The sequence below is a fragment of the Saccostrea cucullata genome, unplaced genomic scaffold (assembly GCF_032062105.1).
Source record: "Saccostrea cucullata isolate Sc308-1 unplaced genomic scaffold, CSIRO_AGI_Scuc_v1 ctg801, whole genome shotgun sequence".
Classification (NCBI taxonomy): domain Eukaryota; kingdom Metazoa; phylum Mollusca; class Bivalvia; order Ostreida; family Ostreidae; genus Saccostrea; species Saccostrea cuccullata.
This window is the reverse complement of record NW_026920344.1, coordinates 2,664-146,842: the sequence shown is the minus strand read 5'-3', so window position 1 is coordinate 146,842 and position 144,179 is coordinate 2,664. Positions and strand designations below refer to the sequence as shown.

At 33.5% G+C, this 144,179-nt stretch overlaps 7 protein-coding genes and 1 long non-coding RNA gene across 13 annotated transcripts; 5 read left to right on the top strand and 3 right to left on the bottom strand.

Annotated features, from left to right (window-relative positions):
* The first annotated feature begins 5,807 nt into the window (after window positions 1-5,807).
* Window positions 5,808-6,408, top strand: LOC134247326 (uncharacterized). The gene has a single exon (XM_062729700.1). The coding sequence runs from the start codon at window positions 5,836-5,838 to the stop codon at window positions 6,406-6,408; it is 573 nt and encodes a 190-aa protein (XP_062585684.1). The 5' UTR covers window positions 5,808-5,835.
* A 16,119-nt stretch (window positions 6,409-22,527) lies between these two features.
* Window positions 22,528-23,687, bottom strand: LOC134247274 (uncharacterized). Its single transcript, XM_062729641.1, has one exon. It carries the CDS (start codon window positions 23,657-23,659, stop codon window positions 22,760-22,762), a length of 900 nt encoding a protein of 299 aa, XP_062585625.1. The 5' UTR covers window positions 23,660-23,687; the 3' UTR covers window positions 22,528-22,759.
* Window positions 23,688-42,978: 19,291 nt separating this feature from the next.
* Window positions 42,979-50,336, top strand: LOC134247357 (uncharacterized). Its single transcript, XM_062729734.1, has 6 exons — window positions 42,979-43,256; window positions 45,729-45,801; window positions 46,829-47,035; window positions 47,347-47,506; window positions 49,023-49,159; window positions 50,079-50,336. Exons 2-6 carry the CDS (start codon window positions 45,729-45,731, stop codon window positions 50,207-50,209), a joined length of 708 nt encoding a protein of 235 aa, XP_062585718.1. The 5' UTR covers window positions 42,979-43,256; the 3' UTR covers window positions 50,210-50,336.
* A 39,181-nt stretch (window positions 50,337-89,517) lies between these two features.
* LOC134247259 (uncharacterized) lies at window positions 89,518-92,204 on the bottom strand. Of its 2 annotated transcripts, none has more exons than XM_062729621.1 (2): window positions 92,112-92,204; window positions 89,518-91,270 (listed from the first exon to the last, which is right to left on the bottom strand). In XM_062729621.1, the coding sequence occupies exon 2, from the start codon at window positions 91,265-91,267 to the stop codon at window positions 89,558-89,560; it is 1,710 nt and encodes a 569-aa protein (XP_062585605.1). In that variant the 5' UTR covers window positions 91,268-91,270; window positions 92,112-92,204; the 3' UTR covers window positions 89,518-89,557. The 2 variants fall into 2 exon arrangements, with proteins under 2 accessions (XP_062585605.1, XP_062585612.1); XM_062729628.1 differs by lacking the exon at window positions 92,112-92,204 and having other exon boundaries at window positions 89,518-91,013; window positions 91,109-91,177.
* A 1,728-nt stretch (window positions 92,205-93,932) lies between these two features.
* LOC134247375 (small ribosomal subunit protein uS4) lies at window positions 93,933-95,947 on the top strand. The gene is made up of 4 exons (XM_062729754.1): window positions 93,933-94,191; window positions 94,334-94,520; window positions 95,473-95,576; window positions 95,854-95,947. Exons 1-4 carry the CDS (start codon window positions 93,972-93,974, stop codon window positions 95,907-95,909), a joined length of 567 nt encoding a protein of 188 aa, XP_062585738.1. The 5' UTR covers window positions 93,933-93,971; the 3' UTR covers window positions 95,910-95,947.
* Window positions 95,948-99,007: 3,060 nt separating this feature from the next.
* Window positions 99,008-118,166, bottom strand: LOC134247335 (calcium uptake protein 1, mitochondrial-like). 3 transcript variants are annotated; one of them, XM_062729718.1, is made up of 14 exons: window positions 118,052-118,166; window positions 113,580-113,898; window positions 111,968-112,009; window positions 110,422-110,518; window positions 108,892-109,057; window positions 108,515-108,552; window positions 107,112-107,135; window positions 103,342-103,450; window positions 102,933-103,015; window positions 102,433-102,627; window positions 101,769-101,918; window positions 101,282-101,390; window positions 100,501-100,590; window positions 99,008-100,108 (listed from the first exon to the last, which is right to left on the bottom strand). In XM_062729718.1, exons 2-14 carry the CDS (start codon window positions 113,876-113,878, stop codon window positions 99,957-99,959), a joined length of 1,554 nt encoding a protein of 517 aa, XP_062585702.1. In that variant the 5' UTR covers window positions 113,879-113,898; window positions 118,052-118,166; the 3' UTR covers window positions 99,008-99,956. The 3 variants fall into 3 exon arrangements, with proteins under 3 accessions (XP_062585702.1, XP_062585695.1, XP_062585708.1); XM_062729711.1 differs by lacking the exon at window positions 107,112-107,135 and adding an exon at window positions 105,437-105,481; XM_062729724.1 differs by lacking the exon at window positions 107,112-107,135.
* Window positions 118,167-118,271: 105 nt separating this feature from the next.
* Window positions 118,272-120,117, top strand: LOC134247248 (proliferating cell nuclear antigen-like). The gene is made up of 6 exons (XM_062729617.1): window positions 118,272-118,691; window positions 118,884-118,981; window positions 119,075-119,142; window positions 119,231-119,375; window positions 119,548-119,721; window positions 119,936-120,117. Exons 1-6 carry the CDS (start codon window positions 118,471-118,473, stop codon window positions 120,010-120,012), a joined length of 783 nt encoding a protein of 260 aa, XP_062585601.1. The 5' UTR covers window positions 118,272-118,470; the 3' UTR covers window positions 120,013-120,117.
* A 13,514-nt stretch (window positions 120,118-133,631) lies between these two features.
* On the top strand, window positions 133,632-136,649 carry LOC134247237 (uncharacterized). 3 transcript variants are annotated; one of them, XR_009987792.1, is made up of 4 exons: window positions 133,632-134,693; window positions 135,445-135,613; window positions 135,710-136,043; window positions 136,346-136,649. It is a non-coding gene; the product is annotated as an uncharacterized LOC134247237 (long non-coding RNA). The 3 variants fall into 3 exon arrangements; XR_009987790.1 differs by lacking the exon at window positions 133,632-134,693 and having other exon boundaries at window positions 135,330-135,613; XR_009987791.1 differs by lacking the exon at window positions 133,632-134,693 and having other exon boundaries at window positions 135,330-135,613; window positions 135,694-136,043.
* The last annotated feature ends 7,530 nt before the right edge of the window (window positions 136,650-144,179 follow it).

The following is a 144,179-nucleotide window of genomic DNA, read 5'->3' as shown; positions in this document are numbered from 1 at the left end:
TCGGATATATCGAAGTTTGGTTCCTTCTTTTTCAAAATAACAAAGGTTTACTGTATCTTTTTCATAATCACTGCAAGACTGTTCAAGTAAATAAAAAAAAAGAAATGTGATTTAGCATAGTGTACTTGTGCAGACATGTTGAAATCGGTCCGGATCGAAACTTTAGGAGAAGTGGTCTGAAGTAACATTTTTTTTACACTATGTAACAAGTAATTGTATCTTAAAAAGTTTGTCAAAGTAATAAATATCAATATATTTATATGTAGATATAGTACATAAAATCATTCTGCCAAATAATAAGATGAAAGCGCTTCATTTAGCCTTAACCAATTGACTGGAGTATTCAATTAGGATTCTATGTTGTACTATTTAATGGTTCTTTTTTTTTTAAATCTGTACACGTTTGATGTAAACATGGTAAAGTAGAGTAAAATCATGATCCTAATTAATAAAGAGTCATTTGTTTTATAAACATGTTATGAGCATTTGTTTTCTATACATTTTAATGTAAAAACATTTATATAGTATGTCTAATTTCTTAATATGTTGTTAAAATATAATTCATTTTCTTGCAATGTTGTTGCAAAGGCTGTGAATGTTGTTGAAAATATGCTTGACACAACCATTAACATTATTTCATCAATGATGATAATTATATTTTGCAAATCCGTCGCTTTATTTTTGTTACAGGAACAAAAGCACAAAAATGTAAATATTAAAATATTACACTTAGTATATGGCAAAGCTTTTCAATGGGATTTCACAATTGAAGCATCAGAATTTCCATTCAAAAGTCCACAAAGTGCATATCAAAATACAGTATAAGAGAATCTCTAACTTTTTCTTGCAGACCAAAACCTCAAAAGCTTTCATTACTGGAAGATGTAAAACGGACAATGAAATACGACAGCCGAGTCCAACCAGCGATGTACATGCGCAAAAACCGTCCACCCCCGAATCCGTTCGCCGTCTGTTTCAGTTTCTGGGAGAACGATAATTACACCCTCACATGTCCGAGACATCCTAGAAACTCAGCTCGGGTTCAAAGTCCGCTCCCTCCAGTATGATCCTTTGTCGATCCGCTCATCGGATCCGGATGTAAGAACAAGGTGGATCGTGACGTACGCTACTCCGACGGAGTGTGAGTTTGTAGCCAGCAAAGATTGATTGATGTATATTGTTTAACGTCCCTCTCGAGAATTTTTCACTCATATGGAGACGCCACCACTTGCCGGTGGAGGGCTACAAATTTTGTCCTATGCTCGGCACTGAGGGCCTTTGAGCAGTGAGGGATCTTTTTCGTGCCAACACCTACTGCGACACGGGGCCTCGGTTTATACGGTCTCATCCGAAGGACCGGTAGCCAGCAAAGGAGTGGAGGTGAACGGGGATAAAATAGCTATAAAACGTCATTAATTGTGAATGTGAGGCATACGCTTTGTTCAGAGAGGATGAGAGACAGTTCAGGATTGCCGAGGGGAACCGAATGATTCGAAAAGAGAGGAAAAGGAAGAGAAGGCCAAAGGATTGAATAAATTCCATACATGCCTAATTTAAAGATATGGTGTTTTTTTGGATGATTTTCTGACATATAAATTTTAGCAAGTTTTTGTGAAACTGCCAATAGTAATTGAATATTGTGTACCTTTATGTGATTTTCTCAGGAAAGGATATTTATTTAAAATGATATATAAAGTTTTACTACATTGAAATTCTTTTGTGCTTTTCTATTTGATATGAATTATTAATCTCCTTTCAATGCAAATTTTACTTTCCACAACCTTATTAGAAAGCAATAAGATTAGCGACCATAAATGAAAGTCTGTTAAACAAATGGATGACGAAGAAATTTATTTTCAATAATTGACAAGCATGTATATGCTTGGAATTTTATGCTGCAATCTAGTTGAGGTGAATCAAAGATAGAATTTTAATTAGATTTGTTCAAAAATACTTTGATCATAATTCTAAGTTTGCAGTAAGCCAAGGTTATTTTGGAAAGATCAAGAAGACTCCAAGAGTGTACTTTGTGAAAAAAGAATACGTACAGGGCCTTTGATCTAGCGTCTCTCTTCCCAGAAAATATTTACTGGGATAAAGTTTATTTTAGAATTTTTTTAAAGTACCCAACCATCTATGGGAAAATTGATGTCAGGTAGAAAATCGAATCACCATTTTTTCTGTACAGCAAAACTTCCTCTCGGTCCTAAAAATCAGATAGTATGTTTAGCATGTTTATACTTCTTTCTTACTATCCCTCTTGCCTTGGGACATCACCAGGATACATTAATTGGCACTTTGCACACCATGAGTCATTAATTATTATTTTAACGTACCGAATGTTAATAAATTCATCGAAATGTCAATCTGAAACGAAAAAATGCTGAAAAAAACTTTACATAAATATTCAAAGAATTTGTGCTGAGGTATGTCCTCCTTGATACACTCCCTCTCTTATCCCCCTAAATCATTTATGTTTTTTGTATTGTATATGTACCTCTGACCAGATATTTATAAAATACTTCATGTATATTTTGAAATGCACATTTACCCCATGTTCCAATAATTTTGGTCTGCATGGGTGAAATAAACGAAACTGAACTGAGTCACAGAAGGTATATGTACTACCGGGTATTCAGACTTTTTGCATTAAAATGCATGATAATACAATCATGTCAAGAACATTTTCATTTTTTAAATGCTATATATTAAAAGAATATAAACATTTTTTTGCAAATAGAGTAATTTAATTTCGTTTGTATTCTGGCCTCTCATTTGTTTACGAGGGCTGTTCAATGAATAATGTCCTGAACTGTATGACATACAATACATATATCATATGACATTAAGCTTGACTTTCTCTCATTATTGAATCTTTAATGAATTATAACAGTTTATGTGACCACTTTTAATCACATAGTTTCATTGTTAGAAGCTGGAAAACAAGGGCTATTCGACTATTATACACTGCATTATAAATGAATGGCAAAGAATCCGTAAACAAGAGTGAAAATAAAAGCTTCATTAAAACTGCTGCAAAACTTGTTAAAAATCCCAAAGAAATATTCACTGAAATATGTGACATTTAGAGCAACCAATGCCTATTTTATAGACAAATGAGCAGGTGGATTTCAATCAGGATAAATAACTACCGGAACATCATGGGCATCAAAAATGATTACCGTCCTTGCCACCAAAAAATTATAACAACTCATGTACTGTTTGCCAAATTTCAACAAATACCGGGGGTAATATTTGATGACGTATGATTGATTTTAAGACACATAGCAAATTTGATAGACATCATTTCGGGAGTAGTTTACACTGTTTTTAAGAAACGTTTGACGGTAAAAAAGCTTAGTACTCAAAGGTCACCCCATATTATGAAAAATGAGTGAAAACGACAGCGTGTACGAATGTCTTAACAGTTATTTTAAAATATCAGTAATTGTAGTTATCCACGTTTGTTTGATATTCAAGCAGATAATGGAAATTGAATCTATTGCTTAAAACCATCCAAGCAAAACTTACCAAAGATGTACTTGATAAAAACAGCGAAGGTCTGACAAGAGCAAAGAATCGCAAAAGCACAAAGACAGATTTATATGCAATTTTCTTAAATATTAGTGGTATTGTTGTTCAAATTCGTTTTCGGGGAGACAGTTGAATTTCTGGAGGAGTCTAAAGAGCAAATTTTTTGCTAAAAAGTCGAAAGCTTTATTAGAGGAAGGACCCACAATCAGGAATCCACTACATTAAATTTATTCATAACAGCGTCCAAAACCGCACGCCCTGAAGAGTAAAAGGGTTTTCGGGATAAACAGAAAGTTAATGTTTTTTCACATTAACAATATTCACCAGATCTTTGACCTTTTGACTTGTTTCTATTTCCAAACTTGAAAAAACACCTTCCAGAAGGAAAAACATGTCCAGGAAATCATTGGATCTGCCATTTTCCACCAAAAATGAGTTCTAAAAACAATCAGAAATTGGATAAATTGGTTATGGACATGTGTTTTAATTAAAAAAAAGATTAATAAGTTAAAACATGAAGACTAAATCATTGAAAAGCGCCTTTTGTTTCTTTCCGAGCACCGAGAACAGCCCTCGTATATCCAAAAGGAAGGCGAATTATTTCTGTCTAACCTGTTTTGGTATGGGGACATACCGCCTTGACATCCAGCTGAATAATAGAACTGTATCTACACAATCCTCTCATTTCCAATCCTCGGGTTTCATGGAAAATTCCATGAGGAATACTGTTAAAAGAAATAAAACAGGAAATAAAGTCGTTTTAGAAACACAATTTATATATGTTAAACGTGGATCATTCAGCACGACACTCAAATCATCCATATGAATGTTGTCTTTGCGAACATCATACATGTGGTTGCATCTTCTAAAGTAACTTCCGTTATCCGACGTTTGATTATTGTGTCCCCTGCAGAGCGGAGCAGCACTTGAGGCATTTTACCTGGAATCTGTCTGTCTGTCTGTCCAACACCTTATATCTTTGAATATCTCGAGATCTTTAAGAGATATGGGTTTGATGTTTTGCACATATGTACCTTGGCATTATGGCTTTTGTGTTTTACGATGGCTTTTGACCTAGTTGTCCGTGAACGCGACCTTTGACCTACTTTTTTGAAATAGCTGACAGTGCCGATATACAACTTCTCTTTGTCACTTTTAGAGGTAAGCCTATGCTATTTAGAACGTTTAAAATATTTTAAAAAATACCAGCATTAGAATCCACTTGACCCTGACCTTTGAGCTACTTTGCAAGATATACAACAGAGGGTTAAATTTAAGTGATGTCTCTTTAATTTAGAGAGGCAGGGGTTTGATAATTATCATTTATACCTGTTTATGAGCTCATTACAATTTACTTTGAATCTTTGACACTAAATACAGTAACCACATAAATTAAAATTTAAGTACATAACTACATATACATGTTCTATGAAAAAAAACATCGAATCGGTATTAAAATATGGATGCTGTGCAGACTGATAATATAATTGCAGTGAAGGCAGACTGAAGTCTCTCTGGAAGAATCATGTACACTAAATATTTATAATAATTTAAATTTCATTAATATCCATAATATATTGTATTTCTTATTCTAATCGCAGTCTTACCATCCGTAGATTTTCTTTTGCATGGACTATTAAAGGCACCTGAAGTATGGATAATACCCCTTTTTTTTAATGAAAAAAATGTAAGAGTGTATAATATCTCAAAAATATAAAACTTCCCTATATGTCGTTATATGCAAGCAGATTGTACTTTTTCTCACGTTTAAAAAATGGCCCTATTCGGTATGATAAAAATACACAAGGTAAGAAACAAAAGTTGTAAACAAACGGGGGACCCCTGCTTCGAGACAGATTACCGAGGTAATAATTAGTGTTACCTATCATAATTTTGCAAGCACCCTGTCTGGGAGATGTTCTTTTACTGGTCTCTTTAACCTCAACCCCGCTATTAGCATTTGATATGCCGTAATCGGACGATTTATTAATCGGATACATAAAATTTTCTCCATTGGCAGCTTTGGAGGAGGTTTTGGAGTCGCACTTCTGTTTCGCCTTATCTGATTTTAGGTTAGATATTTAAACTGTATTACAATTAACCAATCAGATAACATGGATAGTGCGATTCTAAAACCTCCTCCAAGGCTTGGAACACTCTAGTTATTTAAAGCATTTACTGCACAGTTCGTAGGAGTTGTTTTTTTAATGTTGTGTATTCCAGAAACCTAAAGTAGGTTATTCCACATTTAAAAAAATGTCTTCAGAGAAAATGCATTTAAAACTTGGAGATTTTGTTATAATGGTCGTTTGGGTTGGAAGTGAAATCACTTATGCTCAACAAAACTTTCTACTTGTGGATTCCTGTCCTCAGAACAAAACAGAATGGGAAACTAGACGTGAAAACAAGAGTTGTAAGGATCCCCTCGATTACCATTGTGCAGCCATAGAATCAACGCAGGCGTTAGGAGAAATCTGTGCTCGTCCTGCTTTGACGTATCCAGGAGACTGTCCTGTACTTAATGCCGTATCCCACAATCTTAACTACAGGAATTGTACTTCTGAGGAAGAATGTCCAAAGGACTCCTATCGATCGGACGAAATTTACAGATATCCTTTTTGTTTTTCAATATTTAAGCCTCATAATTTGCCAGATACTCAAGATAACAAAGGTGGTTTGGGGAGGAGTGCTATTATTATTATTGTTGTCAGTGTAGTTCTTTTAACTGTTACAGCTGTATGTGCGGTGGTTATATATTTTATAAGAAAAAGAAACTGTACCAGAAGAGAGAACGCTCAAGAGTTTAATTTTGAAGCTTTACTTAAGAGAATAGAAGAAAGGGAAGCAGATGCCATGTTTACGCCGATACATTAAGGTTGTTAGATTTCTACTTTGTAAAGTATAAAAACGGGACCCCTCTCAATCCTTAGGGGACACAGACCAATAGTAAAATGATAATTCCGGATTTATGAGTCTGAAGAACAATGGTTCAAAGAAAGTAGCTTTGAAAAAAATTGACTTGCAGAAAATAAAAATGACTTTTTTAACAAACGCACAAGAAATTGGGTTTTCAGGTATGAACCCTTTTTTCATTGCTTGCCGAAATTATAAATTATATTATTATATATCATTTATAATATACGAGGGCTGTCCGAAAAATATTGAGACACTTTGTATATTTTGCTTTTTAATGAACGTCAAAAGTTTGGGTACCCGGAGCAGTCGCGAAATCAGATACTGTAAATCACTTTTTATTCGCGAGAACTTTATTTTCGCGTAATTACGCGAGATAGCGTGCTCGCGAAAATTAAATTCTCGCGTATAATAGTATTCCTTAAGATTATATAGAGCAATAACCACAATTCGTGAAAATTTTGTCTCGCTAATCAAGAGTCAATGACTATCTCGCGAAAATAAGGTGTCGCGAAAATATTAACCCATATTCAAGCAACGTCAAGGAATATGGGATTTTATCTCAGTGATACATGTGCATTGCCCATTTTAGATTGAGTATGTGCTTCGCGGAATAATCCGGGTTGTGCATACCAGTTTTTTTTTGTTAGAAATGCCACAGTGACTATCTATACTTGGTACGTGACGTAATTTCCTCCTTTCTAAGTAAGCAGACGAGCACATGGGTAGGTTGGTTCAGGCGATACAATCATTTCAATTTTGGGTCGATATTTTAAAAAAAAAAAAATGTGCATTTGCGAAATTTACCCAGTGCACAATATTTAGCCCATTTGGGGCCGCCACTTTTGTTGTTATTGTTGGGGAGACGACCCGGCGGCCGCTCCCAAATTTGTCATATGTCACCGCGACCAGATACGCCAAACTTCAAATAAATCCTATCAAACTAATATTAAGCGTTATTTTATATATAACATCTGAGATAAAGTGATCTACAGTATTGAAAACCTTCTATGAAAATGGATTTTGACGTCAAGGACGAGGCAGCCAGCATACCTGAAAACAAGATAATGTGTTAAGGTTTGTTATTTGATTGGAATACATTTTTTTTTACAATTAATTCTACCAGAGTAAAATCAAAAGATCCGGACGACCATCAGTTACTGTATTAGTATTACGAAAGGTATTAATATCGTTCACCCGCGTTGCATAAATCGGCACTGCATGATTCTAAGTCACCCTTTCCCACAAATGAAAATTTTACACTAGGGTAGCAACAGTATACATTTTTAAAGAATAGTTTAGGAAAAGATACTTATGATTTTTAGTAATACTATATGTAATAACAAAGAAGGAAAAGTATTAAACGCTTCCCGATCGTTTTACATGCGAAACCATTCCTGACTGACGTGACGTTAATGACGTAGCGATGCTGCTCCGGGTCGATAGACATATGCATATCTATAATTTCACCGAAACCTTTTTTAGTATCATAGGAATTTGAAATTCTGCATTAGAGCTTTATTCGTTCTTGTTGATGAATTTTCATGAAATTATCTCCATCCTTTATAGAGTAAATGTAATTGTCTCAATAATTTCCGAACAGCCGTCGTATATATAATTTAATTGATATCAATTGCATAAAATATTATTAATTCAGTTGGCCTGGAATTCCCGTCCTCTTGATTTTTGCCTATGGGGGTTATACTTTCATATTCTACACCTTCAAAATTTCATAATCTTGATGATGTTGCTTAAATTATTTTTTAGACAATAACCCTCTGCAGTGGTTCCCAGAACTCCACCTTTATAATTTCATGATTATCTCAATTCATCGAATACCTCGAAGTTTGGTCCCATCATAACCTGTGCAAGACTGTTTAAGGAAATAAAAAGATGTGTGTTTTACTTGTTCATACTTATTGAAATCGGATAAAAACTGTAATAGTGGTCTGAAGTAACAATTTTGATTCTACACTATGTAACAAGTAATATCTTTCAAAAAGTCTGTCTATAAACCAATTAATATACATGTATAATTGTTTATAAGTAAATGCAGTATACATAAAATCATAATCTGCAAAAGAATTAGATGAAAGTCTTAGTGCTACACTGTAAATGTTGCCTCAACCAGTACTACTTTGCTAGTTGATGTGAGAAACTATGGTGTCACAAAAACATTTATACCTATATACTGAATTTTTAATCGTTAATTTTTTGTTAATATCCTCTAAGTGCGTATGTAAGTACATTTTATGGTCGATTATTTCAGGATGTCACACGATGAAACCGTTAGGAATGACGAAGATTCCTTGGGTAATACAATTAATTGCCAATTCCACAAAGTAATTTTATTTTATTTTCCCCCAGTCTATCAACATTGCTTTATGCCTGCAAAAATAAGCATTGAATCAATATTTTTGACATGCATTAATAGATGCCAAAGAAGTATTTGCTGAAAAATTTTCTTGAATAGTGTTCGATTTGGATTCTGATTTGAACAAGTGAATGATTCTTTTTCTAAATCTGTACAAATATAATGTAAAGTGGAGTAAAATCATGATCTAATTACCGTAATAAAAAGTCGTTTGTTTAATGGCATATTTATGCATTATTATTACTAATAAAAATTGCAATCATGCTTGTTTTAAGCTCTACTGGTCAGAGACCAGAAGAGCTTATGCAATAGTAATGCGTCCGGCGTCCGTCCGCCTGTCTGTCTGTCTGTCCGTCTGTCTGTAAACAATTTTTCAAAACGCTACTCCTCCTACAATTTTAGTCTGATTTCAATATTACTTGGCACACAAGTAGACTACACTAAGATACATAGAATAGTACATCGGTTTTTAATTTCGATGAACAGTGTTGCCATGGTTACTAAAAATAGAATTTTCTGTGAAATTCCTTTAAAACTCTACTCCTTCTACAGTTTTGGTCTGATTTCAATATAACTTGGCACACAAGTAGACTACACTAAGATACATAGAATAGTGCATCGGTTTTTGATTTCGATGAACGGTGTTGCATTGTTATTAAAATAGAATTTTCTGTGAAATTCCTTTAAAATGCTACTCCTTCTACAGTTTTTGTCTGATTACAATATAAATTGGCACACAAGTAGACTACACTAAGATACATAGAATAGTGCATCGGTTTTTGATTTCGATGAACGGTGTTGCCATTGTTACTAAAATAGAATTTTCTGTGAAATTCCTTTAAAATGCTACTCCTTCTACAGTTTTTGTCTGATTTCAATATAACTTGGCACACAAGTAGACTACACTAAGATACATAGAATAGTGCAGCGGTATTTGATTTCGATGAACGGTGTTGCCATTGTTACTAAAATAGTATTTTCTGTGAAATTCCTTTAAAATGCTACTCCTTCTACAGTTTTTGTCTGATTTCAATATAACTTGGCACACAAATAGACTACACTAAGATACATAGAATAGTGCATCGGTTTTTGATTTCGATGAACGGTGTTGCCATGGTTACTAAAAATAGAATTTTCTGTGAAATTCCTTTAAAATGCTACTTCTTCTACAGTTTTGGTCTGATTTCAAAATAAGTTAGCACACAAGTAGACTACACTAAGATACATAGAATAGTGCAACGGTTTTTGATTTCGATGAACGGTGTTACCATAGTTACTAAAATAGAATTTTCTGTGAAATTCCTTTAAAACGCTACTCCTTCCACAGTTTTAGTTTGATTTCAAAATAAGTTGGCTTACAAGTAGACCACACAAAAATACATAAAATAGTGCAATGGTTTTTGATGAGTACAAACCAGTAGAGCTACAGTCTCGACAGAGACTTCTGGTTATCAATCATGTTTGTTAACGTAAATATTTTCCAAGTATCAAAAAATAAAAAAACATAAATTGAAAATTGCTTTTTTTTTCTAGATTTTGTATCATTATATCATTATAAAGTCCTAGTATTTGTTATTTCGTTATATGTTTTGCAAAGATATGTTTCATTTGCATGCAGTATTGTTGAAAAGGATATGCATATTCTTAAAATATGCTTTCCATTAACCATTTTAAATATTCTGCCAGGATTATCAAAGAATAATATATACATGCACCTTGTAAGTTTTTACCACTTGTAATTCATAAAAAATATAATACATGTATGTTTAAATTTTACATGCTGAAACATTTTCTTTGGATTTTTTTTTGTTGGTTGCTCAAAAGAACACTCTTAATTTATACAGGAATAATTCAATTCTTGTATGGATATCCGAATAAATATCTGTTTACTTGTTTAACGGCCTTTTGTGAATTTTTCACTTACATTGCGACGGCATCATTTACCGGTGGATGGCTACAAATTTAGACTAAATGAAAATTCGACGAATTTGACAAAAAGAAAGAAAAATTATATATTTCCAAAAGTTTAATTCTAAGTTACTTTAATTGATATATAATTTGAATTTAAATCAAAGACTGAACTGCACTAAAAAAATATAACTAGTGAAACTATATATTTTTTTCAACGTTATTCCCATCCCCTCTGCTGAATAAATGTCGACGCTTAAAAGTGAAAATAATCAGGTTGATATTTAACCATACTTTAACTTAGGAAAGTTGATTCTTAAATTCGAATGTCATGAGCTTTTTTCCCAAAAATGCAACAATTTTTCTATTTTAGAAAATTCTCCTTCGTATTTTCAATTCTTAAAATATCCTTTTTAAGATATCAAAAATAAAAAAAAAATGAAACTGAACATAATCAATACTGTGTATATCTACTGCAGATCTGTGTATTCAAACGATGTCCTATCTGTATATATGTCAGTATCCTGGAAAAAGGTACAGACGTACAATGAAGCGCATTGAAGTGGTAAAATTTTCCGTTTGAATGAAAAGTTCTGAGTCATGTTTTGAACGTCAATTATAACATAATGACACGCCCATATTTTTAGAAACGAGAAAGAAATATTCGTCGTAGTTTTAGGACACCCCATTCTTCGCGATAAGCATAATTAGTAACACTGAAATGGAGCTTTAAAAAAAAAAATAGAGGAGGGAGTTATAGACTCCCCGCTTCTGTAAAACCCAAATTGCAACGAATATGTACATATTTTTTAACTTGTCATGTCTATTAAAGTTACCACAACAAATGTTTCGGTCGAACACGTATTTACTCGGTGTTTATTTAGATCCTCAATTTGATTGGCTATTATATTTATGGAAAACCTGTTCTACCGGTATTTGAAGAAACAACTTGACCGTTTTATCCATTTCTAAAGAAATGGGCGTGTCATAAGATGACAACAAACGTTCTAAAGATAGCTCAAAACGTTCCATTCGAACGGAAAATTTTACCACTTCAATGCGCTTCATTGTATGTCAATTTCAATTTACACAGTCATTTACAACTTGTTTGATAAGTGCATTATTGTAAAGCTAGAACATGCTAAGGTAGACCAAATTCTTAATTGGTCATCAACATTCAGATTTCAAAACACCATACAACATGTTTAGCACTCAGAAGACGCTGCAACGACGATCAGAGCTCTTCATCTAGAGTGGAATAGCATTCCCGTAGAGGTTTTATACATACACTCATTTGCATCTACATGCCAGGGTGTTTCAAGTCTAAGTTTGGTGTCTGTGGGGACTGACGTCCTCAATATTGATTTTTAATGACTTTAAACTGTCTCTGTAAAAATTCCTAGTAAGTAATTATTGTGACTTTCGATTGTAACCTCTTGTAAAAAACAGTTTATAAACGGGTTACACTATTGACAAATAAGTTGCTCAGACAAATCCAACAACTGTCTCGTTTGAAGTTACCCCGTGGGGATCCGGGTTAGAATAGGTCCTCAGTACCCCCTTGCTTGTCGTAAAAGGCGACTGAATGGGGCGGTCCTTCGGATGAGACCGTATAAACCGAGGCCCCAGCATGTGTGGCACGATAAAGATCCCTCCCTGCTCAAAGGCCGTTAGTGCCGAGCATAGGCCTAAATTTTCAGCCCTTCACCGGCAATGTTGACGTCTCCATATCAGTGAAATATTCTGGAGAGGGACGTTAAACAGTATACAATCAATCAATTAATCGTTTGAAGTTAACTTTCACAAATTCTATCGTCGATACAATGACGTTGTTACCAAAATGAAATATATTTTAAACTCGAACCCTTACTGCCAAATGGTTCTGAGTGCCGAGTATAGATCTAAAAAAAAATATGAAACTGTAACTACATTTGAACCCCTGAAATCGGTATATGGTGAAATCTCTATACGAGAGAAAAATTCTAGAATGGGATTTAAAATAATAAATCATCATAATATTTATGGAATTTACAATTTTTACCCGATCACGACAAGGGGCACATGGGCATGTGACCGATCGACAGGGAACTCCTTCAGGACACCCGATCCCACCTAAAATATGTTCTAGAGGCCTTTGCTCTCAACTCGTAAAATTATTGTTTTAATTGTCTTTTGAGTAAGATTACTGTTCGATGTAGTGATATTTCATGCTGTGTTTTGAATTTTTTGTAAGAAATACAGGATATCATTTATCAGAAACATTGGTAATGTTTGTAGCAATAATTCAAACCATGTTAGTGAGAATATCTCGAATTATACACAGGTATCACTTATTTAAATTGCTGCTAGCACTCGGAAATTCTCTGATGGCTCGTACCTCGCAAATGAATCGTTTGAATGGAGCGTAGCGGAGTCCGCCGAGGATTGCCGATTGAATTACTAGTATTGTTACATAAACAAGTGATACAAGTGATCAATTTATTAATATTTATATTTTTTTCATATATTTTTTTACACTGTCCGAGAAAACAAACAGATTTTTATTCAAAAATAACACGAATTCTAATACTTTATTATTTTAAAGTAAAATATTAATTTATTATGTAGTTACTGTATTGAATTGGTTTCTTGACTTCTAAATTCTGAAAGAGAAAGTATATCCAAACTTTAAATATTAATGAGCTTTACATTGTGTGCTAGAATCGAAAGTAGCTTTTGTAATTAACTATGGCGTTTTTGAAATTATTTGTCACTTGGATTGGAAGTGAAATCATATATGCTCAACAAAACTTTATTCCTGTGGACTCCTGTCCAGTGAACAAAACAGAGTGGGATATCCAAAGATTTAACAAGAAGTGTAAAGGCGCACTGGATTATCACTGTGCCATTATAGAATCAACGAAGAACAAGTTCGGAGAAATCTGCGCTCTTTCTGCTTTGACATGACAAGGATACTGCCCTGTACTTAATGCCATATCTTACAATCTTGACTTCACGATCTGTAATTCAAATGAAAGATGCCCAAACACATCATACCGATCGAACAAATTATACCTATATCCTTTTTGTTTTTCAATGTTTAATCGCCGAGGTGTATTTGAGGCAGAAGTCCCAGATAACCAGAATGATGTAAGGAAGTGGAGTATCATTGTCGGCAGTGTAATAGGCTTTATTGTCATCTTCATAATCCTCGTAACTTATGCATGTAAATGGAAAAAGAAACGTCAAAAAGATGCCAATGAAACAAAAAGTGAATCACTAATTTTGAAAGAGGGTGTTCGTAAAGTTGAAGAAAAATCACCTGCTGGACACATTGGAGCCTTGATATGAAATCCTCCTCCAAGTTTGAAGCCTTGCAATCCAGGAGATGTAGCGATGGAAATAAGTATTAGTATAAAACATAATGTGTCAGATTTTTAATGCGTTGATGGATTAAGTTGTCGTCTTGTTATCTAATTCATATTTAAGAGTTTTCCCCAATAAAAATAAGTAACAATTCTTCATTTTTCATTTGAAGAGTGGGGTCCCTGTCTGTTTTAAAAAATAGCTTCAAAACAAGATGTGTTTGTGAAACACTATGCGCCAGGCGGCAACAAAGTTACAAAAAACTATTTTTAGCATATGGGTCACAGTCAAGGTACAAGGTCATTGATATTAATGTTAATTGAAAGAACTTTAGTAGCGGAGTAGGCATACCAAATATGAAGTCTATATCTCCTTTGGTTCAAATTTTATGGCAAAAATTCGAAAATAGCTATTTTCAGCATTAAGGTCACAGTCAAGGTCACAAGGTCAATGACTTTGGTGTCATTTCTATGAGGTTTATTAGTGAAGTATGCATACCAAATATAAAGTCTCTATCTCCTATGCTTCGAAAATTATGGCAAAGGTTTGAAAAAGCTATTTTTAGCATGAAAGTCACAGTCAAGATCACAAGGTCAATGACCTTTGTGTCTTTTGAAAGAACTTTATTAGTGGAGTATGCATACAAAATAAGAAGTCTCTATATCTCAAGGTTCAAAAGTTATGTCGAAGGTTTAAGTTTACAGCAGACAATCAGACAAACAGATAAACAGACAGAACAAAAACAATATACACCTCGGCTCTATCGATCCGGGCGCATAATTAATAATTATATGTTAAACAAGCAAATTCAAAGAATTGTGGGTCCTTGCTTTTTTGTCTCGTAGTGGGTGAGATGCCATCAATATTGCCCGCTTTCACAAAAGTGGGTGGACATTAAATTTCATTCTTCTGTGCGTCTGCTGGTTTATTTGTCTGTATTGAAAGCTTTAACCTCGGTCATAATTTTTGAACGAGAAGATATATATGGCACGCCAAATTCACAAAATGAGATAATCATAGTTTCACAATCGATAAACTAGGTTTATCGGTTGTAAACTATAGTTTACGGACTGTAAACTATAGTTAACAACATTAATCTATATTTCACATCTGTAAACTATAGTTAACGCGATAATCTATGTTTCACTACTGTAACCTATACTTAACACCGAAAACAATCATTTGCGATTGCAAAACATAGATTATCTGATAAATACAGTTTCACGATATGTAAACTATAGTTTACAAACCGTTAACTATAGTTAACGATCTGATAAATATAGTTTCACGATTTGTGAAACTATGATTAACAACTCGTAACTATAGTTTACGATTGTAAACTATAGTTTACAAACATGAATCTATGTTTATCAACAAAATCTATTGTTAACGCTTTATTACAGACAGATAAACTTAGATTAGCATTCGTAAACTATAGTTAACGACCGTTAAATATAGTTTTACAGATGAAAACTAAACTTAACGAATCGTTAACTATACTTAACGAATCGTTAACTATAGTTTACGGTTTGTAAACTATATTTTACAGTCGATAAATTTAGCTTATCAATTGTGAAACTAGGTTTATCACATTTTTGTAAATTTGGCGTGCCATAGATATATATGGCACGCCAAATTCACAAAAATGAGCAAAACATAATTTCACAGTCAAGAAACTAGGTTTATCGGTTGTAAACTATAGTTTACGGACTGTAAACTATAATTAACAACGTTAATCTATATTTTAATCTGTAAACCATAGTTAACGCGATAATCTATGTTTCACAACCGTAAACTATACTTAACATCGAAAACAATCATTTGCGATTGCAAAACATAGATTATCTGATAAATACAGTTTCACGATTTGTAAACTATTATAGTTTACAAACCGTTAACTATAGTTAACGATCTGATAAATATAGTTTCACGATTTGTGAAACTATGATTAACAACTCTTAACTATAGTTTACGATTGTAAACCATAGTTTACAAACGTGAATCTATGTTTATCAACAAAATCTATTGTTTACGCTTTATTCAGGCACTCAGATAAACTTAGATAAGCATTCGTAAACTATAGTTAACGACCGTTAAATATAGTTTTACAGATGAAAACTATACTTAACGGTTTGTAAACTATAGTTTACAGTCGATAAACCTAGTTTATAAATTGTGAAACTATGTTTATCTCATTTTTGTGAATTTGGCTTGCCATAGTATGATATAATATTTCACATGTACATTATCTGTGATAAGACCTTTCTAAACATTTACCTGCTATGAAATTTGATCTCGTGACCTAGAAATTTGGCCTACTTTAAAAAAAATTGAACAACAAATTAAATTGGTCTTTTGGAAGAGAAAACAAGATGTTTGTGAAAAACTATGCGCCCGGCGGCAACAAAGTTCAAAAAAATATTTTTAGCAGATAAGTATTATATTTATAGATTAATTTGTGGAGGATAATTTTATGAAGTATGCATGGTTCAAAAGTTATGGCGAAGGTTAAAGTTGACGCAGTTTACAGGAATCCAATAAATAATCGTCTCGATAAATTTTATTTTGTGTTCTTTGCACGAGGGGGGGGGGGTCGGTTTAGTGTTTCACAAGTACATATCTTGTTATCTTGGTACTGTGAGGCATATGCTTTGTACAGGGAATATGAGATACAAAAAAGGATTGCCGAGTCGAACGGAAGAAACTGAAGAGAGAAAACGGAAGAGAAGACCATAAAATAAATTATTCCACATCATGCATGCTATAAATAATTAAAAAAAATACGTAGCGCATACAATAGTTATCAGTTGTGTGCTTAAAACTTATGAACAAGGTTTGTGTGCATTTTTGCACTTAATGATTAAACATTATTTTAAGTTTGTTTGGTTTTTTTTTTCTGAGATTCAGAAGAATCTAAACATAGAAATTGTCATATTGATGTTTATAATCGCTTGAAAACACTATTACAAATTTACAATACATTAATTTAAAAAATTCATGCAAGTGCTCACATATATTCTTACATTAAAAAAATGCTGACAATTTTTTTTCTGAATAAGGAAAAAAAAAGACGCATGATAACTTACGGTAGTTACTTTAAAAGTCGCATCATCAAGCAAGGATATGTCGCAAATCGCATATTGTTTCAAACTGCATGCGAGATGACAAGTGCTGGTGTAGTATGAATCAGATTCTCTAAAACGATTGGATAACTTGGATATCAGCTTTAATTATATTTGCATATCCAGTGCTTCTACCTTGCATGTTGACATACTTTTTTTTGCATGTAAATACCTATGCATCTGCATGGTCATATTTATAGCCAAATAAGAAAGCTCTGTTTAAAGTTTTGAACAATTAAATGCACGAATGCTAGAAATCAGTATGTCTATAAATAGTGTAGATTTCCTATTCAAAGAGTAGACTCCCGGTCGATGCTTACTATAACTTGGCAAGGCTTGAGGGTTTGAACCCAGGGTATGTTAGATATTTTTTTCTTAAAAAATAATGTAATCGTATGATATTTTTAACAATTGATTAGAACTGCTTGTGTTTGTGTTGTAGGTGTTATATGATGTAATTACAAGAATGAAAGTTGGGTTTTTCCATAATATGGATTTCAAGAATGGAAGCATCGTGTTATTCGTCTCTTTGTTCGGAAGTGCAGTCATACAAGCTCAACAAAACTTTCAACCTGTGGAATCCTGTCCAATGACCAAAACAGAATGGCATAATCGACAAGTTATTAAAAACTGCACAAATCCACCCGATTATCTCTGTGCTGCAATAGAATCAAAGGAAGGTCAGTTTGGAGAAATCTGTACAAATTCTGCTTTGACTCTACCTGGATACTGTCCTATTCTTAATGCTGTGTCACACAATCTCGACTTCAAGAATTGCACTTTCATAAATAAGGATTGTCCAAAGGAATCGTACAGATCGGATGAAATTTACATCTATTCATTTTGTTTCTCGATATTTAGCCGTAATCAGTCAATCGAAAATTCTGATTACAACAAACTTAATGAGACGCAAAAAATTGTGATAGTTATTATATGCATTTTTGGTGGTGCAGCACTACTAGCAGTTATCATATTTCTCTTAATTAAAAGAAAGAAAAAATGTATAAACAATAGAAAACGTTCGGAGGCAAATCGATTACGAAACGAAAGCATCGACAGAATTATGGGAATAGCTCTCCAAGACATAGAACTTTCAACACTTAAAAGCGAAGATAAAAAAGGTGGTCAATAGGGATTCCAATGGTTTCTCTAAAATAATTAACAATCTTGCAATGTCTATGTAAAAAAATATTGAAGTCACAAAGATAGTTATGCACTGGAATAAAACTAACCAAAGAAAGATTCTATTGTTATCCAATTCACTGCTGTTAATACCGTATAATTCCTATTAACCGCCCCGGGCGCTTAGAAAATTGCGGAAAGGGGGCGGTTATTTTGATATTTTTGCTAAAATTTTGAATGTCATTAGGTCGTTCTAAAAATATTTTACTTTCAAGAATATTTTATGCATGAGTTACCTAATAACAAAGTTTCATTGTTATTCTTGAGAAGAAGATTTTTAAAGAATTTTCCTAAATATTTCCATGTAAAACTTTGAACGGCCATAGTGGCCCCGCCCCACCCCCACTGGTCAAGATTTGAATAAACTTGAATCTACACTACCTGAGGATTTTTCCATATTTTTCATCTTTCCTGGCACAGTGGTTCTTGAGAAGAAGATTTTTAAAACATGCCACCAAATTTTCACTAATTCCCAATTATCTCCCCTTGAATGAGGGCGTGGCCCTTCATTTTAAAAACTTGAATCTTCTTCACCTGAGGATGCTTTGTGGCAATTTTGTTTGAAATTGGCCCAGCGGTTCTTGAGAAGAAAAGTTTACAGACAGACAGACGGATGGACGCCGGACAAAATGTGATTAGAAAAGCTCACTTGAGCCTTCGGCTCAGGTGAGCTAAAAATGAATCTACACTACCCAAGAATGTTTTCACATAGGTTTCAATTTTATAGCCCGGTAGTTCTTGAGAAAATTTTTATATCTACGGGTCAGAGACCAAAAGAGGTTATGCGATAGTGCATTGTCCATCGTCCGCCCGTCTGTCTGTAAACAATTTTTCAAAATGCAACTCCTCCTACAGATTTGAGCTGATTTGAATATAACTTGGGACACAAGTAGACTACACTAAGATACATGTATACAGGTGTCTCATTATATCGCGGTACTTAAAACTTTTGCATAAAAAAGTGTAATTCGATTTTTTAAATTTAACTTTCATCAAATGATATTCATAAACCAAACTATGGCCTAACCTTTTAGTATCAATTTATTTCCCAAGCTTGCATCGTTTATTTTCTAGTCTATTTTTAAAACAGGAAGTCTTATTTACCTCCAAAATCGGAGAGTCTCATAGTATCGCGGTATGGGAAAACAAGAAAACATGGGTTTGACATGGACTTCAATTCTTATTTTTTATTTTACTATGTAATTCTACATTAGAAAATAAACAGTTATACGACCTAAAGACTTTCAAAACATGAACTTTATATGGATTTTACTAGATTATAATCTCAGTGGGCTAAAAATAATAAAAACGGGGATAGATTTCTGTTTTATTTGAATAATTTTTTTCTGACGCATGTTCCATACTTTTTAATCATCATAAAAATTTACATTCAGATTACAGACTAATAGTTTATTCAACAAAAAGCAAATGAGCTACGTATAAGATTTTTTTAATGTACCGCGATACAATGAAACCCGCGATATTATGAGAATCGAATATATATACATTTTTGATTTTGAGAGAAAAAAATTCTGTGAAATACTTTCAAAACGCAACTCCTCGTACAGTTTTGATCTGATTTCAGTACTAGTATTATTTGGCACACAAGTAGACTATAGTAAAATAAAAGATTCTGTCTAGCGTTCTTGGATTTGATGAACGGTGTTGCTATGATTACTAGTATTTGAAATGAAAATGATTTGAAAAGCTTTCAAAACGCTAGTTCTACTATAGTGTGTGCTTTGATTTCAATCTAACTCGGCACAAATATAAGCTGCAAGAAAAATACATAATTCTAATTTCCGGTTTTTGATTTTAATGAATGGTGTTGCCGTGATTACTTAAAATAGAAATTTCTATAAAATACTTTAAAACGCCAGTTCTTTGGTTTTTATCTGATGTTAGTATAACTTATAAGTATAACAGTACATTACATGTAGTTACTCTTCCTACAGTTTGGGCTGATCTAAATTTAACTAGGCATGCAAATAGACTATGTTGTACACGGAGACATGCAATTGTCTTTATCGTTTTCTGATTTAGACGATTTTTGTTGCAGTATATTGCAGTGCTCAACGCATGGAAGCTGACGGTGAGATCATTCTTCGTTTCTCTTGCCCTCTTAGGTTCTTTTACCCACTCTATCGCCTTCATACGGTGGTGTCCTTAAGACAGTAATGCAAATGAAAAAAAATGTCTCAGTACGTATGTCCTACAAACGACAGTTTTTGTAAAATCTAAGAATTTAAATAATACAAGTAAGTCACAAAGCGAGTAAGTGATAAAAAAACAACTGAATTATTTAGTTCATATCTTTGAAAAGGACAAAAACAAAAGAAAAAAAGGACGCAAGAAGGTAGTAGTCAATTGCAATATATATTTTTTGAAAAAAAACAAAAAACATTCATTTCTACAGTATTCATGGTATTAGGAGAGTCAAAAATCATAGCATATTTTGAAGGACTGTCTCAGTACGTATGTCCTACAAACGACAGTTTTTGTAAAATCTAAGAATTTAAATAATACAAGTAAGTCCCAAACGCAGAATCCTATCTTGATATTATCAAAATGAAAGATAATATTTCCTTGTTTAATATATGTTCGTCACTTTTGTGACTTTTTTAAAAATCATGCTGGATCTCTAACATTAGATGGTATAAAGGCAGCAAATGAATCTACCTTGGCTTGTATTTGACATTGACATTTTGATATTCGAAAATTCTTGAACATTCATTAGAATCGTGAACACAGCTAGTCAGAATAAAACTTTGTGGATGCGAATTATATTATAGTATATAAATTTCAAATTTTAAATGAATATGGAAGGGATTCAAAATGGTCTTTCCTACTGTGCTGTTTTTATTTACTTACATTCTGAAATTAATATACCTCATTAAATTACATAGATATCCCTTATATATTCTTTTCACTAACAAATCTCTCAGAAATAGGGACCATTTCGCAAAGAGAGTTGTCTCTTTCCTTTAGAGGGATATCTTTTACTTAGATACCTCTTTACTTAGAGTGACAATTCTTTCTCTTTGGGAGATATCTCTTTCGCTTATAGAGATATAGTATCTCTAAATACATTAAAGCATCAAATTTCTGGGAGATATCTCTTTCGTTTATAGGAAATAGTATCTCTAAATACATTAAAGCATCAAATTTCTGTACTCAAACCATGCATCCCAACCACCAGGATAAATGTAATAATCTTTTTTATTAAATAAGAAATAGTCCATAGAAAGAATACTGAAAACAAAACAAGAGGCTCATAGTCCACATCGCTCACCTGAGTAACTTTGGTGATTCAGTTCTTTACCTATATTTTCTATATAAAACTTAGATTCCCTATTGTGGTCCCGCCCTACCCCCGGGGGCCATGATATTAACAATTTAGAATCTACACTACCCCGGGAGGCTTCCACATAAGTGTCAGATTTTATGGCCCAGTGGTTCTTGAGAAGAAGATTTTTAAAGATTTTTCCTATATATTTCTATGTAAAACCTGGATTCCCTATTGTGGTCCCGCCCTACCCCCGGGGGTCATGATTTTTACAATTTAGAATCTACACTATCCCAGGATGATTCCATATAAGTTTCAGCTTTTCTGGTCCACTGGTTCTAGAGAAGATTTTTAATGACCCCACACTATTTTTGTCTTTTCTTGATTATCTCCCTTTGGAACGGGACTTTGTCCTTCATTTTTAAAATCTAAACTTCCCATCACCCAAGGATGCGTTGTACCGAATTTGGTTAAAATTGACTCAGTGGTTCTTGAGAAGAGTTTGAAAATATGAAAAGTTTACAGACGGATGGACAGACGGACTACGGACAAAATGTGATCAGAAAAGCTCACTTGAGTCTTTGGCTCAGGTGAGCTAAAAAAGTTTAATAACAAAATAAAGCAGCTTCAGAATAAGATTCAGAATTATCATTGTTTATATAAATATATTTCTAAGGGAGCAGACGAAAGCTAACAGGTTAATATATAGTATATAATATAGTATATAATAGTAATAATATATAATAGTATATAGTAATAATATATAATAATAATAATAATATAGTAATAGTATATAATAGTATATATAATAGTAATAAGTATATAATAATAATAATAATAATATTAGTATATAATAGGTTAATAACAAGTTAAATATGGGGATTGTTTTACTAAATGCATCTGAAAATCGTGTTAAACTTTTAAAAATAAGATAACATTTAATGGGGCCGCAAATAGTCAAAACATTTCTCTATTAGAGATGGTTAACCGTTTGTTAAAATACACAGCAATAAATAACACACAAAAAAAGAAAACAGCTGCTTAGTCTAACATATCAACGGACACGGGGCATATTTCAGTGTGATTTTCAACGTATCAACAAGTTTTCTTGATTTCTTGTACACAATCCTCTTCTATGCTATTGATGGTTCTCTTTGTAAAAATGTTTTCTACTTCTTTGCTGTAAAATTTCTCATCTTTATCGTGCCAGTTCTCTGATATGTCGATACTGTTCTTAACTATGCCGTCGCAGTCTTCTGATGTTTCAGAACAGCTATCTTTTTTGAAGAAGTAAGTCTCATTTTCATCATGCCAATTCTCTTTTAGAAATATGTCACACAAGCCCTCGGGATAATCAAATTTTTCAAACACATTCAATGATGATTCCTCTGTTTCCCTGTTTATTTCATTCACATCCGTTAATTTCTGTGATAGTTCTGATTCCATAATTTCCTTTCGATATTTTTCGTTCTCGTTTTGTTTTTTCTTCCATATACACCATATGCATATTATTATTATCATTATGGTTATTAGTCCTACAGAACTAACAACAATGACAATCGGCATCGTTACATTATTCCCCTGATCTGGAACTGCAGTTGAACTTCGGAATTTGTTGAATCGACTCGGGTGACTAGATATTGAGAAACAAACTGGATGCCTGTAGACTTCGTCTGATCTATATGCTTTTTGTGGACATTCTTTATGAGTAGTGCAACTCTTGAAGTCAAGATTGTGGGATAAAGCATTAAGTACAGGACAGTCTCCTGCAAACGTCAAAGCAGGAAGAGCACATATTTCTCCAAACTTTTCTGTTGATTCTATGGCTGCACAGTGATAATGAAGTGGATCCTCACAGTTCTTGTTTTGTTGTCTGGTTTCCCATTCTATTTTGTTCTGGGGACAGGAATCCACACGTAGAAAGTTTTGTTGAGCATGTATAAATACACTTCTAATCCAAGTGACCATTAAAACGATTCCCCATTTTGAAATCATTATCTCATAAATTTTTATGCCTTACCTGAAAAAACCTATTTAGTGTACTTTCGTTTCCCAAAGATAGATACATGTACATGAATTAACACGTACTGAATATTTAAAATACATAGATCTAGGTATGTTTACAAAGTAGTAAATCAAATAGATCTTTTCTGATTATTTCTTTATTACTAACCATATTAATTAAATATGTCACAAAGCGAGTAAGTGATAAAAAAAACAACTGAATTATTTAGTTCATATCTTTGAAAAAGACAAAAACAAAAGAAAAAAAGGACGCAAGAAGGTAGTAGTCAATTGCAATATATATTTTTTGAAAAAAAAAAAATTCATTTCTACAGTATTCATGGTATTAGGAGAGTCAAAAATCATAGCATATTTTGAAGGACTTGACACAGATAATACACATGTGAAATATGAAAGCCCTATCTTTTTGAATTTCTATTCAAAATGTATGACCAAGGTTTAAGTTTTTTGATAGGTAGACTGACAGACAGATAGACTGACAAACAGAGGAATAAGAAAGTGCTAAAGCGGGGGACGAAGGTTTAAGTTTTTGATAGGTAGACTGACAGACAGATAGACTGACAAACAGACGAATAAGAAAGTGCGAAAGCGGGGGACGAAAAACAAATAGCTTTGCAAGTGGTGTAACAAAACAATGAAAAATCGTCAATAACCATGCATACTAAGACAATTAAAGGAATAAAATATACATTTATATTTATTTTATAATTTATCTAGGTTTGAGAGCAGCATGCGTTTTTTTTTCGAATACAAGAACCAAACTGAGCCCTTAGTCCAAAAGAAAATAGTTTGGTTCGAAATTTCCTCAAAATGCGCATTTTTCCTGAAAACTTCTAGTATGTCGATAGCTGCAGAACTGTAGCTCTCTGTTTGAGAAAATTCGGAGCAGAGTGCTATGGATCCATGCGTTGTAAAAACCTTCGATTTACGCCACCGATTATATTTCTGCAGCTAAGATTTACACAGGAGACAAGACAATAATTTTAAAATGTACATGTTTAGCGAATTAAATTCACAGGTCCCCAGGACTTCGCTACAACCGAGTTTTACTGTATAATTAAAAGAAAAATACAACAAACTTTGTCAGATTTTAATTTGTAAGTAGGTAAGTAAATTTTATTTATAGTCGGACTATATACATAAAAAAAACACGAGCTTTAAAGCTCTTTTACCGACTAGTAACATAGAAACACATTTAGCATAAATTAAATATATACATACATGTATTTACATATATAAGAGGAAAGTTTATATACCGTAGTACATTGCTTTTAACTTTCACTAAGATAGAAGTACATAAAAACACAAAAAGTAACAAAAGACACCGATAAACACATATAAAAAAGATATATCATAGCGATGGTTAAAGGTTTTTTCCTTCAAAAATGGGTCCAACTCCAAGGTCAACATGTTTTTCTTTTCCTATATGAAGCAAACTTATCCAAAAACTTCTGCATGACAAGAAACAAATTCTTGCAGTGGCCTTCTACTCGAGATTCAGATACAGATATATCGACGACATTTCATTAATTAAAAATGTTAATTCCATTCATATGTCGACTTGATTTGTCACCATGAACTTAAAATTAAAGACACATCTGTCTCATCTCGGTTATATTTTACCGACTATGAAGATAAAGTCAACTAACAATTAAATTGTATAGAAACAAGAAGACCAGCTTTTTCTTCGTCAACTCTCCTTATTTTTATAAGTAATAATATTCTGCTATCACCTGAATTTGGTGTCAATATCTTTTATAACTTACTGTAAATCACTTTTTATTCGCGAGAACTTTATTTTCCCGTGATTACGCGAGACGGTATGCTCGCTAAAATGTCATTCTCGCGTAAATTAGAATTCCTTAAGGTTATATATAGCAATGATGACAATTCGTGAAAATTTTGTCTCGCTAATAAAAAATCAATGACTATCTCGCGAAAATAAGGTGTCGCGAAAATTAAGTGATCTACAGTATACGATACTCAAAAGCATTATCTGAGTACGGCCAATTCGTTAAACGAGGCAGGCCACTGGTCTTGATGTTCCAGGGATTTCAAAAGTCTGTTTTTAAGGAAACTCAAGAATACAATGACTTTTTTTAGCAAAATTAAGTCATCAATGGGTCGCATTTGTTCGGCGTATTTCGTACCAATTATTTGTTAGATCTTTTTTTGTTTTGGCTTTTATTCTAAATTTGGCTATGGAATATTTCGTGTACCTAAACAATTCAAAGGGTTCACGACGTGTGTAACCAATTGGAAGGAGATTATTGCTCCTCCTAGCCACCTTATCCCACCAAAGATAAGGATCCATGTCTTATGTCTTTTTTCACAGAATGTAGGGTCACTTCGTTGTTTGCACCCTTTTCATTCGTTCTATTTGAGGTAAACTCTTATTCTACTGCTTACTTGATCAGCGACCCATAATCTGTCTTTGTTATCTATGCAGACTCTATGTGGCCAAACCAGTTCATGTCTCTTTGTAAGTACAGCTGTAGATATCTCAGGAAATATCCATCTTTGTCAATGATGTGAATGGTGGCGTTCTCTCGATCTGCTATTAGGATATGTCCAAGACTATCGGTTGCAAGATCACATGGAAAAAAACTTCCAAAATGTGTTCAGCCAAGAGTAACCACCCTCGTAAACGAATCTCTCCTCGTTATTTCTGTGTACGACAATTTTTTTTGGGAATTGACTTCGGAGATGCAAAAATCATTGTTCATATTCAAACAGAACGCAAAATGGTTCATTTATGTGTGTTGATGAGTAATTTCCCGCCTTACGTTCCCTCTTTTGAAATAATTTACAATTTTCCCGCCACAACAATAACGCAGGCAAACAATAACGTCACCGGAGCGCGTGGTACATATGCCAAGAGATCGACCATTTGTGTGGAAAGCGGCATTTTCGATATTATCAGGACTGACTTTTCGGATACATTTGTTCTTGTTGACTGAATAAAGCATATCTTCTTCTTTTGGAGGTACCAGTCCGGATGGATATCACTGTATTGTGAAGTTTGAACAAATATTTGCTTGTCTCCTTCATTTAAAAAAAATATGTTCTTTTTTGCCACAAAGTAGGAAGTTTTGAGTATATATATACTTTATAAAGAACATATCGGATAAACATAATTCAATCTTAAAACAGACACTATTGGAAAAGGCAGATTTTTTTGATTTTTTCATCTCGCTGTTCACACTCTTGTTTTGGAACGTGGTCTTCCGGGTTCTGCAGATCGATTTGTCCGTTTTTCTGCCTCCACTTCCGCTGATTGTGTTATCGTAGGCGACAAAAAGAACCCCAAAAGCCATTTGATATTATCTTTGTTAAGAAATTCTTTGTGGGGAGAAGACCAAGATCTTGGACAAATCTAAAAAGGTTCCATGATAAGGCCTTTTGGATAAGCAATCATTTACTACTGTAAAACTTCATTTTTTCAAATAAAGGGTCCTTTTTTATTTATTTTTTTCATATTCTTCTATCACATTTTCTATCACTTCGATGTCTTCGTATAAGCATCAACCAAATGCGCGGATCTAGAGAGGGGTCGGGGGGGGGGGGGGTCAGGACCCCCCTGGAATTTCCAAGGTTAAAAAAAATGTAAATACTAAAGCAAGAAAAAGGTTACCATGGTCCCCCCTTAGAAAACACAGACCACCCCTGGTAAACGCGATTATGTATAAAAAGTGGGCATGAAAAGTTAAAGATTTGAGGCAAAAGACGTCATAGACACCCCCCCCCCCCCCCCAAGAAATAGTTTTTTTGACGTTTGGGCGAGTGTAGGTTTTCTTTCTTTCTTTCTCTCTCTTTTTTTTTTTTTTTTTTTTTTGCTTGTCAAGGAATTTATGGGATTGGATTTTTTTTAATCCCCCCCCCTGGAAAAAATTTCTGGATCCGCGCCTGAACCAACTGAATTATTTCCTGGAAAACTTTGTCCACTTTTTTTCTCTTTAGCCAATAGCTTAATTGTTCCTTTTAGGCAATATACCTTTTGGATATGATTTGTAATGGATTTAAGTTTTGATAGGCGTTCTTCATTCTCAGATTAGAAATATTCCTTTATTCTCATATCATCGGTGGCGGCTTTTTGATATATTCTTCAAACATGCTTTCCAAATTGCAAAGAGTTTTGCTTTGCATGTTTTTCATAAACTCAATACATACTGAGATCCTACAAACATTTCAGCACATGATGTATTCATTACAATAAAAAAATATTGTTAACCAGATCCAATTACTTTTCCTCATATATCTTATCAAATATTTGTTGATTTTGTGTAGAAGTGGGGCTTATTTTTAATGTAGTCTTCCGCTCATCATGAGAAGGATTTTTTTAATTTAATCTCATATCTTTATTTTTTTATTTTCTATTTGTCTTTATATCTTCGCTTTTCATTTATACTTCATATTTGCATTCCATTTCTATAACATTATGTTGTATTCTACTAATTGTTACTCATCCTGGGTACCTAATCCCAACTCTGGAATTTCGAGGGATCTGAGTTTTATGTCCTCTTCATATATTTGTTTATAGATTTTTTTTTTTAGATCGATCGATGCTCGCTATCTTTACCTTTTATATCAAACGAAAAGGGACGTTTTAAATATCGTTGCAAGTTTAATCAGTGTAAGGCACAGCAGAATGAGCGTTAGCTTTAGTGTTTGAGTGCATTCGCTAATGAAAAATACGACGTAATATGATATCTAAAGTGATCGATGTTTTCATTATCTTGGTATTCATTAACTAAATCGAAAGTAGGATTTTCCGTTCACAAAGTATGGGAAAATCTTTCATTTTAATATTTTAACATAGATGATGTCATCAATAAGGTGTACTTTTTCAGTCATTTGGATAATCTGTCAAATAATTTCCGGTCACCAAAATTTTCAGTCTGTGAATTCGTGTCCAAAAAACGAAACTGAATGGGAAATAAGACGTGCAATCAAGGATTGTAAAGAACCAACACCTGACTATCACTGTGCTACAATAGAATCAGATGAAGATCAATACGGAGAAATATGTGCAATAACAGCATTGACTTTGGGGGGTTATTGTCCCGTATTAAACGCCATATCTCACAACCTTGACTACAAAAAGAGTTTGTCATCCAATGGGTGTCCACAGAATCCCTATGCGTCGAATGAGATATACAAATATCCGTTTTGTTTTTCAATTTTCAATCCTCATAATGCGTCAAGAGGATATGCAATTAATCATGTTCAAATAAATTTTATGTCTGTGAAATCCTGTCCACAAAGTAAGTCAGTGTGGAATGCGAGAAAAGCAGTAAAGAACTGCACAGAACCAAATCCCGACTATCACTGTGCACCAATTGAATCAACCGTTGACCAATTCGGGGAAACCTGCTCAAATTCTACTTTGATTTTGAAAGGATATTGTCTCATACTAAATGCTTCATCTTACGAACTCCGCCACAAGAATTGCAGTTTTAAAAAAGGATGTCCCAAAGAATTTTATCGATCGGATGAAATCTACAAGTATCCCTTATGCATTTCGAGAATGATTGACAATCTTAAGCAGGGCAAAGGATCATACAAAATACCTGCTTTCATTGCAGGTGGTATCATCGGTGGAGCAATAATTTTACTTAGTATTGTTACAATATTTTTTCTGCTGAGGAAAAAATTTCAGGATATGAGAAGACTCGAAAATGCGAGAAATGTTGGGGCAATTTTACAGCAGAGGGGGGATGACTTTGACTTACAAAGCAAATTACAAGCAAATGTATCAAATACAATATCAATAGAAAAAGAAAGGGAACATTGTGTACGAATACCGGGTTACCATGATTCGACCATGATTTGATATAGAGTAACAGGGGTTAAAGGAAACAGAAGTTGATTGAATGTTGGTAGTGATTTAGTTGCATTACTGATGCAACCCCCAGAAAAGTTATCATCGTGCAAAATGTATATGCATAATGTATATTTTGCGTATTTTTAAATATTCATAATTTATGGTTTGTTTATGGTATAATAGGGCTGTTCATTAAATAATGTCCTCGGTGCTCGGAAAGCAACAAAAAGACTTTTCAAGGATAGCCTTAATGATTTTACTTAAATATTTTCTTTTAATGGAAACACATGTCCGTAACAATTTTATCCAATTTCTAATTGTTTTTAAATTGTATTTTAGAGTATTACCCTTCGTAAACTGGAATATGGCAGATCCTATGATTTCCTTGACTTGTTTCTTCTATCTAAATAGGTTTTTTTTTTTACAAGTTTGGAAAATGAAACACGTGAAAGGGTGAAAGATATGGCGAATATTATTGGTTTTACAAAACATTAACTTTCTGTTTATCCCCAAAACTACTTTACTCTTCATGGCTTGTGGGTTTGGATGCTGTCATGACGAAATTTAATGTAGTGGGTTCCTGATTCTGGTTCCATCTTCTCATAAACCTTTCGATTTTTTTTTTTGCAAAAAATGTTTCAGACCACAAGAATGTTTGATATATTATGTAATCAATTGCGCAATATATTATGTAATCACGATTTACATATTAATCATATTCATAATTCGGTTTCATTCTGCTGTGAATTTTTGATACAGATAATAAGTTGTTTATTAATAATTTTCTGGATTTTATGATCAATTATTACATAATTAATTACAAGTATTTTCTACAATTAAAGTCACATTAGTGGCAAAGTGCAACATACCTAAATGTCTTGTTGTTTATGAGAATGGAGAGTGAAGGCGGTTTCTTGAAATTCTGCGATAGTACAATAACTGTGAGTTGGGTTCTTGATAGTACACGAAAATGTTAATGATCGAAAAGTTCCATAAACTGGTTATTACGTCAAAATGAATTTGCATTGGCAATTGTACATAAATTGCTTTCTAGAACTTCTCCAGATATTGAACTGCCTCCCCGAATAAGAATTTGAACAACAAGACTACTAATATTTAAGAAAATGACATATAAAACTATTTTTGTGCTTTTGAAATTCGTTGCTTTTTTGAGATCTTGGCTGTTTTTGTCAAATGCATCTTATGTTCAATTTGTTTTGAGGGTTTAAAGCAATGAAATCAAGTTTCACTATTTGTTTGAAGTGAAGACAAACGTGGATAACTTCAATTTTTGATTTTTTAAAAATTATTTATTATATATTCTTACACGCTGTTGTTTTCACTTATTTTTTGAAAAAAATAGGGTGACCATTGAGTACTAAGCTTTTTTTTTTACTTCCAAAGGTTTCTTTTAATCATTGTAAACAACCCCCAAAATGATTCCTATTAATTTTGCTATGTGTCTTAAATTCAATCAAGGATCATTGATTATTTGTTTCATTTTCGCAAGCATTAAATTGGTTGTTGTAAGTATTTGTCGCCAAGGACGGTATCCATTTCTGATGCAACTATATCATTTTTGTTCATTGAAATTCACCTACTCGTGTGTTTATAAAACAGACATTTGTTGCTTTAAATTTCACATATAAGAAGGACTATTTCTTTGGGATTCTTAACGAGTTTTACAGCAGCTTTCATGAAGCGTTTGATTTCGCTCTAGTTTACTCATTCTTTACCATTCATTTTTCATTTAAGAAAATGTCTCGAATAGACCTTGTTTTCCAGCTTCTCACAATGAAACTATGTGATGAATTGTGGTCATATAAACTATAATCAATTCATTAAATATTGTTTCATGAGAGAAAGTCAAGCTTAATGTCATGATTTCTGTATTGTATGTCATAGAGCTCAGGACATGATTTATTGAACAGCCCTCGTAATATACGTAATATACGTAATATATCTTTTGAAATACCTCTTGATAAGAAAGCTACAAAATATTTTAATGCTTTTTTTCCATAACAATTACACAAACGCCTCATTCACCCTCTCGTACACGTTGGAAAAGAACACCTGTATTCATGCAATAATTCTTCAAAAATAATATTTAAATATTATTCATTGATATTAAAAAATAGTACAACAAAGCTATTAAATATTGCTTAAGGATGAATACAAAAATACAGTTATAGAAATTTAACAATAGCATTCAGAAAATCTTTATTATGTGTTTGTCAAGGGCTTGATACGGAAAAATAAATTATAAACGAATAACTGCGGTTTTAAAACAAATAGTGCAAAATCAATTTATAAAAATATGGCTCAGCTATGTAAATAATTTTCAAAAAATTACAAAACCTGCAAGAAAAATGTCCAAGTATTCCTGTCCCCAGACAAAACAAGATGATTTACCAGACGAGAAAACAAGAGTCGTAAGGATCCACCTGATTATCACTGTGCTGCCATAGAATCGACACAGAAGTTTGGAGAAATTTGTTCCTCTTCTGCTTTGACATTACCTGGATATTGTCCTGTGCTTAATTCCTGGACTTCAGGAATTGTATTTCTGATGAAGAATGTCAACAAAAAGCATATAGATCTAACGAAGTCTACAAGTATCCTTTTTGTATCTTAAAATTGATATTTAATCATCCGAGTCCATTCAACAAAATACGAAGTTCAAGTTGTTAGTGTTCAGGGACTTATATTAATCATTATAATCATTATTGCAATTTGTTTAAAGAAGAAAAAATAAAAGAAGTTTGAAAAAAAAAACAACCGAAAGAATTCTAATGCAATACCAGTATTAAGGGAAGAAGAATTATCAGAGAATTCGAAGGTAACAGTGAAATAAACTGGAAAACAGAACACCAAATGAATGAATTCGAAAAACTAGATCTGTACGGTATATATCCAAAAGAAAACGGCACAGTTAAGAACAGTTTCGACAAAGCAGAAAACTGGCACGTTAAAGACGAGAACTGTAACAGCTTACCAGAGAACTGTGTTTTGAACTATTTTGAATTTCATGTAATTGTATAGAACCTAAAGTAGGTTATTCCAAATGGAAAAAAAGTGTCTTGAACATGTTGAATGATTTTCAAGAGACAATGCTTTCAGAACTCAGAGTTGTTGTTATTTGGCTTGGAAGTGAAATCAGTAATACTCAGCAAAGCTTTCTACCTGTGGACTCCTGCCCTTGTTATTTGGCTTGGAAGTGAAATCAGTAATACTCAGCAAAGCTTTCTACCTGTGGACTCCTGTCCCCAGACAAAAATAATGGTACACCAGACGAGTAAACAGGAATTGTAAGGATCCACCTTATCACTGTGCAACCATAGAATCAATACAAGAGTTGGAAGAAATCTGTTCTTCTTCTGCTTTGACATTACCTGGATATTGTCATGTGCTTAATGCTGTATCCCACTTCAAGGATTGCACTTCTTATACAGGATGTCCGCAGATAGCATTCACTTCGAGTGAAGTTTACAAGCATCCAGTATGTTTCTCAATATTTAATCGTGATCGTCCAAACGAAGTTCCACAAAACGAAAAGCTAGACGGGAAACTGGTTGTACTGATATGTATTATTATTTTGACAGCAATGATTTCCATTAAAAGAAGGGAAATGTACCAGAGAAGTTCAAGTAGGCGTGCAAATATCAGAATAAGAGATGAAAGAAACGAAGAGCTCCATGAACAGGAACAATTGCGAGTAAATGTATCAAATACAATATCAATAGATGGAAAAAAGGAACCTGGTCTACATTCAATACCAGCTTTCAAGGATTTTGTCATTCAGTAATATGATTCTATACAGTATAGGAAACAGAAGTAGATTGAATGTTTGTAGTGATTTAGTTGCAATCAAACATTATTCAATAAAATTAAAGAAGACATTTTCATTTGGACCATCTACATGTATTTTTAATACAGTTATGGAAATTTAACAATTCCATATAGTTTGTTTAATTTGCATACAGAAAATTTTTAATAAGTGTTTTGTCAAATGTTTGGTACGATCAAGTAAATTATTTATTAATCACTGCGATTATAAAACAAATACTAGCAGTAAAAGATAAGTTTATTCAAAAATGGACCAGCTATGTAAATAATTCCTAAAAAAAGTATAAAATTATACAAAACCTGTTTTGGGTGAAAATATACAAGTAAAACTTTGGATTTAATAAAAAATTTCCATCTCTCTGATTGGCTGATTGGTAAGTTAAAATGAGAAGATTTTAGTTTTTAACATGATGTTGTTTTCTGTTCTTCTTTAAATAATATCTCCTCTTTTTTTATATTTTCTGTCATATTTTTGAATTGTATATGCATCAAATTGATACCGACCAACATTTGTTTTGCTTCTCTCTTGTGTTTGGCTAGGACTAAAATGTATATGTATGTACTATTATATTGTTGTTTTTCGGTCATGATTACTGATGTACCCTATGTACCAATATTTTGTTTTGGGTGAAAATATACAACTTTTATGTAAATATCTAGTTGAGGTGAATCAAAGATTTTATTATATGATTGAATAATTTCCATCTCTCTGATTGGCTGAGATCCAACAATTTTAGAAAAATAATACGTACGCTGTATTGACCTGCACGTGAAGTTCCAGGTGAATACAAGGATTTATTTCAACTACATTGATCTAATGAATATTGTATTCTTCAGATGGCTAATTCATTGTATTGACCTAAAAAAAAACAGCAATAATTGTATAATGTTACGATTTATAGAGTGAATCAAAGATCAAATTTTAATTAGAGTTGGTCTAAAATAGCATCTTAACAAAAAGATTGAACCAGTGTGATTTTGGAAAGGTCGAGAAGACTTGAAGATAAGATTTCGTCCAAAAATTCTGGGTCCTTGCACTGGGGCTTTGACTTAATGTCTTGATCTTTTTTCTCTTTCTAGAAAAAAAGTATATGGATATGCTTTTTAGGAGATAAAGATGCATTTTTAAAACAAGTAAATGGAAGAGAAAAACGATGCCAGGTAGCCCAACGTTTGACGGGTGTACAGTATTTTTTTGTATATCAGAACTTCCTCTAGGTCCTTCGAATTAGACAGTGTGTTCATCCTCCTTTCTTCTCCTTTTGCCTTGTTATTCCAAAACCAAATCAAGTTAGAACTTTTGCACATTCTCAGGTACAACATCACAGAAAGTACATTTACTTTCACATTTTTTGTAGGCTTTTCAGGTAAAGAAATGTTTTTCAAGTAAACACCCACATATTTTCAAATTCCATTCTAGTGAATAGATCTGTGCAAAGGCGCTTTCCCATCTTTAAGTAAAAGTCTGCCAGTTTTGTATTTAGGGGTACAGCATTTGTTGTTGTTGTTGACAATCTACTGATATTGTGTTGTGCTGTGTTGATCAAGAATTGGAAAGGAAAAAGCAGTTTACGCGCGCCGCTAGCTAGCTGCGATCTTACAGCAAACAGTGCAGCAATATACTACAGGCTTGTGGCATTCATAGGAACTCGACATGTGTACTGGAACATAAAAAGTATTAAACATGCCAGCAAACATCTAACATATTGAAAGTTTGCAGGAAGATGGCAAGAGCAGTGGACAAGTCAAGACCAATCAATAAAATGCAGATTGTGAGAATTATAACACAAAATTTATACCATTTTGAATAATTTTAAAGGCCTCTTCTGGAAGTAGGTGTACTTTGGCATACACAAAATCTGATTGGTAAGATTGGATTTTGGTTTTTTTTTTAATTTGAAACAATTCTCTCTTCAAAGCTTGTTTAATTAACTGATGTAAATCAAAGTTATTTCTGAAATAACTTTAAGTTTCCAAATAAATAGGTAACCGTAGTATTTTTTATTTAATAGTATACAGACATGTTCTAATAATGTTCTATAAATGTCGGACATAAACATTTTATATTACACTTTTATTATGAAAAGTAAAGGAACACTGTGCAGGATCTTAAAGATAGAGCATCAATATTTCAGAAACTTGCATCATTTCTAAGACATAGGATGGAATTTTCTTTTCATAATTAAGATCAGAACAAAGGCTTTCCGCGAAGTTGATACTTATACTCTGGAATATGTCAAAACAATAACTGAAATGTTTGCTGCAAGTTTGAAGTAATGTTTGCCTCGACTATGTAGCAATGTTTACCACAAGTATTTTTGCCGCAAGTGTGCAGTGCTGTTTGCATCAAGGTAGCAGCAAGGATTTCATATTTAGAAAATCAAGTGTTTGCCGCATACTTAAAGCAAATCTCATTTTTTTTAGTATTTGCCATAAGCTTGCAGTTTACTTGCTGCAAAAACAACAGGCTTTGCACAGACTGCCATTTCTTCGGCTTTTTTTTTTGCCGCGGCAGGAAATTTGCAGTGTTTCTGCAGTAGACTTGCGAATAATGTTTGCAGGAATAGAACCGGTGTAGCTGTACGTGTTATTGTGAATTTTCTGCAATTGTTGCAGAACCGAAAGTAGCTTATAACCAGTCGTTTGATTATTGATTAGATGTTGGTGCAATTTTAAATTTTCTGCATTGTTATAAAACCGAAAGTAGTTTACAACGAAACTAACCTTTGATTATCAAGTAATTGTAAATTTGTATTTCTTGGAATTATTCTAGAACCAAAAGTAAGCTATTCCAATGCAAAAAGTGTCCTGAGGAGATAATGCTTTCAAATCTTAGAGAAATCGTCATTACAGTTGTTTTGCTTGGAGATGAAATCATACATGCTCAACAAAACTTTCTTCTTGTGGATTCCTGTCCCCAAAACGAAACAGAATGGAAAATGCGACGACAAAACAAAACTTGTAAGGATCAATTTAATTACCATTGTGCAGCCATAGAATCAACGCAGGAGTTCGGAGAAATCTGTTCATTATCTGCTTTGACATACACAGGACACTGTCCTGTACTTAATGCTATATCACACAATCTTGACTTCAAGAATTGCACTTTGAATGAAGAATGTCCAAAAGAGGCATATCGTTCGGACGAAATTTACATGCATCCGTTTTGTTTCTCAATTTTCAGCCATAATCAGTCAAACAAAGTTCAAAATGACAAAACGCTAAACGAAGTTCAAAACGACAAAACGCTAAACGAAGTTCAAAACGACAAAACGCTAAACATGCTAAATGTAATGCCAATATGGATGATTTGTATCATTAGCTTTGCGGCACTTATTATTCTCTTTATGATTTCTCTTATCATTCTTACCATTTTCATAGGATTTAGAAGATGCAGAAGAAATGAAAATCAGATGGATGAAAATATCAGTTTAAACATCGACAGAAACAGAAATAAAATCGAAGGAGAATTCTACGCATAAAATTCAACTGATGATACAAATGCAATATCAATATTTCTAAAAGAAAACGAGTTTTGTGCGGAAAGTAGGCCTGCTAGTATTTTGTGAGAAAAAAGATTGGTTCAGCAGTACAATTTATTTTTGCTTCACAAGAGAAGTGTATACCAGTTTAATTAAAATTAGATGTTCCGAATCAGCTACCGTTTGAGAAGCGGTAGTGGATTCGGAACGTCTAATTTTAATTGAATTGAGGTTAGAGTATTTGCAGACAAACGGATAAACAGACAGACATACAGAGAGACAGATGGATGGGACATAAACTGTAAACCACCGGAGTTTCGATTACGAAGACATAAAAAACCTAAGTTTTTTTTTAAAATGTAATGAGCATGAGAAATATGGGTACAAAAGCCATATTTCATATAATAGTTTTTTATCATTTCTATTTTTGAAAAAAAAGTGTCAGCATCATTTTAGGTACACCAGTATATTAATAATTATTTAATAATAATTATTCAAAAGTACTTGCACATTGATTTTGTTTGTCAGCTTTATTAGGAATGGTGTCATTTTCCGACTGCATAAATTGTCGAATGATTTGATACGTTTCAATTCTTTTTTCTTTTCTTTAGTTTTACTTTCTTTATTTTATGTTTCCACTGTGTAGAACCCTATAATTCAATATGAGTCGAAAGTAGGTTTTCCCAAAACACGGCAATGTTTTTTAGCAGTACTTTCGTTTTTATCATTTTATGGTTGGGTATAGCAAGCATACATGGTCAGTTAAACTTTCGACCAGTGGGCGCCTGTCCGCAAAACAAAACAGAATGGGATACCAGGCGAGTTATCAAAAATTGTAAGGAGCCAGCACCCGAATACCATTGTGCTGCAATAGAATCAACACAGGGACAGTTCGGAGAAATTTGTTCAAAATCAGCGTTGACTTTAGAAGGATATTGTCCCTTACTTAATGCCATATCCCATGATCTTGACTTCAAGGATTGCAGTTCTGATCATGAATGTCCACAGAATATATTTAGATCAGATGAAAGTTACAATATCCGGTGTGTTTTAGTTTACTCAATCGCATGGACCAAATTACATTTCAGAAATGGAGTACAGTGTGCCAAATGTAGATGTGATTGTAGGTGTTGCTGGGGCTCTATTTCTGGTTGCCGGTATTATCCTGTTGACTTGGTGCATTAAAAGAAGTAAAAGAAGAAGTAATCAAAGAAGAGATAGGCGAAGCACTCCAGAAACAATGACATTAGGAGCTGGTGATTTCAATGTAGAGCAGAATTAATTAAATGACTTTTTAACGATTGATCATTTTTTAGACTTTGCACATGTAATCAGGTTTATACCAATAATTATTATTAATAAACATTACATGTAAGTGGCTGTTTACAGCGTGTTTTTCATGTACTAGCATTCGAATGATGCATTAACTGCTACAGGACTGATTGGACAGTTAAGAGGGCAAATTTAACTTTAATTCAACGTTATTTTATGCCGTGGACACAGACAATGTGCTATACATTAATTATTTTCATGGAATTAGTCAATAACTAGCAAATTCATTTTGTAGGTGCTACAATTGATTTCTGTAAAATTTTGACACAGGCGACTTATATTTGTGTAAATGCGACAACTGGTTTACGTCTCTGAGACTGTTGGTTTATGTTACTTAAAGTGAATATTATGAAATTATTCAAAATTGCATGAAAAGGATAATAGTTTTTGTAGTTTATTGTCATTTCTGACCATTTCTTGCAGCAATACGAAATGTTCCAACAATTCTTGTTACCCGGATATTGTTTTTTTTTTTTTTTGGTTATATTCTTTTGTTACTTTTAAATGGATTAATGTGGTATAAATGAGCGAGATGATGACACCAAATAATTTAAAACTGCACCAGGTATACATATACGAATTTCGTGATCAAGCGATCAAACTTTTTAAAGCAGTAAACGAATGTATATTAATATTTTTCCTTGCAATTTATATGTGTTCAAAGCATGATGCTTACATCCTGAGAATTGTAGTCTACATTTATCCAGTTACATCTCAGGCACGTAGTATGCCAGTTGGGGTGTACTTTATTTCCTGAAAATAGTCTTTTGCTTTAGTTTTGATTCATGTTTTTAATTTTTTATGTAGACATGCCCCCCCCCCCCAACTTTTTTGTAACCGTAAGGTAGCTGCATTTAAATGAGATAGACGACCGAAGTGCTACAGTGCCACCCAAACAAAAATCTGTTTAAAAATGCGCCCAAAAGCTGCGATTGGTACTTGATTAATTCCTCCAAATTTTTATCTCAACTGCACAAAGCTAAAACCAGAAGTCTCTGTCGAGACTGAAGCTCTACTGGTTTGTACTTATAATAAAGAAAGAGAAAATAAATCTTTACAAAAGCAATAAATGGAATAATGACAAAAACCGATATACAGAATTATGTATCTTAGTGTAGTCTACTTGTGTGCCAAGTTATATTGAAATCAGACCAAAACTGTAGGAGGAGTAGCATTTTAATTGTTTTTCACAGAAATTTCTATTTTTAGTAACAACGGCAACACCATTCTTTGAAATCAAAAACCGATAAATAGAATTATGTATCTTAGTGTAGTCTACTTGTGTGCCAAGTTATAATAAAATCAGACCAAAACTGTAGGAGGAGAAGCATTTTGAAAGTATTTTTTTTTAATTCTATTTTTTTAGTAACAATGGCAATATCGTTCATCGAAATCAAAAAACCGCTATATAGAATTATGTATCTTTGTGTAGTCTACTCGTGTGCCAAGTTATATTGAAATTATATTTAAACTGTAGGAGGAGGGGTGTTGCTAAAACGCGGAACGGAAAACGGAACGGAAAACGGAAAATATTTGTCAAGCAAATGACAAAGATTCGATAAATCAGATAAAAGAGCAATATTCTTGTGGTAAAAGTCATTTCTAATAAAAATTTATTGTAAACTATTATATATTTATGAGTCAGCCACACATACAGAATGATACTGAAATTCGACACCCCCCCCCCCCCCCCACACACACACACACGTATTAAATTGGATTTTCGTGTTTGGGCAAAGGACATATCCCCCTTTTTTGCTTGTCAAATTTGTTGTATGTTGGAAATTTTTTACTGACCCCTGACCCCCACCCCCTCTTTCAATTTGTTTCCAATGTCAGTGTCTGTAAAGACAAAAATAACTAGTTTTGATATTCAGATTATGCACGCAATGTCGTCGAATTCGCGAATGATGAACGGGGAGTGGCAGTTTCGGGTCTATGTAGGACCCACAGCCACATTTAAAACTAATTTATTAAACCTTATGTATATTTTGGACACAAAAAGGGGGGGGGGGGGGGCAGACCTATCACAGCTTATAAGACATTTCCGATTAGCGGGAAAACAAACTCATTTTACGGGGTCATTCATAAACACCACCACCCTCTAACATACACACATATGTACCGCAAACAAACAAAATTTAAATTTAAAGATTCTGCATTATATCTGCCACATGAAAGTTTTCCAACTTTGTCTATCCAGAAAACGACTCTATTTTGAATAAAATTTTAACAACCAGTGTGTATAAGAGATGTTTATTCGAGATTTGCCCTAAAAGCAATCCTAAATATTTTTTTTTTTACATTTTATTTCTCTCTCCATGGTTCGATAAGATATTAAATATTTGCTCCCCCCCCCCCCAGTCATAACCTTTTTTCTAAGGAAATGTTCGTTCAAGTTCACATCCTCACACTTTTTGTGAATGTAATTCATGTAGTAAGTTAGTGTAAAAAAAATAGTACTGAAAGATGTTGGAGTTGGAACTTACCCCCCTCCCGAATAAAACAATTGTTTTCTTTTTGTGTTTTCTCCCCATCCCGACCCGAATCAAACAATTGTCTTCTTTTTGTGTTTTTGCTTGTCAAATACTTTTCAAGTTCGTTTACCCCCCCCCCCCCTTTTCAAATTCGATTCTAGGTGACTGACTATATTAGTGATTTTCGTAAATAAGAGACTGAGCATGATAAAATCAACTTGTATTTAATAGTGGGGGATTGAATGTGTACAAGATATATCGTTTATGATAAAATTTGTGTATTTTAAGTGATTTAATCCAAAATAATATACATGTATTCCGTTTTCCCGTTCCGTTCCGTTTTCCGTTCCGCGTTTTAGCAACACCCGTAGGAGGAGTAGCATTTTGAATGATTTTCACAATTTTTTCTATTTGTGGTAACAACAGCAACACCGTTCATCGAAATCAAAAACCGATACACAGAATTATGTATCTTAGTGTAGTCTACTTGTGTGCCAAGTGATATTGAAATCAGACCAAAACTGTAGGAGGAGTAGCATTTTGAATGATTTTCACAAAAAATTCTATTTTTAGTAACAAAGGCAACACCGTTCATCAAAATCAAAAACCGATACACAGAATTATGTATCTTAGTGTAGTCTACTTGTGTGTCAAGTTATATTGAAATCAGACCCAAACTGCAGGAGGAGTAGCATTTTGAAAAATTGTTTACAGACGGACAGACAGACAGACAGACAGACGGACGGACGCATTACTATTGCATAAGCTCTTCTGGTCTCTGAACAGTAGAGCTAAAAAATCATGACCTTTAGAATTCTTCACGAAGCGTGTTGCAATTGAAACGATTTGACTGTCTCTTGTCATCTGCAGAAAAAATGCGAAATGGAGGGTTATTTACAACAGTTATTTGTTTTGGAAATAGTGAGTGGAAATTGTAAAGGAATTTATTTGGAACACCCACTATAAGTAAAATTGTTTTTAGAATATGACAGTTTGAATCCGAGAAGCAGCACACTTTTATGCACAATAAATACCGGTTTACATTTTTTCCAGCTCTCCCGTCTTCGGACAGATAGTTCTGCAGCTAACCGTAAGGTTTGCAAACCCAGCCGTTGTGATCTTCGCTTGCCAAGGGTTTCTAATACGCACTTTCGTCAGTTTATGCAGAAAGTAGCATATGAGAAACCCTCCGATAGTAAAGATGGCCGTTGTGGACAAATGGAATAGTTAGAGAAAGGTCCCCAACACACGATAAAATAGGACTGCTCTTCCTAGCTTCAGCACGGCAGCGTTATGGTTTTATATTTAAGTCTTTATAGTCAAAGAAGAAAACATGAAACCATAAGTTAACTACAGTTTTAGAGCTGTTTCTTGGGTTGTCAATCACCTGCGATCCTCATCCTTCCTACGTATACATTGAAAATAATGTCACGGGTCTGTATGCTTAATAAATAGACCGGTGTCTTTATGTCATTCAAATATAAGAATATTTTGTTGAGATATCAAAATATTCCATAGAAGTTAATTATCTAAAATACATAATGTCATCTTTCCAAGTCAAAGGTTTCCAATTCGAAATCTACTCTCTTGGCTAGCGAAGATGGGAGGGGATGTAAAAGTAAAACACTCTTACATGCATCAACGTCTATTCCCTTCAAATACGTAACCAGAGTGAATTTTGCATTTTTAAATCCTTTATTGTTTCACATAATAGAACAATTTATGTGGGGGGGGGGGTATATATGCAATATTTTTTAAATATTTGATAGAAGCAACCGATCCTTGAATTGGAGGTATATATATTTTGGGGATTTGTTCAAGAAATTTGCACTATCTGATGTGTCAATATTAAATTTAAACGTATTTCTCTGGTAATTAAATTTTGTCTAAAATTAAAGGCGGATATTGATAATTCGTGGCTTTAGCTCTTTATGATACAGCAGTAAAACGTCGTACCTCATGAAACAGGGCAGAAGCCAAACGTAGCAATTAGGCGTGTCAAGAGTCGCACATACAGCAACCATACTCGCAATGTTATCAGAAAACTCAATATTGCATCAAAAGTTTTAATCTTGTGAAACATAAAAGAAACAGGAAATCATAAATGATTCATATACATGTAGTATATACTCATATCACTTTTAACATAAATAATGTAGCGTTAATCGAGTTTACCACTTTAACAGCAAATATGAATAATCTAGTAAAATACATGAAACGAGTGTAATCTAAAGCATTTACGGGATTGCTCCTTATTTGTATTTAACCAACAAGGAATTCTACTGCATGAAACCATACTGGACATTAATAATTAAGTCATTATCAAATGTTCTATCATTTCTTATAGTTAAGTTGACATAGACTGCCTCATTAATGTAAACCAATAGTAGCTGGAGTCCGAAACCAAGATTTTCTCGATTCGCACTTTACCAGCAGTGATAATTATATTTAGTTCCTATTTTGACTGTAATTTAAGCGGTTATATCTAAGTATGCTTATCTCATATAGACATAAAACAGCACGATCACTCTAGATTACTACATTCTGACATTCGGATGAAGGCGAAAACCTGTCTACTTATCTCAGAATATTGACTGCCATGAAAGGTAATGACGTATTGCTCATACGTAGAGCATGCTTATTGCTTTGCGTTTCGAATGAACTGAGATATAAGCCTCATACGCATGTATTATTGCTTTTGAATGGCCTCTATGTTGTTGAAAAGTATATTTGACATTGTCATTTACATCCTGGTCGTTTTATTATGTTTTATCAACGTGGGTTCTTTTTTCTCTTTTTTTTTGCACGCACTGAAACGAGACTACATCTGTCAAATTTAATTTAAAGCGTATATAGTTCATTGCTTAATTAAATACTCTTTCGGTTATTTAAGAAAAAAATCAAGTTTGTGTTGAAATTTTGTAAAAGGAGATTGCAAATGCAGTTACTAGTATCTGATTTTCATTGCTTTAAATGTACAATGGTATTGACAATTCATGATTTTCATCCTTCATTTAATCCCAGAGGTATTGACAATGTATGGTTTTCATCCTTTATTTAATCCTTGAGGCAATGATATCAAGAATGTTATCTGATAATTATCGTAAAGACATGAACATATACCCAGTAGATCGAGATATATGTATAATGTACATTGTCATTGTTGTTTTTAATAATCATGTTGAATAAATTTGTTCTTATTTATTTATCAATTTTATATATTTACATATCTAATTTTTTTTATTCACATAGCCCAATATAAGAATTTGTATAAAATTAAAACAATTTATGATTTCTTTTACATTATGACTACTTTCACTCACAGATTCTTACTACTAGTAACTTAAAACAGTCTCATTCTTTAGATGATTATAATGATAACAAAATGGTTCGAAAAAAGTTCATATATCTCATATACATGTATCTTACAATTTTACTTGAAATATATATTTACTACTCTATATAGAAACTAGACAAATTTCATTATGAAAACAGAGTAAACATTTTTATAATAAGCTCATTAAAATGTTTTTGTTTTTTGTTTTGGTCACAAAGACCATTCCTTTTCAGATTTATTTATGTGGTAATTTTTGATAGCTATGTACATTTTTCAATACTCTGAGTATTAATAACCCCCCAAGATAATTTTACCTTAAATAAAACATGTAAAAATGTATTGTTTTGTATATAAAATTATAAAACTTTTGACATTGTTGCTATACGTCATTGGTATTTCACCTAAAATTACATTTTCAACATTAAAACCAACTCTTTTGTTCATTGTTTTGTAAATATGTAATCTAAGGATGGTCCACAGAGATAAAACTTCTTCACAACCAATGAAAACATGTTAAATAGTTTCTCCTTCTTGTTTACAGAAATTACAAATATCTGAATTCTTAAATCGGAATTTCGTTAACTTTTAAATAATAGTTAAAAGGTAGAATCCTATGTAAATTTCTAATTCTAAAACTTAAAGTTCTAAAAAATATACATATCTAATTGTTTTCTCTGAGGTCCTGGTAAGTTAATTTTTAGATGTAAATTTCCGAAAGTCCCTGATTTGCATGTCTAAATGTCGTGCAACTTTTATTTAATTTATAAATGTAAGTACAGTGTATAAGGAATCACTGTATAGTTTGTAGGGTACGCCATGGACATCAACGGCAGTTGGAAACAAGGGATAATTTATACCGAACAAACTAAACAGTGAATTCTTTTTAAAATAATTTCTGTAAAAATATTGAAAAAAAAAAGTCTTGCATTTTACAAAGTAAATTAAGTTTTTAGATGTGATAGATAAAAAATATTATTACGTTTTATTTTAACAAGCTGAACATTTTTTTGTATTACATGTTTTTCATGCACGATGAAACACAACATCGTTACATATAAATCAATTGATGTCAGGAGATGTAAATAACTTTCTTGTATGGATAAATATTTCAATATGCTTTTTTTTTAACCTCTGTCACCAACTCATCAATGCAGAAGAATAAAAGGTGGACACGAGAACAACACAGTTTACAGTCAGCAATTTTTTTTTCGAGGAAGCGAGTTCTAATGCAACCGAAAAGCATGTTCTCTTTTAGTTTCGTGTACCCATATTAATTAGTAAAGCTGAATCGCATGTTTCTATTATATTAAATATTCTCGAATTTTGTGTTTACCCATGTTACCTTCTAACGCTATACTACGTACAAGTGTGAAATAATCAAAACGCAATTAAAAAGATCTAAAAGAAAGGACAAACCAAAAATCAAGAACAAATCAAATATGGATACTTTAAAAACTATAAAATTCAAAAGAGCTTTCTAATCGAGAGAATACATAACAAAAGAATCCTGTCTCATTCATAAAATAAATTGAAAAATTCAAGGAATATATCCTCTTTCTATGTCCTCTATACAATATAGGTACGAGATAATTCAATATTTCCATATTGAATAATCAATATTGCTTTTCCCTTTAGTCAATAAAGGAAATCATGAATTCCTGCCCTACCCTATCAGATACACGAAAGTTCAACATAAGTTTTTGTCATCCGCGTACTTTAATGGTATATTTTTATTATATAGATGGAATTCTATGTAGCTTCAGAGAATGACAGCACGATGAAATGGTGGACTTTTATAGCTGTACTTGTTATAAGTAGGTAAAATTTTTATTTATAAAATTGTTGTGGAAGGATCATTAGGAAAGCGACAATATTCATTATATAAAATTTTCCTAAAGCTGAAATATAGAGAAAGCGAACAGTATCAAACTCACCATTAAAAACATACAAATAAGAAGCAGAACATACAATTATCTCTAAATCATATGAGGTGGAATGAGTCAACATCCCCTAAAAAGAAAAAAAACGCCGACAATCGATGGATAAAATTATGGCCAACCATTAGTACGAAAAAGTCTTTTGACTCAATGATAAATTGTATTTGCTGTTCATTTGTTAGTTTCATCAACTTGTTTGTCACAAGCTAATTGCCTCGATCGTTTTAAAAAATATCTGTGCGTAGAGCATGCTCTTTCACATCGAATAAACTGCAAGATATAAACCCAATATGCAGGCGATAAGGATATATTACTAGTATTTCATACGTAAGGGAGGTTGAGGATCGAGTTGATGTCATCAACTTTATCATATTTAACTTTGTTGTTCGATTATCATTGACTTATTTTTCTTGTAAAATATTCAAAAATGAGACAGAATTTCAAGTTCAATGAGATACTAGTACATCGATATATCGTATCGGCATATGAATGGAATTTATTTTTTTCAATTGGAAATATGACATCGATAAACGTATGTATCTTAATAGAATTGAAGACTACAGCAAGTGTTTTCCCCTTCTCATTAACTTTTTAAAAAGATTCTATTTCATAAGATGACTGTTATAGGACATTGAATAAGAATGTTAAAAAAATTATTGGCAACCAGTTGGCCGGGAAAGAAAGATTTTGTGGACACAAAATTAAAAAAAGCCCCTTTTTGTAAATTGTTAATTATTCATTAGTCAGAATATCTTGTCTGCAAAATATTAATCGAAAAACTACAAATTTCGGTTTTTACAAAGTTCTTCAATTAAATAAGCCCGGTTTCCGAACTCTAAGTCCCTTATCATATACAGTTGTCGTGTAGCACAAATTGAAAATTAATGCTCTTCGTTTTTTTCAGCAATTTCATTGGTAAATACCAGAGGAGGTCGAGGTGGATTTTCAGGTGGGCGTTCTGGGGGTCGGGGAGGAAGTAGCGGTTTTAGATCCTCTTTCAGTGGTAGACGGCTTTCCAGCTCCAGTAGTATTCGGACCGCTCTGCGGCAAGGAAGAGTGTACGGAGCTACTCGGTATCGCATTAGGAACAGTTATAGAGCCCAGGGCACTTGTATGTGTGCATCTGACAAAATATCTATATGCAAAAAGTAATATCAAAAATATCTATTTTAATAGGCTCACACATTCAGCTGTATCATCCTGATGTAAAAGATGTAACTGATCTTCTTTAAATCATTGCATTACATGGTAACATTTCTCGGTTAGGAATTTTATCCCCATCCCCACCAAAGAAAGACCAACTACAATAACATTAAAAATGAAAATAATTTGTTTCAAAAGAATCGTTTTGGAATCTTTGCTTTTCTAAAAGTCTTATTCTTAAATTGTTTTATAATTCTAAATTATAGTTTTTGTTTACAGTGCCTAAGGTTTGCTACAACGACAAGTATGACAAGAGCCCTAATGGAAGCGTGTCGTACAAGGGCCGGTTTTTCTGTCCACTTGATGAGACCATGTCTGATGATTACAGATACTGTTGTGGAGAGGAGGGGCTTCAATATTGCTGTACTTCCCGGAACGAGTACGTTTATTTTTAATGCCCCTAAAATCGAAGAATCGGGGGTATACAATTTCGCCCTGTCCACCCGTCTATCGAACTGTCTGCCTGTGTGTCTAACCTTATGTTAGCCTTGTGATGTACCTGTGTTAGCCTTGCCCATAACTTTTGGTTGTTTAAGCTCTGGCTTGACATGTGTAGTCGTTTTAAGATCTTTCTTTCGGTATAAATATATTTGACCCCTGATCTTGACTTTGAATTTTAGCTGATTAAAAAAATATTTATACATGTACAGTGTATAATAAGGATTTAGCCCTAGCTTTTAATACTTTTATATTGTTTGTGCTAGGGCTTCACATGTGTATTCGTTGTGACAAGACCTTCCTAATATTTTTCACTTCTTGCTTTTGACCTTAGACTTTTTCTAAGGGTACTTAACACAAACAAAAAATAGATGCATGGATTGATTTATAATTTTTGACTGATATTGATTTGAAATGACATAAATTATAAATCCCTGAAATATAAAGAAATCGTAGGTTTTCCTTGGTGCTTATATATGAGACTTTGTATTGCTTTCTATCTAATTCCATACAATTTTTTTTTTAACCTTATGAGTTATGACAAAATCTTATACACTTCTCCCAATATACTTAGTAAACATCATTCAGGTTACCAATTTAAATGTAAATCTATGAGAAACATTGCTGATTTCTGAAAAAAAAGTTTGTTTGTGTTATTTATCCTTAAAAAACTACAGATTTATTTATTAGAAGTCCTTTCTTCAAACAATATTTGAATTATCCCTTGATTTTGGAGTTTAACTTGCACTTGAGAAACCTTAATCTTCGCCACAGGCTGTCATACGGGGACATCAGTGTTTCCACAAACAAGATTTTTTAAAAATAAATATAGTCATCATTTGCATATTTGACATATGCTAATGTTGACTTATAAGATACAGTAAAAATTGGCATGGCGCGGTACTTTTAAAACAAAAAATATATACTTTTGATTAGAGAGAAACCCATTTAACTTTTATTGGTGCCGTACATTACCTTCCAGAGTACTGTAAAGTAGACTCTGAAATATAAAATTTAAAAGAAAAAAAAACCCTCATTCATTGATAAAATTTATTGCAAAAAAATCCATCAATTTATAACATGGAAATAAATTAAACATCATGGAATTAATTCAATCGTGTTCATCCCTTCCTTAATCTTTAAAGCTAACATTGAAAATGCAGACTTGAAAAACCTTTTCCAAAGTGCATTTCATCATTAATCAAAAATGACATTGCATGGAACAGAGAATTTCATGAATCATTCATGTGTTTATCTGATTTCCCTACCAACACCTGTTTTTTAGGTAACTTTAGTTTCATGTAAAGGAATATATTTTCGTATTTTAGGAATTCCATTTTCAAGCTTTGACAGATGCATTTGTGTTATATTAATTAATAGAATTTCCTCTTATCATGCACAAAAACAAACAAACAAACGTTAAACGTTTAAACTGCATTATATTATACTTACAACAGAAGAAGTATCATTGCACTGGTGATAGGGATCCTTTTTGCTGCAAATGCACTCTATCTTGGCGCATCTTATATGATGAAACGTTTGAAATCAATGGACTACAGAGTTAGGAGGAATCCAATTACAATAAGGGGGTCTAGTAAGTACATTACTTTACTTTCGACAGTGCTTTTCTGACATTTGTTTTGTTGATGTGGAATCCCCTCCCCCGGGAAAAAATCCTGGACAACCCCGCACAGTTGTATATTTTAATTAAGTGCTTTTACTGTTTTTTATTTAAGAATAAGTATATTATTTTTATATTTAATTTTTAAATAAAAATCAGTAAATGCACGACTTAGTTTTTTTTAAATACTAGTACTTCAACTTATCTGTTTGAATTAATCCTAGTTTAGTTTTAGAAGAAAGTTTTAGAATGTTAATTGTTTATGATAATCAATTCATCCTTGAAAAAAAATTCATAGACGTCGGAAGCAAATTGAAAGTGGAGTGGCTAATTGAAAATGGGGGCTAAACCAACAAAAACAGGTAAGCCCCAATTTTCAATGCAAATATTATGTCTATCTTTGAAAAGATGTGCAAAATCACCACCACCCCGGTAAATGCATTTAAAGGCAAGAAAAAATATTTGAAGGAAAAAAAAATAGTTACATTTTTAAAATTTTGAATTATACGAAGGTTTATCTAAAAGGAATGTCAAAAGCTTTTACTTTAAATTTTATTAATCGCAAGTTATCAACAAAATCTCATATACTTATTTCCTGTAAAAACACACATTTTCGTGGGACAAAATTTCATAGTGGAAAAGGGGGCTAACAATACTGAGTAGTTTATATGGTTTGATGAAGAAATGCTATAGTTTTTTTTTTTTAAAAATCTGAAGCAAAATTCAAAATAAAAAAGGGCTATTAATATAAGTATGTGCAATTTATTTTTATGTTTCATAAGTTTGCCTTTTAAAAAATAAAAATAAGAGTTATAATCAAATATCTGAATAATTATGGCTTAATTTACATAATTATCAATATTCTTCTTATCATCATTATTGTAAATTTTAGACACAAGCTTTTCTATAAGTCATGAAACCTCTCCAATTTATTTCCTCCCGTCGTATGAGATGACAAACACAGATGAAGAACTATGGCCACTGCCTCCATCACCAATTCAGAATTCACATACTCAAAACTAGGGTGTAACATCGTCTTAGGAAAAAAATCAGAGAATTTGAGTCCCCTATTAAGGAAAAATAGAGCAATGAGGGGACGAACCCCCTGGTTTTGCAGAACTATTAAATGTATGTACTGAAGCAAATAAAAAAATGTCAATATGGATGGATATAAAGATTTGAATGCTTATTCTTTGAATTAAGTACAGAAGATTCCTTTTTATATAAAATATTGTTAATATTTTTATGCGAAAGTTTGAACACACCATGCGTCATTTCACACGCTTTGTATGATTATACTAAATATACAAAGCCTATTAGTATAGGTCTTAGACACATTGGATTCTTAATGTAGTTAATGATACACGTTTAAGGAACTTAATTGTTCCGTGTAGGTACCCCTTTTGAGGATTGATTAATTGTAGTTTTATGCCCCATTCGAGAATTCTTCACTCATATAGAGACGTCTCCATGTACCGGTGAAGGGCTTCAAATTTAGAACTTTACTGCTATGGGCACTCACAGCCATTGAACAGTGAGGGTTCTTTATTGTGCCAACCTATGGATAAGTGGTATTGCATGGCTATCCTTTCTCAAAGATGTTATTGCCTTGGCCAATAGACGGGTAACTTTGAACTGAGGCCTTCCGCGTGCCCATTGGTACACCACAGTGTGTGTGCAGTGGCAGTAGAAGTGGATCGACTCCACTTGGTGTGGATTATCATTCGCTTGACGAGAACTGGACAACTCCACTAAATCATTCAATTATTTTTTTTTTACCTTTTTTCTTGTACAATTCATCAATTGTAGAGAGTGAAAGGAAGGGGAAATCATTATCTAAAAACATTACCATTCTCAAATGTTTAATAAAGACTTTTTTATTGATGAAGAATATGGAGATAACGAACAAAATTCATATGGCAATGATAAAGTAATTGCAATATAATTACACATTGAATTTTTTTTTCATTTTCACAGGGCTTAATAGCGTACAACATTATATTAACATTTTTCACCCAGCGCAACCCCTATCTGTCTTTGAATAATATTTAATGTATATAAAAATGTTAAAGATTTCTAATCATTTTCATAAATCTACTATTTACAAGTATACTTGATTATTTAAAATTTCGTAAGCACTGCTTATTATTTTAAAATTCGTTCACATCCTTTTATTCAATTTACTTAGCAGTCATTATTACATTAGTTGTATTGTTTCTCGAAGTGAAAAATAAAGGGAAATAAATTCCCTTAAAGCAGAGTAAAATATTACAATTCATTATCGTCATAGAACCCCTCATTCAGGAGCCATAAATTTCAAAATTCCGAAAAGTGTTCTTTCTCATTTTTACCCTGCACTTAGTTTCTCTGCTATAAATATTGAAGAGAAGTGGAAAAAAATTTCAACAAACTGATACATTTTACTACATAATCAAATGAATTCCAGTTTTAAAGATTCGCTGACCAAGTGAATTTCATTATTTTGGAAGAGGCACTCTTGCTTATCATAAACATACACATTAGTTTGTAAGCTCAATATCCTGCAGTTGTAACTGTTAAAATTAATATAATACCGCACTAGCTCCAGAAAGAATGAATGCAATTTCACTCTTTAATCGATTGAGCCCCAATTAACTCCAGATTCCCCGTCCCAGGGGCCTTGGGATTCACAATTTCGAAAGGAAACATCCTTATTTATCTTAATCATGCACTTTGTCTAGTAAATCACCATGAGCAAATGACGATTTTAGAAAAAAACAGAAGTCTCTATCGAGACTGTGGCTCTACTGGTTTATACTTATAACAAAGGAAGAGAAAAGTTGCAGTTGGGACTTGAAACTAAATACAACAGCAATAAATAGAATAATGATCCTTGATAAAGTCTTTTGGTGGCAATATTGCAATAAGACTACAGCTGTAGGAGTAGCTTTTGATAAAAATTTTAAAAGAATTTTCAATTTTAGCTACCATGACAACACCGTTCATCGAAATAAATTTAAAAAAATAAAGATAATGATGTATCTAAGGGTAGTCTATCTGCAAGCCACATTATATCATCATCAAACTAAAACTATATTTGTGATAGCATTTTAAAATCATTTCTCAGAAATTTCTTTTTTTAGTAACTACGGGTACACCGTTCATCGAAATCAAAAGCCGATGCACAGAATTATGTATCTTAGTCTACTTGTTTGTCAAGTTATATTGCAATCAGACCAAAACTGTAGGAGAAGTAGCATTTTAAAAGCATTTCATAGAAATTTCTATTTCTAGTAAACACGGCAACACTGTGCAACGAAATCAAAAACCGATGCAGAGAATTATGTATCTTAGTATAGTCAGCTTGTGTATTAGGTTATATTGAAATCAGACCAAAACTGTATAAGTAGCATTTTAAAAGTATTTCACAGAAATTTCCATTTTGAAATACTGTTTACAGACAGACGGACGGACGACGGACGCATTACTATCGCATAAGCTCTTCTGGTCTTCGACCAGTAGAGCTACAAATTGGGCATATTCACTTTAAATTCAATGCTCAATAAAGCCCTGTCCTAACACTTGAACCCCTGACTCAGGAACCACCAATTTCACAATCTTTGAAGGGGCACTCTTGCTCATCATAACTTTTTATCTTATTGTTTCCGCTGAATATACAAGGAGATAGAAGAATTTTGAAGACGTTATGCATTTTCACCCTAAAATCAAAAGCCTCTGGTCCAAAGGTTCAGTGCTGTTGGCTGATTGATGTATACAGATAGGATGTAAGAAAGAGGATTTGGTGGTTTTAGCCCCACCCTCAGACCCCTGGGGGACAGGGGCCATGAAATTCACATTCTTTGTTTTCCTTTACATATGGATGTTATATGCCAAAATTGGTTCTACATTCTTATGTCGATACTATATATCCTGTTGAGCTTGAGATAAAGGATACCCCAGAGTCTGACACATCCGTTTCAAATTTGAATATTTTACTTAAAAGGGACGTTAATGGTAATTTAACAACCAAGCTCTATGATAAACATGATTTTAACTTTTCTATCGTCAACTTCCCTTACTTATGCAGCGATATACCTTCATCGCCTGCTTACGGATATCTCAGTTGGTTATATATCACATATTCTAAGAAAGCACGAGGTCGGTGTCCCTATTTTTCAATGATCGTATCATCAGACTATGACAGATCTAGTATAGGATATCCTTTATGTAGGAAATGAGCTCTGATGGATGAACAACCATCTTACTTTAGAAACCCAAAATTTCATCCAAATTAGAGCTCTGGTCATTCATTTCTTTTTCGTATTTCACCACTATATTTTCGATATCTGTTTTCTCTACCATCTTCATTGTTTCCTCGAAAACTTTGTCCCAATTTAAAAAAAAAAAACTTCTTTATGATCAATAGTTTTGTCATTTAATTGAAGTATCCTTTTGTAATATATTTCTGTTTTGACAAACCTTCTTCAATCTGTGGTGTGTGGGTTCGAATCCCACTGTGGGACGTGGAGACCGGTCCTTCGGATGAGATCGTATAAACCGAGGTCCCGTGTCGCAGTAGGTGCTGGCACGAAAAATATCCCTCCTTGCTCAATGGCCTTGAGTGCCGAGTATAGGACAAAATTTGCAGCTCTCCATCGGCAAATGGTGGCGTCTTCATATGAGTGAAAAAATTCTCGAGAGGGACGTTAAACAATATACAATCAATCAATCTGTGGGTTGAAAGAAGCCTTTATTCTCGTGTCATCCATGACAATCTTTTTGTCCCCCGCTTGAAAAGTGGGGGATATCAATTTGGGTTTGTCCGTCCGTCCGTCTGTCCGTCCGTCCGTCTTTCTGTCTGTCTGTAACGCTTTCGTTTCCACAAGATATCTTGAGAACCCTTTGAGCTTTTGCAATGAAATTTAGCATAGCAACTTCCTATGGACTAAAGAAGAAACCTATTGATTTTGAGGTCAAAAGATCAAAGGTCAAGGTCATAAATAAGCAAATTCTGTCTGTTATAACACTTTCGTTTCCACATGATATCTCTAGAATTTGAGCTATTGCAATGAAATTTTACATAGCAACTATCTGTGGCCTAATGAAAGACCTCTATTGATTTTGAGGTCAAAAGGTCATAGTTCAAGGTCGTAAATTTAGACATTCTGTCTGTGTATAACACTATCATTTCTGGGCGATATTTCAAGAAGATTTTGAGCTTATGCAATGTAATATTATACCAGAACTCCCTAGGGCCTCTTTCACCCCTCTCAAAGTGACCCGCCCCGTTAGTTTTATTAGTATTTATAGTATTACATGTCGCTATTTTTAGCACAGGGGCATGAGGAGAGTTATTGCGTATAAAACAGGTTCTCGGCGGACTTTATGTTCTTATTACATCTTTTAGAACTGTTTAATAAAGGCTAAATAAATCAAAGACCATGGATTGTGTAAAACTTTGACAATACCGAACATGAATATATACATGTATGTGGTATGTTTCTCGCTTCCCATGTGAGAGGTACGGAAGCCCATTAGTGCCAACCTCTATATATAAAGAAAAAGCAATATATAAAAGCAAACCTCTATATATAAAGGAAATGCGATATATATGAAGAAAACCTCGATATATATAAAGGAAATGCGATATATATGAAGAAAACTTCGTTATATATATAAAGGAAATGCGATATATATAAACAAAACTTCGATATATATATAAAGAGAAAAATTTCCAACGCCTGATCTTTAACATATTTAATGACCTTCATTACAACAGACACTTCGCCAACATATGATAAGCAGCTCCCAGTCCAATGTTTTGATTGCAATCAGTTGATGTGGCTGTTTCAGGATGGTATCCAGCGTGTTATGTTTTCTTCATTTGTGTATCTTGATAATTATGACGATTAAAACTAAAGCTAAAAAACTGCTGCTCTTCTTACATTTCAGACGCGTTGGGCAGAATGACACCAATGAGAGACTTTTCTGCTTAAAATGTATATTACATAGCACTTAATATTGGGGGTCTTTTTCATCGAAATATAATTCGGTGCAAAAATGCAAGTGTGTTTTATCATGTTTTAAAAGCTATTTAGCGTTTTACGATATTTTTTACATAATGTTTGGAGAATTTCAAATCGATTTAATTTGCGATGTGGGACAAAAATCCGTAGTTTAATTATATAAGTGTGCATGCACTAAGTCGTTTCTTTTTATTTATTCACAAATACTTGATTTTTTTTTGCACACCAAAAGACCCTTAAATTATTACGTTAATAGTACATGTACATGTCGCTTTCTTCCCTCATATTAAAATGAAGTGGGTACCTTCATCTCTCCCATTCCGATTCTTTTTTTTTTTGATATAATCAATGGGCATATTAGTAAATTATTTTATAATGAATTAAAATAAATTTGAATAAGGCCATTAAAATATTGTTAAGACTCCACGTTTAACATTATTTTCATAAATTCTCGGTTGTGAAACCAAAGGTTTGAATTAGGGCATTAAAAAATTGTTAAGACTCCACGCTTAACATTATTTTCATAAATTCTCGGCTGTGAAACCAAAGGTACTGTAAATCACTTTTTTTCGCGAGAAGTTTATTTTCGCGTAATTACGCGAGACGGTATGCTCGCGAAAATTTAATTCTCGCGTATAATAGAATTCCTTAAGATTATATACAGCAATGACCACAATTCGTGAAAATTTTGTCTCGCTAATAAAGAGTTAAAGACTATCTTGCAAAAATTAGGTGTCGCGAAAATTAAGTGATCTACAGTAGCAAGTTTGGTAATAAAAAAAAACAAGGTTTGGTTGTTAAAAATTAACGAAGTTGATCAAAATATATGTAAATCCAATAAAAACACAAGAAATACGATGCATATGTTACATTAAAAGTTTAAATCTATAGTTTAAACCTATCTATAACTATCTAGATAATTTAAACTTTAGATTCAAACTTTTAATGTCAGTAACACATATACTTATTTCATGAATGTATTCAATTAAATGCTCTTCTTCTCAATTAAATGCATTATTTTAAGTAATGTTACAATTACAGTTCATTGATATATGCATGTACAAACAAATAAACACTTTTAAATAGCAACATTTTGCCGATTCTGGGAAAGTTATACATGTGTACTGTGTAACTGATTTCCCCCTGCCAGGAGTTAATCTGTATATAATCTTGATGGACAGCCGAGCGCTACAGGTCACGCAGTGGAAAATTTTCTCTTTATATATATCGCATTTCTCTTTATATATAGCGAGGTTTTGTTCATGTATTTCGCATTTCCTTTATATATATCCAGGTTGGTTTATATATATCACATATCCTTTATATAATATATATATCCAGGTTTATTTTATATACGAGGGCCGTTCAAAAATTACGCAGACTTGCTGCACAGAAAAAATATTTGACGACATAATTGGGCAAAATGTCGCACATAATATAAAAGAATCTTTACTTGTATAGTCTACAAAATTTCATATCAAAATGTTGTAAATTGGTATCAATTTTGAGTGATTTTTCAGGACATATCATTAAGTCACGGAGCAGCAAAATCTTCGACGTCACAGACATTATAAAAAAATATGTGATTGAGCTTTCATTTTCTCAACATTTTCCCAAGAGTACCTGTACAGTTTGAGTTATCTTATCTACTCAACATCCAAACACCATTTCTTGTCAAGCTTTAAATCTATTAAACAAGTAAAGAATATTCTTTTTTTGTTTTAAAACCAAACACTGCAGGTATTTTTCAGATATAGTGTGATATTGGTGAGTCTCAATCACGTTCTTTACAGTCCGGATAAAGTTTTCGTCGATAATCTTCTTCCCGTCCTCCCGTATAGCCATTTTACAAAGATCTAACGGTCTAAAATTCCTATTTGCTATTTGTGGACGAATGTCTCGAATACCCTAGTTATGTTCCCCAAACGAAGTTGGGGAACATATTGTTTTTACTCTGTTTCTTATTATGTTCCCCAAACGGAGTTTGGGAACATATTGTTTTACTCGGTTTCTTATTATGTTCCCCAAACGGAGTTTGGGAACATATTGTTTTACTCGGTTTCTTATTATTATTATTATTATTATTCTTTTTTTTCTTATTTGTTCTCCGGTACTTTTTTGTCCGGAAGTGTTCTCAGAAACTGTTCACCCAACTAAGTTAAAACCTTTTTAGGGTTAATAGGTGTGTAGTGTAGGTGTGCGGAACGAAGGTCATTTTGCGCGCATGCGCCTGCACGTGCGTGCGCGTGATATGAGTGAAATGACTGATATACTTAATAAAGCTATAACTTTTACATTTTTTAATAAAATTATTTGAAACTCATCATATAGAGATATATTAATAGTGTAGATAAGATGACACTGTCAAATTAGCACTAACTCCCGCGATGGCAGGGGCGCTTCGCTCTGATTGGCTGAAACAAAAATCTCAATATCTTCTCTGTTTCTTGCCGAAATGCTTTGAAATTTAAGACATAGGCATGCTTTAGGATATCCTACAATACGGTATATAAGAATTTTTATCAAATCACGCGCATGCACGTGCGCTGCAATCTGATTGGCTTAAAGTTTAAATGGCTATAACTCCCTTGTTTTTCAACCAAACAGCATGGGATTTAGAACATAGACAAACTTAATGGACTCCTAGAAGAAGGTATGGTCATGATGAACATGCTTGCACGTGCATGAACGTGCGCTTAGCTCTGATTGGCTGAAACAAAAATCTCAATATCTTTTTTGTTTTTTGACGAAATGCTTTGAAATTTAAAACATAGGCATGCTTTAGGATATCCTACAATATGATATATAATAATTTTCATCCAATCACGCGCATGCACGTGCGCTGCAATCTAATTGGCTGAAACTTTAAATGGCAATAACTCCCTTGGTTTTCAACCAAACAGGATGGGATTCAGAACATAGATAGATATTGTAGACTCCCACAACAGGGAATGGTCATCATGCACATGCATGCATGTGCGTGCACGTGAAATGAGTAAAATTCAAAATACACTAGATTAAACATATTTTTGGATTAAATGCTGTAATATTTAGCATATTAAAATATATCAGTAGTGTAGACAAGATGATATGGTCATTATGCACATGCATTCATATGCGCATGCGTGCAATGCTGAAATTGAATACTTCTGGTAAAACTTTGTTTAAGTCTTAAATGTATCGCGTTTGTCTTATTTAATGAAGCTTACAGGGAATAAGGCACCAAAAGGGAGGTGGGGAGCGTTTGGGGAACATCTGTAACGGTTCCCGTTACAATTAGCCCTAGTTATTATTATTATTATTATTATTCTTTTTTTTCTTCTTTGTTCTCCGGTACTTTTTTGTCCGCGAGTGTTCTCAGAAACTGTTCACCCAACTAAGCTAAAACCTTTTTAGGGTTAATAGGTGTGTAGTGTAGGTGTGCGGAACGAAGGTCATTTTGCGCGCATACGCATGCACGTGCGGGCGCGTGATATGAGTGAAATGACCGATATACTTAATATAGCTATAACTTTTACATTTTTTAATGAAATGATTTGAAACTCATTATATAAAGATATAATAATAGTGTAGATAATATGACACTGTCAAATTAGCAAGAACTCACGCGCATGCACGTGCGCTTTGCTCTGATTGGCTGAAACAAAAATCCCAATATCTTTTCTGTTTTTTGACGGAATGGTATGAAATTTAAAATATAGGCATACTTTAGGATGTTCTACAATATAGTATATAACAATTGTCTTGAAAACACGTGCATGCTCGTGCGCTGCAATCTGATTGGCTTAAACTTTAAATGGCTATAACTCCCTTGTTTTTCAACCAAACAGGATGGGATTTAGAAAATAGACAGATATAACAAACTTCTACAAGAAGGTATGGTCATCATGCACATAAATGAACGTACGTTCACGTGCGCTTCGTTCTGATTGGCTGAAACAAAAATCTCAATATCTTTCCTGTTTTTTGACGAAATGCTATGAAATCTAAAATATATACATACTTTAGGATGTACTACAATATGATATATAACAATTGTCATGAAATCACGCGCATGCACGTGCGCTGCAACCTTATTGGCTAAAACTGTAAATGGCTATAACTCCCTTGTTTTTCAGCCAAACAGGGTGGGATTTAGAACATAGACAGACATAATAAACTTCTACAGGAAGGTATAGTCCTCATGCACGTGAAATGAGTAATATTAAAAATACGCTTAAATGAGTGTATAGATAAGCACGCGTGCAATGCTAAAATTTAAATATATTTTGTATTCTTCGGGGAAAAAGTGTGTCTTATTTAATAGCGCTTACAGGTAATATGGCACCAAAAGGGTGTAGGGGAGCGTTTGGGGAACATCTGTAACGGTCCCCGTTACAATTAGCCCTAGTTATTATTATTTTTCTTCTTCTTCTTCTTCCTGGGTACTTTTTTGTCCGGGAATGATCTCGCAAACTATACATCCGACCAAGGTGAAATGTTTTTAGGGTCAGTAGACATGTTATGTAGATTTGCGGAATGAAGGTCATTTTGCGCGCACGTGCTTGCAAGAGCGTGCACGTGCAACATGTGAAATGGCCGATTTAATTGATATAGGCGTAACTTTTTAAATTTTTGATGAAATGCTTTGAAACTTATAATATAAGGATATATTAGTAGCATAGACAATATGACATGGTCAAAATCGCAAGATCTCACGTGCATGCACGTGCATTTTGCTCTGATTGGCTGAAACTAAAGTCTCAATATCTTTCTTGTTTTTTGATGAAATCCTAAGAAATTTTGAAAATAGCCATGCATTAGGATATCCTACAACATGATATATATCAATTATCATGAAAACACGTGCATGCACGTGCGCTGCAATCTGATTGGCTTAAACTTTAAATAACTATAACTCCCTTAATTTTCAACCAAACAGGATGAGATTTGGAACATAGATAGATATATTTGACTACAACAAAAAAATATGGTCACCATGCACATACATACACGTGCATGTACTTGCGCTGCAATCTGATTGGTTGAAACTTTAAACAACTATAACTCCCTTGGTTTTCAACCAAACGGGATGGGATTTAGAACAAAGATAGATGTAACGGACATCTACAAGAAGGTATGGTCATTATGCTCATGCATGCACGTGCGAGCACGTACGCGCACGTGAAATGAGCAAAATAAAAAACACTTGAATGAGCTAACTTTTTAAAACTTTTGGATTAAATACTTTAATGTTTAGTATATTAAAATATATAGATTGTGTAGACAAGATGATATGGTCATTACGCACATGCATTCACATGCGCACGCGTGCAATGCTAAAATTTGAATGAACTTTCTACACTTCTTAATAAACGTTGTTAAAGTTTCAAAGGCATCGAGTTTGTCTTATTTTATGAAGCTCCCAGGGAATATGGCACCAAAAGGGAGTTGGGGATCGTTTGGGGAACATCTGTAACGGTCCCCGTTACAATTAGCACTAGTTAAGGTCTTCCGACTTCCTTCGGAAGACCTTATTGTTATTCGTCTGTTTTTTATTATTATTATTATTATTCTTTTTTTCATAGTTAGGGCGATATCTCAGCTGTGCGTGGACGGATTTGAAAGATTTTTACAGGGATGATGCATCATGATAATATCTCCAGACGTGTTTTTCATTTTTTCAAAATTTACTTTTGTTCGCGATTTTTGGGGATTTTTGTATTTTTAAAAAGGCATTTTGTCCAGCAGTTTTCTCGAGAACGGCTAGAGATATGAAAGTGAAACTCACTGAGGTGATAGAACATCGAACTCCGTTATGGGCAACGACCTTTATTTTTCGTCTTCGGCACTTCCGGTCGCAAGCGGAAGGGAATTAAAAAAGTCCCATTTCTCAACTTTTTTGTTTTTCAATATTTTTCTTTAGGATTTACAGGGTTTATAGAGTGTCTTATGAGAATTCTAAATATGTATTCAGTATTTTGATGCGTGCAGATATTGAAAAGATATGACCGAACCAAAGTTTGTCCCACTGGCGGGGGTTCGAATCCCGCTGTGGGCGTTGCAAATTTTTTTTCTTTGTTTATGTCTTTTTTCAGTTGCAAATGACTTTTATCTCTTTTATAACACCTATGGAATATTTTGCCGATTTTTAAATGCAATTTTTCTCGAGATATTTTGAGGAATTCCTGTAATTATCATGATGTACGTTGAGTGACAGCTGTGAATAAACGTAAACAACAAAAAAAAAATACAATCTGAAACCTATTTCATGAGATGGCGCAGGGTAGAACTCTTACGAAAAGTCGGTCGGAAGACCGCTTGTTGCTCTAGCAACAAGAACGCATCTAGTTATTATTATTATTCTTTTTTTTCTTCTTTGTTCTCCGGTACTTTTTTTGTCCGCGAGTGTTCTCAGAAACTGTTCACCCAACTAAGTTAAAACCTTTTTAGGGTTAATAGGTGTCAAGTGTAGGTGTGCACAGCGATGGTCATTTTGCGCGCATACGCATGCACGTGCGTGCGCGTGAAATGAGTGAAATGACTGATATACTTATTATAGCCATAACTTTTACATTTTTTATTGAAATGCTTTGAAACTCATTCTATAAGGATATATTAATAGTCTAGATAATATGACATGGTCAAATTAGCACGAACTCACGTGCATGCACGTGCGCGTCTCTCTGATTGGCTGAAAAAAAGATTTCAATATCTCTTTTGTTTTTTGACGAAATGCTTTGAAATTTTAAACATAGTCATGCATTAGGATATACTACAATATAGTATATAGCAGGTATCATGAAAACACGCGCATGCACGTGCGCTGCAATCTGATTGGCTTAAACTTTAAATGGGTATAACTCCTTTGATTTTCAACCAAACAGGATGGGATTTAGAACATAGATAGACATAGTGGATTCCTACAAAAAGGTAAGGTCATCATGCACATGCATGCACGTGCATGCACGTGAGATGGGTAAAATCAAAAATACACTTGATGAAGCGTATTTTTTAATACTTTTGGATTAAATACTTTATTATTTTATTATATTAATGTATATAGATAGTGTAGACAAGAGAATATGGTCATTACGCACATGCATTTAAATGTGCACGCGTGCAAATGCTAAAATTTGAATATACTCGGTATACTTCAGGGAAACGTTGTTAAAGTGTAAAATGCATAGAGTTTGTCGTTTTTAATGAAGCTTAAAGGGAGTATGGCACCAAAAGGGAGTTGGGGAGCGTTTGGGGAACATCTGTAACGGTTCCCGTTACAATTAGCCCTAGTTTACTACATGTTTTATTATGCATATTTTGGATCTATGTTGGCGATATCTCGAGCATTATACATAATGTAACAAAAGTGTGGTGCGCCGTCAATTCACGGGACGTCATTTTCTCAGTCGTTTTCACGGGAATCGCATCAGAGGAAAATCACTATATTTCCGTTAGTGCTTCAAATATCACGTCAGAAATCCAAATACATAATAATAGAACAATTTAAAGATACATTTGAGAAAATTGTCGAAAAATATTGCGAATTATAGAAAATGTATGAGTTAAATTTTGGATTCCGCATGCTTTTGCTTCAAATTTTTTGTCGTGCTCCGTACCTCTCCATCAGCGATATCAACATACCGATAATTTTAGTAGAATTTTTTTAAAATACAGAAATTTTGCCGAAAATTTATTGTAATCTTTGAGATACATATTTCTGTGAAATTTCATAACTCTATGACGTCTGTAAGAGTAAATAATAGCACAGTCCGCGTAATTTTTGAACGGCCCTCGTATATCGCATTTTCTCTATATATATCTCAGTTTTGTTTATAGATATCGCATTTCCTTTATATATATTCAGGTTTTCTTTATATATATTGCGTTTCCTTTATATATCGAGGTTTGCTTTTATATATTGCTTTTCCTTTATATATAGAGGTTGGCACTAATGGGCTTCCGTAGAGAGGTCCCGAGTTCAAATCCCGGACGGACCACTTTTTTTTTTTTTAGAAATACTTTTTTTTTAAACTAAATAATAGTATTCAGCACGCGAAAAATTTACGAGGTCTGGCTTGTACAAACTCATAAAATCATCACTACAGTGTGATGAATATTCCATATAAAAAGAATCTTCTATACACGTAATAAAGAATAAGCAATTAAATCTTTATATCCATAATGGTATATTTTATTTGCTTCAGTATACATGCATGTATACATTTAAGAATTCTACAATTTCAGTGAGAGGGATCCGACTCTCCCTCCCCCCCTTCCCCCCGAACTGCGCATGTTTTAAGGTAGGATTCTTCTCTAGTTTCTGACTAGATGGAATATTCAAAGTATATTTGCTTATATGTCTTATATATTAGGTGTAAGAGATTTAAAAGACCATATTTTTGTTTCCTCGTCATAAATGTACAACATTAAATAGAAATGGTATACTGCGTTTGAAAACTAGCAGGGACTATATTTTTGGCGGAATGGTGGCGTATGAAAATATCTTCTTTTCTGCCTCTCAAAATTATTATAGAACATTGAATTTAGATATAATTTTTACGCAATCAAAGACTAGACGAAATTTTCAAATGTAAGTTAATTTAACAATAAGGGACCAAAGTTTCAAAATATATCAAATAAATAAGATAAATAGAACTATCTTGGCTTTTAAATGCTTCAAATCTCAGTGCAGATTTGAGCCAAAAATCCGTAAAAAGTGTTATTTCTCTCTTAGTAAACGATCAAAACTTTTAGTTTTGGCATCATTTTGTACCTTTATGTGACAACTTTACTATATGTGAAAATGAGAAAAAGTTAAATATAGGAAGCATATTAAAATAACTAAAATATCCTAAAAATTTAAGAAAAGTAGAGGAAATTCGGATTAGCAAATATCCATTTTATTTAAATCATCTATGTCAATTTGATAATGTCATCTTATAGGCCCTGTATGGTAGTATCTTTTTATGCAAAAAGAAAAACATTCGATCTTTTAAATTACAAGTAGGGATCGCATGATTGGAAACAGTAATTTTTTATTCTAAATGTCCAGGAAAAAGGTAATGACCTTGCCTTTAATATTAAACGGTCAAATTTAATCTCACTGATACCATCACATAGTGATATTGTCCTCTTGATTCTGTGAAAATTTCATTAATTTTTAAATTCAAGAAATGTGAGAAGCATCCTACCTTATGCGGGGGACACATATATTCTCTGAATTAGCTTGTTCATTCTGATTTGGTGTAAATAATTTCATTTGTCTTCCTTTATTAGCTCTACTGGTCAGAGACTAGAAGAGCTTATGCGATAGTAATGCGTCCGGCGTCCGTCCGTCCGTTCGTCTGTCTGTCTGTAAACAATTTTTCAAAATGCCACTCCTCCTACAGTTTTGGTCTGATTTCAATACATGTATAACTTGGCACACAAAGAAACTACACTAAGATACATAATTCTTTTTATCGGTTTTTGATTTCGATGAACGGTGTTGCCGTGGTTACTAAAAATAGAAATTTCTGTGAAATTCTTTCAAAATGCTACTCCTCCTACAGTTTTGGTCTGATTTCAATATAACTTGGCACACAAATAAACTACACTAAGATACATAATTCTGTGTATCGGTTTTTGATTTCGATGAACGGTGTTGCCGTGGTTACTAAAAATAGAAATTTCTGTGAAATTCTTTCAAAATGCTACTCCTCCTACAGTTTTTCTGATTTCAATATAACTTGGCACACAAGTAGACTACACAAAGATACATAATTCTATATATCGGATTTCGATTTCGATGAACGGGGTTGCCGTGGTTACTAAAAATAGAAATTTCTGTGAAATTCTTTCAAAATGCTACTCCTCCTACAGTTTTAGTCTGATTTCAATATAACTTGGAACACAAATAGACTACACTAAGATACATAATTCTGTGTATCGGATTTTGATTTCGATGAACGGTGTTGCCGTGGTTACTAAAATAAGAAATTTCTTTGAAATTATTTCAAAATGCTACTCCTCCTACAGTTTTGGTCTGAATTCAATATAACTTGGCACACAAGTAGTCTACACTAAGATACACAATTCTGTATTTCGGTTTTTGATTTCGACAAATGGTGTTGCCGTGGTTACTCAAAATACAAAATTTCTGTGAAATTCTTTCAAAATGCTACTCCTCCTACAGTTTTGGTCTGAATTCAATATAACTTGGCACACAAGTAGACTACACCAAGATACACAATTTGGTATATCGGTTTTCGATTTTTATGAACGATGTTGCCATGGTTATTTAACACAGAAATTTCTGTGAAATTCTTTCAAAATGCTACTCCTTGTACAGTTTTGGTCTGATTTCAATATAACTTGGCACACAAGCAGACCACACTAAGATACACAATTTGGTGTATCAATTTTTGATTTTTATGAACGACGTTGCCATGGTTACTCAACATAGAACTTTCTGTGAAATACTTTCAAAATACTACTAATCCTATAGTTTTGGTCTGATTTCAATATAATTTTGCACAGAAGTAGACTGCACTAAGATACACAATTCTATTTATCATTTTTTTGATTTCTTATGAACATTATTGCCTTGGTTACTTAAGATAGAAATTTCTGTAAAATACTATCAGAATGCTACCCCAAATACAGTTTTAGTCTGATTATGATATAATGTGGCATGAAAGTAGACTAAGAACATAAAAAGACTTAATCAAGGATCATTACTCTATTAATTGCTGTTTTAAAGTTTCAATTCCATAATGCTACTTTTCTCTTCCTTTGCTATAAGTAAAAACCAGTAGAGCTTCAGTCACGACAGAGACTTCTGGTTTTTCATTCGCTTTATACATGTGTATAGTTTTCAAATTACTAATATCTTGTTTAATTTTGATTTTTAGTACAAATTTGCAATTACAAAATCAATTTTTAGCTCTACTGGTCAGAGACCAGAAAAGCTTATCCGATAGTAATGCATCTTTCGTCCGTCCGTCTGTCAGTCTGTATGTAAACAATTTTTCAAAATGCTACTTCTCCTACAGTTTTGGTCTGATTTCAATATACCTTGGCACACAAGTAAACTTTATTAAGATACATAATTCTGTTTATCGGTTTTTGATTTCAATGATGGCCATGGTTACTAAAAATAGAAATTTCTGTTAAATACATTTAAAATGCTACTCCTCCTACAGTTTTGGTCTGATTTCAATATAACTTGGCACACAAGTAGTCTACACCAAGATACATAATTCTGTATACATGTATCGGTTTTTGATTTCGATGAACGGTGTTGCCGTGGTTACTAAAAATAGAAATTTCTGTGAAATACATTTAAAATGCTACTCCTCCTACAGTTTTGGTTTGATTTCAATACAACTTGGCACACAAGTAGACTTCACTAAGATACATAATTCTATATATCGGTTTTTGATTTCGATGAACGTTGTTGCCGTGGTTACTAAATAGAAATTTCTGTGAAATACTTTTAAAATGCTACTCCTCCTACAGTTTTGGTTTGATTTCAATATAACTTGGCACACAAGTAAACTTCACTAAGGTACATAATTCTGTTTATTGATTTTTGATTTCGATGAATGGTGTTGCCCTGGTTACTGAAAATAGAAATTTCTGTGATATACTTAAAAAGTCCAGTCCCAAGTACAGTTTTAGTCTGATCATAGTATAATATGGCTTGCAAGTAGTGTACACTGAGATACATGATCATTATTCTATTTTTTGCTGTTGTGAAGTTTCAAGTCCCAACTGCCACTTTTCTATTCCTTTGTTTAAAGTACAAACCAGTAGAGCTACAGACTCGACAGAGACTTCTGGTTTACTTTTATAATTTTAAGTATTTTCAAGTTTTCTAATATTTTCAAATAAATTTTGTTCCCCGTTTTTCTCATTCTGTTTGAATATTTCATATCCAAATTATGTTTGTATTCTGAACTTGGAGGCTTTTTTTTTATTGTAGTCCGTTCTTATTGCAAAAAATTTTACATCTGTACATGTATATATATATATATTTCACATATTTTATGTCAGTTCTTAAATATCTAATTATGTTGCATAATTTTCGTTGTATGTCCAATAACTCTCTGAATTCCAGTTGTATTTTATATTTGTATTTCCATTTAAATCCATTATCTTATTGTGACCGGCTTCTTTTTTAAAATCTTTTTTACAATCTTACGAAAACCCAATGATCTCATTTTCGTAGGTAAGAAAAATAAAATTTTCGCGTTATATCGCGAAACTTTCGCGAATAAACGCATATCTTTCGCGTTATAACGCGAAACTTTCGCGATATAACGCGTTATTTTCGCGTTATAACGCAAAACGTTTGCGTTATTTCGCGAAATGAGATGCATATAGTAATGTTACTCAGGAACATTGATCTTGACTGACAGATAAGAACATGAACACAGACGGGAACTCTCAGGAACCTATTTATAAAATATCATTTCCTCAGAAGATCTACTGGAGATATGATGCGAGAATAGGATAGATTAATCATCAGAATATTTTTTTTTATTTTAAACCCTTACCATTGAATAAATAAAATGAATCTTACTTTTTTGTACATGTTTTTAAATTGTTTGAATTCTTTAGACTTATTATTTTTTAAGGAAAATCTCCACTTGACACTTTTTTCAAGTTGTTTTTTAATCAGTAACACTTACTACAACTGTACCACTAGTAAATTAAGAAATCAATCATTTTGGACAAAAAATTATACACTGTAGAAACATAACTTAAAAGTGAATGAACAATGTATACATGTAATTTCATGATCTTAACGGGTCATATGATGCCGTTTAAATAACAATTATAACTGGATATTATTAATTACAAATTTATTGAGGAGGAGGGGTCTCAAAATTTTCTCCAATATTTATAAATTGGGTTTTAGAGAAGTTCGTGGACTAGCCATAAATAAAAACTATGAAGCTATACAGCAGAGTTTGTACACTTTGAATTGTCAATGTTTTCGTAAGCAATGGAATGACAGATCGACGTGGTGCAACCTCAAAATAGAATATCGTATTTCCACAGTGAATCCAACGGAGACAAATGAAAATCTGCTTTCCAATTTTCACAAATGCGGTGGGACACAATTGACAAATTTACCCCATTTTGTAATATTTCTGAGATCTTGATCTCTATAAAATTATTTCAAATTCTCTAGAGAGTGCAAAAAAAAAGACGCCAGAAAGGGGTGATTTTCCCCGAAATTAATAATCTTGAAGTTTAACTTTTGGAAAACTCGCATAAACGTTTAATTGTTTGAACTGCGTTGAGAAAGACAAATTGTGATGGATTCAATAGCAAGAAAGCTTAAAATTTATCGTGTGATGGCCCAAGATCAAAATAGCCTTTTGCTTATCATTGTAATGAATAAACTTGATGACAAAATCAAAAGAAAGTTGAGACTAAAGCAAATCATTGGTAAAACAGCAAAGGTTTCGCGATATAACGCGAAAGTTACGCGTTTATTCGCGAAATTTACGTGTTATATCGCGAAATTTACGCGTTATATCGCGAAAGTTTTGCGTTATAACGCGAAAGTTACGCGTTTATTCGCGAAACTTTCGCGTTTTATCACGAAACTTTCCCGTTATAACGCGAAAAATGTATTTTTCTTACCTACGAAAATGAGCTCATTGGGCTTTCGTACAATCTTTCGTCACATCATTAGAAAAATATGAAGAAATAAAAATGTATGATAGGTAGTGTTAAAACGATACATTTTTGCGTAAGTGTATCTTATAAAGACATTGCTTATTCATTTATAAAATACTGAGTATAAAATCCTATCCTTAACGAAGCCCGATTCCACATAGATCGATTACATATTATTAAAGCGAAAGTAAAATTCCATTGACGGATCTGTAATTTTAGTAACAAAGATGTCTTCAAAAATTATTTCATTCATTTTGCTTGTTTGTGCAGAATTAAATGCTCAGGATTTTCATTCTGTGAAATTTTGTCCACAAAACAAAACAGAATGGGATAAAAGGAAAGCTGAGAAGAACTGTAAAGAACCAACCCCAGACTATCACTGTGCAGCCATAGAATCAACACAGGACCAGTTCGGGGAAATATGTTCCAATTCAGCGTTGACTTTGAATGGATACTGTCCAATTCTTAATGCTGTATCCTATAACCTGAACTACAAGGAATGTTCTTCACACAATGGGTGTCCACAAAAACCTTATTCATCGGATGAAATTTACAAGCATCCGATTTGTTTTTCATTGTTCAATCCTTCTCAGCAGTCAAATGAAGTTCCAGGAATCAGAAAATGCGATGTAATAATTGCAGGATTAGTAGGCGCTTGTACTGGAGCAGTAGTCACGCTCTTTATCGCTGGAGTCGTTAACGTCACCCTTAACATTAAAAAAGGGAAGAAAACCAGAAGAAAAAAAACAAGGTCACAATTACTAGAACGATCTGAAATGAAAGACTATGATTATATAAGTAAGGCAAAGGACAAAGCCATGGGAACAGCCCCTGTAAATATTTGGTAAATGTCAGTTTGTGATATATTTTTATAAAAATGTCGTGTCATTGACATTAGATTTGAGTGAAATAATTTGTCTCCCCACCATATATAGTACCAGATAATAATGTTTAGGAAAATCAGTCTTGATGTCAGATTCCAGGATCAAGGTCACCCATGCAACTTTAACGTTTGAACATGAAGTTCAACATATTTGATATGTTGATATTCGTACTTTTTGGAGCTTGGTAGTTACATAAAAAATTATGTTATCCATATACTGTAAATCACTTTTTATTTGCGAGAACTTTATTTTCGCGTAATTACGCGAGATGGTATTCTCGCGAAAATTTCATTCTCGCGTATAAAAGAATTCCTTAAGATTATATAAAGAAATGACCACAATTCGTGAAAATTTTGTCTCGCTAATAAAGAGTTAATGACTATCTCGCGAAAATAAGGTGTCGCGAAAATTAAGTGATCTACAGTATGTGATTTGGTTTGTAAATGCTTGTTGCGTTGTAAATTATATATTCCTGGTTGCATTTCAGTCTTTCAGATAATTTCAGGTTTTTTGTTTAATCTAAATTTATATTAATATAAATTGATGCTTGTGAAATAAAAGCTATTAATCTTCCCAAGTTGAACCTCCTCTGCAGAATTAAATGATACATCCCTTGGTTTTGAACACTAGTACTTTACAAATGTAAAATTGTACAAGGAAGCGTTTTAGTTTAGGTTTAACCATTCTACAAGGAGGGCTTGTCTGGGGCTTTTCCTGAAAGTACAATATTTCTGTTTTCATGGACAAACCATCATATTTCTCGAATCCTAAAATAACTTTATTTTCTAAATATGAACAAGAAGGTCTAAGAACCTTACAGGTCATCTAAATAGACCATAACAATTCAGCACAAAAAAGAATGTCTAGCTATCAACAAAATCTGAAAATTTGCCTATTATATATACTTGGTCTGTTTACGCTCCATCAAATCACCGAAACATAAGACAAATGAGCTGTAGCAGCTGTAGCCTAAGTGTAATATTTATACAGTTCGCGCAATCCCTATGTTCTGTTAGCCTATTTGTCTTTGAATAATATTTAATGTATATATATATAATTTATAGTGTGTATAAGATATTCTTCTATCATTTTCATTAATCTGCTATTTACAAGTGTAACTAACTATTCAATACCATGAAAGTGATTTTTTTTTATATTAAATATTAAAAATATGGTATATTTTTAAAAATTTAATTTCTTATCAATTACATTTTAATTACATTTTTTTTATATAAACGAATGATAAAGGAAAATAATAACTTTTAAGGTAGAGTTCAAAATATTCCCATATTTGATCATCAGAGAACCCTCTTTCAGGGGCCATAAATTAAATAATTTTGGCATATCCGACGTCAGTTCCCAAAAAGTAATTGTCGTAGACAGAAATAACGAGGAGAAATTCGTCTACAAGGGTGGTTACTCTTGGCTTAGCACATTTTGGAAAACAATTTCCGTTTGATCTATCAACAGATAGTGTTGGACACATCCTAATAGCAGGCCTGGGGGCCATAAAACTGAGACGAGCTCATTTTTGATCTCAGTCTCACTTTTCCACTATATATTCCTTAGAAAAAAGTGAGACTGAGATCAAAAGTGAGCTCGTCTAAGTTTTATGGCCCTCAGGCCTGATCGAGAGAACACCACCATTCATATCATTGACAAAGATGGATATTTCCTGAGATATCTACTTACAAAGAAAGACGAACTTGTTTGGTCACATAGAGTTTGCAGACAGATTATGGGTGGCTGAACAAGTCAGAAGTAAAATTAGAGTTTTTGAGTACCTCAAATAGTGATGTAGCCAGAAAGTATATTAGAGGCAGGCGGAAAACTTTATTGATAACTATATACATGTAGTAAGGTTAATCTGCATCAATTGATAGCTGTTCTGTCGTCGACTTTAGAAAACTATCAAGTTGTTGTACTATTTATACTTTATTTGTCACAGTCTGATGATACGATCATTGCTTAGCAAGTTAGTAGCTGAAATATAGAGACACCGTCCTTCGGATGAGACTGTATAAACCGAGGTCCCGTGTCGCAGTAGCTGCTGGCACGAAAAAGTGCAAAGCATAGAAAAAAAATTGTAGCTCTCCACCGGCAAGTGGTGGAGTCTAAATATGAGTAAAAAGTTCTCACAAGGAACGTTAAAACAACATACAATCAATCAACCAATTCCCTTTATTATTCACTTTTGATAAACAATGTAACTAACGTAATTAATAAGTATATTGAATAAAATAATTACACATCTACATTTCTTTAAATTGATCTAAAAATTACTTTTACACCTGAAATAGTAAGTTATACTTGTAATTAGTAAATTAATGAAAATGTTAGAAACATATCTTAAACATTTATATTTGAATTAAATATTATTCAAAGATGCATGAACTCTGTAAATATTACACTGTATGCTACAGCTCATTTGTGTTGTTAGGTTTCGGTTAGCTGCAGAACTGCAGCTCTCCGAAAAATAAAATATTGACAGACCGCTCGAAGAGCAACAGTGCCACCTATTGAAATAAGCGTAAAGAATGACTGCACATAAAGCTGTGTTTTGGGTCTTCTCTGTTATAATTATGTGCAGCATGGTATTATGTAGCGTGTTCGAAAAGCTTCTATGAAAGTCACGTGGTTATATATATATACTGTATAAACAGTAAGGTTATGCGGTAGCACTGCACTCTTAAGTTCGCTCGCTAGGATCTATAGATTAGTACGACAGATAGTGATGCAATGGAGTGCATTTGGGCTCTCAAACGAGGAGGCTGTTTCGCTGTTTAGAGCTTTACTCAATAAAGCCTTAGAAAAATAAAGTAATGTGATCGTGCGTACAATTACAGATATAAGATTCAATTCGAGTTTAACAAAGATAGACTAAGTTTTTTCTCATCTTGACCTTGCATTTTGTTTATCTCCTCATTGGAAATGATTTTCAACGAACTGATACATTATTACCTTATGATCAATAGATCCCAGCTTTAAGGATTCACTGACCGAATGGTCAACATGTCGCTACATTGCCAAAAATTTCAACTATATTTTATCAATTGAACTTTTGCCAAAAACAACTCATTACCACCACATATTAAATCAGCCAGTAGTGGTACGGAATATGCGTTCCATTCAACTTAATTTACTCATCATGTGGTGAAGTACAACTTGGATCTGAATTCTAACAAGTAACAGCTTTTCAAAAAGCTTGCCTGACTTAATCAATCAATATCTGTAAGAGTAGTGATAAACCTTTTGAGCAATACTTTCTTGTGTTTGAAATATGTCTTTTTATTTGAGCACATTGTAAAAATATTTAATTATTTAACTTGTAGAAGAACGATGCCTTTGCTGCATTCTGAATAATTGTTAACAGAATGGTTTTCTGCCAATCGCAACTCCTCGGGCCTTATCTAGGGAAGAAGACCACAAATGTATTGTTAATTTATACGCAATGACACCCCCCCCCCTTTTCACAAACTTTGAAATAAAAGCATGGATGATGTATATAGACCTATTATCTGTGGTATATGGAGTTAACTTTATTCAATGTAATGATATTATCTAAAATATACTATAGAAGGGACTTCTAACTCCGTTTTTACTATGAACAAGAAATGTAGAAAACATCCGATAATGTCGATACATTCGAGTTTGTTTTTCGACCTATGTCGAAAATACCCAAGAAGATGCGATTGACTTTTCTGCAAGTAGATTGATCTACCCCTGGATCTAAATTTAAAGCTACACCTATTCTGAAATCTGTTGTCAAATCATTCATTGTGAACATTTTAGAGAATGGATATAACTAAATACATATGTTGTAGGAAAGTATTTTCTCCAATGAAGTAAACAGTAATAGTTTGTGTTCATTGATCTTTTTTTTTTGTTCTGAAATGTGGGTACTATAATTTTTTGAGAACGAAATAGGTAAAACCAACATTTAGGCCTTTGTGGAAAAAGAAATCCAAGATTTCGCACAGGTAATTTCTTTCGTTAAATCGTCTGGAATCTGGTTGAACTGCTTCGATCGTTTGTAGTGATTGGACTAGTCCATTAAAATTTGGAATAAACCAACAGAGGGGAAACAAATTAGAGAAGTCATTTCTTTTGTTTTGCATGTCCATATTCTGATACATACGATTCATATGTTGTTTTAAGGAATAAGATAAAATTTGTAGACAGAATTTCTGAATCATAAGAAGATGGAGGTTACAATTACAAACTTTATTTAATTCCATTGAAGTTAGCACCCCAATTCATACAATAGAACAATCCAAGAAAAGGTGCGAAGATCGCTTACTCGTGACATTTGGCGCGAAAAGAGCGATTCACCCCTTTCGTAGAATATAAATGGACTGATCCAGTAGTATAGAAATGCAGAAAAAAAGATACACGGACACGTTGAAAGGGTAAATCACATGGAATAATCTGTTTCATGCAAACAGAGTAAACAAAGTAAATACTGCATTATTTTGCATCAGTAAACCATTGTTTCCCTGAAAAATGTTTCTTTTAAAATGCAGGTAAAAATTTCCAATGTAAATCAGCTTGCACAAAATCTAGCTCTCTGGGTATGATCTATTAGTTCCGGATCAAGCAATTATCAATCCTTATACAGCCTGACGCCGTGACGTCAGGCAACAAGAAGCCCAGGGGCCACATTGCTCACCTGAGCACATCGGCTAGGAAAATGGACAAATCAGATCAGAATTGAAAAGTTTTCAGAGGAAGGGGGAGGAGGGGGCCTGAATTTTAATAATACTTGAGAATGCCTCCATATCAATACAGCATATAACTTTTGCTGTTCTTGAGAAAAACATTTTTAAAGATATTTTATTATTACAATTTGTTTGTATATATTACTTCGTAATAATTTGAATTTGGTTCCCCGTTGTTTCTCTCCCTATCCCAAAGGGTCATGATTTGAACAATTTAAATCTTCAATACATAAAGATGCTTATGTATCAATATGACTCAACATAGCTTTTCTGTTCTTGGGATTCCCCCCTTTTTTATGTTAAACTTTGATCAGCCATTGTGGCCCCACCCGACCCTTTGGGGTTATGATATGAACAAATTTTATTCTACACTACATGAGGATGCTTCCATATAAATATCACTTATCATGGCTTTGCTACTCTTGAGAAGAAGATTTTTAAAATATATTTTAATGTAAAACTCAGGAAAGATGAAACTCATGAGTCTACACTTCCTGGGGATTCTTCCACATGATTTTCATCTTTCCTGTCATCTTTCCTGTCCCAGTGGTTCTTGAGAAGAAGATTTAAATTTAAAGATTTTTCCAATATACACTACCTGAGGATGATTTCACAAACGTTTCATCTTTCTTGTCTCAATGGTTCTTGAGAAGAAGACTTTTAAAGATTATTCCTATATATTCCTACGTAAAACTTTGATCGGCCATTGTGACCCCACCCTATCCCCGGGGGTCATGATATGAACAAATTTAAATCTACACTACCTGAGGATTTTTTACATGAGTTTCATCTTTCCGGTCTCAATAGTTCTTGAGAAGAAGATTTTTCAAGGTTTTTCCTCTATATTCCTATGTAAAACTTTGATCGGCCATTGTGGCCCCACCCTATCCCTGGGGGTCATGATTTGAACAAATTTAAATCTACACTACCTCAGGATGTTTTCACATGACTTTAATCTTCCCTGGCCGAGAGGTTCTTGAGAAGATTTTTTTTTAATGCCATTTATTCATAATTATCTCCCCTTGAATGGCCCTTCCTTTGAACAAACTTGAATCCCCTTTACCCAAGAATACTTTGTGGCAAGTTTGGTTGAAATTGGTCCAGTGGTTCTTGAGAAGAAGATGAAAATGTGAAAAGTTTACAGCGTCAACGACGACAGACAACAGACAAATTTTGATCAGAAAAGCTCACGTGAGCCTTCGGCTCAGGTGAGCTAAACAAAAATGAGTATATGAGTCCAGGGGCTTGTTTTACAAAAGAACTTACGACTAAGACCAAAATTTAATTCTGCTGATAACTTTCTGATTTACAATAAATTGAAAACGGTTTTAAACTTTTTCAAAGAAATATAAATATATATTTTTACACTAGCAATTTTACACATAATTATCAACTTTGCAGAATTTTACAATCAACTTAAGTTTTTTGTCTTAGTCGCAAGTTCTTTTGTAAAACAGGCCCCTGTAGTCGAAATGTAATTATTTAGCGTCACTAGAAAGTCATGACTACTATTGACAAATCGCGGAGATGCAGGATTAGTTATCGGTGGATAAATTTAAATAAAACGTTAAAACACCGAACACTTAAAGTGTGGAGTAGATAGGAGATTTGAACATGACCATGTAGAGGGGAAACAGGTCTTATGCATATATATGTTGTACTTTAAATCATTAATTAGCGGCTGGCTAAGGAAAGAGGCAATTTAGCGGTAATTTATGCTTTTAAAGGTAGCTGTAATATAGTCTATTTTGTAGCGGTAATGAACATTTTGAAAATATACAGTTGTAAGAAATACTATTTTTAAAAATTGTACTGATTTTGATGGGTTTAGCCCCGCTCTTAGCCCCCCCCCCCCCTCCACATGTGGGACAGTAGTTAGAATAATCTAACTGCGTCTCGGTACAAGCCCTCGCCACAGTTAGAATACGTCCCATATACTTGCAATGTAGCAAATCGGAGCGGATCCGCTCCGAAACGATTTTGAAGAATATAAAATGATTTGCACTGGAAATAACTATCCAAATAATTAAAACAAACCTTTTTGAGATTACTTATGCCTTTTATCCCAAAAAATAATCCATATAAATACGAAAATCCAATTAATATTTTCTCAACGTTTTTCTTTCGATTCAAATCCTGCCATGTTTACATTCGGAACTCTCTAGATTGTTCCTAGTAAATGCACTATGCGAGTTATCGCCCGTGTTTCTTTTGCTACATTACGAATACACGGAACGAATTCTATCGTTAAACCGGGTCCGTAGGACAATATCATTTTAAAGCTGACATGAATTCTTAAAAACGCAACATTTTCATCTATGTACGACTTGTTTCATACCAACTATAGCCGTATTCCGCCATATTTCTTTCAGATACCTTGCCTCATTGTAACGATATATACCCCAATGCGGTCGTTACGCTTGAATGATTTTTTGGTTTGGGTATCGACTTGTGCACATCTCCGATGGTAAAGCATATGAGAACACATGAGGTGATCAAGACATTTCAAAACCAAAATAAACAACATAATAATCATATTTTTGAATGATTATTGATTTGAATCAAAAGAAAAAAATGCAAGCTTGGAAGAGAAATTTAGATGCATGAGTACGTATTTTTACAGTGCGCCAATTTATGCAGAATAAACTTGAAATAAAAAGCAGTAAAATCTGCAAACACATTTTGAAATTATATCATTTGAATGAACAAAACAACCAACGTCTTTGATTTGCAGGTCCTAAAGATGCAATTGATGCATATCGAGAAAACGCCTCGAACACTGTAAACGTACCCATACCTGGAAATAAGGTTACTGCATCGGTTCGAAGATGTGCACAAGTCAAGTGATATACACCCTGAATCCCATTTACTGAAATATGCATCACAAAAAAGAAATAAACTCCATAAAAGCTCAATAGTAAACACACTGTCATTATTACTCCTTACAGACTAGCACGCCGATACACTTAGTTCGTGCTTATCACACTTTGGTCAGGGAAAATATCACAAGTGGAAAGACAGTTATTTGGTATTTGCGCAGCTGAAAGGGGGGGGGGGGTTAAAGTATTATAACTGCTGTTCATAAGCAATAATTGTGAATCGTCTATCTACATGTAGTTCTAATATACATTCTATACAAAGTCATGTACATGTCAGGGGCGTAGCAACAGGGGGGCCAGGGGGGCCTGGCCCCCCACTTTTTTTTTCCCAACCTTACTTATACTTTAGGAAATGTTAACTGAAATCCTGGTTGGCCCCCCCACTTGTAGACTTTTAGTGATGTACCGAAAATGCAGTATTAGAATTGGTAAAAGTAGTTGAAACTGAGAAAAAAAGTTTACCTACCCCCCCCCCCCCCCCCCCTAAATATTATTTTTGAATTTGTGCAACTTTTCCATTTTTTTTTTTGCTTGTCAACTTTTTCAGGTAAGTAAAAAAAAATTTTTTCTCTGGCTGGCCCCCCCCACTTTCAAAAACGATGCTACGCCACTGCATGTATATAGTCTGCAGTTGGTTTGCGTCGCAAAATTCATTTGTCAATTATAACTGATTATTTGAGTACTAATCTCAAATCTAAACCAAGTAATTTGAGGTACGGTAATTGTTACTTCAAATCTTAAAAGCAATTAACCAGAATACAAATTTTTATGTGTACATCTGTACGTTCTTCAACACACACACGCACACGGAGAAAGGCCATCCCCTGTTCAGATTGATATTTAGGCATTTGATTTTTTAGGCGCGGGGGGGGGGGGGGATTGCAAAAATAATTGACATGACCGTTATTTAAATATTCTTGGAAGACAGACATTTCTGCCCAATTCAATTTTGAGGTTTTTTTTTAAATGTGTCACTCCGACACCAAAGTATGTGCATTTTGAGGAATGTAACTGTTTTATGTTGTTACGGTAACAGAGATTCTTTCGAGATTTCAGTATCCCTGCCTGATAGTCTAGCTATTTTTTTATATAATATAATTTCTTTAGGAGTATTTGGGAGATAATTTTAAAAGCTAGGATAGGGATACTTGACACTGGTTGAATACGGATAATTTTTATTAACTCTTTTGTATATTGAACTCTCTCTCTCTCTCTCTCTCTCTCTCTCTCTCTCTCTCTCTCTCTCTCTCTCTCTCTCTCCGTTAGGGCAATAATAGGTATAAGATCCTACGCACTTTGTGCTGTACCATTTATCAAGCCTTAGAACTGATCAAGGATTTTTCTCAGGCAGGATGTCGAAACTTCATAAATTGAATAATAATTTAACTTTGGACAAGATATTAACCCAAACGCCCAAATTGAAAGAGAAACTAGAGGTATTGTGAGCAATGAGCTCACTAAATGATACCCGCCTCCCATATGGTTATAGTGGCAAAGTCCACATTTTGCTGTTGTGGCTAAACCCAAAAATGTGTCGAATCAAAAAGCAGGCACGTAGCATCGTATTTGAAAGTGGGGGGGGGGGCAGCCAGAGAATTTTTTTTTAATTACCTGAAAAACTTGACAAGCAAAAAAAAAAAAATACCCACTCCTTCAATTAACATAGCATAAGTTAGGTCGCGGAAAAAAGTAGGGGGCAGTCCACCCCCCACCCCCCCCCTGTTGCTACACCCCTGAAAAGTGAAATAGGAGTTGCACAATGGTAATATGTAATAAACCTAAGACTCTGTAAAAGTTTCGTTTAATTTCACTAAGTGGTACAAGATGATTTGCGGATAAGATATTGGTACCCCAAAGCGTAAGAGACAGACGCACGGACAGACGATTACTATATACCCTCCCACTTTTCAAGCGGGGGATATAATAAACGTGAAATATACATCGCATGAATTGGAAACATTGGGAACTTTCTCAAATACCTTCTCAAACGTGTCGAACCTGGACCTGGACAATAGACAAGAATTTGTAAAAAGCTAATTGTAGGTAGAATGTGGAATTCTCACGTGGAGTTTGCTCTCTCTTCCTATATGTTTTTTCTAATAATCATTAATTATTTATGTCTAGAAATTTAATTCACTTTAAATTCTATTTTCATTATCATTGTACCACAGAATCAATCTCGTTTATTATACCCCTCGCAACAAGTTGCATGAGGTATAATGTTTTGACCCGTCAGTCAGTCCTTTCTTTCTTTTTCTTTTTTTTTTTTTTTTTTTTTTTTGGTCAGCGCAACTTCTCATAAACCACTGCACAGAGTTTTGTCGAACTTTGCAGATATTTATATGAGACAATGTGTGTGTAGATTTGCACATCACCAGTTCCGAATTCTTTATTTTTTCGGGACTTTTCCTCACTTTTACATTTAGATTTTTGGCCATATCTTGAATATAGAGATGAGCAGCTTGTCAGCGCAACTCCTCATAAACCGCTGCACACAATTTCGTCAAACTTTGCAGATATTTAGGACACAATGTGTATAGATGAGCATATTACAAGGAAATTCGATTCCTTTATTTTTATTCTGGGAATTTCAGCACTTCGAATTTTGGGGGAGCGTGGGGTATGTGAACTTGCTCACTTTTTCTTTCATTGTGCATAAAATTATAAATAACTTTAAATCAAATTATATTAGGTCTAATAAAGCCAATACACAGTATTTATTTGATAATAATTGATCATAAAGAAATCCAATCTGTTTCAGACGTTTTTCTTAAATCATTTTTATGAGAGTGTTAATATGCATGTTTTACTACCCCCCCCCTCCTATCACAGAAAAATATCTTCAAAAGGTGAATGATTCGTAATAATGCATGCTTTATTATAAATTTAATGAAGATAAACCATGTAATCATAAATTTTATTTACAACATTTACAGACAAGAGTTATGTTTATTTTTGAAAATTTTTTTTAATCAACCCCACTGAGCTTTCAAACTTTGATATTTTCCCTGACCAAATAAAATGATCGGCATGGGCCACGTGTGTCCAAGCACCTTTTACTGTTGAGTTAGCAATGGATTACATGACTTCTGAGATGCATTTTTCAATAAAAGTAAAATTGGATAATTCTTTCGACATGTGCACATCCCTGTAACGATAGCAGTATTCAGGTAAATGTTTTATCACTGCGTTTGACACGTTTTCTCGACCTGCATGGATTTTTGCTGTACATGAATGTATTCCGTGTTAGTGTACTTTTTATATTGCAGCAAATGCATTCAAAAATAAATTAATTCTCGGTATAGTTCTATTTTTTGTTGAATTTTTACTTTTCAAACATGTAATTGGTCAGTTTATGGACTTCTAAAAACTATGCTATTGGAGATGTGTACATGTCGACAGCCAGACTAGAAAATCACTCAAGTGAAACAATTCTACATGGCTATATATAGCAGGTACAGGTGACCAAAAATTTTCAATTAAAAATGGCGGAATCGAAGAAATATGGCGGACAAAGGCGTACAGGAATGTAGTAAGTCGTACAAAGATGAAAAATGATGGCTTTTTAAGAGTTCATGTCAGCTTTAACGATAGAACATTCTATCTAGTGGGACAGTAACCATGAAAATCACACTCTTTTGTTTTCCTTTACGAATAGATATGTTATGTACCAAAATTGGTTCAGCAGTTCAAGAATGTTGAGGCACGACGAAGGATGTAAAGAGATAGCAATAACTCAGGTGATTTTTAAGTGCATCTTATAAAGGCTTTGCTTAATATTATAAATTATAAAAAAAAAAAAAGCCCATCTCTTATGAAGCTAAATTACATGGGTCGATTACATATTGTTCCAAACGAAAGTAGAATTCTATTGACGATTCAGTAAATTTAGTATCAAAGATGTCTTGAAAATTTATTTCATTCATTTTGCTTGTTTGTGTAGAATTACATACTCAGGATTTTCTTACTGTGAAATTTTGTCCGCAAACCAGAGCCGAATGGGAGAAAAGGAAAGCTGAGAAGAACTGTAAAGAACCAACTCCAGACTATCACTGTGCTGACGTTGAATCAACACGAGACAAGTTCGGGGAAATATGTTCCAATTCAGCGTTGACTTGAATGGATACTGTCCATTTCTGAATGCTATGTCCTATAACCTAAATTACAAGTCCATTGCTTACAATGGGTGTCCACAAAATCCCTATTCATCGGATGAAAATTACAAATTTCCGGTATGTTTTTCAATGTTTGATCCTCCTCAGCAATCAACTGAAGTTCCAGAAATTAAAAAATGTAATGTAATGAATGCAAGATTAGAAGGCGCTGGTATTGGAGTAGCAGTCACGCTATTTATCGCCGGAGTCGTTATCGTCGTTCCTTGCATCACAAAGAAGAAGAAAAAACAGAAGAGAACGTACGGAAAAGTTCCAAGGTCACAATCACAATTTAAAATGACAGAGACAGATAAAAAAAAATTTGAGTCATTGAATGAAATCATAGGTTATAATGACTCTCTAGCTGTCTTATAGCTGTTTTATTGAAATGTGTCATTTACATAAGATTTATATATGGAAAAGTTTATATATGTCCCTTTAATATTATCAGATAGTTGTTTTAATTGATAAATCAGTCAAGATTTCAGATTCCAGGATCAAGGTCACCCATGGTTGGTTGATATTCATACTAAAGACTAGTTTCATATGCTATCCATATTTGTGATTTCCTTCGTAAATGTTTGTTGTTTTGTATATATATAGTATTACATATTTCTGGTTACATTTCAGTCTTGGATTTAATTTGAGGTTGTTTTTAAACTCACATTAATTCATATTCGTGATTGTGAAATAAAACGCTATTAATTAATGTATAAAATATTCTCCTGAGTTGAACCTCTCAAATATTGCATGTAAACCTCTGACGAAATTGCCTGGTTGTTGCTCTAGTATACTATTTTTTGTTTGCAAGAGAAGCCTGTAAAAATCGTTAAAATTTTACAGGCCCCAGGATCATGAAATTTAGACTTAAGTCAATTTTTCCATCGTCTGTAAAATTTTTTTTTTAAATTTCTGAATGAAGGAGATGGAGATAACGAACAGTACTCAATCTCAAAGTCCATAAAACAATACAAAACAAGAGCAGAGCAAACACGGACATCCGAAACATCAGAGGTGGGATCAGGTGCCATGGAGGAGTGAGCATCCCCTGCTGACCAGTCACACCCGCCGTGTGCTCATTGTCATGATCGTGAAGTAACGGAAAAATCCGTCGTAAATTTAGTGTATAAATAATGGACTAACAATTGGTATGAAAAACGTCAGTCAGCATTTGACTCAATGATAAATTGTATTTGCTGACAAGGTCATTGTATCGACCATAGAACTTACGAAATGATGACTTTAAACGAGACTGCTGATATTCTTGTTTCATCAACTTGCTAGTCAATAATTTACCTCGTTTTAGAAATTGTTCATACGTTGAGCATGCTCTTGTGTATCGAATCAACTGAGATATATACACTCCGTATGCAGGTGATGAAGGTATATTGCTGCATAAGTACGGGAAGTTGACTATAGAAAAGTTAAAGTCATCCCGTTTGTCATATAACTTGGTTGTTAGGTTACCATTAACGTGTTTTTCAAGTAAAATATCCAAGTGTGAAACAGATATGTCAGACTCTGTGGTATCTTTTATCTCAAGCTCTCCTGGATATATATCGTATCGACGTAGGAATGGAAATTACCATTGTTAATTGACAATACGTCGTCGATATATCTGAAGGTCGAGTTGAAGGCCACAGCAAGTGTTTTCTTCTTTTCACGCATAAGAATTTGCATAAATTCTGCTTCAGATGAATAAAAAAATAGGTCTGCTGATAACGGAGCGCAATTGGTTTTCATGGGAATTCCAATAGATTGTTGGAAGACCTGGTCTCCATAAACCACATAGATATTATCAATCAGAAATTCAATCATCTTTTTTATGTCAACTTCAGAGTACTTGTGTGTGCAATCAGAATCTTTTTTAACAAAATAATTTTGCAATTGACCAATGACAAGGTAAGTAAATTTACGAGTTCCATTTTTATTGAAAAGGCAGCTTAATTTATCGTGGGGAATGGTTGTGTATAAAGTTGAAAAGTCGTAAGTTTTTAAGCTGTTGATTTTGGTAAAATCTTGTGATTTCAAATTGTCTAAAAGTTCTTTTGAATTTTTTAGTATCCTTATTTGATTCACACCACTTCTTGTAATATATGGTAGCACATTTCTCTTAAGGTTCTTCCTTCACTACTGTCAGTATCTTGGTGAGGAGTAAAGAAAGAGGCTTGGTTGAACATTTACTGAACCCGCAATGTATCTTTGTTTGTAAGGATTCTTATGAAGTTTCGGAATCCAATATATATAAGGTAGTTCAAATTCATTTTGGCTCTGTGGAATATTAAAAATATTCAAAAGTGACATATGAATAAATCTCAAAATTTTCAAATAACAGTATTTTTATTTATCGATAATGAAACATATTTTAATTTTGATCTGCTTGACTTCCAAATCATTCAAGTACAAAATTAAGATGTTATAATCCGAGTACTTTCTATTCTAGATCTGGTTATTACATGCATATACCGTAACTTCGCCACCATAATATTAATCATTCAATGCATTGATCAGTGTCTCGCAGAAAAGCGACACGTACAGGTTTGTCTTATAAATAAATTTAAATTTTCATTTGACTCCTAAACAATGTTACAATGTTGTCATACTTGTTTTAAAAAATAATTTTATTCATACATTGTAGCTTCAAACGCTTTTTTATATTTATGGCAAATTCTAATGAATTTAAAAAAAGTATGCATTGATTGCTTCTCTATCACGTTGGCATATATGCGGTAGGCATCAAAAGCCTGAATGTTAATTCGATGGTCGATACGAACTTCAGACAAAGTACACAAGATATACGCAGCGATATAAAACTAAATGTCAATCAAATCAAAGTCCGGTATCCAATCCCAGGCTTAATTTCAGAGTTCAGCCACCCATAATCTCTCTTTATTATCTATGCAAACTCCATGTGGCCAAACCAGTTCGTATTTCTTTGTAAGTAGATATCTCAGAAAATATCCATCTTTGTCTATGTTGTGAATGGTGGCGTTCTCTCGATCTGCTATCAAGATATGTCCAAGACTATCTGTTGCAAGATCGTATGGAAAGAACTTCCAAAATGTGCTCAGCCAAGAGTAACCATCCTCGTAGACGAATCTCTTCTCGTTATTTCTGTCTACGACAATTACTTTTTGGGCAAAATTATTGTTAATATTCACGCAGACGCAAAATGGTTCAATCACATATTGATGAGTAATTTCGCGCCTTACGTTCCCTTTTCCATCATAATTTACAACTTTCCCGCCAGGACAATCCTGAAGACAAACAATGACGTCACCGGAACGCGTTGTACATATGCCAAGAGGTCGGCCATTTGTGTGGAAAGCGCCATTGTCGATATTATCAGGACTGACTTTTCGGATACATTTGTTCTTGTTGTCCGAATAAAGTATGCCTCCATCTTTTGTAGGCGGCGCCAATCCAGATGGAAGACCAATCCCCGTAGACGTGGATATTGTATAAATACGCTTGGCTCCTTCATTTACAACAATTAAGGGTTTTTTGTTTGCCACTTAGTAGAAATTTCTTTGAATAAAAATGCTACAAAGTATGTGTCGGATACACTGAATTCAAATTCAAACAAGTCCTTGGTTAAGGCGGAACTTTTCCTTCCTCCCCTGCTCATCTTCTTGACTCGGAACGTGTTCTTTTGGTTCTGCAATTGTTTTATTTTTCTGATGAATTATTCATTGATTGTGTTATCACAGACGGCAAAATAGACCCAAACTGCCATTTTAAATGATTTTGTTAAGAAATCCTTTCTGGAAAATTGATGGAGTGAAACCTAAGACCGCAGACAAATTTGACGAAGTTGCATCTTCATGGTGATCCTTAAAATGGAGAAAATGAGCTCTGATGGATGAACAATCATCTTACTTTCGTAGAAACCCAAAGTTCCGTTGATTCATTTCTTATTATATTTTTCTTCTATATTTCTCTTCTCATCATTATTTCTCAAAACTTTTGTCCACCAGATCCAAGAAACATTCATCTAATATATATCACAGACAAATATATTTGATGATGGGCCAATTTTTAAGGTGGTCTTCAGCACATTTTGAGCAGGAATTGTTTTATTTCACATTTATCATTCATTTTTTTTTCGTTTGTGTTATATAGCTATCATTTTCATTTGTACTCCTTAATTTTATTTCCTTTCTGTAAGTTTTAGTTTTATTCTATCGACTTCAGATTAAAAAGGAGTGCATATCAGTAAGACTTTTTTTCAGTCTAGAGTCGTGTTCATCAGAGCGAGCGCTCGCAGTCATTGGAGCGTTTGTGCATAATTGAAAGTACACGCTAATGATAAACATAATTCCTTATATGGAAAAGCCTACTTTCGATTTCTTATTTTAACAATGATGGCAGCAGCAATTTTTACTTTTTCATTCTTATGGATATTTATTAAAATAATTTCTTGTAAATCAAACTTTCTCTCTGTGAAATCGTGTCCAAAAAACGAAACAGAATGGGATACAAGACGTGTGATTAAGAATTGTAAAGAGCCAACACCTGACTATCACTGTGCTGCAATCGAATCAGATGAAGGTCAATACGGGGAAATATGTGCAACATCAGCTTTGACGTTGGAGGGTTATTGTCCCATAATTAACGCCATATCTCACAACCTTGACTACAAGGAGTGCTTATCATACAATGGGTGTCCACAGAATCCCTTTGCATCGAATGAAATATACAAGTATCCGTTTTGTTTTTCAATTTTTAATCCTCATAATGGGTCAAGAGGAAATGCAATTAATCATCTTGTATTAAATTTTATACCAGCGAAATCATGTCCACAAAATCAGTCAGAATGGGATACAAGAAAAGCAATGAAGAATTGTACGGAACCAACCCCCGACTATCATTGTGCCCCAATAGAATCAACATATAGCCAGTTTGGAGAAATCTGCTCAAATTCAGCTTTGACTTTGAAAGGTTATTGCCCAATACTTACTGCTTCATCTCACAATCTCGACTACAAGATTTGTAGTTCTCACAAGAAATGCCCAAAGGAATCATACCGAACAAACGAAATTTACAAGAATCCTTTCTGTCTTTCGTTGAAGTTCCATAGTAATAAGCCAGACAAAGGATCATACTCAAATTTAGCCATAGTAATAATTGTTATTGTCGTGGGAACAATAGCTGTTATTTCTATTTTCACATTTTTTATTAGACTCCGGAAAAAATACCAGGACGAAGCACAACGCAAAAAGAAACTAAAATATATAGGACTTGAATTGCGGGAAATAGGAGATAAAATCGCACAAAATAAGGGGGGAAACCTCAAAGATTGAAAAAAATTCTTGTGAAATATGGAGATAATGAACATTGCTAAAGTTCAAAAAGTCCATTCAAACAATAAAAATCTGGAACAGAAAAAACACTTACGCGCGGACCTCTAAACCATCAAAGGTGGAATCGGATGCCATAGAGTGAGCATATTGATATGCAAACTAAATGAATCATTGACTTGTTATTGCTCAGCATATTTAGCTGATGTCCAATATTAACAATAATTATTACTAGAATTTAGTGACATGAATTACTGGTATGTGTAGCACTTTATCTCTTAGAGATCTTTTGAAAAAGATGAATAATGCTCTCATTTTCTGTGTCATTCTTAATTTTGACTTTAATAATTTTGTTGGAGGAAATACAAAATTCGTACTCTAAATGTTATTTGTATTCTTATCTCATGTCGCCCTAAAAATGTCAGGGGTTCTGAGTCAATATGTTGCCATGAGACCCCAGGCCAATATAATTTCATATTTTTACGGCTTGCTTCTCTCATTGAGAAGCACCAATCAAATTCAAGCTTTCATAAATAGTTGGATTACCACTTGCAGAAAGTTCTTCTGAAATGCATTTTATATAATGAGCCTTACAAACGAAGACAGAAGGAAATATAGTTTTAATGGAGTTTTATGAAGAGACTTACTTTTACAATCGACTGACTTCTACAATTTAAATAGATGCCAACTCCAATTACTGAAACGTTAAAGTCAGCTGTGGAATGTAAAAGTAAGTCTCTTCATAAAACTCCTATATTGCCTCTCAATCTTTTAATACGCGATCGTAACATATACATGCAGATATGAAACATTAATTTAATCTATTTTGACAAAGTGTCAACGTCCTCTTTTTCAAATCTTGTCCATCGCCTTTATAGCGTACTCTTCTACAGAATCCATAATATTGAAATTCCGACACCAGTACTAGTTGAAGGATTGGGGGTTCCCCATATTTAGACCTTTTAAAATAACGGTAAGTGATCTGAAGTCAACATTATTATTTATTATATTTACGTCACCTATAATAAAGTGTCCAGCAGAACTATAGTTATTAGGTGAAGGTGAACATGAACACGATGGAGGCTTATGTTTCACATATTCGATATCCAGGCCCTGTAAAGTTATCATGAAATTAAAAGGTTTGGAAGCAATAGCTGATGTATATTTATAGGAAATACAAGGTGGAATGCCAGACTGGAACCTTTTGTGATTAAGGGTGTTTTACCTACTAGTATATTAATCGCAACAAATTCTTTGTTGGCATATTGAAGTTGAAGGGAAAGACAGATTGTTTTAACTGCATTTCCTTCAGTAAAACTTGGGGGTTTAAAAGCCTTTGATTTTCAATATCCATAATCACAGATCCAAGATATATACTGGTGTCAAGGAATCAAACAATGGACTTTCCTTTACCTTTTCTAGAAGACTATGTTAAAGTTTCAAAGGAACATTTTCATAAATCTACTATTTCCAGTACACTTGATTGTTTAAAACTACAAAAGGACTGTTTATATATATTTTTTTGAAAATTCGTTTTTAAATATTTTATTCAATTTACTTACCATGCAGTCATCATAACATTAGTTTCACTGTTTGTCAGATTGATTGATTGATTGATTGTGTACTGTTTAACGTCCCTCTCCAGAATATTTCACTGATATGGAGACGTCACCATTGCCGGTGAAGGGCTGCAAATTTAGGCCTTTGCTCGGCACTTACGGCCTTTGATCAGGGAGGGATCTTTATCGTGCCACACCTGCTGTGACACGGGACCTCGGTTTATACGGTCTCATCCGAAGGACCGCCCCATTTAGTCGCCTTTTACGACAAGCAAGGGGGTACTGAGGACCTATTCTAACCCGGATCCCCACGGGGCCATTGTTTGTCAGAAGTGAATAATGAAGGAAAATAAATTCTCTTAAAGCAGAGTAAAAAAAAATCTAATTCATGATCATTCTAGAACTCCTCTTTCGGGAGCCATAAATTTCAAAATTCTGAAAAGTGTTCTTAATTATTTTTACCTTGCACTTAGTTTCTCTGCTATAGATATTGAAGAGAAGTGGAAAATATTATTAAATGCATTATATGTGAATGTCGCTGGAAAAAAGTCAACGCCAATAGATTCAAACATCAAAGAAAGCACAATGACGGTGTCTCTATTTTTCAGTTGTTAACATGCAATAATTATGATCGTATCATCAGACTGTGAAGGATTTAGTATATATGGTACTAAAACTTGATCCTTTTGTACAAGTAACGAACAGAACAACTATCAAAAGATGCAGACTAACCGATAGCTGCAGATCTGTAGCGGTATGGTTTTATATATTTGTCTTTGACCATAACGGTACAGATTCCGTAATGCAAAAAAGGTGCAATTTACGGCGCAATATTTTTTGCGCACTTGTGGGGAGAATTTCTCCACTTTCCAGCGAGTTTATTGCCTGAACAAACAACAAGAAATGGTTGGCAGGTGGATTAAATATACATATTGGCTAGAGAATGTGTCTAGAATAAGGGAGTGAAAGGTAGTTGATTGAGCAATGCTAGAAAGTGGAGAAATTCTCCCCACAAGTGCGCAAAAAATATTGCCGTAAATTGCACCTTTTTTGCATTACGGGATCTGTAGCGTTATGGTCAAAGACAAATACATAAAACCATAACGCTACAATTCTGCAGCTAACTAACCGATAGAGAGGTACTACATGTATATGTACATGTATAGTTAGCAACATGGTTTTCCGTCTGTTTCTAATGTACTTTGTGGATACTTCACTATTTGAGGTACTCAAAAACTCTTATTTTACTACTGACTTGATCAGCCACCCACAATCTGTCTTTGTTATCTATGCAAAGTCCATGGGGCCAAACCAATTCGTCTTTCTTTGTAAGTAGATATCTCAGGAAATATCCATCTTTGTCAATGATGTGAATGGTGGCGTTCTCTCGATCTGCTATAAGGATGTGTCCAAGACTATCTGTTGCAAGATCACATGGAAAGAACTTCCAGAATGTGCTCAACCAAGAGTAACCACCCTCGTAAACGAATCTCTCCTCGTTATTTCTGTCTACGACAATTACTTTTTGGGAACTGACGTCGGAGATGCAAAAATCATTGTTAATATTCAAGCAGACGCAAAATGGTTCAATCACATATTGATGAGTAAGTTCAAGCCTTACGTTCCATCTTTCGTCATAATTTACAACTTTCCCGCCAGGACAATCCTGCAGACAAGCAATGACGTCACCGGAACGCGTGGTACATATGCCAAGAGGTCGACCATTTGTACGGAAAGCGACATTATCGATATTATCAGGACTAACTTTTCGGATACATTTGTTCTTGTTGTCCGAATAAAGTATGCCTCCATCTTTTGTAGGCGCCAACCCAGATGGATATCCAATCCCTGTTAATGTGGAAATTGCACAGATACGCTTGCCTCCTTCATTTACAACAATTATGTCTTTTTGTTTGCCACTTACTAGGAACTTTTTAGAATTAACATACTTTACAAAGTATGTGTCGGATACACCTAATTCAAACTCAAACAGGCACGTTGGGAAAGGCAGAACTTTTCTGTCCTCTTGCTGCTCCTCTTCTTGACATGGAATGTGCTCTTCCGGTTCTGCAGATTGGATGTTCTTTTTTTCTGCAGACGCCTCCACTGCTTGTGTTATCACAGATGGCAAAATGGACCCAAACTGACTTTTTATATGATCTTTGTTAAGAAATCCCTTTTGGAACACTGGAGGGGTGAAACCTAAGACCTCGGACAAATTTGAAGAAGTTGCATCTTCGGGGTGGTTCTTTATGTAGAAAATGAGCTCTGATGGATGAGCAATCATCTTACTTCTGTAGAAACCCAAAATTTCATCCAAATTCTGGATCTGTTCATTCATTTCTTTTTCGTATTTTTCTATGTCTTCGATATCTCTCTTCTCATTGGCATCGACCAACTTAATTGTTTCCTTGAAAACTTCATCCACAAGTTTCCTGAAAACTTCTTTTTGATCGATAGCCTGGTCCCTTAATTGGCGGTATTCCTTTTTAATATCATTTTTAATGGTTTTTAGTTTTGACAGACGTTCTTCAATCTCAGGTTTGAGAGACGCCTTTATTTTCATGTCATCCACAGCTATCTTTTTCATACATTCTTCGAACATGCTTTCCATGGTACAAAGAGTGTGCTTTGCATGTTTCTCGTCAATACACTCATGACATACTGGGATCCTACACAATTTGCAGCACATGGTGTATTCCTTGCACGGGTGATCCAGACACATCTGTGTACCATTCATCTTGTATATCATCGACGAATATTTAACGATTTGGTGATGAGAGTAAGAACTGATTTCGACGTGTTCGTCTGCGCATTTTGAGCAGAATTTATTTTTGCAGTGTGTACAATAGCGTTCCACAGGTTGCTCCTCACAGTGTATACACCTCAGGATGTCCTGTGCTTCCGGTGGCACACGCTGATCCATTTCCTGTAATTAAAATCAAAATATAGTTTATTAGCTTTTTATACTCTTTTTGGATTGCTATCGAAATCAGTGCATCCAATCCTTGTATTAACTTTACATGTTTTGAACTTCTTTAAAAAAAACTTCGAAGTTTCACATGCACAAGTGCTAAGAACAAACGGTCAGTTACTAAATGCACCCCCGTATTTTGTAGATTCAAATTCAAGTTCATGGTCCTACTTGTATATACAACAGCTGCGATCAAGTTTTTTAAAAAGTGAATTTACTGATTAGAGCAACATGCAAAAGTTACAACATACATGTAAAAATCAAAACCATATGATCGTCCTTTAAAGTGGACTTGAAAGAATAGATCGAGACAAAGTGAGTAAGAACACAGATAAAATTGTACGAAAGCAATCAAGTCTAGTTTTGTTCTTCTTCAATAATGAGAGGAAAAAAATAAATGGTAACTGGCAATTATTTGGCTTTCAATAATATGAATAACGAAGATGGAAATTGTTGACTTGTTTGCTTGAGAGATCGAGATAATTTTTGTTGCAATGTTTTATGATCCGCCACTGCTTTAGGTGGACCTATAACTAATCTGTGTAATGCTTAATAATAATATATCCTGACTATAAGAAGTGTAGACTCGTTTACAAACATGGCAGCACGGATTAATAATGTTTACGAGAGCATAACGATTCAATCAATAAATTCTACATCTTGAACAGTCATTTTAAACTGTTTGGGATGAATTACGAAATACTTATACTAACCAAATTAACAGAAATATGTATATATTTATGAATATAATTTCCCGTAAAATTAAAAAAAATTGAAATTGCTATGATTAAGTTACCTCAGAGTTCGTCGATGAATGCAGGGTTGAATATGTTCCCTTGTTTTCTTACGTTCTGCAAGATTGCACATGCAGGACCAAGGCAAGGAAAAACAACTCTGACCTGATAAAAAAAATATACTGCATTAAATCTTTAATTTCATTAGTTGATATTGGTTCTTGAATAATTTTATCCAGGTACGCACGTATCCTATGGGAGCGGGTGCTAATCTCAATCCACTCCCGATCTCGGACATTTTCAGAAAATGTCTTGATGAAATGAAACAAAACTAAAGAGTCTTGCAGATAACAGATATAGATCAAACATCGATGAAAGTTAAACTTTGTTTGTTTATTTTCATACTCTGTAATATTTTCTATTAATTTGTAAATTGATGTCGCCATTTGTATCCTTTGTTTGAGTTTCAGTCAAAGATATGACTTTTTTTCGTAAAAAAAAAATTGAATATAATGATTTTTTTCTCTTGGGTTAAGTACTGTATACGTAACTCATTGGAGAAAAAAAGGTTGTGTCCCGTCATGGGTATAATATATACCATATACTTAAAGTGCTAAAAATATTTTTGTCCCATGGTTTTTATTCGATGGAAAAACACATTGTCCCATGCCTGTTTGTAGTACTTTGTACCGGTCCCATCATTGTGATATTTTTTCCTGGTCCCTAAACTATGTCTGATATTTATTTCATAGTCGGAAATAAATCGGTTATTGTTTCAAGTTAAACCTGGGATATCTATGAAACTCAGGAAGGTCTTCTATTTGTATAAAGTAACAAAACAAACTGAAGAATCTTTTTCATTTAAGTTTGTCTGAACTTACCAAAAACTACGCCATAAATCACTTACATGTATTTATACATATGCATCATTTCGCCGAATAGCACTTAGCAATACTATGCATGTTTCACAAACATATCATAAAATTCTGAACTGACGATCACAATCTCGGTTTGTTTTTTGTTTTTTTTGTTTTGTTTTTGTTTTTGTTTTTTTGGCTCAGATACTATCATATATATAGCTTTAAACTAGTTTAACATTTTATGTTGTTTTTTTTTTCAAACTAGATGCATGCCTCTGTTTGTGCTTGTTGTTTTGGGGAATAACTTAACATTTTAGAACTATACTTCAACGCAAGAAAAAATTGTGGCGTTCTTCTTTTATCTCTCTTTTTTCTATCCAAGGGGTTGGGGATTGAAACTTCCGTAAACCCCGTTGGATCCGCCACTGCATAGTTATTTTCACACACCCTTTTCGGTCCCTCTTTTCCGGAAAATTACTCTTGTTCATATATCAAAATATAGTACATAGGAACAATATCAAGTTATTTTCAAAATCTAATTATATATTCTAGTGTTTCAACTATCTTTTTTACTGCAGAATTTATCTAAGTAATTAAAAAAGAAGTTTAATTAATACATGTTCACATTTCTTCAAGAAATGGGTTGCGCGTATGAATATCTTACTGCAAAATATTACACACTTCCTTTTCATGCGGGATCGCCATAGGTAAGCACGTGTTGACTTCGTTAGTTCAGAATTTAATGACATGTTTGTGAAGTATGCATAATATTCCTAGCTTTTCTGTGAAATTATGATAAATAAAAACAATGAAGAATGTTTCTATCAATTCAGTCTTGTTTTGTAAAGTGTTAACATTAAGACAAGTGGCTAGAAAAAAAGGGGGGGGGGGTTGTCGCATGTCTGTTCATATTTTACTCTCCCAGATACACTGCGTTATTTTTCTTTCCAAAAAAAATATATATATCGTGAAGGATATTCAAACAATTGGTCACATTATGATTTATATAATATATTTCATTGTGTTCACGTTATCCCCCATATTTTTCAGTAAAATTACAAAATGGTCGGTCGTATCCCAGTAAAACGAAGCAAAACCTACACAACTCCACGACGTCCTTTTGAAAAGGAACGGTTAGACCATGAGTTGAAACTCATTGGAGAGTTTGGTCTCAGAAATAAGAGAGAAGTATGGCGTGTCAAGTATACACTTGGAAAAGTGCGAAAGGCTGCCAGAGAGTTGCTTACTCTTGATGAGAAAGACCCCAGGAGGCTTTTTGAAGGTAACAACATGAAAAAGTATGCCAAGAAAAAAAGCATAAGGAATATGCAACCAAATTACAAGAAAAAACCAAATTATAAGAAAAATCGGTTTTATTGAATTTGTACACAGTGCATTCACTGTAACACTTGTTTTTGTCATAGGTAATGCCTTGCTGAGAAGACTGGTCAGGATTGGCGTGTTGGATGAGAACAAGATGAAGCTTGATTACGTGTTGGGTTTGAAACTTGAAGACTTTCTGGAGAGGAGGCTGCAAACCCAAGTCTTCAAACTGGGTCTCGCTAAGAGTATCCATCATGCTCGAGTTCTTATTAGGCAGAGGCACATCAGGTAAACAGGAATAATATGATCACTTTTATTGTTTTTAAAAGCAATCATTTGTCTTTTCATTGTTTTGCAAGGAAAGAAAAAAAATCAAGCTGCAAATTTGGAGTTGAAGATTTTACTGGAAAATCTTGTTTCCCTAAAACCCCTTTCTGCTTACATTACAGATGAAAGAATATTTGTTAATTTTCAATTAGACCACTTCTTGACCCATTGCGGTCATGAACGTCTAATATTGCCTATACTGGGTGGTACTTGAGATTTGGAGAAAGCTTGTTCAAGATTCTTGTGGGCCACTTGAGAAATTTAATATTTCTCAACGTCCATTTTGATCGTATTCTGAACTCGTCTGATTCTCTAATTTGATGACGGTGCCAGTAATTGAGAAGTAAGAAAGGTATAACAATATTTTAAAAACTGCAAATGCACCATTGTGTGAAAAATGTGGATTGAAATGGGGATATTGTCTCGGAATATTAGTAAGAATAATCTAACTGCGTCTCGGTAAAAGCCCTTGTATTTAAAAAAGGTAAACTAGCTCATTTTAGGTTTCCTGTATTCTGTTACAAGCAATTTAAGAGTGGTCTTGACAAAATAACAAACTATTGAAAAATAGTGGTCATCAAGCAAGGCCGGTAAAAATTTGAACTGATAACTGATTAAAAGAACTGGTTTAAAAGATAATTTGAAAGTAATCGGGAGAGCAAATATTAAGAAATTAGGACCCACAGGTAAAATTAGCATAAATAACAGAGATGGCCATGTACTATTTAAGCTTAATATGTAGTTTTCTGACGGACGGACATTTTTTATGAACTTGAAAAATTCCAATTCGAGTTGTATTTGTTAAATTATGAAAATGACATGAAATACATCTATGTTGAAATTGAAGGTGGAGGAATGAACCCTGCTCCTCTTAAACTGATGATTATCTAACTTGTTAATCCTTGTATTTCAGAGTGAGAAAACAGGTGGTCAACATCCCATCCTTTGTTGTGAGACTGGACTCCCAGAAACACATTGACTTCTCCCTCAGATCACCCTACGGTGGTGGACGACCAGGTATGTAGCTTCAGTAATGCAGGAAATACAGTACGGTGGGTTTGTTTCAAATTAATAGGGAGGCATGGAAAAATGGTATCTTTCATGCTAGTCTTTAAAATTCCTTTAACTTTGATGAAAAGCTACTTTGCATCTTTTGAATCAGTATTTCCAATCATAAATCTCCAGGATGCATTAGGTTTTAGATTGGCAGTAGATTGATAAAATCTTGAAACCAAAGATCATAGGTTTTATTGCTTCATTTTAGATTTACATGTGATTTTAATTTATTACTTAGGTCGTGTCAAGAGGAAGAATGCCAAGAAAGGAACAACAGAGGAAGAAGAAGATTAAAATGTACATCTCTCTGACAATAAATTGTCACCTCTCCAGATTGCTTTCTGTTATAGCATAGGATATCCTCTTGCATTTGGAATTAAAACATTCATACAGGAACACTTACCGTATAATACTTGCCTATCAGTCAGATTTTTGGGAGTTAAACTTTGGTCCAAAACTCTATGTCCGACTTATGGGTGAGATATAAAAAGATTGGTATTTTAGAAGGTCAATCTTTCTAAAAATAAGCTTAAAAAGTACAACCGGCTTAAAGGCGAGTTTATACAGTACATATTGTAAAGTTGGATCTGAAAAGAGATAAAAGAGGTTAAAAATCATGGCGATTGATCTTGAGAAATCTACCAAAAATGGAAAATTTATGAATGGCATAAAATAGAAAACCCATTCCAGTGGTAAGGTCATGTGCATACGAGAAGAAAGGGTCCCTGTTGACCAGTCGCACCTTTCCTAAACTTGGTGTATTCACTGTATTGATCAAGAAGAGGGACAATCTTTAGTAATATAGCAATTAAAAGGTCCAACTTTATATGTGAAAGACAGCAGCACCAAAATATGATCCATTGTTAAATATGTTATTTTTGCTAACAAGGCCAGTGTACATCTTCGCTAGCCAAGTGTCCGATTCGTTTCCCTCATCTGAGGGAAACGAATCGGCCACTAGGCTAGTGAAGATGGGCCAGTGTAATGAGCTTTGAATTTTAATACAAAATGCTGACTCAAAATGAGGTGTACAAAAATTCAACTTATCTGTTGGTAGCCTGCCTCAATGTTGAAAATTATTAGTAGTACACTGTACTTAGAGCATGCAAGTGTTGAACAAGTTGGGATATGTAAACTATATGCAGGAGAATAGCTTAATATTGCTGCATAAATGAAGAAAGGTGATGTAAGAAGCCAGTCATCTTGTCGAACAAATTGGTAGGTAGTTGCCCGTATTGTCTCGAGCCTGTAAGATGTCTTAAGTGAGGAAAAGTGGCAGACTCTGATGTGTCTTATACAAGTTCACTGTGATACATTAAATACAGTATAATGGAATTAACAATTGTTAATTGATAAAATGTGGACACATGTATATCTGTTGAGTTGGTGGCCACAGTATTTTTTTTTTCTTGTGCTTCAAAGGAATATAGAGACTGTTTGACTAATAAAAGAGTACAACTGTTGCCCATTGAAATTCCATAGTTTGTTGGAAAACCTGTCTCTGGAAACTACCCTAATGAGGAACTCCAGTATCTTGAATTAAATACCAATTCTATCACAAGACACTAAATTAGAACTTTATTCAGTAATAAGCAATATTTGCCCCCAAATCAAACTTTGACTGAGAAATATTTAATTATGTACTTAAAAAGGGGGATATATGCTGACTTCAAAGCACTGAATATTTTCATAAGTAATGACGTCATATGTTAGAAATGACGTCACGAAGTTGACGTAAATTTAGAATTTCTTATTTCTACAGGAAAATGTATAAATTACATCGATATTTTGAGTAAAAGTCATATAGCGCAGGTCTGATCAGGCTCAATATTTTTATATAATGTGTAGAATGATAATATCAACTTGCGCTCTATAAATTTTAAAGCTAAAATTATAAAAAATGATATAAAATCGGACTAGTTTGTGATGTCATAAAAAACTAAAATTGTCAGTAAACTACTTTGAAACTATAATATGTTCTGTTAATTTGTATTTCTCATACAATTTATAAAATTCAGCACATTTCAAGACTTTCTCAAAATTTGACTTTTGTGGGGCAAAGATATGCAGCATACCGCATACAGTGCTTTCTGAGTTCCATGTTCAGGAATCAGTATTCACGATCTTTTTATTCTAATCAAGAGTAATGGTTGTATTGAATGTAGAAAAGCTATATTCAATATTGACTTTAGGAGAAAAAAATGGTAATTTTTTCTACAAGTTCTTTGGATTTACTGAGGATCCGTATACAAACTGCACCAATAGAATATGCTAAAGCAGTAGCATTCTTAAGTTTCTCCTTTAAAGGCAGAGATTTTTAGCACCGCCTTCAAAAATACCTGGTCTGGGTAGCCCTGTCAATCAAGTGCATGAAGATCCATCATTGTATGCTGGAACTTGATTGACATTTACTTACTGGTCTCTGTGTATACACTGCACATCTTGTATGGGACTTGTGGGGACCTTCAAATTAACTTTCGATCCTTTGATATTTACCGAACATGGTATAAAAAACTATATCACTATGAAAATTTTTAGATTGATAATATATTAATTAATTTAAAATATACTTTTAGTATTTGAAAGGATAATAAAATAATATGCATTTAAAAAAAAACTCTGGTACATAAAACTTTTTAAAAAAAAATTTCGATTTTAATTTTAATATGCTAATTATAAATGGTAAACCTTAAGTGGAAATGCTATTGATAATGTTCAGAGCAGCACTGTGTGAAGTAATTAATTTAAAAATATTTATAAATGTTCCTAATCATGGGTCACTATATTATCCTTTTTATTCACATAAGAATGTACAAGCAGTCTGTTTTAGCATGTTTCATGGTGACAATGACTTATTAAGATTAGGATGAACCTAGATATTTTTCAGTGGAATGTTCTTAACACGGCTAACTTTTCATTTAACAGATGAGATTCTGGGGATGAGTGAATAAAGTCAAATTTGGTTGTTACAGTTATTTTTTAAATTATCACATATACTAACATCTAAATAATCTGTTTTAATATTTGAATTAATAGCATGATATCACAATACTTTTTAAATGGGTAGGGGTGTTTTCAAACATAAAAAAAAAAATCAAGAAACCTTTTTACGACTAATTTAAAATTGTCTGAAAATCCCCAACACAGGTAAAATTTGACATCTGGGTATTTCACTGTGTATTAAATCACTTCCTGTGTATAGGGATTAGGAGACAGATGACCACTGGTAGACTGCTAGCCCCGAAGGCATTCAACACCTGTACAAAATAAGCCCCTCCCTCACCTGGAATTTACCACCCGGTAAAAAATCTCTGCCTTTAAGCAAAATACATGTACCTTAGCTTTTTGTCTTTGCTTCCATCATGGAGCACTGCATAAAACAAATTTTAAAATGGAAATTCAAAAGGTTTATTCATTCCTCATATTCACAAATCCCAAACAAAATTGAGATAAATGTATATTCAGCACTGAACTTCTATTGAAAAGATAGAGGTACTGTAGATAAATAAATGCTATATATATAAATATGAATCAAATGGTAGTAACATTCATCAAATCATATTGCAAAAACAAAACAGAATGCGACAATTTACAAGAGTCAGAAAATTTTACAATTTTCTTATATATTAAAATAATGGGTTTTTTTTAAAAATTAATTTAGTTGATTCTTATTCTGGAACATCAAACATCACAGACCTGGGAAATGGTTTTAGCAAATGTCACGGTACATGTAATAATGTAATAACAATATCCTAGACATGATTAAAAAATGCATGTAAAAAAATCTTTAGATCTAATTCTTAAACAAAAACACTGAAACCCTAAAGATGAAATTTTACTGTGCAAAGTTTCAAATTTTCTATGAAAGTTATAGATAATACAACATGCTGCAATATCTAGCATTGTGTGAATGCAATTGTTAAAATTCATATGAAATAAATAAATACAAAACAAACATAAAATTCATGTCTACTTGTATATCAACACTACCTCAATGTTAAAATTATTTTTATAACCCTTAATTAGAAACAGAACTAAATAATACATGTACAAGGTACAAGGTAGAAATCTATAAATACAAGTGATTCTTCCAAAGGAAATGGTGTACAGTAACAATTATGCTGTAGGATGCTTAAACATATCACAGAGAACAACTGACATGTCTTCTCTATGTTCTCTCAGCATCACACTGCTTTTAAATAAAAAATATACTTTTCCTTAAGTAGATTCGCTACAGAAGAAAAAAAATGAATGGCAGTACAGGTAACAAAATTCCATGAAAATGAAACAGGAATTGAATTATCTCCTGCCATTGAGCATTATCTCCCTTTGTATAGCTCTTCAGTCAAGGAAAGCAGTAGTAGTGTTCTTTGCACATTTAAAGACAGCATTGATGAGTTTCACAAAGCCAGTGTCTTTAGGTTTCTCAAGTCCTCTCATTACTCTTTGTTTCATCACAGATACAAACTCTTTGTTGCTTAATTGCCCATCAGCTGTAAATAAAGAGACCTGGGTTCAGTTTACAATGACATTTTCAAAGTTTAATCATTAATTTTATTGTATACATCTCTCTAAAGGGCAATTTCCTTGCCAATAAAGGCTTAATATTCCTTTTTTTTTCAATGCCATTATTTCTTCATTTACATGTATAAACTATTCATATACATGTAGTTTTAAAGAATAATTACAGTAAACCAATTTAACTTTGTATCTCTTAGAAACCAAAATTTCTTTTTAATATCAATACCTGTCAACAATTTAAAAATTCACTACTTCATCATTTTAAAAAATATTCTTTATAACTATTGTGTGTGGGTATCGATGTTATGCTGTAGTCTTGATATTCTGTTAAAATATGTAAGCTGATGCAGAGTGATATCTTTACCATTTTCATCAAACAATGTAAACACCAGCTCCACCACATGATCTGAGAGCTTGACTCCTGCCACTGTTGCTGCTACATGCTTCAATGTCTCTGTAATGTCAGAATTCAATTAAATACTAGAAATTAATTAATTTTTAATGTACTTTAATTTAAAAATCAGTTCTCTATCAATTGTTCTCCATTTATAATTTTTTGTATATCCTCCTCTTAACACTTCCGTTTGTTATGCACATTATTTTTTAGACAGAATGTCTAACAGATTTGGCACTTCCAAAATTAGGAAATGCTCTCCCCAATCCTTAGGGCTGAGTATTGGCAAGAAATTTTGTATTGTGATATATTGCGATATTTTTAACTGTATTGCGATATGTATTGCAATATTTTCGGTGTAATAAATATGCCATTTTCTCCTTATATAACTTCAATTTACATGTAGAATGTACATATTTTTGATAAGTAACGAAAGGGGAAAAGAATCAAGTTGATTTTTTAACAGTTATTTACTGAAATATGAATAGCTTCTATCTTAATGTTTTTTTCTTAATCACAATCCTTTCTGACACCTTTTCTTAATAATTAATTATAGAATTCCTGAGTCTTAGCATTTTACCAGTATATCAATATTTCAAAAATGTATTGCAATACGTTACTTTTTGTCATTGTATTGCAATTTATCGAAATATCGATATTTTTGCCCAGCCCTACCAATCCTGCTATTTATTATATATTGTTAGGGATGCTTACATGCACCTGAATACTGAAAGCAATTATATTCACTCACCCTCATCAATTGACACACCAGCTAGGTGGTAAAAACTAAGAGCTGTGTCTACATCATTAATGCTCTTTAGGAACATCCAGAAGTTCAAGTATTCATCAAAAGTAATGCCCTATAACAAATATTCAGTAAGATCATCAGCAATATGTTCAGTAAATTAATAAAATATTCAGCTGCAGCAAATGAGTCTAATTCTATTCAAAAAAGGACAAAATTTTCTTTTCTTTCTTACACTAAAAAGGTAAGGTAGGATTGAAGAACTTATATCTGAAACTACAGTTGACACAAGACATCTATCATTTAAATTAAGATCAATATATATGTATACATGTGCTCTACCTCTGTGATATAAGAGGTTCCAAAATCCACCAAAAATAGATTTGACTGATATTCCCCATAATGAACATCCAACTTTATTCAAGTCTTTATACTTTAATCCTCAATCTTATTCTGTACATGTTTAGCCAGAATTTACTCTGATGATTCTCACCTTAGGGTCCTCCTTGTACTTCTTCTTGACTCTCTTCAGCATGCGAGATTTTTTCTGGTCTGGATATCCAGCGTACGTTAGGAGAATGCGACCAAAGTCCTTCTCTGAGATCTTTCCCTTCTCCTCATAGAGTGGATCGTAACGGTCAAACTGTCAAAAAAGGTTCATAGAGCTTAGAAAGTTTTTTGACTAATTGCATATCAATTCTACATGATAATTTTTTTTTACATATCTTATTACCAAGTTCTATTAAAACGAACGTTTAATGATATTGTAAAAAATGTTCATCAAAAAAGTACCGTATAGCGGGTTTTTTTGGCGGGTGTAAAATTTGGCGTTTTGCCTGCTGAAAGGTATGCCAATAATTTTGGCGTTATTTATTTTAGCGGACACAGGGTTTCATCTCTTTGCAAATGAACACTAAGGAGACTAAGTTAACTGTTAACTGACTATTTTAGCGATTAAAATTTTAGCGGGCTGCCATCAAAACGCCAAAATAAGCCAAAATTAGCGCCCCGCTAAAATAACCCGCTATACGGTATTCCTACGCAAATTTTTTCTCATTTTGACTGATAAAAAAAAAAGGTCAAGTCTGGGAAATAAATTATTCCTGATCCCAGTTTGAAGCGAAAAAATTTCCAGTCAAATGAGATAGCTTACTTACCTCTATACGTAAGACTTCATTTTGAAGTCTCTGTTGGAATGTGAGAAATTCTTTGACAGTGAGTTTCTTTTTTCCATCAGGACCAAAAAAGTAATTGAGAAGGGCTGAGCCTACCCCTTTATTAACACTTCCTGTAACAGCATGATCCTTGTGTCGTTTGCCAATACTGGTTTGGTTTCTTATGATATCGTTGACCTATACAAAATGAATACATTAGAAGAATTTAAGCATTTGATTATCACTTGACATACATGAGATGGTTAAAAAAATTATGAATTTGATTATTAGTTTGTGCCTAAGAGAAATGATCCTATTAAAAAAATGTTAATCATTTTCATCACTCATGATTAGTAAGAGTTATCTCTCTTATCAGGGGGTAACTGAACCTTAATGATAAATAATGGAATGTGGTCAAACTTTAACCTGTTTCTGATATTACATGTATTTTCCCCCTTTAATTACAGTGCTAGTACAGACATCTGAATGTTAGTACAACTAACTTTTTCGAACTCTTCAATGTCCACTTCACCATCTCCATTGAAGTCAAACATTTTAAATGCAATCTGAAAATTCCTGGGTGGTGCTGAAATATAAAAGAAAAAGTTGATTTAATACATTCACATCTTAATAAAACATAATCTTTTTTTGCAAGCAAAAAAATCAGATTACATTTAATTACATGTATTACTGTTTTTCTTTTTCAGATGGCCATAGATTTAAAAATGTTTTGCCCTCACTTATTTCCACTTTGTCTCTTTTCATAACAATATCCAAAGATAACAGTCAGGAGAAATATGTAATTCACTTACTAGAGAGAACAGTAGGGAGAAATATGCCATTCACTTACAAGAGAGAACAGTCAAGAGAAATGTGTAATCCACTTATTAGAAAGATATATAATCCACTTACTAGAGAGAACGGTTAGAAGAAATATGTAATCAGAGAAGGAAATGAGGCCACTCTCCCCCATCTGATAGAAAATGCTGTCCTCTCCTAGGTTCCATTCCACTTTGCTGTGCTGAAATAGTGCAGAAACAAAAACGCAATGACATGAAATTCAAAAAATGGGCCCATATAATTATATGATTAAATTTAAGATTTATCTTTTACATATGGATGTAATTATATGGGAAGGATTTCCGGAGTTAAATTTGACATTCATTTTAACTTATAATTATATGATCTCTTCATATCATGTAGTCTAACTAGGATGATCTAACGTACATTTTATTTTATTAATATGAAAGCAAGCTGTGCTGTAATTTTTTTTAATGTTCTATGCAAAATTACAGTTTTTAGATAATGAATATTATAAAATAACTGAATACATTAGGTACAACAGAGTTACACTACATGTATTAATAGAGAATAATGTAAAAAAAAAAAAATTAAATAGTTATGTAGGTACATTTATATAATATCCATTTACATTAAAAAAAAATTCTGTCATGCATTAAACACACACATATTTTGCAAATATATCTCATATGCAGGCTTATCAAAGGTGAATTTCTTTGTGGAAACAAAATACATGCCTGCTGTACACATTATTCGTGACTTTAAATCGTGTTGAGGTCATTCCACAATAATTGTGTATTTGAAAGAACCAACCTTTCGAAAGTGAACACAGAAAGGTAGGAATGAAAACAAATTGTGCACATGATGGCAATGGGACTTATCGGTCTTCGCAAAAAAAAAAAAAAAAGGTATATTTAACTTTAATATATTGTTCTTGCATGTTTCATGCAGGTAACTTAAGTTCAAATGTCAGGCAAAGCATTTTGCATGGCAGCAATCCACGTTTACCTCTGATTGTAAGCACTAAAAAATTCTTCATTTCTAAGTTCATTTTCTTTAAAATATCAAGACATATAGTAGTGTGAAAAGTATCAGGATCTCAAATCCAGGTACGAAAATAAAAAATGTAAGTAATCTTTCATCACAAAAGTCGGTTAATTGGCATATACCAGAATCGTGTATACATTTTGTACTTAGCACACATCACTTCAAAACAGTGGTATTAATTACTACAAATATACGCAACACCTCCATATTAAAGAAAATACTTTTAAGACATCATACCTTCCTAATGATAAAAGTTGAATTCAATACTAGTATGCCACTTTGCTTGCAATTTTGTACTTTATGTTTCTCAACTACTTTACACTAGAACTGAGTAATACATGTATAACATAAAACAGGTTCACAGATGTTAATACAGTAAAACTCAGTTTTAAAAGTCTTTGGGACCTATGAAATTACTTTGCTATAGCTGTAATTCGTTATATCCATAAAAGGAATTTGTTAAATTTATAAAGCTGAAGATCCAAGTTAACTTCGCTATATTAGTGAATTTGCAATATATCCGTGTTTATACTAAATGAGTTTTGCTGTACCTTAATCAAAGGACCACAGGCATAAGCACTGCATTTCCACCGGATTTCAACTATACAGCTTTTTTATGGGGCAAAATGTAATAGTTAGAAACTTAACATGATGGGTGGAGGGGAAAATGAAAAGATGGACTTTTGGATCTCTTATGAAAAACAGTAAATTGTGTTGAAGAAGTTGAATGCCATGTTATTTTGGGGGGGAAATGAAAAGATGGAACCTTTTCTGCTTTCCTAAAAATCCCATTAAATTGTGTAAAAAAAAAATCAAATGCCATGTTATTTTTCTGTGACGAGAGGGTGAAAAAAAGACAAATTTCAAACTGTAAAAATAAATATACTTCATCAATATTTTTCTCCTGAAAGAAAAATTAACACCCTTTAAACCTTGGTCACAATGCTGAATAAAAAAATTGGGATTTTCATTAGATATTTGTATTGAAATACATCCTATACTCCAAGACAAGAATATAATAATATACAATTTTAAGTATATACAGTGTTACACACAAAGATATGTACAGCTACACTCTGTATGGGCATTCTGAGCTAAGGCAGGCTCGCTCAACTGAGTACACATGAGTTCATTCTACAGCAAGCCTTGCACAACTCACCACTTTAAGCGGACACAGCCTGGGTACACTTAAGATTGTTTTCTTCTGTTGAATACGATCGGAGAAGGGTCAGAATATGATAGGCGACATGGAGTATGATATGAAAGATGCTTGATATATATATAGAGTGACAAAATGGCATTCAAATACAAAATGCATGTTATGGGATTCTAACTGTTAAATGACCTAAAGACAACAAAACAACATTAGTGTCTGAATGAAGGAGATTCCAACTGCTCCGTTCCTTTAGAGATTCAAGTTAATTTGAAAAATAGTTGTAAACACTATGCACCCAGTAAATAATAAGAAGAAAAAACTTAAATGAATCAAAACTACCTCTATCTCTCTGAAAATTGTTCTATATTTAGAGAGTACATGTAGTTTCAAGTATTATCAAAACCTTTCAAGAGCTCCTGACTGAACACACACTTCCCCCCTCCCTCCATATTTAAGTGAACAATGACACACATGATTCAATGAAAAAAAAAACTTTCAAATGACACTTGACACAAATGTTTCATTTTTTAAGAATGACTATGACCTTGACCTTAACATTACAAAAGAAAAAACTTTCAATTTGCGCATCCATATATGTATAACAGTGTAGAAATTTGTTAAAATTTTTATTATGAAGTTTTAATTCTCAAAGTTAAAAACTTTGGTCAAAACTACTTAGTTTTTCCTCATGGATGAATGTATTTCGTTCAACTGATTACATAGGTATTCTGAAAGTACAGTTCCTTCTAACAATAGAGACACATAAACGATTTTCTGTCCATTCTCAATATACATGATAAATGCCCTAATGCTTCATATCAGCTTGATTAAAAGAATGTGTGCATTAAAGCTCAAATTAACTATATATGCAAGAAATACAAAAATTCCTTTTTCGACATTTACATATTATATTGTATCAGCACCAAATAAAAATTCTTGAAGTAATTAATAATTAAAGCAAAAATATACATCAGCACATTTATAGTTTTGTAAAACAGCCTTGTGATTGAAATTTGAACGGCAAAGCATCAAATATTTATTAGTACAGATCACAGTTAGTATAAAAACACAGGGCAGATGTTTCCACTGTACAGTAGATATTTTGTTATTTTTATATGTAAAGAATTATTAAAGTATTTCAAAGACTTACTGGTATATCAAGATTTTCTCAGATACAGGGTTATACATTTTTTTAAGGATATGCTAACTCAGAACAAATCTACCTAAAATGTTTAATGAATTTAAAGGTAGTAGTGTTTTCATATTACATCGTAGTCGCTAAATTATCAGGTAATTTTGTATATAAGGGAGCACTGAATTAAAACCTCAGTACTGTACTGTATGTAATACCCCAATGAAATAGAACAGGAAAATAGAAGAGCCAACACCAGAAAAGAGTTTATTATAGAATTTACAAGGTGTCAAAGTTTAGAGAGTAAATTGCATTGTGTATAAAAAAGATAGATGATGGTGTACAAATAAAACTTTATAATGTGTATATAGGACTACACTGCATTCATAGTTAACCAAAAAACAAATTTTTTTTTCATCTAAAATGTACGTATATATTTTCTGCTATTCTCTAGAGTAAGCTACAAACATCTGCCCTTTCCTTAATTATTATTGTCAATATGCAAAAAAAAAAAAAAAGAATAGAGAAATATTTGAAGCAACTCACCAAGATTTGCTTAAAATCTTCCGACTTAGCCAAGACAGATAGAACATATACTTAGTACATTACTTAGCTAATTTGAAAAAGTAAAATTATTATTCACAAAATCCCATGCAATTAATCAAGAATATTTCATATGACAGTTTTTTTTTTTAAAGCCAAATGATTCAATTCCAACAAAGTAGCTTTTGCTTCGTAGCCTGATCAATCTAAATTTGGATTTTTAAAATCTTACTTGCTAAATATAAAGCAACATAGCAACAAGACGTGACACAATCTATCAGTGCATGTATGTTTAAACTTACAAAGGCAAAAATCATACTTGCTGTAACTAAAACACATTAGCATTGGGCAATGTCTGCCAGTAAAATCCATTGGCTGTCAAAAATTCAAATTCTAGCCTCTTCAAAGTACATGTATATATTTTTTAAACATATATTTAGCTGAATGTAATGGAAGGAGTTCGTTCTATTTTTTTTCTTCCAATGTCAACCAGACTCTGTGATATGGTAAATACGGCACTATAGTCGATACATTCTCAAGTCCATTATTTATCAATTTCATGTAATCAATGATCTTGAAAATTAAAAAGAATAAATATCAATAATTTTCTACATGGGTTACAATAACTTTATGGTCAGTTTCATCAATATATGTTGTATTGGCATCTAGGTATAGTTTTCTACTATTAATCTGATGGTTTAAATGATCTATTAGGTCAAGCTTTGGCACAACTAGCGACAACAGAGCCTATTTTATTCACTCTGACAGAGAGGATACCCTACTGGCATACAGGACTGAAACATAATCATGCCCACGTCACAATTACACAACTACAGAACCACAAAGAATATAAGACCTATAGTTGCCTTATCATTTATATGTTTAGCACATCATTTATTGTATTGTAATGGGAAAAATATTTTTTAAATAATTCATTTCTCAGAATGAAACGTTTTTTGAATCCACATTATGGTTTTGCTTTTTGATTTAAGCTTGAGAGGATTTTCATTTGTATCAGTATATCAAAATATGCTGAATTAGTTGATAAAAAAAATCTATAGTTTTGAGAGCACATTTACAAGTGTTTTTTTTTTTTTTAATAATCTTTTTTTAATTTGGAACTATTAATATGTGGATAATATGTATATATGTAAATGTACACATAAGTACTGTGTTTATGTGTTAGAGGGTTCTTAATAAGGAATAAAAAGCTAAATAATAAATTTACTGCCATAAGAAAGAAAAAACAGTGTTAACATGGTTAAAGTCCTAGTGTTTACTAGAATAACAATTTTTGTGACTAGAATTCTGCCAATTTCAATAATCTGGTGAAAATGTGAAAATTAGAGTAGATTACAATATTCTGGTCTTTAACAACCCAACAAAAACATTAAAGTATGTCTTACCTGTGGATCAAACTTGATAAATCTGTCCAAATCCAGCCCTACAAAATGCAAGAAAATCAGATTTAATTCTAACCACAGCATTCTTGTTACATTTCTTGAGGGCTAATAAATGGAATGTTCCTAATCATATGGGCCAGGGTGCAAGTAACACAAAAGTTTTGTTTTGAAAACACATAACCATAAAAAATCCTTTGGGAAATAGATCCTGTTTTTATAATTACAAATACCACGTGTTTACCTACCCAAGTGTAATGTTTGGTAAAATAGGTTAACATTTGGGTAATTTTTTTTTCATTGGTTCAGAAAAAATGTTGGTCGGTAAAAAATTGTATAAAAATAGGGCTGTGCTGCCAGTGCTCTAATTTTAAAGGATTTACCCTCAGGCTGCTTCATCCCTGGGGTGATGGAGCGAACAAAATCCTCGGGAGTCATGTATATTTCCCAGCCTCTGTCTTCCCCATGGTGTACTTTCAGAGTGGCAAAATAACGGAAAATCTTATCAGGGGTGGAGTAGGCCCGGATTCTATTCTCATATTCTATAATCTGTAATAAATAACTTCTTGTTAACATCACAATTTCATATATAGGCTAGCAAAGTTTATGTAGAACAGAAGATTGTATGCATGTATATACTAAAAAAAATAATACAGTAAAAACTTGTTTAGTGAACGTACATGTACATATAGCAATTTACAGATATAACAGTCTTTTTGAGTTGTATTTCTTATGAATCCCCAGTAAAATTTTACAGATATGACAAATTTCAAATATTGACTCTTGAGTATCTTATATATTTTCCCAACTATGGCAAATTAATCGCTCAGCATTGAGATCAGGTGCTTGTTGTTTGTGTGGGAGTATGCAGTCTATCTTAGCCTAGGTGAGCATATCTGACCAACATTAAGACTCTGCAGTTGTTTATTCTATTCCTAATTTATCCAGGTGCTAATGAATGTGTTTCAACCTGCACATATTCCAAGAGTATACAATTCTTACAGTTATGTAATAGCCATTATCTGGTTCTGATTCTGGGCGAATGACTCAGTTTATCTCTGTATAAGCTGCATGAACCCTCGAGGCAATTTACTGTCGAATGTTATTACTAGTAGGTGTATTGAGAATAAATGTGGATCTTTCACTTACCTACTGTTGTGTTTGGATAATGAAACTGACATATTGAAATTATTTTGTAAGGATTAATCATTTATATCTAAAACTTTGGAAATTTAAGTTAACTTTTGACATTAAACTTCTTATATATATTTGTAGTTTTATTGGCAAAAAAAGCTAATTCACTATGTATATTTAAACGGATTTGAACTATATTCGGTATATTCATTATTTTCCCCATAAAAGTTTTTGAAAACTTCCAAATGTGCTGAATTTTATTATAAATTAACAGAAAATTTTAGTAAAGTGTTTCACAATTTTTGTTTATGACGTCAAATTTCTGAATTTATATCCTTTTTTCTTGCAAATTTTCAACAATTTTAGAAAATTAAAACCAAGTTTGTTCGCAATATTGACATATTTTTGATATTATCATTCTACACATTATATCAAATTTTAACACACATGTGGAATTAACTCAAAATATACAGTAAATTTTCTTAAAATTCATCAAAAACTGAAATTTACGTTGTTTGTGAAATTTTCAAAATATTCAGTGCTTTTTCTATAATACCGTTACTTTTAATTAAATATATCTCCAAATTTTTTGGGGGGCAAATATCTTATTACCGTAAAGTTAAGCACTTAGCAAAGTGAATTTGAATCAGGACCAGTTGTACGTCACTCTTTAAGTCTTAAGTTTTAACTGTAATCCTGTCGGTAGACAAGAAACTATAAGCTCACTTGAGCTTATAGCTCAGATGCTTATAGCTCAGATGAGTTATAAACTTTCTCACTCTTTTTTCCCTGAAGCCGATCTTCTTCTTCTTGACCTCTTCCTCCCCCTCCCCTTCTTCTTGGTGTCCAACTGCCTCAGGTTCTGCTGCTTCCACACTAAAAAAATAATTTTCCTATTGACAATGCTTATCTTGGAGGTATTTTCATTTTTAGGTGTCTCAGGAAAACCACTATATCATCTGAAGGTGTAATTAATACTACAATCTTTTAAAATTTATCCCTATTAGTGATCAGTTTCTGTTACAAGACACCCAATAGTGCTCTGACATCTGCGCAAATGAAACCATTTACAATCTTAAGGAACCGTATAGCAGGTTTTCTTGGCGGATGTAAATTTGGCCTTTTGCCTGCTCAAATGTATACCAATACTTTTGGCATATTTTATTTTAGCAGACACACAGAGTTTCAGGTCTTTGCAGATGAACACTAAGAAGAGTTCTGAATATTTTAGCAATTAAAATTACCAGGCTACCATCAAAATGCCAAAAGAACTGCGAACGATTCCACCTCCAAGTGAATTTTCAAAAGTTGTGTTTTTAATATATTTTATAAATAATTATATGGATTTTCATAAAACATTACTTATTTGGAAAAACAAAGAGAGATAACTTTAAAATTTTGGTAAAACTTGTGTTTTTCACTATGGAAATCAACGGAAAACGGAAAATATTTTTGAACTCCAACAAAAATTCCTTTTTACAGGTAATATGGAATGTTATTTCACAAATTTATACCCAAGCTTTTTGTGTGACACGGGGGGGAACATATGTTTATTGACAAAAAACGATAAAAGTGCTTATTTTCCGTCAATTTTAAAGCGATATACAACTGAAACATTATACTTTATTGAAATATATATGTTTTATTTATTTGCCTTAAACATAAGAAAAGATATAAGGAACATTTAATCATATCCAAGACTATTTCAAAATATGGGGTAAAACAAATTTCAAGGGAAAATATAAATCTGTACCTCCCTTTTTTCAAGAGCTGGAATTATGGATAATTTACTGTTTAGCTCTTAAGTATCAATTACCATAACTGTTCCATGTATTAAACAAAGATTTTATGGCCAAATTGCTATTCATATGGAATTAAATGGTTCCAAAAAAATAAGAGAGTTAGCGTGCGTATTTCTTAGTACCCCGCTAAAATAACTGTTGAACAAACTTCTGTACACGTGTACTCATATACAGACGTCACATATACCAATGAAGGGCTTCAAATTTTGACCTTTACTTTGGCGCTTAGGGCAGTGAGCATCTTTATCATGCCAACGCCTGCAGTGACACAGGACCTCAGTTTTTAAGGCCTCATCCAAAGGACCCACAACTTTCACTTTGAAGTGCCAAGTGCATGGGGAAGGAATAGTTGCTACCCATTTTTTATCAACTTAGGTCAGTCATGGCTAATTCGAACTCACGACCTTTCAGTCAAAAAGCGAGTGCTATATAGATATGACTGTATCTGAAATCCTTAATTCGTTTCTCTGCAAGCTCAATAAGTGTCTTGAAAACTTTAAAATCCCTATTAAATTATACATACCTTTTCCTCTTTGGTTTAAAAAAAGAAAAGCCACCATAAAATCTAAGAAAAAAAAAAAGAAAAAAAAAGAAATTAAATATCAAAATTTATAACATGTACAGTACAAGCCGTTTATTATAATAGCTTATTTGTCAGGCCAAAACTTTATAATAACCGACTATGATTATAACCATAGACAGCTGAAATTCATCTCCGAGGTCTGACATGAACATGACTTGATCAAAACATGCCTGCCGTTTTTACACTATATTAAATAAGTATTATAGTATTAATAATTTCATATTTTTAGGTTTATTTTGAAAAACAAGTTAGCTAACATATCATTTTACTTTTTTTACTTACTGTTTCAACATTTTGTATAAATAAATTCACTTTCCTAAAGCTTAATAATCTCCGAATTCTTCTAGATGTCTTGGCATCCATCTTGTTAACTTTCATTTTGATCTACTTTCGTTTTTAGGTTCTATGATCAATTCAATCTATTAATAATTCGTTTGTTTTTTTTACATTGCAGTTTTAATGAAACACAAAACAAAAAGAGAAAATATCTATAAACAGTATATAAAAACGTACAAACGAAAAAAACATTTAGTTACAAAAATGTTAGTTCAACATTTCAGCATAACACAACTAGCTTACCAACTACACAATATTTACGGTATCAAAATTATGTTACAACATAACATAACATGAATTAAAATTGTTTAATTCTTTCTCATTCTTTTTCAACCTTCAAGGTATTAAGTGTCATGGAAAATTCATCTAAAACACAAGCCCAATTATTTTCTTCCTTGCACCCAAGCGCTAATTACACTTAATGGTGCCGTTTAATTGAAATTAAATTAATTGATACACTGATCTTAATCAAAGCCGCTTGGACAGGCTGGTTAAAAAGTTAATTTCACATCACTTCTGAATAAATTGGACAATTTATAAATTTAATTAATTATGACCATTGATCAGGCAACAAGCGTAAGCTAGCTTGGGTAAATTGACACTTAATTAAGATTCAACACATTTTGGTAAAACACATTTATTATCAAAGTAAAATTAAACAATTAAACAATTAAACAAAAGAAGAAAATAAGATTGCAGATGGCTTCCTGTTGTTGTGTAATGTACTTTGTGAAATAAACAAACTTCCAGTTGGTTTCTTTGCCAGCCCAATAAGTGTCAAAACATTGTGTATAGAATCCCAGTGCATGGGCCACAGGTGTTGACAGGTGTTATCTTTTGTTTTGTTAATTGTTTGAAAAAGGTGTGAAAAAAATATTACGCCACCATAAAATTTTTACTTGATAAAAAAAAATTAACATTGAATTATTAAGAAATGGTTTTGTGTTTTAAATATCTATGATAAAAAACGGCCTATATCAAAATTTATAACATGTATTAAATCTACATACATATACATAAATTACTCACTGGATGAATATGTAACTTTTAAAATTTCTGCTTTATATCTGCATGTTGATATCTTTATAAAATTGTTTCTAAAATATGCATAAAAATAATTTTTTCTTTAAAGTTTTAACTCAAAAGCTGTAGTACAACATGTACAATAGGGACATCTCAAACAAGCAAAAGCCAATACAAAACAGTGTGTACATACCCTACAAAAGTACCAAGAATGATAAGGCCCATTGAGAAAAGGTAAATTGTGGTCCTTCTGGAAAACCGTTGTCTGGGGGATAAACCGCTGTAAGAATCCCCTCTCCTTATCAGCAGCAGGGATGTGGTTCTGTAAAACCTGACCGGTTGTAAGCTCACAATGGACAATGGTGGACAACCACTGCTAACCAAATGTGTCACATTGTCTCTGCACAGGCCTCCTCTCAGTTCTTTGGAAGGCAGGCCAACAAATAGTCTGCTTTTTCCTACAGTAACTGGAAGCCTAGCGGCCCTCCACATCTTTTATTGTTGTGAAGAATCTACAAATAAAATTAACATGTAGAAGCACTTACAGGGGAAACTTTTACTGAAATCTGCACATTTGTGATTTGTCTAGCAAAATTCCTTCCCTCCCTCAATTCCATGCAAAAATTGAGGACAAAATACATGTATGTGTCATCAAGATTTGTTTCTTAAATAGAGGTAATGGAAAAAAACAAATGTGCCTTCACTTTGCAAGAATTTTTAATGCCTTCCACTTTGTAGACTCCATAATACTGTATTAATAATATTATGAAATACATATGTAATTTTGTATATTTCTTTCCTCTTCCTTTTTTCATACAGATTTTAGCACCTGTGTAAAACCTATTGATCATTGTTTATAAACTAATGTTATACTTTTATGGCAATATGTGTAATGTGTACACTAATAAAGATACTACACTGTACTACATATAAGTTGTACTTCTACTGTATAGCCAATTATTTTGGCGGGGATATAATTTTGGCCTATTTTGGCGATTTATAAAAATTTACCAATATAAAAACTGATAAATTTGAAGTCTACACGCCTTGCATTTGCAAACTTCCCCATTTTGGGATGATGGTAATGGCAGATCACGGGTAAATAAGTCAACAAACAGTTATAAATATAGATATATCCATACTATTGACATTATTTTGAATAAACAAAAATATTTACCTTTTTTTTTTTTTAAATCATTCAAAAACATAATTGCCAAACTTTTAAACTTAGTTAGTATATTTTCTAAATCGGAATTAAGTACTAGTTTAATTAATATTTTGGCATGTAGGCAGTGTTTACCCTAAGAACCGACTAAAGGCCATGTTGATTGCTTCAATTGACAAAAATGCCTCTTTGAAATAAAAATTTGTTGCAAGGTCCATAGAGATTCTGTTCATAAACCTTATTCCTTAGCCTGTTACAGATGATCTCTAACCCTTTACTTTGAAATAAAGGAAAAACTCTGTGCAGAGAAATATTTAGTCTAGACTTTGTCTTGTACAGTTCGATGTTAAGAGGAGGATCAACATTTCAACTGTAAACTGTGTGTAGAACTGTGCTCGCCATAGACAGAATTTTCGATCATTAAAATGATATTGTCCTATGGACCTGGTTTAATAGAATATGAATATATATGAATAGAATTTGTTCCATGTATTGCTAATTAGGGCTGGGACGATATATCGAGATATCGATATATCATGATATATGTGATGACGATACACATATCGATACATTTGAAAAAATATCAAAAAAATCTGACGTCTGTTCTTCTTTGTTTATTTAAAATTTGGGGTTCAATATATAAAATAAATAAGTTAGATATTAATATAGAAATGATATAGAAATGAAATAAACAAGAGATGTTTGTAAAACACTTATGCCCCCCTCCCCCACAAATTGGAATTTTTCTAAGTCCAAAAGGGCATATTTCTGTCAAAAATGGTGTGATCATACCCAAAACAAAGCTTGACCAAGATATTCATCTGACTAATCTGTATACTAAATTCCATTTCAATATGTGCAACCTCTCCAAAGAAAATGAATGGAAACTGCAAATAATTGGAATTTTTCTAAGTCCAAGGGGCATAACTCTGTCAATTATGGTGCGATCGTACCCAAAACAGAACTTGACCTAGATATTCATCTGACTAATCTGTATACTAAATTCAATTTCAATATGTGCAACCTCTCCAAAGAAAATGAGCGGAAACTACAAATAATTGGAATTTTTCTGAGTCCAAGGGGCATAACTCTGTAATTTATGGTGCGACCTAACCCAAAACAGAACTTGACCTAGATATTCATCTGACTAATCTGTATACTGAATTCCATTTCAATATGTGCAACCTCTCCAAAGAAAATGAACGGAAACTGCAAATAATTGGAATTTTTCCAAGTCCAAGGGGCATAACTCTGTCAATTATGGTGCGATCGTACCCAAAACAGAACTTGACCTAGATATTCATGTGATATACCTATATTCCAAATTTCATTTCAGTATGTGCAACGGTTATGAAGAAAATGAACGGAAACTAAATGGACCGACAGACCGACCGACCGACAGACAGCAGCAAAGCAATATGCTGTCCCTTCTTCGAAGGGGGGCATAATAATAATTAACACCACTTGCATAAAATATTTTTGTTTTACAACATGTAAACAGCGATTTTGAATAAATTATTCTCATTTGCAATGAAATAATTTGTTTATTTCAATGCAAAAAAAGATTTTATAAGCAATTAAACATATCGTGATACATATCGTATCGTGGCTCAAATATTGTGATACGTATCGATATAAAAAAAGTTGCATCATCCCAGCCCTATTGCTAATGTAGCAAAACAAACACTAGCGATAATTGAACTCAATGCATTTACTATAAACAATCCAGAGAGTTCTTTATGTAAACACGGCAGGTAAATTTGAAGCGAGAAAACTGTTGAGAAAATCACTTGAACTTTTGTCTATATATGGATTATTTTTGGGCATAAAATGCATACATATACAAACTCAAAAACTTGAAAAAAGGTTTGTTTTGATTAATTTTGTTGTTCTTTTCAGCTCAACTTCTTTTGTATTCTTCAAAATCATTTCAGAGTGGATCCACTCCGATTTGCTACATTGCAAGTATAAGGGATAATTCTAACTGTCACAGTATGGTGAGGGCTTGTCTCAAAACACATTTAGATTATTCTAACTCTAAGTAACTATGCTTGCCCCAATGTTCACACCGTAAAACATATTATAGCACCCCTCGTGTAGCAAGCTCAATAGACGTGGATGAACAGAGGAAATTCGAGTTGAAATCTGCACATTGTTCCACGAAATTATTATCGTACCACGTAAGGGCGAAACGATTACACGTGTAAACGGCGACGTTTCGATTATATGCTCTAAATGTTTACAGATTGAGTAAACGTTTACACAAAGGTCATTATCAAAGTAGATCAGATATAAAGTTTAACACAAACAAATTTTTTATTTCATAATTTACAAAAGATACAACATCTTTGACCATTTGATAAGCAACAATCTATGCCATAAACAGATTGAATAAAAATGTCTAAATTCTGATGCGGTTTAACATATTTAATTCCGATTTCCGAGTTGCGAATACTAGTGATGTTTTATGACAATTGAAATATAAAACTTGATATATTTTGATTAAATAAATATAATACTTCTTTCACAAGTCTTTGAAAATTGTTTCGATACAGTCAGCAGGTCTTGTTATACTTAATTCGAGATTAAAAGATCCATCTTTACAATTCTTTTTCTACATCCAGTATGTAGCCAAACAAACCAATGCAATTGGGTGACAATGTAGAAAGTGTATAAGTTCAATGCGCCTCAAATTCTTTCGTCATAATGACCAACAATGAAATTGTAATAACAACTGATACTTATTTTAAAGTGAAAGAATTGATCATTGAATTCGAGTTTCATGAGCAAGTAGCTATAAAAATCAAAAATAAAATATCTCACGTTTAAACGGTACCGTTTCATTTACTGCTATCCGTTTAAACGTTTACAAAATTCAGTAAACGTTTCAGCCTTAGTACCACGTGAAAAAATTCCAAACTCCCAATAATGCATAGCAACATGGTGGCTAAAACACAGCACCAACTTACTTGAAAAAAATTACAAACAACAATTTAATGCAATTTCCATGCCACAAAACTGTCGTTTGCATCCTAAGGATCAAGACTTTTTATTTGACGTCATACTTTCGTCACTTAAAAGGCTCGGGTAATTCCGATTTTGTCAGAAACTTCTGAGAAGTTTGGAATCTCGATCCCGATGCCTGGGAAGTGATTTCTTTTGATTGTTATGTTTTCTTCTCTCTTTTTTTAATGAACTGAGGACATGCAGTGCAAGTAAAATCTGTGTATTCAGGTTTTGAGAGTAAATAACTGCGCTCGCCCAAACGGTCACACCGTAAAACATATTATGACAAATGATAAAACTCATATTAATATGGACTTTTTGGACTAATAGTCCGTTTGGATCACAATATCCTGTATGGGAGATTGGTCCCAACCTGTCAAATGCAAACCTGGCTAGGTGGGATATTTGGCAATCGTATATACTTTAAAAATACATTTTTCGTTCATCAAAGCATTATCTGCATTTTTAAGAATCGATTAACATTAAAATTTAACCTGTTTACTGCATGGAAAATTATGTCTATTTTCCCAAAAGCAGTTTTTCTCTGGACAGTAGCCCAACAGATTTTCCTCCAGTATTTGGTGTTGTTCGTCAATGTCAAACTAAAGCTTGAACATTCTATTAAGAGTCTCACAATAAAATAAACGCAATAGTGACCAAGATTATCTATAAAGTGCGTGGATATTGACCAATCGCAAAAAAGATTGCATTTGTTTTCCCGCCATATTGTGTAGCTGAACGACTTGGCGCCAGTCAGCAAAAAAAAAGAGAGCAGGAAAGGAGCAGGACAACCACGACACAGAATATTTTTCGGAATTCAAGAAGAAGATTCTTCAACTATAGCTGATCACCACTTAATTTGATTATTTGTGATTTATTTATTGCTGGGATTAATTTATTTTCACTGTTCATCATGTTCGAGGCAAGGCTAGTTCAGGGTTCTTTGTTAAAGAAGTTGATGGAGGCTATTAGGGACTTAATCCCAGAAGCTATCTGGGATTGTAGTGGAACTGGCATCACACTTCAGGCTATGGACAATTCACATGTTGCACTTGTAGCAGTTAACCTTAGGAGTGATGGATTTGAAACTTACAGATGTGACAGGAACTTGTCCATGGGAATGAGTTTAGCAAGGTAAAAAATATGGCGCCAAAAGTTAATGTTTACATTACCTATCAATCAGTCATGGTAGTGGTAACTGAAACAAACAAAGGTGCTACTGGTTTAATTTTGCTTGGTATTCAAGAAGAATGAAATTCATCATTTCCGTATTTTCTCTTCATACACCATTTTGTCATTGATGTACATTGTTCTTTTTTTTTCCAGCATGTCCAAAATCCTCAAATGTGCAAGCAATGATGATGTCATTACATTAAAAGCTGGAGATAATGCAGACACTGTGACATTCATGTTCGAGTCCCCAAGTAGGTATCCACAAACTCCGAGGTGAAATCTTTTTGACAACGGCGAAGTAAGAAATGAATATTGTACCTTTCATTTATTATTTTTATTTACAGATAATGAGAAGGTTTCAGATTACTCATTGAAGTTACTTGATTTGGATTGTGAACAACTTGGAATTCCAGTGAGTATCGTTTAAGTTTCTTCTAAATTTGTCATAATCCCTGTGGATTATGTAGACTAAAGTACTAAGGTAATCTCTCATATTACAGGACACTGAGTACAGCTGTGTTGTCAAGATGCCCTCCCACGAGTTCCAGAGAATCTGCAGGGATCTGAGTCAGATTGGAGAGTCTGTGGTCATCTGTTGCACAAAGGAAGGCGTTAAATTTTCAGCCAGCGGAGATTTAGGAACAGGTATGTTTAGAAATGCTTAGAGAAGAAACTGTCTTTTAAGCATTATTTGTAAATTTTGTAAGAAAACACACCTGCAAAACTTTTGTCTTTCAAAATTTTTAATCTTAAAGTGTTTTTCAGGGAACATGAAGTTGGAAAATGTATGTATGAAAAGTTTTATCTTTGTTTTCAGGGAACGTAAAGTTGGCACAGAATGCTAGTGCAGACAAAGAAGAAGAAGCAGTCATTGTGGAGATGAACCAGGCTGTTACTTTGACCTTTGCCCTTAGATACCTCAATTTCTTCACCAAGGCTACCCCTCTATCAGCTCAGGTCAGCCTTTCCATGTCACAGGATGTCCCCCTTGGTAAGTTCTTTAACAATGTGCAATTATTTGAAAAAATAAGTTTTAATAAAGAGTAGCAAGTGGCTTGTTAAGCTAAATAAGCACAAGTCTTGAAGTTTAGTTATACAGTAGAGTTTCCAGATAATAATAAATTGGAAATCTTTTTAAAACATTTCTGGTATTGTGTTATGACATTTTTTTCTGTATAGGACTAATCATTGTACTTTATTTGCAGTTGTTGAATATAAGATTGCAGACATGGGATTCTTGAGATACTACTTGGCTCCAAAGATTGAAGATACAGATGAGTGAAAGGATGAATTGTGATAATGACATTGATAGACAAAGACTTCAATATTTTTCACATTTGGGGGTATTATGAAATGTGGAATAGTGATAAATAAATGTATACGATAATGTTTTTTTTTCATTTTCATGGCATTGAGCTTTAGCTTGACGGTCATCAAGTTTAATGACTTTCAGAGACATAATTGCCAAGAAAAAGGTAATGGCAGACTGACCAATTTGTGTATTGCCAGTCTGTGCATGTGATTCAAAGAGGAATAACTCTAGGAGTTGTAATGAAAGGAAACATTGCTCAATACACACACCAGTACAGGGATGAATTGGCAATCACAAACCATGTTGCATACTTGTCATCAAAAATTTTTTTCAATTATTCAGTAATGATAATGTTTACTCATTGAATTAGGTAGTCTTTGTATGTACAAAGGATAACGATATAAAGTCCTAATTTATTGTATACATAATGCACGAACAGGTGTATTACTAGTATAGTGCAGGGGAAATGTGCAGATCTGAGATGGTGTTATTTGGTAATGGGAGCAAAAGAACAAGGTTCACCTTGGGCCTCAATTTCTGAATAATCAGAACCAGTTTTAGCTCACCTGAGCCGAAGGCTCAAGTGAGCTTTTCTGATCACATTTTGCCCGGCGTCCGTCTGTCTAAACTTTTCACATTTTTTACTTCTTCTCAAGAACCACTGGGCCAATTTCAACCAAACTTGCCACAAAGTATCCTTGGGTGAAGGAGATTCAAGCTTGTTCAAATGAATGGCCACGCACTCATTCAAGGGGAGATAATTGGGAATTAATGAAAATTTGGGGCATGTTTTAAAAATCTTCTTCTTAAGAACCACTGTGCCAGGAAAGATGAAACTTATAGGGAAACATCCTCAGGTAGTGTAGATTCAAATTCGTTCAAATCATGACCCCCAGGGGTAGGGCGGGGCCACAATGGCCGACCAAAGTTTTACATAAAAATATATAGGAAAATTCTTTAAAAATCTTCTCAAGAATAACAAAGCCATAATTGATCATATTTATTTGGAAGCATCCTCAGGTAGTGTAGATTCAAATTTGTTCAAATCATGACCCCCGGGGGTAGGGCGGGGCCACAATGGCCGACCAAAGTTATACATAGAAATATATAGGAAAATTCTTTAAAAATCTTCTCAAGAATAACAAAGCCACAATTGATCAAATTTATATGGAAGCATCTTCAGGTAGTGTAGATTCAAATTTGTTCAAATCATGACCCGTGGGGGTAGGGCGGGGCCAAAATGGCCGACCAAAGTTTTACATAGAAATACGTAGGAAAATTGTTTTTAAAATCTTCTCAAGAATAACAAAGCCATGATTGATCATATTTATATGGAAGCATACTCAGGTAGTGTAGATTCAAGTTTGTTCAAATCATGACCCCCGGGGGTAGGGCGGGGCCAAAATGGCCGACCAAAGTTTTACATAGAAATATATAGGAAAATTCTTTAAAAAATCTCCTTCTCAAGAATAACAAAGCCATAATTGATCATATTTATATGGAAGTATCCTCAGGTAGTGTAGATTCAAATTTGTTCCAATCATGAGCCCCTGGTGGTAGGGCGGGTACCAAAATGGCCGACCAGAGTTTTACATAGAAATACATAGGAAAATTCTTTTTAAAATCTTCTTCTCAAGAACAGCAAAGCCATGATTGGTCATGGGACTACTTTTGGATTTAAACTTTTCATTAATAAACCAATTTCTACTTTTTCCTAGCCACAGTGCTTACGTGAGCGATGTGGCCCATGGGCCTCTTGTGATCAATGTTTATAATTGGTCGTACTAAGAATGGGCAATATATTTTTTTGGCTAACGACAGAGGGATATGTTAAATACAAGCTCCCGAAAAGCAAAAACTATACATATAATCACAGAAAAGCAGTATTATTTGTTGCGGAAAAGCAGATTTTTTTAATAGAAAATCATTGTCGTTTTGAGATAAGTAGAACTGCGACGGTAATGTTTTATAAAATGAAGTATCAAAGAGAAAAAGAATGTTATAATTGAGATTTAATTTTATCACTTCTCCAGCTTACATAAATATTTTTTTTTCAGACATTCTCTCTAAATTCAACTCATTTCGACGCGTATACGAAACAGAGCGGAATATAACGTATTCATCCCTGGGTATTTTAATTAAAAAAAAATATAATTTTTCTACTAACATTGTAGGCACGTAGCATCAGAGGGTGCGTGGAAGGGGACAGAGGGATCTGGACCCTCCATAATTTTCCCAAATATAACTTTTTACCATTGAAAATGCTCTTTGAAAGCTAGGCTGGTCCTCCTCTCTTTCTTTCTTGCAATATACTAGTAGTAAAAATTCGGTACTGAAAGGTAAAGTCGATTTTTTCTCTCTGACTGTCCCTTTTCAAAAACAATGCTACGTCCTTACTACTTGCTCAATGAAATACATGTATCAAATTAGCAATCTTTGAAATGCATCTATCGCTCTTTCGATCATTCATGCTCATTTTAAACCCCCGCTTGGAAAGTGGGGGGGTATACTGTAATCGGTATGTCCGTCCGTCTGTCTGTTACGCTTTGGGGTACCCATCTCTTATCGTCAACTCCTCTTATACATGTACCACTGAGCGAAATTTGATGAAACTTATTGTGCACCTCCTATTTTACTTTATGATCCGATGCATATTTTGGGTTTCTCGGCCACAGCAAAACATGCACTTTGCCATAATAACCGTGGGTATCATTTAGTGAGCTCATTGTTCACAGTGCCTCGAGTTTTTTTCTCTTATTGTTTTCTTTTATTCATTCCTTCATTTTTATTATATTACATTTATTACTGTTTTGTCAAACGATTCGTCTTTAAGGGTGGCTAAATCATCGTATTGACCAAAAAACCCCAACAATATTTTCATATCAAAACAAACCATATATATCTTTCTTGATATTTCACATTTGATAACGCCGTAGCCAAAAGCAATTAAAAAAATAAAGAGTGAAAATAAACTAAATTATATTAATCTGAAATATCGTAATCTATCATACAGATGAAACATTGATGATATCATTCGGGATTTTTCTTTTTTTTTCCCTTTTTTATGAAGTAACTATAGTCAAGCAGTTCAATATTGCGCAAGAGGTAGTGCAGACATATTGAAGTGGGGGGGGGGGGGGGGGGGGTAATTGAAAGGGGGCGGACTAAACCAACAAAAAATGTAAACCCCAATTTTCAATGCCTATGTTATGTATATATTTGCAAAAAAAGTTGGGGGGGGGGGTGGGCTAAGCCAGAGTAGAATCCTCCCCTCTCCGGTTCCGACGCCTATGATTAAGATAGTTTCAGGCATCGTTTTTGAAAGTGGGGGACCAGCCAGACAATTTTTTTCACTTACGTTGAAAACTTGACAAGCAAAAAAAAAAAACATTGCCCAAACTCGAAAGTCCTATTTCGTGCATACAGTACTACATTTCCCTTATATTACTTTACCGTAGTATTAACTGGGTCCAACCTGTACTTCAATGAACATTTTCAGCAAAAGTTATGTTGGGAAAAAAGTGGGGGGTGGGGGGAGGAGACCCCCCCTGCCCTCCCCCTGTTGCTACGTGCCTGAGTTTCTAATATGTCAATGTAAATTGAATAAATAAAACTAATACTTCAGGAAATGTCGTATCATATGTGCTAAAAATAAAATGTGATTCAATTTTTAACTATATGTAAAGAAATTTAAGTAAGGTTGATATATTCTCTTTTGAAAGCAAGAGAGCAATTACTCAGTTAGGTCAAATCACTTTGATATCTATAAATAGAATATATCGACTGATGAACCTTGCTTTTCATTGGGCGCACTTTGCAATTGGTCGTTTGATCTTTAGTCACGTGTTCATTTTGGTGGGAATTTTTTTGTTGTCCTTTCGTTTGAAAAGTCGCCCCGCGGAATGTGTGTGTGAGATGTTTCTGTTGAATCCTTTGTCTTGTTCTAAAGTTGACATGGATTTATAAATTCTTACACTGGGTGAGTTGACTTGAAATGAATGCATTTTGTTCCATTTTGTAGTGCAATTTAAGTTTGATTATTTTTTTTTGGTTCCAAACTTATCAGTACTGTGAACACAGGACAGTTGGGCAAATGTTCAATGATTTTTCCTTGTTTATCAGATGTACGTCCTGGACGATGTGGTGAAATGGGAAATGCCTAGTTGAGGGTATCTCTTAATTCGAGCGGCGGTCCCCTAGACGGCTAGAGAAATTTGTCGCTGCAGTCCTCAGCAGGTAAGATCACGTGACATTTACAAAGTAAACAAAATCGACAGTTTCAGTAGTTCTTGGTAGTTACTTGGAATATGAAGATCAGGCCCATCGGAAATCCTGGGGGCATATTTTATATTTTCAGTTGACATGGTTGAGTTGGGTACTGTCAACCACCAAAAAATCTTTAACAAGCATACAAAAAAGGTCATCGAGCATTTTAATTCAGGGGACAGAACATATAGTAGCAATCTTTTCTATAGTATTACTATTACTACATGTTTTCTATAGTACACTGTATGTTTTCTATAGTATAATATATATATCAGCAAAATTAGGGGGGGGGGGGGCTTTGCTATGGCCATGAAGATAACAAAGAGTACACTATGGTCATTGGCAAAAGATCTGTTACAATCACTAGATTTGGCCACATACATTGAATTACCTATAAATCTTTCTCTCAGGTTTATCCAAAATAGATTGATTTAGCTATTATAAGTGAGTTTTTTTCCACAAACTGCATGGCTTTTAATATTGGAATAATATTGCAAGAATGCATATATCATGTATATGTAGCTCCTAACTAATATTTTTTGTCAGGGATTTCAAAAGAATGGTCCCTTCCAAAAAGATTTGTTTTTGTTTTATAATTTTCGATTGAAAATTGCATGATTGTGCGACAGCCTCAATATTTAGTGAGGGGTTCCCCGGTGAAACATCAGTAAATATCTATATCTAGGCCAATATAATTTTAAGACCTTAAATAAGAAAAAATGTATCAATTAATTCTTACAGAATTTCCTCAAACTGAAAATCTCAAATGTTCAGCTAAGACATAATAATTACAAATAAAAGTCTTAATTAATATTTTAATCATGACTCAGACATAGAAATCTTACAGAATTACAAAAAACAATTGAATTCAATAAAATGATTGCATGATAAAATTAATTTTTATGCAAATAGTGTCGATCATTTTCAAATAAACATCTTACAAATGAATCAAATTATATTATGATTTAATTTTACAATAAGAGAGGATCATAGGCATAGTCACAGGGGGGAGGGCTGCGGGGGCACTAGCCCCCCCCCCCACTTTCAGATGGGGGGGGGGGGAGCAAGAGTATGTCTGTGCCCCCCCCCCACTTTTTAATGAAGAACAAAATCACAGCTATGGTGAAATAATATTAAACCTCATTTTATGGCAATTTTTTTTTATTTTCAACAAATGCATGAGTAAGCATTTCTCTTGAAGTAATTAGTTAGTATAGTTAAGTATATAGTTATAATATAGTAATTTAAAATCTGCCCTTCTATTGCACCCCTCCATTTTCAGATCTTAGCTGGAACACTGTAGTATATAGTTATGATATAGTAATTTAAAATCTGTCAAGACCTCTTGTGTTCGCCAGTTTGGGATAGGGAGTGCGGGTCATAAATTTAAGTTTAGACGTTTCTGTTTCTCTCAGCATCTGTTATCTAACAAAATTAAATGAGAATCACAAGCTACCCCTTGTGTTGACATCTGAAAGTCATTATTTATTTGCTGTATCCCATTTCTTGTATAACACATAGTCACAAAGTAAGTTTTGTCAAATCTCCGGATTTTTAATTATTTAATTTTGCTGATTCATTAGCACTCTTTTATTTTTACATATATGTACTATAGAAATTTCTAGTCAATCCAAATCTCATCAAAATAAGTAATTTCTACAAGATAGCTGCAGTATTGGAGATTCTGATTTCGGTATACCTGTGATGAATGTCAATCAACTTTAAAAACACTATTTGAAATCCTCTCATTCAGCTTAGACAGGGGTTTGATATCACTTTGGCTAGCTGATTTAGGAGCGTGAGGGATGCACACCCTTAAAATTTTAAAAGTATGATATGATTAATATTATTAATGCCATACTTTGATACATATCTAACCAATGCCACTATTTTTGTTTCTGGTTTTACTATTAAATTACACGAAAACTCAGGAGCTTCCAGGGGTTTTGGCCCCTAGGCCCCACCATTCAAAGTATGATATGACTAATATTATTCATGTTATTTCATGCTATACCCCCGTATTACATATCTTGTATTCGCCCATGGATATTATATGTTGTACATCTTAATATTTCTTTATTTAACACACACGGCCTTAAGGCTTTGGAATTGGGGGTTGGAGGGTTGGCAATATATAGAATACTACAGAAAACTTATGTACTAGCTATTATGCTGGTGCCCCCTCATTTTTTTTTTTTTTTTTTTTTGCTTGTCAAAGAATTTCTGGAGTTGAGCCCCCCCCCACTTTTAAGTTTGTGACTACGCCTCTAAGGATTATCTGAGTTGTGTTTTATAATACATTGTACCACAGGCACTCAATGTTTGAGAATTTTTTTTACCCATACTATAATAATAAATTATTGGTTAAAATTTTACTCCCAAACAAGTGCATATGCATTGTACTTATGCGTATAAGAAATTATAAACATGTGTGCATAAAACCACTTATCTCAGTTTCAATCATGTAAATACATATTAAAGTTCTAATAAATTTTTTTTTTATCTCAATGTTGATAAATGAATGTATTAAATCATTTTTTAATTAATTTATTTCGATAAATCATACTTAACATTCTCCATTCTCTTTTCACAACTATTGCAATAACTAGTGCTTTATTTTTTAGATATAAAATTATTCTTTCTCTTTTTTAAAATTTAATTGATATTACTTACGCATTTTTAAATAATAATTAATAAGTTGAACTTTATTAAATTGTCTTATATCTAAAACCAATATTCATGATATTTATTTATATGATTAATGAACCAGTACACCAAAGGTAAATATTACGGGTAATAAGTAATAATCCCAATTTGGGCTAGATGGGAATAAGAAATTCAGAATTTTGGCTAGGTGACCCCTGGGCCTCTTGTTTAAAATTTAATTGATATTACTTACGCATTTTTAAATAATATTAATAAGGAATTTATTAACATATCAAAACCAAATTCATGACACATAATTCTTGATTGCCTTTATCGACATAAAGCTTTTTATTATTTTTTTTAAACAAACAAACTATAGATCTATTTTTGTTGATTTTATTAAGCATGTTTCTCCTTTTCAAATTTTACTTTTTTATTGAAATTTTGAAATTTTGAACATAGAATAGCCAACAACGTGATGTATAGCAATTATCATTAAAACACGTGCAATAAATTTGATATTCTGAAATGATAATCCGGGGTTTCAACGAAACAGGATGGGATTTGAAACATAGATAGGGACAAAATGCTGCATACACATTGTTAATTTTTAACAGGTATAACGTCTTGGTTTTCAACCATATGGGGTGGGATTTATAAAATGTGTAGATTTTGTTGGACTTCTTACAAGATATATAGTATGCACGTGCGTGCACGTGAAATGATAAAATCAAAAAAACACTTGAATGTGCGTATTTTTTATTACTTTTGGATTAAATACTTTAATTTTTAGTATATTAAAATATATTTTGATGTGATATGGTCATTACGCACAGGCATTTGCCTTCGTACACTTCCGGGTAAATGTTGTAAAGTCAAATACATAGAGTTTGTCTTATTAAATGAAGCTTACAGGTAATGGCACAAAAAGAGAATTGGGCGTTTGGGGAACGGGACAATTAGCTAGTTCCTAATTGCCTTTATCGACATAAAGCTTTTTATTTTTTTTTTAAACAAACAAACTATAGATCTATTTTTGTTGATTTTAAGCATGTTTCTCCTCTTCAAATTTTACTTTTTTAAAATTTTGCAAAGAATTATTGAAAAATTCAATATTCCGAAATATCCGGGGTATGCGTGGTCAAAATGCTGTTTTGTTAATTTTTTCTGGTCAACAATAATAAAATGTGTTTTTGTTAACCTTAGATATAATTCTTTATAGTTTTAAAGAAAAAATGATACATAAACAACTTAAATTTTGAGATTTTTAAAAATAAAGATATTTTGAGATTTTTTTTCTGACAGATGTGGACAGATACAACATCAATTTTCAATGTTTTCCAGAGAAAATTTCAAATATTCTCCTGGAAAATTAATTATATCTGATTTTCACAAGTTTTAACATGAATTTGATGTGATTTGGTACATAGCAAAATAAAATATGATATTAGACTTCTTTATGTTCAATTTTGGCTGTTAACTTCTAAGAGGTAGGTACTCTGAGACTTGTATGAAAAATAACCTGCAAAGATGTGTCTTTTATGGGTGTTTTACTTCCTTTATGAGTTATTTAAGGTATTTAAATAGAAAAATATTTTAGTTTGACAAAAATTTTTAAAAGTACCTACCTTAAGGTACAGAAAATTTTAAAAGTACCTACCTTAAGCATGAGTTAATTGATTACAACATACAGTCACAAAAAAAGAAAATGAAATATTTTTTGTTTGTAGTTGAATCCTTCCTGACATTTTAACACTGAGATTTGCCAAATTGGCACGGGACAGCTAGCATATTCTGCTGTAATGGAGGTTCATTTTTTACTCATCAACCAAATAGTAAAGGTACAACTTTTTTATTTTATTTGTGATTTTGTGCACTTGTAAGAACTTGAAGTATGATTTTTTCAGCTCAATTCAATGAAGTTTGGGGGAGCTTATGTGATACCCCCGGCGTCCAATTGTCCCAGTTTAAGGTTTTTGGAGCTCTTTTCTTTGCAAGTAGTTCTATGCCCTATATTGATCATACATGCATGGAACATGCTTCTAGTGTGTTTTATTATACCCCCGCAGCAAAGGAATGACCAGGTCAATGTTTTTCAGTGCATTTTTGGTGCAGTTTTCATGGGGAAGTTCAAGTAAGAAAAAATTTATAATAACCTTATGTATAAACTTGGTAGGTTCTCATTTCACACAAAGGTTGCCCATGACCCAAGTCATGACTTGACCCAAGGTCATGATAACCATAATTCGTGTGCATTTATTCATGGAAAAACTTGCAGTTCTAGTTGTACCAGATGAGGTTTCAGATATGCTGTAATTTCAGCAAAGGAATGACCAGGTCAGTGTTTTTGGAGCAGGTTAACATTTTTGGTGCAGTTTTTAGTGAGTTCTCATTTTGTCCTAGTAACTAAGAACCACTGGGCCAATTTTGACCAAACTTGGTACAAAGCATCCTTGGGTGAAGGGGAATTTAAATTGTTAAAATGAAGGGACATATCCCCTTGCAAGGGGAGATAATCAAGAAAAGACAAAAATAGGGTTGGGTCATTAAAAAATTTCTTCTCAAGAACCACTGAAAAGCTGCAACTGGGGTAGTGTAGTTCTAAATTGTTCAAATCATGACCCCCGGGGGAAGGGCGGGGCCACAATGGGGAATCAAAGTTTTATATAGAAATATATAGGAAAAATCTTTGAAAATCTTCTCAAGAACCACTGGGCCAGAAAAGCTGAAACTTATGTGGAAGCATCCTATAGATGACCAAACTTGCAAAACATGACCCCCGGGGGAAGGGCGGGGCCACAATGGGGATGCTAGAAATATATAGAAAAAATCTTTGAAAATCTTCTTCTCAAGAACCATTTTCTGGCCAGTAAAGCTTAATGTTTTTGGTGCAGTTCTCATTTCCATAGTAACTATAAGCCCATATGGGGAATCAAAGTTTTACATAGAAATATATAGGAAAAATCTTTGAAAATCTTCTTCTCAAGAACCACTGGGCCAGAAAAGCTGAAACTTATGTGGAAGCCATAACTCTTTGAAAATCTTCTTCTGAATGACTGGGCCAGAAAAGCTGAAACTTATGTGGAAGCATCCTGGTATAGTGTAGATGCCCCCGGGGGAAGGGCGGGGCCACAATGGGGAATCAAAGTTTTATATAGAAATATATAGGAAAAATCTTTGAAGAAAAGCTGAAACTTATGTGGAAGCATCAAGTGTACAAATAAGGGCGGGGCCATTATTGGGAATCAAAGTTTTACATTATATAGGAAAAATCTTTGCTTCTTCTCAAGGGGCCATGCTTATGTGATCTGATAATACAAATTTTCAAATAATGACCCCCGGGGGATGGGGCCACAATGGGGAACAGGTATATATCTTTGTTTTTAGTGGGCAGAAAAAGTCTCATTTTCTGGGGTAGTGTTAATTTTAAATTGTAGGAATCCAAGTAACTGACTATGGGGGAAGTGCATGGCCATTATGCAGAATCAAAGTTTTACATATAAATATATAGGAAAAATCATTGAAAATCTTCTTCTCAGGAACCACTGGGCAGAAACATTGTGCCCATGGAAGGATTTTTTAATTTCAAAATGCTGTCAGTGGGGTAGGGTGGGGATGCATTTGGGGAAATCTGGTATAAAGTATGGTCAAAGCTTCTCAGGTGAATTGGCCCATTCTGTCGGACCAAACTTGTGGATAATACACTGAAGGATTATATTTTCCAGTCAGAGTTCTCATTTCCTAGTAACTATGAGCCCTATGATGACCAGATACGCTGTACCTTATTTTGATGCTATAGAGAGAGACATGTGAATAACAGCACCAAAATGCCCTTTATTTTAAATATTTTGATTCAGAGAGAGACATGTGAATAACATTTTTTTTGTGCCCTTTCTTTATTTCAATAGCCTTCAGTCTAACAAGTTTACTTTCTAGGGATAGAGAGTCTTTAACATTAGACATAATGACATGAACTCTGACTTTGCCAAAAACGCTGGAATGGATTTCTTTGTTCTCTCTTTGCAGAGACTTCATCGTTGGAGATGGTGTTTGCAAGGACTTGGAGGAGGCTGGGCATATTGGAACAGCATGCCAACAACGCTGGAGTAGAGGTATTGCTTAGTTGTTAAGGAAAAGCAGAGGTGAGTTGGTTTCATTATCATTTGTGCACTCTTACTAATTAGTACTAACATTTCCCTCCCGTCCCTCACTCTCAACACATTATTTGTAGTAGTTCTTTCCTTTTGTTTTCTATTCTGTTGTTTTTTCTTTGTCTAATCTTCTCTGTTCTCTCTTTGCCGGGATATCATCGTTGGAAATGGTGCACTTGATTTGGCTGGCTCTTCATCGTTGGAGGAGGCTGGGCATATTGGATTGGAACAGCATGCCAACAATGCTGGAGTAGAGGTATTGCTAAGTTGTTAAGGAAAAGCATAGGTGAGTTGGTTTCATTATCATTTGTGCACTCTTACTAATTAGTACTAACATTTCCCTCCCGTCCCTCACTCTCAACACATTATTTGTAGTAGTTCTTTCCTTTTGTTTTTTGTTCTGTTGTTTTTTCTTTGTCTAATCTTCTCTGTTCTCTCTTTGTCGGGATATCATCGTTGGAAATGGTGCACTTGGATTTGGCTGGCTCTTCATCGTTGGATTGGAACAACATGGCAACAACGCTGGAGTCGAGGTATTTGTAAGTCTTTAAGGAAAAGCAGAGGTGAGTTGGTTTCATTATCATTTGTGCACTCTTACTAATTAGTACTAACATTTCCCTCCCCTCCCCCACTCTCAACACATTATTTGTAGTAGTTCTTTCTTTCTGTTTTTTTGTTCTGTTGTTTTTTCTTTGTCTAATCTTCTCTGTTCTCTCTTTGCCGGGATATCATCGTTGGAAATGGTGCACTTGGATTTGGCTGGCTCTTCATCGTTGGAGGACTTGGAGGAGGCTGGGCATATTGGAACAGCATGCCAACAACGCTGGAGTAGAGGTATTGCTTAGTTGTTAAGGAAAAGCAGAGGTGAGTTGGTTTCATTATCATTTGTGCACTCTTACTAATTAGTACTAACATTTCCCTCCCCTCCCCCACTCTCAACACATTATTTGTAGTAGTTCTTTCTTTCTGTTTTTTTTGTTCTGTTGTTTTTTCTTTGTCTAATCTTCTCTGTTCTCTCTTTGCCGGGATATCATCGTTGGAAATGGTGCACTTGGATTTGGCTGGCTCTTCATCGTTGGAGGACTTGGAGGAGGCTGGGCATATTGGAACAGCATGCCAACAACGCTGGAGTAGAGGTATTGCTTAGTTGTTAAGGAAAAGCAGAGGTGAGTTGGTTTCATTATCATTTGTGCACTCTTACTAATTAGTACTAACATTTCCCTTCTCTCCCCCACACTCAACACATTATTTGTAGTAGTTCTTTCTTTCTGTTTTTTTGTTCTGTTGTTTTTTCTTTGTCTAATCTTCTCTGTTCTCTCTTTGCCGGGATATCATCGTTGGAAATGGTGCACTTGGATTTGGCTGGCTCTTCATCATTAGAGGACTTGGAGGAGGCTGAGCATATTGGAACAGCATGCCAACAACGCTGGAGTAGAGGTATTGCTAAGTTGTTAAGGAAAAGCAGAGGTGAGTTGGTTTCATTATCATTTGTGCACTCTTACTAATTAGTACTAACATTTCCTTCCCCTCCCCCACTCTCAACACATTATTTGTAGTAGTTCTTTCTTTCTGTTTTTTTTTGTTCTGTTGTTTTTTCTTTGTCTAATCTTCTCTGTTCTCTCTTTGCCGGGATATCATCGTTGGAAATGGTGCACTTGGATTTGGCTGGCTCTTCATCGTTGGAGGACTTGGAGGAGGCTGGGCATATTGGAACAGCATGCCAACAACGCTGGAGTAGAGGTATTGCTAAGTTGTTAAGGAAAAGCAGAGGTGAGTTGGTTTCATTATCATTTGTGCACTCTTACTAATTTGTACTAACATTTCCCTTCCCTCCCCCACTCTCAACACATTTTTTGTTGTAGTTCTTTGCTTTTTTTTGTTTTTTGTTCTGTTGTTTTTTCTTTGTCTAATCTTCTCTGTTCTCTCTTTGCCGGGATATCATCGTTGGAAATGGTGCACTTGGATTTGGCTGGCTCTTCATCGTTGGAGGACTTGGAGGAGGCTGGGCATATTGGAACAGCATGCCAACAACGCTGGAGTAGAGGTATTGCTAAGTTGTTAAGGAAAAGCAGAGGTGAGTTGGTTTCATTATCATTTGTGCACTCTTACTAATTAGTACTAACATTTCCCTCCCCTCCCCCACTCTCAACACATTTTTTGTAGTAGTTCTTTCTTTCTGTTTTTTTGTTCTGTTGTTTTTTCTTTGTCTAATCTTCTCTGTTCTCTCTTTGCCGGGATATCATCGTTGGAAATGGTGCACTTGGATTTGGCTGGCTCTTCATCGTTGGAGGACTTGGAGGAGGCTGGGCATATTGGAACAGCATGCCAACAACGCTGGAGTAGAGGTATTGCTAAGTTGTTAAGGAAAAGCAGAGGTGAGTTGGTTTCATTATCATTTGTGCACTCTTACTAATTTGTACTAACATTTCCCTCCCCTCCCCCACTCTCAACACATTATTTGTAGTAGTTTTGTCTTTTGTTGGTTGGGTTGTGCTGTTGTTTTTTCTTTGTCTAATCTTCTCTGTTCTCTCTTTGCCGGGATATCATCGTTGGAAATGGTGCACTTGGATTTGGCTGGCTCTTCATCGTTGGAGGACTTGGAGGAGGCTGGGCATATTGGATTGGAACAGCATGCCAACAACGCTGGACTGGAGGTTTTTTTTTTTGTATTATTTTGATGTTAGGTCTCTTTGTTATTTTAGTTCTTACTTTTTGATTTCTATTTTGTTTCCTTTGTTAGTATTTGTTGTTATTTGTTCATTAGGTTTTTATTATTGTTATTTGTTTATTGAGTTGTTATTATAGTTTTTTGTTTATGAGGGTTGTAAAAGTTGTTAATTTTCATGTTTTATTTGTTATTTGTTATATTATGTTTTTAAGATTTTTATTAGTTGACATTGTTATGAGTTTCAGTTATTTGTTATTGAGGCAGTCATGAGTTTTACTTGTTAGGAGCTTAAGTTATTTGCTTTTGTTGTGATTTTTAATTATTTGTTATTGTTATGAGTGTTTGTTAGTTGTTATTGTTATGAGTTTTATTTAGTTGTTATGAGTTTAGTTATTTGTTATAGTTATGAGTTTTAGTTATTTGCTTTAGTTGAGATTTTTAGTTATTTGTTATGATAGTTATGAATTTATGTTAATTATTATTGTTCTGAGCTTTATTTGGTATTGCATTTATTATTCCTAAGAATATGTCTAATGTTCATTGTTGCTTTATGCATTAGCATCAACATTAGACATGTTGGATAATGAGGAAACAGTGTGTTTCACCCAAAACATCTGTCTTATTGAGGGCCTTATTACAGTAAAACTCGGTTATAACGAAGTCGCTGGAACCTATGACATTACTTCGCTATATCCATAAATTGTTATATCCGTGAAATGATTTCATAAAATTTTTATAGCTAGGGATTCAAGATAATTTCACTATATCTGTGAATTCACAATATCTGTGTTTGTACCAAACGAGTTTTACTGTATCTATTATTTCAGCTCTATTTTAAAATTTTGTTAGTATTTTATAGTTGGACAGTGTTCAGTAAAGATGAAGAGAAATAAGCCAAATTCTAAACCATCATCGATAAGGTAAGATAGAAAATATTGAATTGATAATAATTGAAAAAATACAGTAAAACTCGGTTAAAACAAAGTCACCGGGACCTATAAAATTACTTCACTATATCCATAATTTGTTATATCCGTATAATGAATTCGTTAAATTTATTAAGCTGGGAGATCCAAGATAACTTCGCTATAACCGTGATTTGGCAATATTCGTGTTCGTACTAAACGAGTTTTGCTGTATATAGAAAACTGAAATAAAGTATTATTGTTAGATTATAGATTTATAATATTCCATTTCAAATCAATAATATATACAGCCAAACTTCATAGTAATCATCTTTATAACAGCAGAGATCTTTCTTAGGTGGTCCTTTTATTTTTTTCAATGAAATATCCTATAAAACTTTATTAAATGGTCACCTTTATTATGCAATCATTTTAAACAAATTAAAGACCAAAAATTTAAGAAACAGAATAAAAGTTATGTAAATCTAAGAAATTAAGGAAATGAAATCTTAGTTGAAAGGGACTGACTAGGGTATTTTAGTGTAAAATGCATGCAGTGAAATAAAGCTGTTGATATTTTTAGCAGATGCACCCTACTGTCCTAGGTGGAAACAGCAGATACTGCCTAGGTGGAAACAGTAGATGCACTCCTTGGACTTGGTGGAAACAGCAGATGCATCCAAAAGGACTTGGTGGATACAGAAGGAGCACTCCACTGGACTTGGTGGAAACAGCAGATGTACCCTACTGGCCATGTTGGAGACAGCAGATGCACTCAACAGGACTTGGTGGAAACAGCAGATGCACCCAACTGGACTTGGTGGATACAGAAGGTGGACCCAACAGGACATGGTGGATACAACTGGAGGAGACTTGCCTGATGATGTTGACCTTCCAAACAAGACATATCAAAGGAGATAATTGACACTGATCTGGTACATTTATATGAACAAATCATGATTAACGATCATTTAATTAACCATGTCAAATTTAATAGCTGACTTATTATTTTTAGCCTGGCTTATTTTTAGCTCTACTGGTCAGAGACGAAAAAGCTCGCGATTGTAAACAAGGGGATGACATGGTGGAAACAGTTGGAGGAAGCAGGGCCAATGGATGCTAATCTTCCAAGATGTGGAAACAGCAGATGTCCTCAACAAGACCTGTGTAACAGCAGATGCACCCAACTGGACACTGATGGAAACAACTGGATGATGCATAGCCAGTACTTGCTGATCTTCCAAGATGTGGAAGCAGCAAATGCACCCAACAGTACATGGTGAAAACAGTAGATGAACCCAAAAGGACCTGATAGAAACAACTGGAGGATGAATAGCCAAAGGATGCTGATATGACATTTATCAGGTATGTGACATTATCATAATCTAAGATCAGTTTATTAACAAAGTCAAATTAACTAGCTGGCTAAAATTTTAGCTGATCTTATTTCTTAAAGTCAGCAATACCTGACTTTTGTTATGATGTTCAGCTAGATAAACCAACTCTTTACACCAATATTGAATGTTTGCTTAATAATATAAAACATATATGTTAAACCACTGTTGAGACAACATAACAATTGTTAAAAAAGTTAAATGAGGATTTTCCTAAAGAAAAAATTCAGTGATGTATTTTCTCCATTTATTTTCTTCTGATTCTTACTGCAGCTGCAGCCAACAGAACCTTGTGGAAACTGCTGGAATAAACAAGCTTGATGAACCTCTTTTAAGATGGGAAAACAGCAAATACTTCGAAAAAGACTTGGTGAAATAAATCTTGAGGAGGCAAGGCCATTATGAATCTTGAGGCAAACTTGATGGACAATGATTTTCCAATATGTGAAAACACCAGCTACACCCAAAGAAATTGGTGGAAAGATGGGAAAACAGCAAATACTTCTAAAAAGACTTGGTGAAATAAATCTTGAGGAGGCAAGGCCATTATGAATCTTGAGGCAAACTTGATGGACAATGATTTAATGTGATTTTCCAAAGAAATGTGGAAAGACAGCAAATACTACACCAAGGCCAAAAGGAAACTTGATGGAAATGATTTTCCAGGAAAACAGCAAATACTTCTAAAAAGACTTAGTGAAATAAATCTTGAGGAGGCAAGGCCAGTATGAATCTTGAGGCAAACTTGATGGACAATGATTTTCCAATATGTGAAAACAACAGCTACACCCAAAGAAATTGGTGGAAAGATGGGAAAACAGCAAATACTTTTAAAAAGACTTGATGAAATAATTCTTGAGGAGGTAAGGCCATTATGAATCTTGAGGCAAACTTGATGGTCAATGATTTTCCAAAATGTGAAAATAACAGCTACACCCAAAAGGAATTGGCGGAAAGATGGGAAAACAGCAAATACTTCTAAAAAGACTTGGTGAAATAAATCTTGAGGAGGCCATTATGAATCTTGAGGCAAACTTAATGGACAATGATTTTCCAGTATGTGATAACACCAGGTACACCCATAAGGAATTGGTGGAAACATTTAACACAGACAAGCTTGATGGACAATGATCTTCAAAATGTGGAAACAGCAGATGCACCCAACAAGACTTAGTGGAAACACCTGGATAGCATGCAATTTATGCCTGATGGAAAATGTATCCTTTTCCACCAAGACATACCACAGTGGATAGCTGAAACTGATCAGGTATATGACATTATCATATTCCAAATCATCTTATTAGTCTAAGACTCTTTTTTTGTAGTCGGCAATATATATATAGCTTGATTTTGTAATGGTGTTCAGCCATATATGCTGACTCTTAATTCATACCAATAATACCCGAGAATGATACGTCTGATGTAATTAATGTGTGAAATTCTAATTAAATTTCACATTTTTGTTGTTGTTGCATGGTACAGTGGTATTTAAGAGCATCTGCTATAGAGTAGCATAGTAAGGAGTTGATCCTACCATTGTGGGTTCGAATCCCACTGTGGGACAAGAAGACCGGTTTTTCACTGAGATTATATAAACAGTGATGTCATGTTGCAGTAGGTGCAAAAAAAATCCCTCACTGCTCAATAGTCTCAATACCAAGTATAGGTCTACATTTATAGCCCTCCCCTGAAAAATGTTGCAGTGCTATATGAGTGAAAATTTCTCAAGAGGGACTGTGTGATTATAAAAAATTTATTCTCATGTATATTTGTATTAATTATTAATGTTTATAAACAACAGAAACCATAGCTAGGGAAAATGTTGTTTCACTAATTAATACCAAATAGCTAAGTCACTAAACTAAAGACGTGTTGTAAAAAATATGGTGATCTAAAGTACTGTATTGATTTCTACTTTTTCCTACCCTTAGAGCTCAGGTGAGCAATGTAGCATATAGGTCTCTTCTTAATTTTTTTTTTATTCAAACCTGACAATTACCTCTTGCCTTGTTCATTTACAGAAAATCAAAGAAACTTTTAGAAGGAACATCCTTGAGATCATATGTGTGGATGAAGAAGCAGGACTTAATTAATGCAGGATTAATCCACATCTTCAAAGCACTGATGTAAATCCATTTTAGTAACAATGTTTTTTTCAAAGACTTTTTTAAAAATATAAATTTTTGTAAAGGGTGTCCGAATTATGTCAGGGTATGGGGTCGCCCATTCGGACACGTGGGTTCTCTACGGGTACTCCGTCTTCCTCCCACACTGACCCCCTGCTTTTCTTTTTCTTCTTCATTAGCTAATTATATTCATATTGTTAAGATGAAGTAGTTGAAGGCTAGTTGTAAGTAGGCTTTATCGATACCCTGGGGCATTACTGGCTGGAACTTAAGTTCCTTCGCCGCCACGGTTGCCAGGCTGGCCCGGGGAGGAGAAGCTGAAAGGGACTAGTTGGAGGCTGCTTTGTCTTTAATTATCTTTTTATTATTATGCCAATGAGATAATGATTCATTATTGTAATTGTTTTGATGAAGTTAAATATGTTCCAGATGTAATGATTGTTAAATATGACATAAGTATTCATAGAATGTGTAAATTCTGTCAGCTGTTGTAGAAAGAATAATTTGTATAGTCACCTTTTCGTTATTATAGTTTATTGTGAAATTGAATCCCTCAATAAGTCAATATACTGATTTAACTTAATATTCAGAAAGAAATATATATAAAATTGTAATATTGTATTTGAAAGTGTAATATAGAGATTTGCCTCTAAAAATGTTAAATTGTGATATTTTAATGCAATTGTGAATTGTTGATGTGAAATTGTGAATTTTAGTGTGGAATTTTGAATTGTAAATGTGAAATTATGTTAATCTCATTGGAAAGTTTTGTGCAGAAAAAAAATAAAAAAGAATGAAAGAAAAAAAAAAACAAGCCAAAAAAAAAGAAAAAAAAAAAAAAAAAAAAAAAAGCACCGCGATTGTACACATGTGTTTTAAAAATATCAAGTGAAAAAAAAAAATTAAAAAAAAAGAGAGAGAAAAAAACAACAGAAAAAAATGAGAGAGAAAGAAAATAACTGAAAAAAGGCACAAAACTTTTAATGCTGCCTGCTTGAATTAACATATCCCATGGGATATGTTATTTCAAGCAGAAGGTTCCAAGCCCTTAAAAGCAGAGGAGAAGTTTTGGTGTTTATATGTACAATGCATTGCTGAATGTGCATACTATGGAGTGCTTATTTAATGAACACTCAAATGATTAAACTTTTAAAAATCATTGTAAAATATCAGTTCATACGGTATGTACAATGCATCAATTATCTTATCAAACAATTTCTAGCAAATGGTATCTTCAATAATCTAGCAGTGTTTTGCTGAAATGAATGCAAAATCATTATTTTCATATGCAACTTAATTTGTTATACCTTTAAAAATTTGTTACTATACAAATCTATACTAAAAAAAGTCTAACATTTTTAGCTCACCTGAGCCGAAGGCTCAAGTGAGCTTTTCTGATCAAAATTTGTCCGTTGTCTGTCGTCATTGTTGTCGTCATAGTTGTTGCATTGTTGTAAACTTTTCACATTTTCATCTTCTTCTCAAGAACCACTGGACCAATTTCAACCAAACTTGCTACAAAGTATCCTTGAGTATAGGGGATTCAAGTGTGTGCAAATGAAGGGCCACATCCTCTTCCAAGGGGAGATAATTATGAATTAGTGAAAAATTAATGGAATTTTTACAAAATCTTCTTGTCAAGAACCACTGGGCCAGGAAAGATGAAACTCATCTTAAATCATCCTCAGGTAGTGTAAATTTAAATTTGTTAAAATCATGACCCCCGGGGCAAGGGTGGGGCCACAATGGCTGATCAAAGTTTTACATAGGAATATATATAGGAAAAATCTTTAAAAATCTAAGTCCTTTCAAGAACCATTGGGACATGAAAGATGAAACTCATGTTAAATCATTCTCAAATAGTGTACATTCAAGTTTGTTCAAATCATGGCCCCTGGGGGTAGGCTGGGGCCACAATGGCCGATCAAAGTTTTACATAGGAATATATAGGAAAAATCTTTAAAAATATTTCTCAAGATCAATAGGGACAGGAAAGATGAGACTCAAATTTAGTCATCCTCAGTTAGTGTACGTTCAAGTTTGTTCAAATCATGGCCCCTGGGGTAGCTAGGGTGGGGCCACAATGGCCGATCAAAGTTTTACATAGGAATATATAGGAAAAATCGTTAAAAATCTTTCAAGAACCATTGGGACAGGAAAAATGAAACTCATGTTGAATCATCCTCAGATAGTGTACATTCAAGTTTGTTCAAATCATGACCCCCGGGGATAGGATGGGGCCACAATGGCTGATCAAAGTTTTACTTAGGAATATAGAGGGAAATCTTTAAAAAATTTCTTCACAAGTACTGCAAAGCCATGATTAGAGATATTTTTATGAAGCATCTTCAGATACTGTAGATTCTTGTCTGTTCAAATCATAACCCCTGAGGGATAGGGTGGGGCCACAATGGGGGATCCAAGTTTTATATTGAAATATATTTTAAAAAATCTTTTTCTAAAGAATAGCAAAGCCATGATTAGTGATATTTATATGGAAGCATCCTCAGTTAATATAGAATTAAATTTGTTCACATCATAACCTCCAAGGGTAGGGAAGGGTCTCAATGGTGGTTCAAATTTTTACATAGGAAAATAAAGGGAGAAATCTCTATAACAGAAAAGCTATGTTAAGTCATATTGACATGTAAACATCCTCATGTATTGAAGATTTAAATTTGTTCAAATCATGGATACTCTTTGGGGTAGGGAGGGAAATGATGGGGAGTCAAATTCAAATTATTACAAAGTAATACCAGTATATACAAACAAATTGTTAAAGAAATCTATAAAAATCTTTTTCTCAAAAACTTTCTCAAGAAGTTATATGCAAAATCAATATGGAAGCATTCTCAAGTAGTTTTAGAATTCAAGCCCCCTCCCCCACCCCACCCCCTCAGTAAACTTTTCAATTCTGATCTGATTTGTGCGTTTTCCAAGCTGATGTGCTCAGGTGAGCAATGCGGACCCTGGGCCTCTTGTTTCTCTTAGTCATGTATTGTGACGTAAATTGCGTCATTTACCTCAAATCTTGAAAATTTCAAAAATTTTAATCCGTTTTTGAATATTTTGCATAACATCCAACCTCTGATCTAAAATGTTTAACTATATATATAATGAAAGAACTGTTTTGGAAAATTCTGATCCATGAAACAATTTTTATATCGCGGGGTGGGCTCATATTTTAATCAATAGTTGAAGATGCTCAAATTCACCCATTTTCATCAAAATTCAAGAATATTGAAGTTTCACATAGCCTGAGTATCAAAACTTGGACTCTCAGAGGAAATTTTTTTTAATAGGATGAGTCATTTTAACAGTTTCTTCCAAAGTTGAAATGATGAAAATGGCAGGCGTCTGCCAGAAAGGTACTCCTTTGTCCAGATAACTACTGCCGTTTTCAAGCTAGGAACTTTCTTTTCGCAGACTAATTGTGCATGTACATATATATCAGAGATGTGCATATAACTTAGATTTTAATCTTTGTTAATTATGAGATCAAAATACCAGCTTTCAAACAAGGTCATTTTTTGGTCAACTGAGCTAAAAGATCACCTGTTGCTCATTGTCCGTCCGTCTAAACTTTTCACACCTTCAACTTCATTTCAATTCACCTTTCAACAATATAACGTTTAAACAAAATTGTTAGTGCCAAAGTGATACAAAGCATCCTTGGGTGAAGCTGTAAAAATTTGTGAAGGTGAAGGCAATAACAGATGCAGGAGAAGATTTCAGTACCCTACCATTTGATGATCAGTAATTTGTCCTTTTGACAATGTTGTTGATTGCAGTAGGACTGAGACAAAATTGTATGAAATTTTCCAGTAATGCACATTTTCATCACTTGAAAAGAACTACAGGTGTAGGGATAAAAATTATAATGTTAGAATTTTGTCTGTTTGAGAGATATGCATGTTTATTCATGTCAGAAAAAAAAATAGCTGGGCGTGTATATTGCAAAGACATCATTATTAATTTTAGCCATCTCTTAGTGCAATTTATTTACTGTTTTCAGGCAGGCGCATGCATCCATGATATCCCACCTCCACACATAGATGAAGAGATTGCTGCGACAAAATTTAATCCAACATGATGCAAGTAATTTCCATTTGTGTTGATTGCAGTTGAGGGGAGTACATACATGTATATCCAGTAATGAAGATGAGATAGCACCTAGCACCATTGAAAAATTCTACAGGTATAAAAATTATAATATTAGGTTAATTACTAGTATGCTTAAGTCTCATAAACCAATCAGAATAAAATAAAATATCATTATTAATTTTAGGCACGTGCGACTGTTCTATGAGGCAGTGGTCAGGAAAATGCTGAACAAGTTTCCTTTCAAAGACAAAACCATTTTACACTTGAGGTTTCTGAATCCTGAAATGAAAAGATCAGCATGCACAGAAGATGGTAGGATTAAATTTTCATATTTTCTCCTTGTAATTTATTTTATGAAGTATTTTATCATTATGTAAAATAACATTTCTTTTTTGTAAATTAAGTGATGATCTTTTGGTACATCATTAGATCTGAAGACACTGGAGGATGAGGCATCTGATGAGCTACCGAAGCCGCAGACTGAAGACCTGGAAGCCTTGTGGACAGAACTATTGAACATTAAAGATCTGTATGGGAATCCTATGTACAAACATCTTTGCAAAGTTTAATTCTTTTGCTGCCTTAAGCCTTGCCCATTGAAACGCAGAGTCAGAGAGGTGTTTCAGTATCATGCGGAAAATACAAACAGATTGGCGACAAAGACTATCACATGAGAGACAGTTGACAGTCTCCTACGTGCTAAATTCAATATACCAGGAGATTGCTCTGAATATGAGCCCCCTAATCCAATTCTCAAAAAAACTAAAGTTGCTTGCAACAATTAAAATGTACTTCTGTCAGTTTGAAATTATTTAATAAATCGAATCCTTAGTTGAGGTTTTTTGTTGTTATTTTGTACAGTTTTTTGTACCTTTTTTGATGAGCTTTGTACAGTATTTTCATCCACATTCCAGTATTTTTAAGGCTTCTGTACAGTATTAAGGTCTGGAACTTATCACATGTATGTACTGGGCCAATTTCAACCAAACTTGGCACAGAGTATCCTTGGGTGAAGGGGATTCAAGTTTGTTCAAATGAAGGGCCACGCCACTATTCAAGGGGAGATAAGTCAGAAATTGTGAAAATTTGGTGGTATGTTTTAAAAATAGCTTCTTCTTAAGAACCACTGTGCAAGGAAAGATGAAACTTATAGGGAAGCATCCTCAGTGAGGTAGTGTAGATTCAAGTTTGTTCAAATCATGATCCCTGGGGGTAGGGCGGGGCCACTATGGCCGATCAAAGTTCTACAAAGAAATATAGAAGGAAATTCTTTAAAAATCTTCTTTTCAAGAATAGCAAAGACATGAATTATCATATTTATATGGAAGCATCCTCAGGTAGTGTAGATTCAGGTTTGATCAAATCATGACCCCCAGAGGTAGGGCGGGGCCACAGTGGCCAATCAAAGTGTTACATAGAAATATATAGGAAAATGCTTTAAAAATCTACTCAAGAACCACTGTGCCAGGAAAGATGAAACTTATAGGGAAGCATTTTCAGATAGTGTAGATTCAAGATTCCATATGAATGATCATATTTATATGTAAGCATCCTCAGGTAGTGTAGATACAATTTTGTTCAAATCAAAAAGTTTTACAGAAAAAGATTTTAAAAGTAGATTAAACTCCAAGATCAAGGTCATGATCAGAAGGTCAAGGTTATTGGTATTGAATGAAAAGTCTTGTCACAAGAATTACATATGTGAAGTATGGAAGCCCTAGCCCTTACTCTTGAAAAGTTATTGCCAAGGTTAATGTTTTTTATAAGTCCGGAAATCTGTAAGGTCAAGGTTATTGGTATTCAATGAAAGGTCTTGCCATAAAGAATCAATATGTGAAGAATGGAAGCCTTAGTCTTAACCGTTAAAAAGTTATTGT

Bases quoted from the DNA above. Each gene is read 5' to 3' on its own strand.
- LOC134247326 (XM_062729700.1), top strand. From the start codon at position 5,836: ATGGTCGTTTGGGTTGGAAGTGAAATCACTTATGCTCAACAAAACTTT.
- LOC134247274 (XM_062729641.1), bottom strand. From the start codon at position 23,659: ATGATTTCAAAATGGGGAATCGTTTTAATGGTCACTTGGATTAGAAGT.
- LOC134247357 (XM_062729734.1), top strand. From the start codon at position 45,729: ATGGAATTCTATGTAGCTTCAGAGAATGACAGCACGATGAAATGGTGG. The intron at 45,802-46,828 runs GTAGGTAAAATT...CGTTTTTTTCAG, and splicing joins TATAGCTGTACTTGTTATAA to CAATTTCATTGGTAAATACC. The intron at 47,507-49,022 runs GTACGTTTATTT...TACTTACAACAG, and splicing joins TGCTGTACTTCCCGGAACGA to AAGAAGTATCATTGCACTGG.
- LOC134247259 (XM_062729621.1), bottom strand. From the start codon at position 91,267: ATGGATCAGCGTGTGCCACCGGAAGCACAGGACATCCTGAGGTGTATA.
- LOC134247375 (XM_062729754.1), top strand. From the start codon at position 93,972: ATGGTCGGTCGTATCCCAGTAAAACGAAGCAAAACCTACACAACTCCA. The intron at 94,192-94,333 runs GTAACAACATGA...TTTTTGTCATAG, and splicing joins CCCCAGGAGGCTTTTTGAAG to GTAATGCCTTGCTGAGAAGA. The intron at 95,577-95,853 runs GTATGTAGCTTC...TTTATTACTTAG, and splicing joins CTACGGTGGTGGACGACCAG to GTCGTGTCAAGAGGAAGAAT.
- LOC134247335 (XM_062729711.1), bottom strand. From the start codon at position 113,878: ATGTGGAGGGCCGCTAGGCTTCCAGTTACTGTAGGAAAAAGCAGACTA. The intron at 112,010-113,579 runs GTATGTACACAC...TTTTTTTCTTAG, and splicing joins ATTCTTGGTACTTTTGTAGG to ATTTTATGGTGGCTTTTCTT. The intron at 103,451-105,436 runs GTGAGTTGTGCA...GCACTATTTCAG, and splicing joins GGCTGTGTCCGCTTAAAGTG to CACAGCAAAGTGGAATGGAA.
- LOC134247248 (XM_062729617.1), top strand. From the start codon at position 118,471: ATGTTCGAGGCAAGGCTAGTTCAGGGTTCTTTGTTAAAGAAGTTGATG. The intron at 118,692-118,883 runs GTAAAAAATATG...TTTTTTTTCCAG, and splicing joins ATGGGAATGAGTTTAGCAAG to CATGTCCAAAATCCTCAAAT. The intron at 119,722-119,935 runs GTAAGTTCTTTA...CTTTATTTGCAG, and splicing joins GTCACAGGATGTCCCCCTTG to TTGTTGAATATAAGATTGCA.